We start from the raw sequence: 141,513 nt of genomic DNA on the forward strand, positions 1-141,513 counted from the left end.
AGATCTTTCTCTCTGTATCTTCTTCTCTCTATAAATTTGCCTTTCCAATAAAAAAAAAATATTTAAAACAATAATAACAAAAAATGTTTCGAAAAACAAAAAGCTCATACCCTGTAACAAATACAAAACCCATTGCCTAAAGCATCACTCTACCTCCTTTCTCATCTATCTCGGGAAAAAACTAATGTTGTTAAGTTCAAAACTTTAACGAAAAGGAAACTGACCACCAGACCCATGGTGCCACAGACTCTAACCATTTTTAATGGTAGTCCAAAACATCTGTGATACCCTCCTGCAGAAGTCAAAATAAATTTTATTTTCTCTGACATTACTCTGACTGTTTTTGGTTAACATTATCTCATGTACATTCATCAGCTCAAATTAATTAGTATTACAGAATAGCGTACTCCATCCAAACAATTCATCTTGGCTGGCACACACGACTTACTGCCATTGGCAGACATCATAAATATGGGCACAGGGCCACAGGAACAGACGGACACAAACACAGATATGCCAAAGGCTCCGTCTGTGCCTCAGGTCTGAGTACTAGCATCAGAGTCCCCTCCGCGAAGTTCATAAACTGTGGCACATTAAATCTAACTTGTCTACAACTGTGTTTACAAGCTATGCCAACTCAAAGTTGGCATAGCTTTTTAATTCTTTTTTTTCTTTTAAATATAGGGAAAGAAGAAACCTTCCAAGGCCAGTTTCACATCTGATGGGTTCGGAACAGCCTTGCGTGCAGGAACCCAACGTCTGCCTCACACAAGCTCGTCCCTGCAGCACTACAGCCTCGGCAAAACAACAGATCTTAGCAAGTCAGCTGGTGATTGTGCAGGATGGAAAGTTCCAGAGACAGGTTGCACAACAGTGTGAGCACACTTAATACACTGCACTGCACTCTGAAAATGCTCACAATGGAGGTTTAACACGATTCTTGCCCCACTTGCTGCTAGACATCGGCCCCATCAAGTCACCTCAAACAAGGAAAAAAAGGTTCTTTCTAGCAAGAAGAAAATCTAAAAATACCAATCAGTGAAGGCTACATAATACAGTTTGCTATCTGGTAAAAACCAATACACACCTATAATTGACATTTTAAAAAAAAGTATTTCTGTGTGCTGGCTAGCTCAGTTGGTACAGCATGAGACTCTTAAAAAAAAGTATTTCCACATTTGGTTCCAAGCTTTTAAAAATATAAGATACAGCCAAACAAAACAAACTACATTGAAACTAGTTTTCACTACATGAATGAAAAACATTAAAATACTACGACTGCTAAGGGGATCATTCATGATCACTAACAACCATGTGTAGGCTTATATGTCCATGAACAAAAACTACGTCAGGCTCCCGGGTACTTAACCATATTTTTTTCTTTTTTTATTTTCATTTTATTGGTAAGGCAGGAGATAAAAACGTTCTGTTCACTGGAAAGTCCTCACCAATGCTACCATTTAAAATTACAGTATCAACTCTTTTTTTTTTTTAAAGATTTATTTATTTTATTGCAAAGTCAGATATACAGAGAGGAGGAGAGACAGAGAGGAAGATCCTCCATCCGATGATCCACTCCCCAAGTGAGCCGCAACGGGCCGGTGCGTGCCGATCCGAAGCCAGGAACCTGGAACCTCTTCCGGGTCTCCCACGCGGGTGCAGGGTCCCAAGGCTTTGGGCCATCATCGACTGCTTTCCCAGGCCACAAGCAGGGAGCTGGATGGGAAGTGGAGCTGCCGGGATTAGAACCGGCGCCCATATGGGATCCCGGGCGTTCAAGGCGAGGACTTTAGCCACTAGGCCATGCCGCCGGGCCCAGTATCAACTCTTTGATAATTCTCTTTACTTATGTAATTGCTAATTAAGTTCCCATTCCATATAGCTACTCGAAAAAGTTTGAGGAAAATGAATTAAAAGAGCATCTTCATATAAAAAACTTTCACAATGCCTTTTTTTCATAATACCCATTTTCCATGAGCTTTATAAAGTTCCTCATATATATTATTTAAATTATTTCCTTGGGTTAATTATAATCTCATTTGTGTATCATAACTTTACTTTCCTAACAGTTTGAGACTTCTCCCAAGAGAGTAACTTATAATTTGTCCCAAAAGGACTAATAATTTGTCCCAAGAAATGTACATGTATTAGAAAATCAAAGGACAAATTTCTAATCCACATTACATCACAAAAACATATAGTTTCACTTAAAACTACATTGTAGCAGGGTGGGCATGATGACTCAACTAGCTAATCTACCTGCAAGAAGCTGGATCCCAGTTTATGCCCAGCTCCTCTTCCTCTTCCCAGCCAGCTCCCTGCCTGTGGCTTGCAAAAGCTGTAGAAATTGATGGCTCAAGTCCTCGGGCCCCTGCACCTGCACAGGAGATCTGGAAGAAGCTCCTGGCTCCTGGCTTCAGATCAGCTCAGCTCCAGCCACTGCAGCCATCTGGGGAGGGAACCAGCAGATGGAAGATCCTTCTGTCTCTCCTGATCTCTGTAAATCTGCTTTCCCAATAAAAATAAATAAACCTTTTTAAAAATGTTTTGTATCAAAAATGAAAGCCTAGACAAGTCAAATCATGTGAACTGATTCTGGGTATTAAAATCAGTTCATGATGGACTTATGAAGGACTATACTATTGTTAAATAAACCAGTGGGGGGAAGGGGCTAAGGGCAATCCCAGAGCCTATGAAATGGTATCATAAAAATAAAATTAGCGGGCCCGCCGGCATGGCCTAGTGGCTAAAGTCCTCGCCTTGAATGCCCCGGGATCCCATGTGGGCGCCGGTTCTAATCCCGGCAGCTCCACTTCCCATCCAGCTCCCTGCTTGTGGCCTGGGAAAGCAGTCGAGGACAGCCCAATGCATTGGGACACTGCACCCGCGTGGGAGACCCGGAAGAGGTTCCGGGCTCCTGGCTTCAGATCAGCATGCACCGGCCCGTTGCGGCTCACTTGGGGAGTGAATCATCGGATGGAGGATCTTCCTCTCTGTCTCTCCTCCTCTCTGTATTTCTGACTTTGCAATAAAATAAATCTTTAAAAAAATAAATAATGAAATAAAATTAGCTTAGCTGTTTAGCTAAGTTTCCCTTTTTGAAAGGGGGTGTGGGGGACAGATGGAGGCTCCCATCCACCGGCGCACTCCCAAGTAGAAGCCAGGAACACCATCTGTCTCCCACATGCGTGGCAGGGGCTCAAGCACTGGGGCCTACTTCCTCCGCTCCTTCCAGGCCACCAGCAGGGGTCGCTGTCACAGCAGCTGAATTATGAAATGGCCCCGCAGGAGCAGCGGTCATCGGCCCAGTGACCTCCTTGTCTCACCCACTGCCAAGGTTTCTCCTACATCAGCAAACAACAAATATGGCATGGTTCTACCACTCACCTGACGTAACAATCTCCTCCAGAAATGTCAGAGGACTTGGAACCCTTTCCACACTCACTGCCACCCAGTGAGCGCCCAGCGCCCCGCACTCAACACCATCCACAGATTTTCATTTCAGCCTTCCTCCTCGCACAGCTCCATCCCCACTGAGAAGCTTACACACTCCTCCCCACTGCCAAAACAAAACAAAACTTCGTGTTTCTGTTGGATAGGCCTTTTCCCTCACATACATACATCACTCCCAGACCACCAGCCCATCGCTCTGGCTTGACCGCTTCCACCACCACACAACCCGGGCAACCCCTTTGTGGTTTGGGTCACTAAGTACGTTTCTTTGTTGCCCCCCTGCTTCAGATCACCAGCCTACCTCTAGTTCGGGATACCTTTTTTTTTTTTTTAAGATTTTATTGTTATTGGAAAACTGGATATACAGAGAGGAGGAGAGACAGAGAGGAAGATCTTCCATCCGATGTTTCACTCCCCAAGTGAGCCACAACGGCCGGTACGCGCCAATCCGATGCCGGGACCAGGAGCCTCTTCCAGGTCTCCCACGCGAGTGCAGGGTCCCAATGCATTGGACCATCCTCAACTGCTTTCCCAGGCCACAAGCAGGGAGCTGGATGGGAAGTGGAGCTGCCGGGATTAGAACCGGCGCCCATATGGGATCCCGGGGCGTTCTAGGCGAGGACTTTAGCCGCCGGGCCCCGGGATACCTTTTAAAAGGTAACTTGCATGAGCTTGTCACCAGGTAATGCCCTGAGCGACTCTGAGGACTTCACCATGTCTCAGCTTGATCTCAAGTCCCTAAAAACGCCTCACTGGTGACTGGTTTCTGTCACATTCCAGGAAGAGACGCACACTCCAGCCATCCTGAACTGCCCATATCTCCTCCAACAGCAACACACGGGTCAAAAACACCCAAAGGTCACCCTCCACTTCACTGAAACAGGATCTTCACCCCAGGAGGAAGTGAGCCTTACTGCAGAACATGCTACCTACGCAGACACTTCTGGACTGTCCCTGCAAGGCCCTGCACCCTCTGTAACGTGTGATGACAAGAACTTCCCCAGTGGCGTAAGCGCTCCTCCCTGAAGGGTCACTATCCTCCCCACTGTAGGCAGCTCTGCACTCAGGAAACGTTACACTGCTGGGAGAAGTAGCCAACAGCTGGCATTCTGGGCCTGGTTAGTGCCAAACTTTTGTTAACTATACCAGTGTGCCAACACAGTTATCTATTCTTTTTTTTTTTTCCTCTAAAGGTAACTAGAGAGGGCAGGGAACATAGGGTCAGGCCATCACTGCCACTAGGCAGGAAGTGGCAGACTGCCCAAGGAAGGCGGTCTGGGAACATACTAGAGTGGGCATATAAAGAGGAACAGTGATTGTGGGATCTTCCACAGACCAGGCCACTGCACTCACAGGTAGACAAGGGTGCCGAGATGGAGTAGTTTAGAGGAGGAAAACCAGAGGGCATGTCTGAGCCTAGGCAAAGCACCTATCCACATGGGAGACCTGGGCTGGGTTAAACAGCATCACACACTGCCCGCTGGCACATGCTAAAGCTGGGGCTGGGGAGCAAGCCTCGTTGGGCTAAGCTGAAGCACTCACCCACAGTGCCAGGGCAGGAGTTGGGTGGGCCACGTCAGGCTGGGCCACAGCACCCACCAGAATATGAGAACTGGATCTGTGGGCTCACCTCTGTGGGACTGCAGCACATGCCAGAATGCAAAGGTTGGGCCAGGCTGCAGCACCCACCTGTTCACGCACAGACCAGGACTGAGGGCAGACTATGCCAAGCAGGCTATGGCACCCACCCACAGTGTGAAATCCGGGGCTGTGAACGAACCTAGTAGGAGAACTTGGGGAACTACCCTGCTAGGCCAGAGCTCCCACTGGGGAATATAACAGCCAGGGCTGGAAACAGGCCAGAACAGGCTGCAGCCGCTGCTGGCACGCACAAGAGCCAGGACTAAGCCAGGCTGCTGCACCCACCAGCAAGAGCTGGGACTGGGGGCAGACTGGGCTAAGCCAGGCTGTCGCACCTGCTGGGAAATGCTGAGATTGGGGGCAGGCCATCTCAGACTGGACCACAGCACCCGCAGACACATGCAAGACCCAGATTTGGGAGCAGGCTTGGAAGGCTCGCTTACTGTTTCCACTGATGAACATGAGAGGTGGGGAATGGGGGCAGGGGAGACTGGGCTAGGCTGCTATACCCACTAAAACACATCAGAGCTGGAATGGGTGTGGACCAGCCAGGCTAAGCAACAGCACCCACTGGCAAGTGCCAGGACTGGGTGTAAGTCATGTCAGACTGGACCATATACTCCTGGTAGGTATGGGGTCTGGGGCTGGGAGTGGGCCTATTGGGAGAACTGTGGGTGCTCCCTTGCTGGGCTGCAGCTCCCACTGGTGAGCATGAGAGTCAGGGCTGGTCACCATACGTGTGGACCGGGTCTACAACTAGGTCAGGCTTAGCTGGGCTGCAGCACTCATGGGTGTGTACAAGAGCCACATGAAATGTGGGACTGATCAAGCTAAGCAGCGTGTGCTAGCACATGCCACTCTGGGGGCTACTGGGACTGCGCCAACTAGGCTACAGCACTCACTGAGTACCTACGGCAGGCTGCTCTGGGCTAGCCTGCAGCTCTCATCAGTTCACATGAGAGATGGGCACAGGGACAGAACTGACCAGTATGTGTGTGGCTGGTGCAGGGAATAGACCAAATCTGACCTTGCATTGACACAAGAGTCGGAGGTCACTTCAGGCAAGGTCTCTGGACGGACCCCCCCCCGCAACTTGACTGCTGGACTCAAACCCCAGCCACAGGAAAATCACAATATACATGGTCTTGGAATTCATGTGCCAGGACCAGTCCTCTTCAGTTGCTAATAACGCCTGTGCAGTGCACAGCACGCCCAGATGCACACAGATGTGGCAGTCAGCTCACCTAGGCCAGCAGAGGATATCAACTGCCTTGTCAGAGGATAGAAAGCAGAACAGGGTGGACCACTCTCCCGACCAAGCTTTGCAACATATTCCTGGGCCTGTGAAGGCACTCAGGTAGACTGAGTGCCAACAGATGTTGGACAGATTTTCTCAACCCTGGTACAACGAAGCCAACGTCTCAGAGCTATCAGAACCACCTGAGTGGCACCCTGCGACACCATTCCCCACACATCAAACAACTGTCCCCATTCTCAGGTGCTGATGTAGTTTGACAGCAAGAACTGGCCCCATCCTTCCCCCTCTACAGACACTGAAGAAAGAAACATCGAAAAATCTGTCCCATCCAACTTCCTCCATACCTTTACCCTCCCCCCTCTAATCAGAGACGCACATGTGTGTGCATCCCTCGCGGCTATGTAAACAGTATTAACAATAAAATTCTAAAGATAATAAAATAACGATAAAGTACTGCTTGTACGTAAGAAAAAGTAAAATCCAGCCTGCAAATTTACTGTCCAGACTTAGATCTAGTGAATGTATATCTCAATCAGATAAACAAAATTAATGAGAGGTCAGTTAGGAAAACTAGAGTTATCAGAACTCAAGAGATCTAAATCTCCAAACCTTCTAATTAATCAGACATGCAAGCTACACTACAGACATCACTCACAGAGGCAATTCTCATTTCAGCAACTCTGCTCTCTGGAGCAGAGAGAACATACAAGGAGCCTGCTCCTCTTTGTTTATGCCTGCGACTCCAGGCTCCAACAGCAGCAATGCCTCCAACTGCAAGCTGTTTGAAACCTCTAAATGCCAGTATCTCTGCTTTCTTAGCAAGTAACTGCTTGTTTAAATAAAGGTTTATAATAAATACCTTACAATCACCTTACTGCAAAGGTGAAAATTACAAAACAACTCAACAGTTACACACATAGTTACTGACAGTTCACAATTCCCCTTTTCACTACAGCTAAATTATAACTTTGAAGCAGCATAAAGATCTTATAATTGCTATAATTACAGAAATATTATACATTGTTCTAACAATTATAATTGTTTTAAACATTTACTTTTATTTGAAAGATTTAACAGAGAGAGAGAAAAGGAGACTGAAAGATCTTGCACCTGCTGGTTCACGTTGTGAGGAGGCCATCAGAAGCCAGGAGCAGGAGTTTCTCCCAGGTCTCCCACATCAACTCCCTAAGGACTTCAGCCATGCTCTGCTGCTTTTCCAGGCCACCAGCAGGGAGCTGGACGGGCAATGGGGCAGTCGGTACAGCAATTGACACTTAAATGGAGGTGGTTACTTGGCAGGCCTGCTACGCCACCACATATTTTTATGTTGAAAAGAATGAACCACGGGCCCGGCGCCAATGGCCTAATGTCTAAAATCCTCACCTTGAACGCTCTGGGATTCCATATGGACACCGGTTCATATCCCAGCAGCTCTACTTCCCATCCAGCTCCCTGCTTGTGGCCTGGGAAAGCAGTCAAGGACGGCCTAAAGCCTTGGGACCCTGCACCCACATGGGAGACCTGAAAGAAGTTCCGGGCTCTTGGTTTCAGATCGGTGTAGCACCAGCCATCGAGGTCACTTGGGGAGTGAATCATCGGACGGAAGATCTTCCTCTCTGTCTCTCCTCCTCTCTGTACATCTGACTTTGCAATAAAAATAAACTTTACAAAAAAATAATAAACCATGCCTATGAAATGACCCCAGAGTTTTAAATAAAGATGACTTCACAGATCCTAACTACCAACTTCATCAACGTTAAGTAACTAAAGCTAACTACAGTGTAAGTGAGCCTCAAAGAACATGGCTGCACGGGTCCTCTCCGTGAACTTCCAGAGGGACAGCAGCCCAGGTCCTCCCTCTGCAGAGACGCCATCACCTGGGTCAGCAGACTGAGTCAAACATGAAAAGGTTTAAGAAAAAGGTATGAGCCAACTACTTTCCTTGTCACCTTCACATAAACTATAAATTTACTATAAGGAGAGTGTGTAAAAAAAATTCTGTTTGCAAGCACAAGTATTTAAGACCTCCTCATGCAGTGAGAATTCGGAATAACCTCAATGAGAATCAGGATAAAGAAAATAAACAAAGTCCTAATAACCAGAACCGCTAAAGTGTTTAAAAAAAAAAAATACCAAAATTATTATAAAAACCCTAGCTAAAATTAAAAACCACTCACAGTGAAGGCACCCAGTCACATCCCAATCAGCAGCTCAGCTCCGGGCTGCTGCTGTCCCGTCAGCCAGGCCGCAGAGCTGCGCTGCGGTCCAGGGCTCCCATACCCAGCCCCGGCCATCCCGGGCCATTACGAGCGGTTGAGTGAGACAGCTTCTCTCTCTCTCTCCCCTCCAAGAATTTTCTTAATTAAATATCATTAAAGAAACAGAAATAATCACAAAAACACAAGTGTAAAATCTTGCGCTGACACTCTTTGAGATAGGTCAAAAATAATGCTAAAGATTGAGCGTCCGGCCTCGTGGATGAGATGCCAATATAATCCCCACATTCCCCATGAAAGTGCCCAGGCTCGGCACGTGGCTGCACTTCACATTCCAGCTTCCTGCTGCCGGGCATCCTGGGTGGCAGCCCTGGGAGGCAGCAGGTGACAGCAGGAGACGTGCACCAGCTCCCGGCTCGCAGCTCTGCCTGGCACCCCTGGCACCGTCTCACAGCACAGACATCTGGGGAGTGAACCAGTGGGTGGGAGCTCTCTGCTTCTCTCTCCTCCATCTTTCTGCCTCCAGAATGACTTTTTTTTTTTTTAATTTAGAAAAATAGGGCCCGGCGGTGTGGCCTAGCGGCTAAAGTCCTCGCCTTGAACGCGCCAGGATCCCATATGGACGCCAGTTCTAATCCCGGCAGCTCCACCTCCCATCCAGCTCCCTGCTTGTGGCCTGGGAAAGCAATCGAGGATGGCTCAAAGCTTTGGGACCCTGCACCCTCATGGGAGACCTGGAAGAGGTTCCAGGTTCCCGGCATCGGATCGGTGCAGCACCAGCCATTGCACTCACTTGGGGAGTGAATCATCGGACGGAAGATCTTCCTCTCTGTCTCTCCTCTCTGTATATCTGACTTTGTAATAAAAATAAATAAATCTTTAAAAAAATTTTTTTCAAATAACAAGCTTACTCAACACTGATAATAACACTGGGAGCTGATCCAGAGGTCACTGATTTTATTTTTACATATGTAAAACTCATTTGTATTTAGTAAATGAATGTAAGGTTATCTCTTTAAATGGGCTGATCTCAATCATTCTCCACATTTTCTTCAAAGACAGCACGGTGGTGGAGACGGGGCTGCACTCGTCACCCTCCCGGACGCCACCAAGAAACCCTGCTATTCCGGGTGGAAGCAGCAAATGCGATGTCATTTCCATGGCTGACGGTGAGCAGAACTCCAGCTACAAAAGCAATGAGGCTTTGCCAGTGCAAGGCACAGACAGCGACGCGATGTGCTCAGGGCAGGGAAGCCCAGTCCCTTGCCCATGTGTGCAAATCAGAGAGGTGGCAGCACAACAAAAGGCCACTCCAAGTTCAGAAGACAGTGAACCCACCTTCCTGGTATCTCAAGAATACCATGTACTTTAAGACGAGCACCTGGTGTGGAGGCCATAGCCTGATGGACACATCTAAGCCCACATGGCAAGGCTGCATTTCATCTGCAGCTCTGCTTCCAACACTTCTAGTCCAACTTCCTGCCAGCATCCATCCTGGGAGGCAGCAAGAAGGCAAGCAATAGCTCAAGCACTTGAGTGCTTGGCCTCCGGCTGGGGGACCTGGACCAAGACCCTGAGGTACAATGCAGGGAGTGAAGAAGACAGCAAACAGCCCTCTCACCACGATGGACATCGCACACAAACAAAACAGAAATCTAGAAATAGTAAACTATAGGGGCCTGGCATGATAGCTCTACTGGCTCATTTTCCTCCTAAAGCGCCAGGATCCCATACGGGCACCAGTTCCTGTCCCGGCTGCTCCACTTCCCATCCAGCTCCCTGCTTGTGGCCTGGGAAAGCAGTCAAGGAAGGCCCAAAGCCTTGGGACCCTGCACCCGCGTGGGACGCTCCTGGCTCCTGGCTTTGGGTCGGCTCAATTCCAGCTGTTTGCGGCCACTAGGGGAGTGAACCAACAGATGGAGGATCTTTCTATCTGTCTCCTTCTCTCTGTGAATCTGATCTGCCTTTCGAAAAAAAAAAAAAAATAGTGTTAGAAAGAAAAGAAAAAGAAATTTTAGAGTACTTCACATTTAAAATTTAGAAAATTAAAATCTTCAAGCCCAGAATCTAATACACAAGATTGATCAGTGACGCGCAGAATTCATTCCCAAGAACCATCCAGTCTCCCAAGATCCGGTCTGCACAAAGAATGGCAGAATTTAAAAACAAACAAATCCTAGCAGGGCTGGCATTGTGGTACAGCTAGTAAAGCCACTGCCTGAGACCCCAGCATCCCATCTGGGTTAGGGTTGGAGCCCTGGCTAAGCCACTTCCCATCCACTTCCCACCTGGTACCAATGGCCTAGGAAAGGCAGCAGACAACACAGGTACCCCCACCCACAGGAGAGACCACCTGGAGCTCCTGGCTTTGGCTTGGCTCAACCCTGGCCTCTGAGGACATCTGGAGACCAAATCAGTAAATGGAAGCCCTCTGTCTCTTCCTCTCTGGAACTCTTTCAAATAAGTAAGTGAATATCTAAAAGCTGTTAAGATTAAAACTAGTAATCAAAAATCAGTAATACTGTAACAAGAAAGTGACTTGATATCCTTTCCTCTTACTTTCTTACTCTCTCTCTCCTTCTTATTTACTTATTAGAAAGTTAGCATTGAGGGCTCAGCATGGTGGCCTAGTGACTAAAGTCCTTGCTTTGAACACTCTGGGATCCCATATGGTCGCTGGTTCTAATCCTGGCAGCCCTGCTTCCCATCCAGCTCCCTGCTTGTGGCCTGGGAAAGCAGTCGAGGACGCCCCAAAGCCTTGGGACCCTGCACCCACGTAGGAGACCCGGAAGAGGTTCCGGGCTCCTGGTTTCAGGTCAGCACAGCACCGGCAGTTCCGGTCACTTGCCGAGCGAATCACTGGACGGAAGATCTTTCTCTCTGTCTCTCCTCCTCTCTGTATATCTGACTTTGCAATAAAAATAAAATAAATCTTTATTTAAAAAAAAAAAAAAGAGTGATCAGGAGACTCCCCGATGGTTGGCAGGTGCAGGACCTGGCATGGCCTGAACAGCATCACCCGACAGATTCCTGGGGAATAATGATCAAACAGTGCAGGAACTGGATAACACTGGATTGGGAAAACCAACAGCCTGAAGGTGGGAAAAAGGCACAGCCTCCACGACACGTTCTAACCAGGGACGTACAACCCAAATGTAATCATGAGGAAATACCAGAAAGTCAAAATTGATTTGACAAGCTACAAAATCTTTGGGTTGGATTTTTTTATACATGTCAATGTCATGAAAGGCTCAAGAACTATTTCAGATTGGGCCCGGCGGCGTGGCCCAGTGGCTAAAGTCCTCGCCTTGAAAGCCCCGGGATCCCATATGGGCACCGGTTCTAATCCCGGCAGCTCCACTTCCCATCCAGCTCCCTGCTTGTGGCCTGGGAAAGCAGTTGAGGATGGCCCAATGCCTTGGGACCCTGCACCCGTGTGGGAGACCCGGAGGGGGTTCCAGGTTCCCGGCTGCGGATCGGCGCAGCACCAGCCGTTGTGGCTCACTTGGGGAGTGAATCATCGGACGGAAGATCTTCCTCTCTGTCTCTCCTCCTCTCTGTACATCTGACTTTGTAATAAAACAAATAAATCTTTAAAAAAAAAAGAACTATTCCAGATTAAATGAGATTAACAAATGATAAACACTACGTGATGCTAGATGCTTCACTAAAGGCAAAAAGAAATGCTAAAAGGAAAAAAGTCATTGGAGCAAATGACAAAACTGTAAGCAATGTTCCATGTCCTGTGTCAGTACTATAGGTGTATAAATGAGTGTCTTTGTTTACAATCACACACTATGGCCTCAAGGGGAAAGGAACAGGAGTATGTAAGCTATTCTCCAATGGCTCTGAAGAGACAATTTAGGAATGTGTTGATGTGCCAGAGTGAAATGAGAAACAATGTAACACTTTTGTAAAAACTGGTGGATCTGCATTAAGGGTAAGTTTTCTGGTGTACTGCTGGAAGTGTTTCAGAGTAACCCACTACAAATCAGAGCCGAGGGCCCAGCACCTGGCCTAGGGCCGAAGGCATCTGTGCACTACTGTCGGAATGTCCAGATCAGAGTTGGAGAATCACCTGCAACTCCAACTTCCTGCCAACGCACACCGGGAGCTGCTGGGTTCCTGTCGCCAGTGAGGGAGTCCTGGCTGGCCTTCCTCGCGCCAACCTCCTGCACCAGAGAGCTCCTAAGGAGGGGCGCTAGGTCGGTACCTCTCTGCCTCGCTGCCCTTCCACCCACAAAAAAATATTCAGTTTTATTTGATTTTTAAAAAGGTAAGCAGTATCATAAGCTCAAAACATTAAGTGATCACTTCCGGAACAGTGGGCTCCTTGCTTTGGGACAATTCCATGAGATGCCAGGCAATGGTCAAAATGTTTGTAACTCCTGGAAGTTTCAAGGTCACACACGGTCTACAGCTGCTCTTCAAGTTTTAAACTTTCAGTGAGCTACATTTAATGTCTCATGAAACCACTATAAATTCCATCAGGTAGCATATCCCAGCGCTTAAAGAATCAGGTCCGAAAGCCACACAACATAATGATCTTGGGCAAATTCACCACTGTGTGCCAATTTCCTCATCTGGAAAGCAGAATTTCACATCAGTGTATTTCATAGGGTTGTCGTTCACAGGACGACACAAACACTTGACAAACACAACTCATTTTAAATCCAGTCGGCCAGGTTCATCTCAACAGCACTGGTCATAGTCAAATCAGACCCAAACCCGACAAAATCTAAGAAGAAAACTAGTATCTGTTCCCAAATCACAAAAGTTCATTTAAAGCAAATTACATGTAAAATAGGTCAATGCAGATTAAGAATAACTTAACAGCTGAAATATCTTGCCAACATAGCTGCAGAATTGTGGTAAGTTCCCTTATCAGAACAATTGAGCTGCAGCCAGGGACACCACACGTTCAACAGTGACACTGGTATCCCATAAGGGCACTGAGCCCAGCTCCGCGCTCCTGCACCTGCAGACGTGGAGAAAGACGGACTGGCCCAGGACTGGCCCAGGCCTAGCAGCTGTAACCATCTGGAAAGCAAACCAACAGATGGAAGCTCTCTCTCCCTGTCCCTCCAATTCTCCTTTTCAAATAAATAGGTAAGGCTTACTTTGAGAAAAAAAAAAAAATGCCGTGGGGCAGCAGCATTGTTGCTCAGGGTGTTGTAGCTGCCTGCAACATGCGCATCCCATATGTGTGTAGGTTCCAGTCCCAGCTGCCCCACCTCTTACCCGGCTCCCTGCTAACGGCCTGGGAGAGCAGGGAGGGTGACTCAAGTGCCTGGGCCCCTGCACCGAGGCAGGAAACCTAGATGGAGCTGCTGGCTGCTGGCTTTAGCCTGGTCATGCCTGGCCCAGCCCTGGCCCTTGCAGCCAGTGATCAAAAAGATAGAAGATCTCTCTCCTTCTATCCTTTCTCTCTATAACTCCTCTAGGATAAAACAATAACTCTTCAAAACATAATAATAACAACTGATCACCTAAATGCAAAGTGATACCCTGGGGAGGCAGCAAACGGCTCAAGTACTCGGGCGCCTGCACAGGAACTACGCAAGGCGTCTGGATCTGTCTCTTCACCTAAGAATGCAACGCGTATAGTCTCAGAATGAAGTCAGTACTTTTAAACTTTTCTAGTCTTACAAGAGGAGCAAAAAAAGAAAGAAAGAAAAGAAAAGAAAATCTACTAAAGGTATCCTAGGGGTCAAGTGTCCACTCTTCCTAACTTTGCACAAACCCGAGTTCCCACGAGGACGCAGCCACCTTCCGGCCGCTCCCCGGCGGGCACACCCTGCCCCGCCTCGGGGTCACCGCACAGGCCCCCCGACCAGCCCTTCGCTGCCCGGGCGCGGGGCCCGGGGCCCGAGCCCGGAGGCCGCCCGGGCCGGCTGCCCCTCCGGCCACCCCAGCCCCCCAAACCCGCTCCTCACTTCTTCAAGTCGCTGCTGAAGAGGCCGAAGGCGCCCGAAGGCGAAATGGTCGAGGTGGCCTCCTGCCCCAGCTCCGCCGCCTCTCCCCCTGCGGACTGCTCGTTGTACGCCAGGCTGTTGCTCGCCATGGCCGCGGGACGGGCGGACGGGGGCCGGCTGCTCGGCGAGGTGGCTCCGGCCGGCGGACGGCGCGGCTGCCTGAGGCGCGGCGGCCCAGCTAGGCGCTTCCGGACTCGTCACGGCCGCCGCCCGCCGCGCATGCCCCGAGCCGCGGGGGCGGGTCCCGGCAGGCCGCTCCGCGCCGCGGGCTCCGGGCGCCGGGCTTTCGCGGCGTCTGAGGGGCCGGGCCCGGGGCGGCGCGGCGCTGAGGGGGCCGGGTCCGCCGCCTGAGGGGGCCGGCCGGCCTGCAGGGGTCCCCGGCCCGGCTTGCTCCTCAGGGGTGCCCGGCCTGGGTGCCGGAAGGCGCCACGCTCCTCAGGGAGTTCCAGGAGCTTCTTCCGAGTCTCCCACACGGGCGCAGGGTCCCAAGGCTTTGGGCCGTCCTCGACTGCTTTCCCAGGCCCCAAGTGGAGAGTTGGATGGGAAGTCAGGCAGCTAGGACACAAACCGGTGCAAATATGGGATGCTGGTACTTGCAGGTGGAGAATTAGCCCGTCCAGTCACTGCATAGGCTCCTGGCATAAGCTCCTGGCTCCTAGTTTGTATCGGCTCAGCTCCAGCCATTGCGGCCACTTGGCAAGTGAACCAGCAGACAGAAGATCTTTCTCTCTGTAAATCTGCCTTTCCAATAAAAATAAACTAATTTTAAAAGATGCAAAGCATATATTCTTGGGAGAACAGGTAACTTTTTTTCATGACTGAAACCAGTGATGGGTTGACCAGAAGAGACTGGTTCCAACACAGTATTGTTAAACATAGTAAGTGCAGTGGAGGTCTAACATTCCAATCTCTCCAGAATCTGTATTTTAGATGACCATGAAGTTTTCTGACCACGTGTGAAAGAACAGATGCTTGCAATCAAAAGAAACACCCTCCAAAGGGAGATGGCATTGTGGCACCTGAGGCCAGGCCCACCTGGGGAGGCCACGTCTGACTGGGCATCACAGCCACTCTGTGCCTGCGGTCCAGCTTGCTGCCCCAAGCCCGCCTCTGGGAGGCCCAGGGGGAACTCCTGACTCCTGGCTTCTACCCGGCTCACCCTGCTTCTGGAGGGCATTTAGTGTGTGAACTAGCAGGTTCCTTCTCCCTTTCCCCTTCTAACTCTGCCTTTCAAAAAAAGAAAATGAATCCTTCGAAAAATTGTGTTTGCCCGTTTGACGTCTCCCTGAATCTGCTTGTCTTGCTTCCTCAGTAGCCTGTTGGTAGAAGCAGGTTGCTCCTGGCTCTGGACTGAGAACAGACCTTGCCAAACATGCCTTTTCTCCCTGCATCACTGTGACCTAAGTTAAGATCCCAGAAGTCCGATACTAGACCAAACAATACAGCAAAAGTTCTGACAGACCCTGGAAGACCTCTGACCCAAAAGGAGGGTGCTGGCGTGTCTTCCATCGGAATCCCTCTGGTCACAGGCCCTTCCTGGCTATGAGCACTGTAAATCTTTCTAGTATTTACTAATCTGATTGGCAAAAACCTCACAGTAAAATGCTCATGTAAATTTGCATCTCATTTATTATAGCTAAGTAGACTGTGAAATTTATTCAAATAGGAAATGTTTGATACGATATTCGTAAATTTGCTGAAGCATACATGTAAATTAAAAATTTCTCAGGGAAACAGTGATATATTTTGATCCTAAATAAGACAATTAAATCATACAGTCAGTGCTGCTTGAGTTTTTGTTCTATTATACAGGCTTGCCATTTGGTAATTTTAAGATAGATACTCATTTTATTGATTCCTAGGCACACTGTGGATGATGTTAACATTTTCTCATTTCCTAGGACAGTTTAAGTTGCAACAACTGTTTCGGAGTATTATACGAAACCTGAATGTGTCTCCTATAAGGAGGAACAAGATGTTGCAGAACTAGTTGGAGGAGTGGGGACAGGCTCTCCTGGTGTGGGGCGTGGGTGTGCTTGCCCAACACACAGCCGATCACTCACATGGTTGGGTGGAAGAGTAGGTAGTTATCTGCAAGGTGCAGAGCAGGAGCCCCAGGCAGGCAGCCACAGCTTTGCTCCTGGGCTCCCAGGGAGGCTGGGGTGCTGGGGCGCAGTTCACTCCTGGGCTCCCAGGGAGGCTGGGGTGCTGGGGCGCAGTTCACTCCTGGGCTCCCAGGGAGGCTGGGGTGCTGGGGCGCAGTTCACTCCTGGGCTCCCAGGGAGGCTGGGGTGCTGGGGCGGAGAGGGGCTCCTTCAGCTCCTGACCACAGCCTGCCGTTTGCTGTCACTGATGTGGCTCAGCACAGGAGGGCTTCAGTCAAGCTGAGGACTACCTGTAGGTGGTAGGCCTGACTTCCAGGGCGTGAGACCCCACGAGAGGAGGTGAGCCCCGACACTGCTCCTGGAGATGGCATTTACTGCAGTGTTTTCCTGGGCCAGTGGGATCACTGCTCCTAAAGGCAGAGCAAGGATGTCTCGAGCTAAGGGTAAAGGACAGGGTCCTGGGGATATCCTGTCTCTGGTGTAAGGGCCCTTTACCAGGGGGAGCAACTGGAAGACGATCGGCCACCAGAGGTGGGCCTTTGGCATAGCAGTTAAGGTGCTTCCCGGGACACCTGTGCTATCCTGCCTGGGATGTCTGAGACTCCCAGTACCAAAGGCCTTCCATGCCCAGGGCCATCATTCCATGGGGAACGGTATTTGCATGTAATCCATGTACATGTTCCCATATACTTTAAGTAAGCTACAGATTGCACATAATGCCTAATACAATAGAAGATATAAATCATTGTTCTACTGTTTGCTTAGGAAAAATGACAAAGAAAAAATTTTATTTAATATCTTCATCCTGTCATTGTCAGAATCTGCAGATGCGTACGTGGGATGTGGTATTACATTTTATCATTATTATGTCTGTAGACATAGGTTTTGTATAGCTACATTAAAAAAATGTGTCTGCCAGGGCCCGGCACCGTGGCCCAGCGGCTAAAGTCCTCGCCTTGCACGCCCCAGGATCCCATATGGGCGCTGGTTCTAATCCTGGCAGCTCCACTTCCCACCCAGCGCCCTGCTTGTGGCCTGGAAAGCAGTCGATGATGGCCCAAAGCCTTGGGACCCTGCACCCGTGTGGGAGACCCAGAGGAGGATCCTGGCCCAGACTGGCTTAGCTCCTGCCACTGTGGCCATCAGCAGACAGAGGATCTTTTTCCTCTCTCCTTCTTTCTGCATATCTGATTTCCAATAAAAATAAATAAATTTTTAAAAATTAAAATGCCTCCACAAAATATACACAGCAAAACATACACCTATCCGCACAGGGAAGCATCAAAAGCATTCCAAGTAAAGCAAAAAAAAGAGGTAAGATACTTATTATGCAAGTACTATTTAACACTGCTCCCTAAATCTTAGCAAAGTACTAAGAGGAATGAATGAAAAAAACTAACCGTGAAAAAGAGGTTGAGATGCATGCATTACATAATTATCTTGCTGAAAAATCTGTGGGAAACAATTAGATCTCTAAATGTATTTAGCAGAATACTACATGCGGAATCTAACAGCTCTCTTACACACCCTGACATGTGTTAGAGATGTAATTCTAAAAGGATCATATTCCACAGAGCAAAAATTGCACAAGACTTGAAGAGAAGCTGCAAATTTTACAAAAGGGCAGGGGATTAGGGAAAGCACTGAAGAGAAACTCGTTGTCTCTGAAGAGGAATACTCAAATGACGTACGTATTTAACATAGTTTCAATCCTATGCCGCCAGTGCTGTGGTAGAGCAGGCTAAGCTATAGCCTGCAGCACCAGCTTGTCTCTCGGCTGCTCCACTTCCCTTCCAGCGCCCTGCTTATAAGCTGGGAAAGCAGTCGAGGATGATTCAAGTCCTTAGGCCCCTGCACCCACGTGGGAGACTCAGTGGAGACTCTTGGCTCCTGGCTTCAGATCGACTCAGCTCTGGCCATTACAGCCACTTAGGAAGTGAATCAGCAGATGGAAGATTCTCTCTCTCTCTCTCGTTTTCTTCATTACTTTGCCTTTCAGACAAAAAAAAAAAAAAACTTTCTGTTAAATAAAGAAGAATGCATAAATACACTGTGACACATTCAGGCAGCACAGTGTTACCTAGCATCCAAAAGCGATGAGCTGCCCAGTCGCGAGCAGGCATGGAAGAGTCTGAAAAGCATGTTACTGACAGAGCTGCCATGACACACCGGACACCACGTGACTCCAGCTCTGTGACTGGGCAGAAGCGTCGGTCAGTCGATGCCAGGGGAGGAGCAGGCAGAGCACAGAGCATCTCCAGGGAAGACCGTCTCTTAGGGGACTGTGCTGAGGCACACACTGTGAAAACAAAGGAAGGGGCTGGTCCTGCGGCACAGAAAGTACAGCTGCCACCTGCGGCACTGGTATCTCATTTGGGCAGCAATTCATGTCCTTGCTGATGGCCTAGAAAAGTAGTGGAGGATGGCCAAGACCTTGGGCCGCTGCACCCGCTTGGAAGACCCGGAGGAAGTTCCTGGCTCCTGGCTCCAGCCTGGCCCAGCACCAGCTATCATGGTCATTTGGGCCATGAACCAGTGATGGAAGATTTCTCTTTCTTCCTTTCTGCAACTCCACATTTCTTTCCTTTTTTAAAAAAAATTAATTATTTTTATTACAAAGTCAGATACACGGAGAGGAGGAGAGACAGAGGAAGATCTTCTGCCCGATGATTCACTCCCCAAGTAGCCACAATGGCCAGAGCTACACCAATCCGAAGCCAGGAACCAGGAACCAGGAACTTCTTCTTCACCCACGCGGGTGCAGGGGTCCAAGGCTTTGGACCGTCCTCGACTGCTTTCCAGGCCACAAGCATGGAGCTAGAAGGGAAGTGGAGCAGCCGGGATACAAACCCATAAAGGAGTCTAGCGAGTACAAGGCAAGGACTTTAGCCACTAGGCTACTGTGCCGGGCCTAACTCTGCCTTTCAAGAAAAAAAAAAAGATGCGCCAAGAATGAACTCTCATGTCAATCAGAGGCTTTAGTGACAATTGTGTGTTGACATAGGCTCTTCCACTGTAAGCAGCATGCACTCTGTGCTGCCGGGTGGCGTAATGGAGAAAGAGGCATATGGAGACTCAGTGCCTCACGCCCAATTTTGCTGTGAACTTTAAATTTTTTAAAATTAAGCTTATTGAATTAAAAAAATCAGTGTAAGGACCTGCATTGCTGTCTTGAAAATGTTTTCATACAATGTATTTCATATAATGTATTTCCATTAATATCAATGTATAAAGATTATGTATTTGAACAAAATGTCTAGAATCATACTGTCAACTGATTCATTGCATCTCTTCCATGAACAGGGTCTGGAATAGACGGTAAACTTACTTCCACCACACATTTCTTTTTGATTTCTGTATCTTTGAAGAGAGAGAAGTCTTCCATTAGCTGGTTTACTCCCCTAATGGCTGCAATGGCCAGAGCACTCCGTGGGACAGTGGCCGGCCAGCCGGAAGGTGGCACTCAGCAAGGCAGTGGCCACTCTGCAGGGCAGTGGCCGGCCAGCCGGGAGGTGGCATTCCACAGGCCGTGGCCAGGGTGGCATTCTGTGGGACAGTGACTGATCAGCCGAGAGGTGGCACTCCACAGGCTGTGGCCAGAGTGGCACTCTGTGGGACAGTGGCCAGTCAGCCGAGAGGTGGTACTCAGCAAGGCAGTGGCCACTCTGCAAGGTCGTGGCGGATCAGCTGGGAGGTGGCGCTCCAAAGGACAGTGGCCAGCCAGCGGGGAGGGGCACTTCCAGTTCAAGGACTCAGAGTCAGGGTGTCCTGGAGGACTCAGTGGACTTTATCCCACCTGCAGAAAGACGACGAAGGCCGTCTGCACTGCCTTTCAAAGCACATGTGCGTCTGTCAGTGTGAGGTGAGCCGGCTCCGGGATCACCCCAGATGACTACCCAGGAAACCACAGGACCAAATACGCCATTTTGGAGCAACTTCCAACCGATCCAGGGCTGGCTCTTTGATGATAGAGTTTTCAGGATTAAGGATTACGTCTTTCACCCTCACATCGCTCCACCCCACGCAGTCCTCACCACAGTCAGTAAGAAATAGTGTGGGTCATGTTCATGTGAATAATGCTAACGACCAAATTCATGCAGTGAAAATTAAGGATTCTGCTCAATCTATCGACTCTGAGGAATTTTTGTCTGAATTATGTACAGAGTTTGGCAAAGGCTATAACCTTTAATTAACTGAGAGAGAACGAAACATATTTGAGAGTTTTGTTTTCACGTCATAATTGCAATCAAGGCAATAAAATTGCTCTCAAGCACCCACTCCTGTTACATTAGCATATACAGTTAGTGTGAAGTCCCAACTAATATAGTCTCCCGTCTTTCCACGTTTCTTGATTGTTAAGGTTAATAGCAAAGGCCTGCATTCATTAGAATAACATTGTAATAAAAATATAATCCAACCCAATTAGCGGAAGAGCGCCTATCTGGTGTCTGTAATCCCAGATTCGGGCAGCAGAGGGCGCTGTTGTCACAGAAACCATGAGACGCAAATACCGCACCACTCAACTTTTATATATGAAAATTCCTTCTCTTTCTCCTTTGCCCTTTCTTTAATGAGCACGTTTGGCCCTAGAGCTCAGCGCTGCCTGTTATGTTTTGTTTGCTTATTTATATTTTCGCTCTCTAAGTGGGTCCTCCTTTATCACAAGCGTCAACGTCCCCCCGCCCCCCGACACTTCCATCATTATTCCACTTTACAGGGCGACTGTCTCTCCTGGCTCCTGCAGGGAGAGCGCACCTTGAGCCGGCCAAGTCCCAGATGAGCACCACGTAAGAGGGGAGCTCAACCAGGGCCCAGGCATCCCGTGGGGGGCGCTTGGCTCAGATGCCCTCCCGCCACCTTCAGTCCTGCGACGTCCCCGGGCCAGGGCCAGTGCTCACCGGGGCCAGCCCCAAGGCCCCGGCCACCTGTCCCTCCCGCCTTGCCGGGCAGTGGACTGATCCAGGGCGTGCTGTTTAGCTGCCCTCCTCCTTAGCAGGCCACAGGGGTTTCCAGGCACACACAGGTACTCAAGCAGGGTGTGTGACATTCCAGGACCGCCCACACACCCCTGGGTGAAGACACCATGGGGCAGTGGCCAATGGCCTGAGTTCTGTCACCTGTCCACAGAGTGAGCAGGGTGCAGGGCTTCTTGGACCCAGGACTTGCCAGCCTGCTGGGAGCCCACTCAGCCAGTGCAGCTGGTCAGCTGGCCCAGCAAGGCTCAGACGCTCTGATAGCAGGGGGAACAGGAATGCCAACACACACCCAGCCTCCCCTCCTCTGTTTAGCCTTTAGGGGTTGGTGGAGAGGCATGGCGGGCTAAGCAGAGGTATCAAGGGTGGTGCCCCACATCAGCACGGGCTGGAGTGCCAGCTGCTCTGCTTCCGATCCAGCTCCCCACTGGCGAGCCGGGAAGGCAGCAAATGGGCCCCCACCACCCTCGTGGAAGACCCCAGTGGAACTCCTGGCTCCTGGCTTTGACCTGGTCCAGTTCCAGCCATCTGGAGAGTGAACCAGCCAGATTTGAAATGCCACACATTTTCCCCAAAGATTTCAGAATTTCAGAGGGTGTGAGTGCATATCTACGCACACTGGATCATTCCCTAAATGACTGCAGTGGCCAAGGCTGAGCCAGAAGCTTCATCCGGGTCTCCTACACGAGACCAGGGGCCCAAGTGCTTGGGCCATCTTCCACTGCTCTCCCAGGTTCAGGGAAATCCAGCAGGGAGCTGGATTGGTAGTGGAGCAGCTGGGTCTGAAATTGGCACCCATATAGGGTGCTGGCTGCTGGTTGCTGCACTTACAGGAGGAGGGCGGAGCTTGCTTCCAACCTGGTACCTCCCTCTGACCTCAGACTAGAACCCGGAAAGGACAGCAGAAATTGGGGCTCCCCTGCAGCAGTGGGGACCTACACAAGCCAATACTCCTCACCTAAGGAGGGCCAAAGTGATACCCACTTCCGCTTCCATGCGGAGAGGGGTTTAGAACTCCCTGCACGCTTTTTATCCGTTGCTTTTCCTATCCTCTGTACCTCCCTTCTCCACATCTGTGTTTCCACTGTACCGGGAAGAAAGACCCAGAAACTGAGCTTCTTAGAATAAAGGCCATCTGTATTCTTTCTCTGCTCGGCTGATGTGTTGGTCCTTCTCGGGTGGTCGGCGAATCTAACACTGGCATTGCAGAGGCTTAACTTGCTATGCAAGGTGCTGGCCCCAGAATATCACATAGTACACGATTCTGTTTGTTCTATGAACTGTCCAGAACAGGCGAATCCAGACAGAAAGTGAGCGAGTGGTTGTTGAGGACTTGAGACGAGAAGGGTGGGAGAATGAGGAGGACAATGCCGGGCATCAGGCCGTTGCGATGATCGCAAGTCCCTGAACTGCGGCAGCACCTCAAACTTACAGGGAGTCCAGGTACTGTTGTGGGATAAAATCCCAGATGTGAGCTCGCCAGACCCAGGTCTCCAGCGCGGGTCATTTGGATGGCACCGAGCTTTCCTGCAAGCTGCGGGCTGATCCGCCGCCTACCACCAGAAAGGAGGGCATGCTTCCCCAGAGCCCGGCCGACAGAGCACGGTCCCATTTTCAGAATTTTGTTAAACGGCTGGATTGAAAACACGTCACCCTAGTGTAGTTTTAATTTGTGTGTCTCTCGCAATACGAATGCAATTGTTCTTTTGCGGCCCACTCCCCGTGGGTGGGGCTTAGGCCGCTGGAAGCCGCGGCTGGAGCTGCACGCCCTGCTGCGCTGACGTTAGCCACTCAGGCGGGAAGCAGCCGGCTCGCAGGCCTGGCCAGCAGCCCCAGCTTCTGCCCCACCCCCAGCTCGGCCTGCAATTATTCAAATTAGTAACGGGTCTCTTTGGCAACAAACTGAACCTCTACAGAAAATGAGCCAAGGGCTGTTAAAAGAGAATAAAAGTGGAATTTTTAGCCTTTGAGTCTGAGCTTTTGAAGGCTTCCCCTCCCCAAAAGGCTGCAGCCTCTCTCCAAATTTCTGCTGACAAGGCACCTCTAATTCAAACATGCGATTTTGCTCCAGGGCTGAGTTAACCTGCGCAGCTCTTCCAGCAAGAACAATGGCTGGTGTGAACACGTTCCTTCCTCAGCAGCTTGTTTGTAGGGCACCCTGTCTCTGAAGCAGGGTGTGTCAACTCTGATCGCAAAGCATGACCCCTCTCTGGATAGAAAATCAGATCCTAATGAAAATCACCCAGCTGGGCTCCGTTATAAACCTGCCTTGCCAGTGGTCTCTGGCTGGTCATTTCTTTTAAAGACTTCTTAAAAAGATTTAAGTTGAGGGCTCGGCAGTGTGGCCTAGTGGCTAAGGTCCTCGCCTTGATCCCATATGGCCGCTGGTTCTAATCCCGGCAGCTCCACTTCCTCTCTATCTCTCCTCCTCTCAGTATATCTGACTTTGTAATAAAAATAAAATAAATCTTAAAAAAAAAAAAAGATTTAAGTTGAAAGGCAGTTAAAGGAGAGAGAGAGACAGAGAGAGATATCTTCCATCCACTGGTTCACGCCCCAAATGGCTGCAATGGCCAGAGCTGAGCTGATCTGAAGCCAGGAGCTTCTTCCAGGTCTCCCACGTGGCTGCAGGGGCCCAAGCCTTCAGGCCAGCCTTGCCCTCTTTCCCTGGGGTTTCAACAGGTAGCTGGATTAAAAGGGGAACAACCTGGACTCAAACCAGTGCCAATATAGGGGGCTGCTGCAGGACACGTGATTAAAGTTGAATCTCAGGTTGTAAATGAATAATTTTTACAAAAAGTATGTTCAATGCAACATCTGGGCATTACCTGCACTAAAAATTATCTGTTGCTTATCTGAAATCCAAGCCTACTGAGTCATTCTGTATTTTTATCAAGCAACCTTACATGAATTAAAAGGTGTCAGGATTAATTGAACAGATACTGAGAAGATGCTTAAATGGAGAAATGATGTTATTAATCTACACTGCGGCCATCATCCACATTTTCAAGATGGCACACTCTAAGAATACACAGCCTTTTATACCCCAAAAGAACCCAGATGTCATACAAAGCTTTCATTAATCCTTATCTTTTGTGAGGCCAGCAGCCTTAGAGTGGGGAGGAGACATTCACGTAGAGTCTTGGTATGCTTTGATTTGTTACTTGTAACTCATGGACAGAGAGAGGACGATGGCATTGAGGCCAGGGACACTCTGCTGCTTAACCAGAGGGAGGCACACAGGAGAGCTAACACTGAGAAGGCAGGTGCAGGGCTGTGCTCCTGGCTGCAGTCTGGCTCATTCCCAGCCACTGTGGCCATTTGGGGAACAAATCAACAGGTGGAAGACCTTTCGCTCTCTCCCAGCTTTTTGTAACTCTGCTCTTCAAATAAATAAATCTTTTAAAAATCCCAACACTATTACAAGCAGTATTTTAAATGTTCGGAAGCCACATGTGGCCAGCAGCTACTGTATTAGACAATGCCGACAGAACGGGTCTGTGCTTGCAGCCAGAACCCAGCTTGGCCTGCACTTGATTTAACGCCTTGGTATCCTATGCTATTGTCTTGAACACCTTCACAGCTTTTCTCCCACGCATCCATCTAGCAAAGCAATCAGACTGCACACGCATTTTTGCATAAGGTGTCAGAAATCAAGGCAACTCTTCTCAAGCTGTGGAAGCCTTTGACTATGCTTTGGCAAGGGACCCCAAGTCCTCTTTCTGCACTGAGACAGGCATAGGCAGCAGCTGCTGACGGCACCTTATTGCCTGGTTCTGCGGGGTGATGAGGAGTGCGGAAAGCAGAGAGGAGCAGGCAGATCAAGAGACCCTTCTGGAATGGCAGTGTGGACAGCAGGATGCGGCTCCTGCCACTGGCGTCTCAGTGTGAGGCCTGGGGTGAGCACAGCAGAGGACGCAGCAGCTCCCACCGGATCCAGCGCTCAGGAGGTGCCAGGGCTCTCGGGTGGGGCGACCATGCACTCCTTGCTCTGCTGAAGCTCAGCACCTAGCCTGACAGCAGGGAGCGCCCAGTTAACGGCCGATTGCAGGAGTACGCTGTGTTTGCAGCTGCGTCTTCTTGATAAAATAATTGCTGTTTCAAGTGGGAAATTATCATGTGAAGTTGAAGCCGAATGCAAAAGTGGCATCTTAGCACAGCTTGACCTAGTGGCGTATAAATAGATTTGGAGGAAAGGAAGGCTTATTATGAAAAAGACCATCATCACAAACAATGGGCGAACGCGAAGAACGCAACTTAAGGCAACAAGGCACGGGCCACATCAAACCAATGGTCTACACACTCCCCAACCATGTTCAGGGTGAGCGCACACACCCTGCGTGGCCTTTGGGGAGCTGCTTTGCTTAGACTAGAAGCTGCAGGCTCAGGGCAACTGGTGGGAGCAGCTGTGTGTGACTGTAAAGGACTTAGGAGGCCTTGGGCAAGTGTAAGCTGTAACTGGCCTGCAAAAACGCTTAGTTAGAAAGGATGCTAAGAAGGGAAGGAGCCAGCACACACGTGGGATGCACCAATCTCTCACAGACAAGGCAGCAACTGGAGCCCTGGTTCTCTCTGACTGTGATGCCGGCTGCAGGGAAGACCGCCCAGGACTGCAGAGCCATTCTTAGGTCCCTGGTTCCAGGTGGGGTTGAAAGGCATGGCCGGGAGACTTGGGGGATGAGGAGCTGCGTGGCTGGGCCGTGGCATCCCTGTGGACAGTAGCCACTGTTGAGGCACCCACAGGTCCCAGAGGCAGGGCAGGGTGTGCCCTGGGCCTGCTTCACAGTTCTCCACCAGCACATCCCCAAGTCGCCAGAAGTTTCTCCCTCTGTTCCCAGCCTGCCTGGTGTTCTGCCCGAGTTTCCTGCAGTTGTCCCAGGAGGTTGGGAGCAGGATGGAGAGTGGTGAGGAGGTGTGGGGGAAACGCCTCGGACATCCACCTCACCCCTGGGAGCACCCTGCGATCGTGGGGGGACACCGATGGTGCCCACGTCTCCCAGCTTCTCCGCCTCCCCTGTGTGTGTGGGGGTGTGCTGTTAGCGTCTCTGTGGGGATGGAGCTCAGCACTTGGGGGACAAGAGCCGCTGCTGAAGGCCACTGGCGCCCCATCCTTCACAGGAAGCTTCCAAGGAGCGCTGTACATGTCCCAGGAGGCCCACACTGAGACAGCCTCCCTCACCACGATCGTAACCTGCTTAACACCCCCTCCCTTTCATTTATCTTTATTAGAAAGGCGGATATACAGAGAGGAGGAGAGACAGAGAGGAAGATCCTCTGTCCGATGGTTCACTCTACAAGTGACTGCAAAGGCTGGAGCTGCGCCGACCTGAAGCCAGGAGCCAGGAGCTTCTTCCGGGTCTCCCATGCAGGTGCAGGGTCCCAAGGCTTTGGGCCGTCCTCGACTGTTTTCCCAGGCCACAAGCAGAGAGCTGGATGGGAAGCAGGGCTGCCGGGATTAGAACCAGTGCCCATATGGGATCCTGGCACATGTAAGGTGAGGACTTTAGCCACTATGCTATAGCGCCGGGCCCAACATTCCCTTTTTCAGCACCTTTCCCTTTTACCAGCAAAGCTCCGTTCGTTCTTTTCCTCAGCTTAGTATGTAAGTAGAAAGCCGGGAATCAGTTAACAGTCTTATTTACAAAGTCAACAAATAAAGTTGGAAAGCAGAAGGCGGGGGAAGCACCTCCTGGGAGGGTCCCGGAGCTGGGCGCTTCTTGAAGCAGGGAGGGAAAGACATTGGGGTTTGCAGAAGCGTCCAGGGTTTTGTAGGGTTCCCGGACTCCTCCTTGTCTGCGCGCGGGCTGCAGAAGACCCTCCCCATCGGTGCTCTCTAGCCAATCAGATGGCTGGGCAGTTCCCATGTTGCCCAGGGGAAGCTGTGTTTTCCGGGTCACCTAGGGAGAGCCAAATGGGAGCCTGACAAGTGGTTACTTTCCTTGATAAACAGTGTAGGTGCAAACCGGGAGCAGTGAGACAGCGGCTTCAGGAGATGACCCCGTGAGGTTTGCCCCTGGACCTGATGGAAGAGTTGACCGCCTCCCCCTCTCTTCCCACTGGCTTCCTGGGAACACCACTCGGAAACTTCTGGTACCCGTGTTTCTTGTCACTCTTACTCAAGGTCGGCTTTTGGCAGAATCCAATTCTGGGTTCCCGATACAAGGTGACCTCCTGAGAGGGTGAATTTGTCAGCTGAGACCACAGGAGGGAGGAGGGCCTCCTTCCTGGGCGGTTGTCAGGGAGACGGAAGGTCAACTGCAGGCACCAGACCAGGGAGAAATTGGAAGCTGCCCGTGGGAAGATAAGACGCTGCTCCTCTGGGATGCCATGCAGGATGTGGCTGTGTGCTGTTCTCTGCCTGGGGCCTCCCGGGGAGAGTTCATGATGAGATGAGGTGGCCTTAGCACTGCATAGTTCCTAGAACAAAGTTTAGGAACCTGCCTGTGCCTGGCCTCTGAAACCATCCGGTGTGCAGGAGCGCTTTAAAGTGGGAGAGCGCGGAGGCTGCGGGTGAAAGCTCAGTGCGCTGGCTGCACCGACTTGTGGCGTTTCTTCTCTTCTGCAGCAGCAACCTGGGACTAGGAAACTTGAAACTCAGCATTGAAAGGAAAAGTTGTAATCCTTTAAGTCATTTTTGCAAACTGGTAACCCCAAGGACTTTTCTGTGGAAGAAGAGTGAGCCAGGAAGGCCCAAAGCTGTGACAAAGCTTTGTGGGGACTTTGAGGTTGGAGCAGGTCCTTGCTGGTATGGGCGAGCCCCTCTGCACACCAGAGCCTGAAATGGATGGTCTTCGGGAAGTGAATACAACTGGGCTAAGTTGTTGCGGTGGAGCCCCTGTGGTGGAACCATGGTGGGCTTGTAAGAGGTGATGCCAGGAGACTCGTGCCCTCTCTTGCCATGTGCTCCCCGGGTCCTATTAACGAGAATGTGCTTACCAGCAGCGGGACCATGCCATCCCAGCCTGGGACTCTCCGAGCCGTGGGCCAGAATCAGTTAGCATTTCATGGCAGTGACAAACTGACAGACTGACTGCGGTGGCTGCCTTCTCGACTGGTCAGAGGAAGGGAGGTGATGCAGGGCACGTGTGGGAGGGGGCCGGACCGGGGCCTCATCCCCGGCTGCTTCGCCCGAGTCCTCCGGGCGGAGGGTGAGCCTGCTGCCTTACATCCGTAACTGTGACCATCAGCTACGGCCGTGTCCTCCAGGACGCACAGCTCACGTCACCTCTCCAAAATCACAGCACGGGACGCATCACTTGGGCAACAGGATAAATACTTACTTTTAAAAAGGTTTATCTATTTACTTGAAAGGCAGAGCGACAGAAGGAGAAACAGAGAGGTGGAGATAGATAGTAGATGGATCAATGCATTTTATATCGGCTGGCTGCAAGGCGGGACTGGGCCAGGCCAGAGCCAGGAACCAGGAACTTCTCTCACGTGGAAACAGGAACCCAGCTGCGACCTTTAGGCACTCGGATTTCTCAGGTGCATCAGTGGGGCGCTGGCTTGGGAGAGAAGCCTCATATGCGAAGTGGCTTAACCCGTAGTGCCACGATGCTGGCCCCAGTAAATCCTAATTTAAGATGCTAGAACAAACTCCAGAGACTCTGTCACAGTCTCTAAACAGCCTCAGGTTGATTTCCTTTCCTGACTTCCTCTTGTGTCACCTGTCGATCATGTTTGCTGAGCTCCAGCACCCGACCGAGGCGACCAGCAGAAGGCAGGCTCACCTCCGTCTCTCCCACACTCGCCTCCCTCCCTCCCACACTCGCCTCCCTCCCTCCCACACTCACCTCCCTCCCTGCCACACTCACCTCCCGCCCTCCCACACGGCAGGAAGGCAGGCTCACCTCCTGCTCTCCCACACTCGCCTCCCGCCCTCCCACACGGCAGGAAGGCAGGCTCACCTCCGTCTCTCCCACACTCACCTCCCGCCCTCCCACACGGCAGGAAGGCAGGCTCACCTCCTGCCCTCCCACACTCACCTCCCGCCCTCCCACACGGCAGGAAGGCAGCAGCCATCCCAGAAAAGCCTGATTTCTTAAAAAAAAAAAATTCTCTGCTTTTAGGTAGAGAGGGAGAACCTGAAAATAACATTCTTTCTTTAAAGGCTTAAATAGGTCTTGAGAGTATTTCTTTTTAAAAACATTTATTTATTTTTTATTGGAAAGGCAGATCAGATTCCTAGAGAGAAGGAGAGACACTGAGAAAGAGCTTCCATCCACTGGTTCACTTCCCAAGTAGCCACAGTGGCCAGAGCTGAACTGATCTGAAGCCAGGAGCCAGGAGCTTCTGCCAGGTCTCCAATGCCAGTTTTTTTTTTTTTTTAAGATTTATTTTATTTTTATTGTAAAATCAAATATACAGAAAGGAGGAGAGACAGAAAGGAAGATCTTCCACCCATTGACTCACTCCCTAAGTGGCTGCAATGGCTGGAGCTGAGCTGATCTGGAGCCAGGAGCCAAGAGCTTCTTCCAGGTCTCCCACATGGGTGCAGGGTCCCAAGGCTTTGGGCCATCCTCGACTGCTTTCCCAGGCTGTAAGCAGGGAGCTGGATGGAAGCGGGGCTTCTGTGACATGAACTGGTGCCCATATGGGATCCTGGAGCGTGCAAAATGAAAACTTTAGCTGCTAGGCTACTGCGCCAGACCCACCGGTTTCTTCTAAAAACTTGGAAAATAGGCTAGATTGCTATGATTATTTCCAGACTTATAAGAATTTCCTGAAGATTTAGATCTCATTTGCAATTTCAGAACTGTAAACCATTTTTACTTAGAAGTCTTCAACGAATCCGTGAAAACATTAGGTAGGATCAAGGATGATTCTATAATTTGTGGTTCATGGAAAAAGGAATCAGTTTTCCAAAGCTGCATAAAAATAACTTAGATGAAAGTACTTAGATAATATAGTAGTATCAGCATTAATCGAACAGACAAGAAGAAGATGCTTCATAGAGAAATGATTTTATCAATCTGCACTGCGGCCATCATTCACTTTCAGGATGACACACTTAATTTGAGAACACAGAGACTTTTACACCCCAAAAGAACGCAGGTGTCATACAGAGGCTTTCATCAATCCTCATGTGAATCTGGCAATTCTTAGAATAATTATTCTCATGTTAGCAAAACATAAAGTAAGCGTGAGGAGAGAGCATTGAGGCCAGGCACGCTCGCTTCTGTTGTTTTTAGCCAGAGGGAGGCTCAAAGGAGAGAGCAGCGTGGATTTTGGTCTGCCCCTTGGTGTTCCAAGGTGTTCCTGGCTTGTGAATAGCACTCCACTCCTTCACAGTGGTTCTCACTTTTCACATGTAGATCGGCGTTGGTATCTGAAGTTGGCACGAGGCTGTCATATTGGGACCAGCGTTGTAGCACAGAGAGCTGAGCCATGCCCACATCACCAGCACCTGTAGGAGCACCAGTTCCTTGCTGATGTGCCTGGCAAAGCAGCAGATGATGGCCCAGACACCCACATGGGAGACCCAGGAGAAGCTCCTGGCTCCTGGCTTCAGCCTCACCCAGCCCTGGCTGTGGCAGCCACCGGGGGATGAAGCAGTGAAAGATGCCTCTCTGTGTCTTCTTCTCTCCGCCGTTCAATCTACTGTTCAAACAAATCAAGAACTCTTAGAGAGAGACTGTGACATGACTTTAAATCTGATCACTGGTAAGCACCTCCTCCCTATTTGTACACATTGATGTATGGTAGTGTATTTTAAAAATCGATGTATTTATTATTTTTATTTTAAAGGTAGGTTTTGCAGAGAGGAGAGAGAGATCTTCCATCCAGTAGTTTACTCCCCAAATGGTCACAGTGATAACAGCTGAGCTGACCAAAGCCGGCAGATTCTTTTGGGTCTCCCACATTGGTGCAGGGTACGAAGGTGTTTGGCCATAAGCAGATAGCTGGATTGGAAGTGGAGCATCAGGTACATGAACAGGTGCCAGTATGAGATGCTGGTGCTGCAGACGGAGGAATAGCACACTCTACCACATTAGCCTCCCATTCTGATTTCATCATCAAGTTTTTTTTTGCAGACCCCGAGTTGTTCTGGTGCATGTAGTAGGTTCTACAGTCAGTACTCTGGTCTGATGTTCCTCCCAACATTCAGACACTAGGACCCACTCTGTGCAGCGGAGCTGGGCCCTGGGGAGTAACTCCTCCCGAACAGGGTCAGTGCCCTGGCAGGGGAGCCCTGGGACCTGTGTGCCCCTTCGTCTTCTGCCATGTGGGATCCTGTAAGAATGTGCTGTCTGTGGAGCGGAGGGCAGCCTGCACTGGACGCTGGTCCCTTGACTTTGGACTTGCCTCAGAACTCTAAGCAGTGTCTTTATCCAGCACCCAGTCTCGGGTGTTCTGTGAGAGCAGCTGGGTGGGTGGAGACAGCCCTGGTGCGTCATTCTGCTTGTGCCTATGAAATCGTTAGAATTAGGAACTTCAGTCTGAAAGAGATGATTCTTATACAGTCCTTTTTTTTTTCCTATTTTTTAAAGACTTGTTTATTTTTATTGGAAAGACAGATTTACAGAGAAAAGGAGATGCAGAGAGAAAGATCTGTCTGCTCAGGCACTCCCTAAGTGGCAGCAATGGTCAGAGCTGAGCTGATCTGAAACCAGGAGCCAGGAGCTTCTTCCAGGTCTTCCACACGGGTGCAGGGGCCCAGGGACCTGGGCCATCCTCCACTGCCTTCCCAGGCCACAAGCAGGGAGTTAGATTGGAAATGGAGCAGCTGGAGGTTGAACTGGCACCCCAAGTTGGAATGTCGGCACTGTAGGTGGAGGATTAGCATACATGCCAGCATGCCAGCCCCATATATATTTTTAAAATTTTGTTTGAGAGGCAAATTTAAGAACATGAGCTCGCATCTGCAGGTTTATTCCCCAAAGGCCCACGATGGCCAGAACTGAGAGCTGAGGACTGAATCCAGGCGTCTCCCACGTGTGGCAGCAACCCTGGTGTGCGCCATCCCTGCTGACTCCGTATCAGCAGTGCAGCAGAGCGAGGCCTGCAAACAAGGACTCTGACATGGCATGTGGGCGTCTCAGTCTTGGGCTACGTGCCGTTCATTGCTTGTAGAGTGTAGGTGACCTGTCTTTGCACTTCTCAATAAAATAGATAAAAAATAATTTTCAAACCCCCACAAAACACCCTTCATGCAGTCATGGCAATCAACAAGCAAGTTATAATCACTTTGCTAACCACTGTGGTTATCATAGGAATCACAAAACACAATAAAACTAATACATGAAACCCGGATCTGATCTTAAGTTTATCCACCATAAGAAATAAAATTCAAGTGAGGCACACACATATATGTCTGCCTGTTTTAGTTGAGAGGCACAGAGACAGCGCGAGAGCAACCTCCCATCTGCTGGTTCAACTCCACAAAGGGCCTGTGACAGCGAAGGCAGAGCCAGGCCAAAGCCAGAAACTGGGCCTGCTGTCCAGGTCTCTCATGCTCCCACGTGTGCATGAGCCGTCAGCCGGAGAGCTGGCATGCAACCGCAACTTAACACCTGCTTTTGGGACAGGGGTGTCCAGAACAATTTATGACCCATTAATGGATTTCACTTCAAGACCTGAAGCTTGAAAGCAGTAGGATAAGGGGAAGCAAGCCGCAGAGGCACCCACAGGCAGCCAGACGGGGAGCCGTGAGGAGTGAAGCAGAGACTGAGGCAAGGCTCTGACTGAGGGACCACACGCTATGTTCCTCCTGCAGTCCACGAGATAACAAGAGTGCAGACAAGGGAGATCTTAGAGTGGTTGGTACTAACGTTTATAATGGGGAGTGTTCAAAGTGTTCCTCTGTAAAGAACAGGTGAAAAGGCCAGAGGAGTGCTGACATCCGTGGACTCTTCCCTCCACCCGTCCACACACCCACCTGTGAATTTATCCATCCACCTTTACATCTAGCCACCTGACTCTTGCCATTGCTAAGGCAAATGGAAAGCCAGTTCCTGCCTTCTGGGTATTGTGCTGAAGCAAGGGAGTTACACAAGGCAACAGTGTTACGTGACCTACAGCAGGGAGGAGAGCAGGGTGGTCTTCCTGTAGGAGTAAGGGAGAGGAGGGGAGGCTGAATGGACTGATAGCTAAGATGACTGTGACTGTGACGCTGGGGAACCATTAGATGGATGCTCAGGAAACAGATCTGCTTCCCTTTAGTAAAAATACACATCAATTCCAAAGGCAGTTGGAGTTTTTATAAACACCATCTCTGTACTACTGACACACAGCTAGTTATCAGTGGAGCATAACTGAGCCTTTATTCAGGACCAATTAAATGACCTCGATTTTCTCTTCATCAGTACCATTTGCATTTTTATCTTGAGCTGAGAATCTGTTGCTTGGGCAGGGAAAGGGTGACTCCTCTTCCTTTACTCTGCAGGCCTCACTGGTACCTGTTAGTTTCTTTCTTGCTGCCTAACAAACAGCCTGTTTCATCTCACAGCTGTGTAGGTTAGAGGGCCAGTACTGGGCTCTTTGGGCTAAAATAAAGATGCAGCGTCACCTGCTGGTGTCCGTGGGGGAGACCTGGTGTTCTTGCTCACGCAAGTCACCAGCAGAATCTAGTCCCGGAGGCCAAGGGCGGCTGCCTCCAGCTGTCTGTGGGCAGCTGTCAGCAAAGGTCCTCCCCAGCTTCCGGGCTTCACATGCTCACCAACTCCTGTGTGTGCCTTGCCACCCTGACGTGTGTGGCTGCACTACACTGGCTTAGATTATTCAGGGCAACCTCTTCTCTTCACACCCTCAGTGTCAATTACATCTGCCTAAGTCCTTTGGCAGTGTTCAGTAACATTGCCAGGCTCCAGCGAGCTGGCACGGGCATCTCTGGGGGGCTGTTGTCTGGATCTCTTTAGCAAGGTGCAGTCCCCAGCGGACTAGGGGCGAGCCCCGTGCCTGCTGGGTCACTGCAGACCCAGCTGTGAATGGGACAAGTTGTGGTTCACTTATCATCCATCAGTCAGCCCAGAGCCCCTGGAGCTGTTGCAGTGTGCTCCTCAGCCGGTGTTTTCTCAGCATTTTCCAGCTACACATCAGCTTCTCTGACAAGCATGGAAACCAGGCTGGGGCTGTTGCCCAAGGGACCCACAAATTAGTCTGAGAGAAGCCGCGGTGAGAAGTGCATGGGGCCTGTTCTGAGGGGCACATGCCGGGTTAGGAAGTGGGGGGCCACAGTCACAGGTGGATGGGATGTCACAGCTGTTACAGGGGGTCCAGGATGTCCCTCAGTCACCTCCTGGGCCCTGAGACCCTGCTTGAGGGCAGGCTGCCCCCTTGTGTTTGGCTCACTGCAGGTGCTCAGCAGACAGGTGCCTCTTGGAGGACCAGCACAAAAACTGTGGCCTAAGGCCTGGCGTGGCAGCCTAGTGGTTAAAGTCCTTGCCTTGCATGTGCCAGGATTCCATATAGGCGCTGGTTATGATCCCGGTAGCCCTGCTTCCTATCCAGCTCCCTCCTTGTGGCCTGGGAAGGCAGTTAAGGACGGTCCAAAGCCTTGGGACCCTGCACCCATGTGGGAGACCTGGAAGAGTCTCTTTGCTCCTGGCTTCAGATCAGCTGAGCTCTGGCTGTTGCGGCTCACTTGGGGAGTGAATCAATGGACAGAAGATCTTCCTCTCTGTCTCTCCTCTTCTCTGTATATCTGACTTTCCAATAAAAAAAAGTCTTAAAACAAAACCACAAAAAAACAACAACTGTGGCCCTAGAGATACTCTGGTGTGACCTGGGGCACACAGCTGGCTGGAAGGCTCATTCTTTATTAAAACCAAGATGGCAACTCCCGGGAGATGAGCGCCTGCAGCAAAGGAGGCCCAGCTGCACGCTGCCTTGCCCAGCACATTGCCCTTCCTCCTCTCACACATGAAAGTACTGCTCATCAAGCCATCTGTCGACATGTGAGTCGAGAACCAAGCAGTCTCTGCCCAGCTCCCCCTTCCCTCCTAATGAGGCCAACCACCCAAGGGTCTGTGCTCAGGCTCTTCACGGTGAGGAGAGCACTGAGGCTCCACCCACTCCTGGCTCTGGAACTCCACCTGCCAGAGAGCGGGAGATTGGCAGGGCTCATCCACAGCCGTCTGTCTGACTGCCTGGCCCAGCAGAGCCCAGTCCAGCCACTGGGCAGTTGTTCGACAGGATGAATGAGGCACACCCCAACTGTGCATCCGTGGGTGCACTGTGGAGAGAGGCCTTAGGTGGCCTCTGGCCAGTCCACATCTTGCTGAGAAACTGAGTGACAAAAACATGCAATATAAAAGTGTATTTAGCAGAATCCTATTTTTTTTTCCTCACAGTGCCAAAAACTTACCACGTGTTTACATTGTGGTGTGTGACAATTGGTTAAGTGAATGTTGATAATCAGTATCATGAGTAGGGAAAGTTGCAGACAAGTGTTTTCCCTCCCCCCCCCCCCGCCCCCCCCCGCCCAAATGCTGATACCCTCAGCTGCAAACCGGCAGAGCTGGGAAATTCCATCGTGGGCTGCTCTTCACGGCCCCGGAACATGGCAGATGCATTGCCAAGGGCTGCTAAGGCTTCGAGTGCCCTGAAGGGCAGGTGGCAGGAAGGGGGGGGCGCGGGTCACCCTGGTAAAAGGTCAGAGGTAAGGTCAAGTTCCCCTTGCCCCTATCAGATCTCCAGGACACTTCTTTGTTCTCCATTCTTTAGCCCTTAGCATGGCACAAGGCCCTAAGAGGCCGGAAGGTTGAATTTCGATTCGCAGGCACAAACCGACGCAAAAATCAGCAGGTGCATCTGCACTGAAGTCGACAGAAAGGGGGTGCGAAGCGGTGGGAGGGACCGGGGCGTCCCGGTTCCAGCTGGCCTGGAAATTGGGCAAGGGCGGGCGCAGGCCTCCGGGTCGCCACAACCCGCGGCGCGGGGGGCGGGGCCACCTCAGGTGTGCCCAATTCCAGCCGGCAGGTGAGCCCGGGAGCGTCGGCCCCCTCGCGGGCTGCGGGTCTCCGGGGAGCCCACGGCCGGCGCACGCTCTCAGGGTCCGAGGCGCAGCCGCGTCACCTACGCTCGCGCTCGGGGCTCCTTCCCCGCTCCGTACTCGGCCTCCGCGAAAGCCCGGAGCGCGGGCTCCCGGCCGGGGAAGGGATGCGAGGCGGGGCGCCGGGCATGCTCAGTGCGCGGCCGGCGGGGCGGCCCGGCGCGCGGCGACGTGAGCGCGCAGGGGGGCGGCGGCCTCGCCTCGTCTCTGTTGCTGCGTCGGGCCCGGGAAGGTGACGCGGAGCGCCGCGGACGAGATGTCGGATTTCGACAGTAACCCGTTTGCGGACCCGGATCTCAACAATCCCTTCAAGGTGAGCCCCGTGGCCTGTCCTCGCGCACCGCGCTGCGGGCGGCGTCTGGAGAGGAAACCCTCGACTCGCTTGGCGCCGCGAGCGCGCCCTCAGGCAGCCCGGGCCCGGGGCCGCGGCGCCCGGTTTGGCGGCGGCGCGACGGCGACGGTGATAGAGGGGGGTGGTCGCACTCGGCCCCCGCGTCCCCGGGGTTGGGGTTCGGGGCGGAGCCTCGTCCGCGCCCCCTCCCCCGCCGAGGGTCGCGCCTCACGGGGGGCGCCCAGCGCGCGCCTGCAGGTGGAGGGGAGCCCGGCGCGCCTCTCGGGACGGCGAGAGCCCGTGGCCGGCGCGGGCTGGGCCAAGGCCGGGGTCCGGCCCCGAGGTGGGCCGGGCGGGAGGCCTCCGTGGGGCTCGGTTGTCATGGGGACCGGCGACGGCGCCCGGTTGTGTGGGGTGGTGATGCGCAGGTGTGGAGGGGGCGAGAGGTGAAGGCACCCAGGACGCTGCAATAAAATAAAAACAATAAAGGATTGTTGTGTTTGTATGTTTTGGACTTGTGTTGCGCGCTGCCAAGTGCCCGCTGCGGGTCAGGCCGAGGTGGAGGGTCAGGGTTAGGAAACACCCCACACCTATGTCAAAAACACTAGTGCACGTGGACCCCTGCCCGCGCCCAGCCAGGGCACGCAGGGCCCTCCTCCGAGCTCCCGGGGCGTCCCCGGCTTGCCCGGGCTGCGCGCGGGTCCGTTTCCCACGCGAGCTGCCTGCGTCCACGGCGGCCTCCAGGAGGCCAGGCGGGAGGCGGCCGGTGTTCCTGACCTGCGCGCCGTGGGCGCGGTGTCTCCAGTCTCCGCTGCTGGTTCTCGTTTCTCCTGGCCGTGTGCGCTAGGAAGCTTCATTTGGACCCATACAGAATGAGACAGTAGCCACTGTGTGGTCGCGCGGGAGCCTGTCCCTGCCTTTAGACTCCTCAAGCGGGAAAGTAGCCATCCGGATCCGCGGGGCCCTAAGTGTGCCGGTCGCCGCCGGCTGAAGTGTAGAATGGGCTCTGTCGCCACCCCGTTGGTCCCAGTTAACCTGTAACTGGGGCAGTTGGGGAATTGGGGAAACGGAAGTTCTTATTTCAGTTGTTGGACTCAACTTCGCTGTTGCGGAAAATTGCGTTATTCTGAAATCCCGAATGTTCTTTGCTAGGGAGTCACGGATGTTTCTGGAACGCAGAGTAGCAGCTAGATGGTTAATGGCTGACCAGAGGGTTGCTTACATCTGTGGGCTAGCTTCCTGGATGTCCACAGTGACCCCAGGTACAGGAACTCCTCCAGAGACTCAAGTGCAGGCAGCACCAGCATCCACCGCTCCCACAGATGGCAAGTGGGACAGGCAGGACTCGATCTGTCCAGGGGTTGGATGGGGAGTGGGACAGGCGGGACTCACTCTGTCCAGGGGCTGGATGGGGAGTGGGACAGGCGGGGCGCGATCTGTTGCTACAATAGGAGATTCCAGTGTCCCCAGTGATTTCCCCAAATCATAGGCGTTTGAAGAGACATTGTGTAAGTTGCCATGCGGTGTGGTGTGACTTGAAGGTATCTGATTCCGGGTGCTCACTGCTGCCTTGTGTTCCTCATCTGGCAGGTGGGCTGTTTTCTTTTTGTCATCCCCCTTCTGTGGCTTGTGTGGATGGCCCCGAGTCCTCTGTGGTAACATGTGATGCTCCCATGGTGCTTTCCTCATCTGACATTCATAGGGTTGCTGTAGTAACTCCGAAGCCAAGAGTCGTTTTAGCTCCAGTCACGGACGGCTGACAGCCGGGCTCCCCTGAGAAGAGCATCCCGGGCGCTTTGTCTTTGAGCAGCAGCGTTGATGCTACCTGGTGCGAGTGTGTCACCTGCCAGGTCCACCTGCTTGCATCTGGCACAGTAAACATGAGCTGCACCGGGCTGCATACAGCTGTGCAGGGTTTTAGTAAGTGTTAGAAGTATCCAGCAGTCCCTGCTGACCTTTGCAGCCATGTTCTGTAGCTATGTACTGTCGTCTGCTTTTTGTGGCTAGCAGTGTGTTAGGTCTGTCTGCACCAGTGTCACTTCCGACGGCCTGAATGTCAGTAGCTCTAGATGGTGAGAATTGTTGAGCTCTGTTCTTCTCTGGGCCACTGTTGTGCATGTGTCTGTTGTTGACCAAGACGCCGTTCTGTGGGGCATGACCGCTTGCTCACCGTTTATACACCTTCATTTTTAGTACATTGACACAGTTGGAGGCCAGCGATTGCTCACATGCCCGCAGGGGTGGGTCGCTGCAGCCTGTAAGACTTGCACCTGCTCAGGGTCTTCTAGGGTTTGGTGATGGCTGTGGCACTCGAAGTGTCTGATCATCTCGGTCCTTCTTGCCAGTTAGAGCGCTTTCTTGTGTCTTGGGTTCTTTTATCTTCTGCGGCTTCTTTCTGTGTAACAGTGACTTTTGAAACAATGTTTCTAATATTCTCTGCTTAAATCTAAAAAGTTTCTACACCTATCTTGTGTTACCTTATGTTCATCTTCCTTTTCAAATGTGTTGCTTTGAAGTTGAAGATACTACTCTGGTCTTCAGGTATATTGTAATGCATAACTGGTGGCCATCCTGGCTTTCTTGACTTGTTAGGTTTCTGTTACTTTTTGTTTGTTGTTCTTTAATGTTTGTTTTCCTTCACTTTTCACGTTAGGAACATTTTTACAAGTGTCTTCATTTGAGCTTGGCTATTTAACCGCCATGGCGCACTTGACGTTGGTGGCTGTGGTACAGTTATTTGCTGGGCACTCATTCCTTTTTTATTTTTAATTTTTAGCTTGTGCTTTATTCCAGTGGCTGTGCAAGTCTTACTGAATGGTTGTATGAATTTTTTGTTGTGTGTCAGGAAACATCGAGAAACTGGGACTGTGTAGGAGTGTGGAAGTTTCTAGCATGTTTGAGCTGTTAAATGTAGTTTTAAAGTTGGAGAGGAAACCATGTTTTCCTCACAGTCATTAATTTCTGTCTGACCCTCATTTTCTTCATTCAGCAGATACTGAAGAGATTTCTTTCTTTGTGATATGAGTCTAAGACGTAGGCAGTCACTCTTGGAAGGCAGAATAACAGGGTAGTTAGTAACCGGCAGCGGGAGGCAATGCAGCCTCTGATAGGTCAGAGATGGAGTGTGTGACTGCGTGCTAGAATGAGTGAGTTTGTTCATAGGAGGGAGAAATTTAAAACAGGTCAGAACACATTGATACCTCCTGATCCACTTCTGCTTATTGATATGATAATTGAATTAGGAAATGTTAGAAGTGACATTTCAGTTAATGTAGGCTTTAAATGTGAGTAGAGTCATAATTGCAGAGCTGGGAAGGGGACAGCTGGCATTGCCTTTAGTCAGGTCTCGTGGGCAGCTGTGCCCAGAGGTTGGCCAGCTCGTTGTCTGACTCCCGTGCAGGTCTTGAGGGCTGGTGTCAGAGTTGATCTGCTGGGCACCTGTGCATCACCACTGGCGGTGTTTGCGCTGCATCCTTGCAGTACTGTCACCTGGATTCTTGTTTAGCCTTCAGATCTTAGCCTTGAGACTCCTGTGGGGAGGAGAGGTTTGAAAGTGTTGACTCAAGAGTTAAGAAAGACCTGAGTACTGGAGAGCATGAGCTGGGATGGGGCAGACTAGGCCAGGCAGGGCTACAGCATCTGTGGGCCTCATGTGAGCTAGATTGGGGAAGGGCCAGATTGGGCTGACTGTTCCAACTGGTGCAAGCAAAAATTAGAGTGGGTGAGGGTTGCCACATCATCAGATGGCAGAGGCTGGCACTGGGGGCCAATTCTGTTAAGTTAAATGTCAGAACCTCCTGGAGAATGTATAATCCAAAAGTTGGAGTGGCCTAGTAGAAAGATAGTGGGCACCTCCCTCATGGGTTACCACTCCCACTAGAGAGCACGAAAGCCAGACAGAAAGGCACCTGCCAGTATGTGTGTGGGCTGGATAGTAGGTTGGTTGTGTTAAACTAGGCTTCAATGCCCATTGACAAGTACGAGAGCTAAACGGGATGTGGGACAGACTGAACCAGCCTGCGGCACATACTGGCATGCGTGAGAACCATGGTAGGGAGCAGGCCTGGTGGGGGTTATGGAGAGTTGCCCCAACTAGGCTGCGGCTCCCACTGGTTTGCGTGAGGACCGAGTATGAAGTGGGCAGGATAGAGCTGGACTACAACACCCATTGGTTCAAGAGGATGACAGGGCTGGAAACAGAACTGACCTGGCAATAGCAACGACCAGCATGTGCATAAGCTGATTGGGGCGGCGGACTGTACTGGCAAATTCACACAAGAACCAGGTTTGGGATCACCTCAGATGAAGTTTCTTTGGAGATCCCTACAACTGAACGGCTGATCTCAGAACCACAAACATGAAGAGACTATGTCAGCTAGTGGAATCTGAACAGGTTTCATTGCAGTTGGAATGGTGAGATTGGCAGCAATTCAGAAATGTTGAACTATCAAAACTGCTTGAGCAGGACCCTCAGAACGTGCCTCACATCGGGGACCTGGGATGGGTGGGAGGCTGGGTGGGGCTTTTCCCTTTGTTTCTCCCCGACCCCAGATACAGGGGGAAAATGATATTAGTGTGGAAACAATAGTATTACCCACTTTCCTGTAGCCCTTGACCCTTTGTACCCTAATCAACTAAGATCATTAAAAAAATAATAAATTAATTAAAAAAAAAGAAAGACCTGAATTTGTTGCTCTGTCCTGATCCAGCTGTGAGACTTGGGAAAGTTACTTGAACTTTAAGTTTCAGTTTACTGTTCTGTAAAGTGGAGTCGTTGGGCCCTTTGTGTAGGATGAGCCTGGTAGACATCTCTGGGGGTGTCTGGGGGCCTGTCCCTCACGCACAGCTCTCCGTGGGCTGCTGAGGGCCTGTGCCTCACACACGGCTCTCCCTGGGCTGCTGAGGGCCTGTGCCTCACGCACGGCTCTCCGTGGGCTGCTGAGGGCCTGTGCCTCACGCACGGCTCTCCGTGGGCTGCTGAGGGCCTGTGCCTCACGCACGGCTCTCCGTGGGCTGCTGAGGGCCTGTGCCTCACGCACGGCTCTCCCTGGGTGGCACCCTGCCCGTCTCCAGCTGGTCCCTCCCTCCCGCAGGCTCCTCCACCACCTCCCCTGCAGCTGCACTTTTAGGGCACAACATCATGGGTTTTTGTAACAAGGATGCTACTTGTGTTGTTGACGTTTAGAGTAATACTTAAAAATTACTCCGATGTCATTCCTCACTTAACCCTTCATTATTTTGAGACTGGCGTTTGAACACCACCAGGAAAGATCTTGAGGGCTTCTTTGGTGGTCCTCACACTTGAAACCTTTCTCTTCTGCCAGTAGTCTGGGAGAAGTGGCTGCAGTTTATGGTCTGTGATATTTCATGTTCATGTCAGCTGTATGACTGCCTGCTTACGTTTCCTGTTTAATGTTTTTAAAAAGCGTGCACTGAGCTGCTGCTGCTCCTGTATCAGTTGAAATGCTATCTGTCTCAGGTGCCTTTTCATCTGTAACAGTCATAAAATGCAGTGGCTTAAAACAGCATTGATTCATGATTATGGTTCGAGTTAGATTTTGTTGTTCATTTGTTTATTTGCAGGAAAGCGTGAGGCAGAGATAGAGGCCTTTCATCTGTGAATTTACTCCCCCATGTCTCCAGTGCGCTGGGCTAGTCCAGGTTGCAGCCAGGAGCCAGGAGCTCCTTCTGGATCTTCCATGTGGGTTCAGGGGTCCAGGTACTGGGGCCTTCCTCTGTTGCTAGCCTGGAACATCGGCAGCGAGCTGACTTGGTAGCCAGACTGCAACCAGAGCACCTAGGGGTTGCCAGCATTTCAGTTGGCAGCTTGGCCAGCCGTGCTGCTGTGCTGGCCCTGAGCTAGATTAGTGGGCATTTTCTTTTTCTTTTCTTTCTTTTTTTTTTTTTAAAGATTTATTCATTTTATTACAGCCATATATACACAGAGGAGGAGAGACAGAGAGGAAGATCTTCCGTCCGATGATTCACTCCCCAACTGAGCCGCAACGGGCCGATGTGCGCCGATCCGAAGCCGGGAACCTGGAACCTCTTCCGGGTCTCCCACGCGGGTGCAGTGTCCCAATGCATTGGGCCGTCCTCGACTGCTTTCCCAGGCCACAAGCAGGGAGCTGGATGGGAAGTGGAGCTGCCGGGATTAGAACCGGCACCCATATGGGATCCCGGGGCTTTCAAGGCGAGGACTTTTAGCCGCTAGGCCACGCCGCCGGGCCCGTGGGCATTTTCTTAATGTCCTTGCCTGGAATGGCACTCGGGCTGTGTGGCTGGTGGTGTCAGTGGTCTTTGCCGGTGTGGCTCGGGGGACAGTGTGGCTGGTGATTTCGGCGATCCTTGTCTGGTGTGGCCACTGGTTTCAGCGGTCCTTGCTTGGCGTGGCTCGGGGGGCAGTGTGGCCAGTGGTTTCAGCGGTCCTCAAGTACCTGGAGCTGTCTGTGGGATAGCACTCTGTCACTTCATCCGAGCTAGGCTGGGCAGTAGTGGCTGCAGAAGGCCGGGCTGAAGTCACAGGCCTTCCTGAGCCCTTTGTTGCTTCTGCCACGTTCTTCATTTGCCTAAAACAAAACCACAGGTTTGGGCCCAGCGCCGTAACCTAGCCGCTAAAGTCCTCACCTTGAACGCCCCAGGATCCCATATGGGCGCCGGTTCTAATCCCGGCAGCTCCACTTCCCATCCAGCTCCCTGCTTGTGGCCTGGGAAAGCAGTCGAGGACGGCCCAATGCCTTGGGATACTGCACCCTCGTGGGAGACCCGGAAGAGGTTCCAGGTTCCCGGCTTCGGATCGGCGCGCACCGGCCGTTGCGGCTCAGTTGGGGAGTGAATCATCGGACGGAAGATCTTCCTCTCTGTCTCTCCTCCTCTATGTATATCTGACTTTGTAAAAAAATAAATAAATCTTTTAAAAAAAAAAAAAAACCCACAGGTTAGCCTAGATTGTGAATGGGGTAGGTGGGAGTTTGAAACATCACTTCTTGGCTGGAGGGGCTGCACCCTCTTGATGGGGACCCTTGGGTGGGAACTCCCCTCCACCTTTGAAATGAAGCAGTGGAACAGGTCCAAGATAAGCTTGGTGGACACGAGTGGTCGGGCAGGTGGCAGGTGCTGCTGGTGGCAGGTCTGGAGCCTCAGCGGGTACATGCTCTCATCCCCTACTTGGTGATCTTGGATGGGACCTGATTCTGCTACCTGGAAGTGATACGCTCATCCATTATCTTTGTGCTTTCGGCTCCACCTGTAAGAGATGTGCCCTGTTTACAGCTGAGTACCATCCTCCATCTGGGAGCCTGGGAGCAGGTGCGTTTCCTAATGTCTGTTCTTTTTAACCCGGTAGTCCAAGTGTGTTAACAGTCTGTGTTCGTCTTCTCAGGGTTCGCAGTGCCCATAGGGCAGGCATTCGATGCAAGCCTCACTCCATGTTCAAGCCCCACCCTGCCCCAAATTCCAGCTTTCTGATGCGAGCAGGCGATGGCTCAGGTAACTAGGTCCCTGCTATCCATGTAGGACATCTAGCTTGACTTCCGAGCTCCTGGCTTTGGCTTGGCCTGCCCCTTACTGCTGATGGCTTTGGGGAGTGAACTCATGCACAGATTTCCTGCCTCTGAAGTAAATAAGTAAATAATGAACACACCAAGTTCATTTTGAGGTGATTTTCTGGACTTCGGGGTGTCAGTGCTGCGAGTCAATGCTCGGTCTACGTGGAAAATCTTCTGTGTGGCTGCACGTCAGGTGAGGCCAGTGAGTGCTCAGGGACACTGCTGTGCCACAGGAAAATGAGTTGATGGAAGTCTCGTAACTTGTAACTTGCTCATTTCATGCTGCTTGAAAGGCAGAGTGATGGGGAGCATCCCGTGTCCTTCCAGCCGCAGGTTTATTTCCCAGGTGCCTCCATTGGCCAGTGCTAAGCTGGGCGGAAGCCAGGGACTCAGAACTCCAGGGGGGGTTTGGTGGGCTGCAGCCTGTAGCTTTTATCAGAAGTCATGCTTGAGATAATGAGCACTGAAAAAAGTTTGAATGTAAACTTTCTTGCTGATACTAACAACAAAAAGTGTCTTATAGAGCACAGTTAGTATTTAACCCTATGGAATGCAGATGGAAGAAATTTATCAGTTGTGAACTGCCAGTGAGAGATAGTTGCTGGAAAACCTAATGAGATGAGTTGAACCAGACCATGTATAGTCTGTCGCGGGGCAGACATCAGGTGTTCTAAGTTGCCAGCATACGTTTGAAGAGCAATTGGAACGCAATAGGATGCACCCAGAGGAGGCAGGTGGTGTGGGCATGGCTGTAGAAGCACGTCCTGGAGGGTGTGAAGTTGAAATTGCTTCGTGGGGTTTGTCTGTAAAAGGCTGAGCGAGTTAAGAGCTGCAGTCAGGTGGCTGTAGAGTTCTCAGCTGGTCAGGTGAAGACACTTTTTGCTAGTTGCTTGTAATGCTTCTTGGCCACGTTTGTGTGAAGGTGGATGTCCCAAGTGAGAAGTTTTTTTTGGATCTGTTTGAACAGCCAGATGCTGCATTTCCGGTAAGGCGCTCACCTGCACTTGAAGGATTTCAGCTTGTGTGCCATGGAGATTTTTGTCCCTGAAGTTTTTATTTATTTATTTTTAAAAATTCTTACCTAGAAACTGTGTGATTGCTGCTTTTCTGTATGAATTATTGTGTCTGATCTCATTCTGTCAGGGGGCCTGGCATGCTCCAAGCCTCAGCTTTAGCTGGGCAGTCGGCCCCATGTGGGCAGCAGTGTCAGCTGTCTGACCTGACCAAAGGCCCCTGGCTCAGAGGAGTCTTGGGCTGCCCGTCATCTCACTGGGGCGCCTGAGGGTCGGTGCTGAAATTTCTGTCCCTTGTCGGAGCTGCCCTGTTTGGCCATGCCTCACAGGATCCCAGTCTCAGAAGCCGGGCATAAACACCCACCCTTCCCCAGCAGATGATGTGGCCTGAGTGAGGCTGTGTCTTTCAACCAGGAGTGCCAATCAGGAAATACAGAGTAGCATTTTCTCACCCAAATTGTGATGGAATTAATTTCTGGAATTACAGTGGAGTAAAGTAAATAAATCAACAGGCTCTCAATCCAGAGGGGAATCCCCCAGCTCTTAGTTGATGCTGGCTCTAGAAGGCATCTTGGAGTTGCTGGATGCGGCTCTAGAAGGCGTCTTGGAGTTGCTGGGTGCGGCTCTAGAAGGCGACTTGGAGTTGCTGGATGCGGCTCTAGAAGGCGTCTTGGAGTTGCTGGATGCGGCTCTAGAAGGCGTTTTGGGGTTGCTGGATGCGGCTCTAGAAGTCATCTTGGAGTTGCTGGATGCTGGCCTTGCGGGCGTCCCTGTGTGCCCCCAGCAGTCTGTGGCTGTGCTCCTGCCTGCCTGTGCTGGGAGCAGCCCAGTGGTCCCCTGCTCAGTGGCTGTGGGGGTAACGTTTGTCCATTAGTTGCTGAGCTCATAAACACGTAGTTATCTCTGATTTTTAATGCTTGTGAGTAATGCTGCCATAAACATTTATGTACTCGTTTTTGTTTGAACACCTGTTTTAAAGTGTCTTGAGTATTTTCCTAGTCAGAATTGCTGGGTCAGATGGTGACTGTGTGTTTAATGGTTTAAGGAGCTGTCACACCCTTTCCCAAAGCACTGCCTTACTACATATTGTGTATTATATGTATATAATAGTTACATCGGGTCTGAGGATGCAGCTTCTGCCACACTCTCGCCCTTGTTGCTGTTGCCACTTGTTGATGTGGCTCTCTTAGCATCCTGTGCTTTCGAATTGCACACGCTCATGGCCGATTGCATGGAGGACCTTTCACAGGCTATGGGCCCGTTGGTGTACCTTTGGAAAATGATTAGTTTGGGTATATGAGACAGAGCAGGCTCCTGTCCTGGTTCTCTTGGCTGAAGCCAGGAGTGCAGGCCAGGTCTCCTAAGCAGGTGGCAGGATCCGTTCCTTGTGTCACCTGTGCTGCACCCCTCCCCGACCCCGGGGTCGGCATTAGCAAGGAGGCAGAGTCAGGAGTTGGATTTGGGAATCCAGTTGAGGCAACCGGGAAGGAAAGACTGTCAGGCACTTTGGCCAGTCGTGGCCAGAGGCTGGCATGGTGGCTACTATTTGATCATCCTTTGGCAGCTTCTCTGTAGGTATTGATGCTTGCTTAAGGTTGGTTTGGTTATTCCTTTGGTTTCGTATGTGGTGTAGCATGCCTAACTTTTGGCCTCTGAAACAGTCATAAATGTTAGTGAATTGCTTTCAGGTAAATGGCATTTTGAGAAAATTCCCTAGGCTTACATAGAGGTATGATAGATGTTTAATTGACTTTCAGCATTTAAATGGAAATGTTTGTATTTGGATCCCACTTGGAGCTGATAGGGTCTCCTGTGGGCTGTACATACGACAGGCAGATGTTTCTGTGTGCTTTGTCTGGTGTCTGGGATTAGCAGAGGAAACAAACCGCTTTCCTTTGTGTCTGTTAGTGGAGATGGTGAGAGGGCGGGCTGCGCAGTCCCTACTTGGTAGCCGCCTTCAGGTCGGGACTTCGGGCAGGTCCGACTGCTCACCCCCCACAGTGAGCTTGGCCACAGGAAGCACTTCAGGGTCTGTGCTCCCACGTCGGGTGGAAAAAGGGCACACTCACAGGGACAAGTAGGTAACAGTCTCTTTCAATATTTGTTAATACATCTTGCACTTTCAATGGTAAATGCTCTGGCATTTCATGGTTTATTTTTTAAAAATTATCCATTTTCTTTTTTTTTTTTGAAGATTTATTTAGTTTTTATTGGAAAGTCGTAACAAGCAGACAACTCATCTGTGTTGACAGAGAACTAATATGCATGACAAACTCCTTCTCTGTTAAAAAACTGACTTGGCAGTTTGCTGTGTTGGGATGTTTTTGTGGGGGGCTCTGCTCTTCTCCCACCCTAGGATGCCAGCTCTGCGATTGGGTGTTCTTTACTGTTGTTCGGTTGGATAGACACATGACCAGGTATCTTCCTGTTCTTTGTGCTTTTTTTGGTCTCTGGACTTCTGTGTATTGATACGGGACTAGCTCTGGTAACCACTCAGTTTCTCAGATTTGAGAAAAACTTTGGGTTGTGTAAGTCATGAATGCTTAAGTATTCTGTAGCACTAATTGCAGATTCCCACCCCATCTCATGCTCCCCACTCTTTCCTAATGAGCATTTTTCTTTATTTAATAAGGGCAGTGAGATGGCTGATCTTTATATATTTTTAAAGGATTTATTTTTATTTGAGAGGCAGAGTTACAGAGAGAGAGAAGGACACACACAGAGGGAGAGAGAGAGAGAGAGAGAGAGAGAGATTTTCCATCCACTGGTTCACCCTCCAAATGGCCACAGTGGCTGGAGCTGGGTTGATCTGAAGCCAAGAACTTCTTCCAGGTCTCTCACATGGGTGCAGAGAGCCAAGCACTTGGGCCATCCTTGGCTGCTTTCTCAGGCACATTAGCAGCAACTGGATCAGAAATGGAGCAGCCGGGACGTTAGACAGTGCCCATATGGGCTACTGGCACCACAGCTGGAGGCTTCGCCTACTGTGCCATAACCCTGGGCCCCTGGTCTTTTAGCTCTTGATAACTGTTTTTCACCCTGTCTCCCAAGCTGTATTACAGATAATGTCTTTTTTCTCCATGAACAACTTTGAAGTGGCATTCATGTGCCCCACAGTCCCTCGTCTAAGGGGTACACCTCAGGGGTTTCCAGAGAGTAGCAGTGTACAGTTGGGATTATCATAAATTGAAAAGTGTTTTCTTCCACCTCCAAGGAATTCTGTGTGCCTTAGCTGCTGCACGTTTCCCCCACCCCTGCAGCCCTGGGCAGCACTGTGTGCACAGCTGGGCATTGCGTGTCTATGTTACCATGTCCTGTTCTCTCAGGGGACACATGTGTTTGCCTTCTCTGCGTTAGTGTGGCTCAGGTGTGGTGTCCCCGATGTGAAGGTTGGAATAGCAGGACCCCCTCACTTCAGTGGTGTCCTGTGGCACTTGTCGTTGGAGCATCTGTTTTGTTTTAAATGGTTGATGTGATTCTGAGTGGATCCCAGTGGCATCAATTGAAAATAAGCAAACTAATAAAGCATATTCTTTTTTTTCATCTACTTTAAACATAGAATGACACTCAGAAGGAGCAGGGGTTTCAGTGAGCTGTACTGCCCCAGTGTGCAGTAGCCAAGCTGAGGCCAGAACACAAACTCCTTCTGGGTCTCCCATGGGGGTGGCAAGGGCCAAAGCACTGGACTAATTTGCTGCCTCCCAGGGTGCGCTGGTAGGAGGCTGCTCAGAAGTGGAGTAGCTGAACACGAATAGGGCAAATTGGCAGTTTCCATCAGTTGCTGGCAGTAGTTTAGAGTGATGACAAATATTATTTTGATTTTTTTGTGTGTTATTTAGTTATGAGGAAAGTGTATGGTAAGCAATCCATTTGATGGTTTACTAATTTCCTCGTTGTTGAGAAGTCCGAGTTGATTATGTATTTAATATGATAACCATTTGTGTGCTGTGAATTGCATTAAGAGTTATGTAGGGCAGAGTTGATGCTTACTAAATGTACAAAATGGATTGATGAGATCAGCCAGTTAAATCTTTTCACCAGTAAGGCACTCAACAGCCCATGAGATATTTATTAAAAATGTAAAGTAAATCCTCTTATTTTTGTATCATAGTGTCAAATAGCAGTAAAATAAACATGTTAAGATCCTTAATCTACTGCTATGTTTCACTGTAAAATTTACCTTTGTTAAAATTTGCTTCTGTTCAAATTTGTTGAGACCGCACGTAAAAGTATCCTAATATTACTTTGGCTGGTATTTTCTAATTACTGTATAATATTGTGGGAATGCAAATTTTATTTGAATGTCAACTACAGTTAAGCATGTGCCGTTTGTTTTTCTTACTCAGGTTTTGTAATTTGATGCAATGTTTTTATCACAATTTAATAAATGTTTGCTTTATTTAATAATAATAATAAAAAAAAGAAGTGGAGTAGCTGAGGCTCCAGCCAACACTCCAGGATGGGATAGGGGTGTCCCAGGTGGTGGTTTGACCCACTGCTCTGTAAAGGCTAACTTGCAAAGCATATTCCATATTCCCAATTCATTCATTCATTCATTCTTTCTCTCTCTCTCCTTTCTTCTTTCTTCTTTCTCTAAGGATTTATCTTTAACAGAAATGCAGATAATAAAGAGAAAAGGAGAGACAGAGAAAGATCATCTGTCTGCTGGTTTACTCCTTAAATGACTGTGGTAGCTGGAGCTGAGCTGATCCAAAGCCAGGAGCTTCTTCTGGGTCTCCCATGTGGGTGCAGGGTCCCGAGGCTTTGTACTGTCCTCCACTGCTTTCCCAGGCCACAAGCAGGGAGCTGGATGGGAAGTGGAGCTGCCAGGACACAAACTGGAGCCCACCTGGGATCCTGATGCTTGGAGGTGGAGGATTGGCTAATTGAGCATCACACCAGGCCCACCAAGCATTTTTAATCTTTATCATTCATTGTGCTTGAAATGGAGAGTTTGCCAGTTTAAGAAGTCTTTGTAGTTATTTAAAATTGTGCATTATTACTCTAACTGCGTTCGAGGTTAAGAAGAGGCAAACTCAGTTGTCTCCAAAGATTGTTGAACTTTCAAGATGGAACAAGCACGGGTTGCGCACTCAGCGATCATCTGAAGTCTGTCAGAACCTGTGACGGTCATTTGGGATAGAAGGATGACCTTCCCGGCATCTGCTGGGAGCCCCGAGGTGCTGTGAGGGCCTCCGGGGGACAGAGCAGCAGCGATGGCCCACATTCTGGTTTCCTGAGATGGCGGCAGAGAGCAGGAGCTGACTTCTCAATTTCCTTTTGACTGTAGGCTAAGGTTTTGTTTTCAGTAATATTTAAGTTCCTTACACAGACTGTTATATATCTGGAGGAAATTCTTACTGAGTTATGTTCACAAATCATGTTTTGTGTCCAAAGAATTCTTCCTCTACAGAGTGTACTTGGTGATGAAGTTCTCCTCTGGAAGCTGTGATAATGCTAGTGTTAATGTAGAGAAACTGTGGTTCCAGGTGGCGTTTCGCTGTCAGATGTCCGCCACGGGGTGGATGTACTTGGGTGTTCTTGCCTTCGTTGCTTCTTGTCTGCAAGTGACTGATTGGAGTTGATGAAAAGGAGTTTACCGATCTCTGATAAGACTGCTGCGACTCTTGTCACAAGTATGATTTTTTCAAAATCAGGATTTATTGAATAATTCCTAGTGATATTTCAGAGTCTGATATTTTAAATGGCTTCTCTTCCTTTGCTTAAAAAAATATGGGGTCTTTAGGAACTATTTTTGTTTTAGGTAAGTGAAAATCAGTATTTGCAAAGTTGATATGATTGTAGAAGCGCTCAGAATGATGGAGTAGGAAGCATTGTGTGAGCACAGGGCCTTCTGTTTGACCAGCTGAAGTGCAGCCCGTACATTTGACAGCGTGAGCAGAGTTGCCAGAGTATTTTAATTGAGTTTACGTGCACCACATGTTCTAACACAGTGGCTTTCCTTTGGAGGAAATGCAGTTTAAACGTGGGCTTTTTTGCTTACAGTTTCTCCTAACAGCCTGGTCTCTGGATCCAGCCTGGGGTGCGTGTGCCTGCCGGCTGTGTGGCCTGGGCCAGTTGCCCTGGTGTCTGAGCGCAGTCCCCTGAGCAGGCCGAGGTGGGGCAGGGACCCCTGTCGTGGGCTCCCATGAGGGAGGGTTACTGAGGTTCTTAGCCCAGCACTCCGCGCTCCTAGGGAGTTCTGGCCTCTTCAGTTCTCTCTGCCTTAGCCGCCTTGTTTTGGACAGGTTCTCTGACGGAATTGTCAACAAATCCTCCTTGTAAATGTTTCAGCTTGTTCAAAGTGCTGCCTGCTGGTGCTCTGAAGGATGACGCATGTGCGGAAGGTGAAAATCGCCCACTTGTAGGAACAGCATACTCTGGTCAGCTGCTCTTCAGGACTCTAATTCTGAAGAACCTGAGGGAAATTTAAGTCTGAGTTTGTTGTTGCATTTCTCCAAAGGAATGAAAGTGAAATTATACTAGCACCCAGTCTTGAGTAAGATGTGGGGACTAGATCAGTGATGTTCAACAGAAATATAATTTGTGTCACATACATAATTTGGAATATTCTAGTAGTTAAAGAAACCCAAAAAAACCAGGTGAAATACATTTTATTATGTTTTGCTTCACTCCATTTTGGCATTTCAGCACCTGATCAGTGTAATGTTATTGATGAGGCTGTTTGCATCTTTGTGCGCACATCTGTGTGACTGAAATCTTAGAGCTTCTCAGCTGGCCTGGGCAGCTAGCTCCGAGCTGTGTGTCTGTGCCCTGCACACAGCTGTGTGTCTGTGCCCTGCACACAGCGAGGCGAATGCTGAGGAACGGGGGACGTGGGAGGAGCAGCAGTTACGGATCACCGGGTCTCAGGTCAGCATGTGCGCCAGGGACAGTTAAGATCTGCTGGGCGTCAAGATTGTAGGACCAGCAGATGTTCATGTTGACTGAAAGTCTTACAGCAGATTTTATTCAAGCATACTTGTGACAATAAACCTTTTCTTTTGAAAGGCGCAGTTACACAGAGAGAGCGAGAGACAGAGAGATCATTGTCGGTTCACTCCCAGGTGGCTGCATGGCCAGGGTGGGCTGAGCTGGAGCCACGTCTCCCTGAGGCCGGCAGGGCCCGACCTTGGGCCATGTTCTGTAGCTCTCCCAGGCACATTAGCAGGTGGCTGTCCTGGAACTGGAGTCAAAGCAGCACTTCAGTGTGGAATGCTGGTGGTGCCAACGGGAAGCTAAACTGCTGTGCACAGTCCCAGAAAAATATTTTTATTGAAAAGGCAGATATAAAAAGGAGAGACAGAGAGGAAGATCTTCTGTCTGCTGGTTCACTCCCCCAAATGGCTGCAGCGGCCGGAGCTGAGCTGATCTGAAGCCAGGAACCAAAGCTTCTTCCAGGTCTCCTATGTGGGTGCAAGGTCCCAAGGTTTGGACTGTCCTTGACTGCTTTCCCAGGTCACAAGCAGAGAGCTGGATGGGAAGTGGGGAAGCTGGGACACATATCAGCACCCATATGGGACCCCAGCACGTGCAAGGCGAGGGCTTCAGCCATTAGGCTACTGCGCCGGTTTCCCCAGGAAACTATTTTATGGAGTTTCATTGGGATATAAAAGGCAAAGGCTATTGGTTCTGTGTGTGGTCACTGTGAGGCCTGTGCATTGTCACTTGGGCTGCCGCCAGCGGTGAGGAGTCCTTGGGCAGGAAGGGAAGTCAGGCGCGGTGGACCTCTGCACCTGGGAGCTCGCAGGGCCCTGCCTCAGATTCCCACCCGCTCCCCCATTCAGGCTACCTTCCGCAGTCGGTGGAAGCCATTTTCAAAAGGAAGCACTGTCGCTTAAACGGATGTAAGTTGAGCTGCACAAATGAAAACTGAAGACTGGTGGAACTGATCTCTTCTGTTTTTCCCTCGGACTGAGGTGGCTTTAGGAGGCCCTGTAGGACGTGGTGAAGGCCACAGGCACACTGCCCTCCTCCTCAGTTGGCATGGCCACTGTGTGCTCACCGGGGCAGCGTTGGCAGCCCTGGCACCTGCTGTTCACCCTGAGCCCCAGCGCGCTGCTGTCTGCTTCATTTACTCCTTCTATTCTTAAGACTAGCTTTTTGTTCATCTCTTTCTGCCATGACTGGTGTTGGCCCTGCTGCTGCTGCAGTTTGCCAGGTTTGGAAGCTCATCTTCTTTCTCCCCAGAGTGGGGACCTGCAAGGCTCCCCGGATCTGTTGTCTTTCATACAGGTGCTGGTTTCTCGTTCGTTCTTACCACCCAAAGGTTAGGCAAAGAGCTGGCTACTTCCTTGGAAGGCAGCAGAGGTTTGTGTTTGCTTTGTCCTTGCTTGCTCCACAGTGTGCTTTCTTCAGTTCTCGGTTCACGGTAGGCAGAGAGCCTTTCGTCTGACCTTGACTGTTGGTAGCGTTGCCTGCCAGAGGTGCAGTTTAAGCGCTTTACCTGTGGCAGTGTGTGAGCTGTACGGTATACTCTCTTCATGAACAGCACGCGGTGCGGGGATCAGTGGGGTGCCTTGCTCAGAGTTTGTAGTGGAGCTGCGATTTGAACATAGGCAGCCCGTTTTCCAAATAGTCAAAACACATGATCGGAGGCGTAGTGTTTCGCAGCCGCCAGGGAGGAGAAAATCAAGACTCGGCGAGTTTAGGCGACCTGCCTGGAGTCAGAGGTAGTCATTGCCGAGAACCCGGAGCTTCTGGTTCCTGGACACGTGCCCTTGCTCCTGTGGAACAAGTACTGAAGACACTCAGGTTTTGCATGCTGGTCTTGAAACCCAACCCTGGTTGATGTTAGCAGATACAGTAAGTGGACATGCAGTGTGTGGGTGTACACATCTGTCCCCGTGGGCTTTCGTGTTACTGGACTGCTATTCAGCTCGGGGAGGGTACATGGAGAAGAATAAGCAGGGGACTGACTTTGATTGCTATACAAGTTGTTTTTTGAGGTAGTTTCCTCACTTTCAGCTGTCTGTGAGGTTGGAATCTTGTAGGTGGCACTGATTGAGGCTTGTCCAATTTGATGTGTGTGATGAGTGTCACCTGTCCCGGATGGTTTGGTGAAGAAGCAGAAATTAAAGACACAAAGTTGATTATACGAGGTGTTTTTCTTGCTCTCTTTTTTGAAAAAAAGAAAAAAAAACCCACTTGTTTTCATAATGCAACTAGATTTTTAAATGCAAGGTACCATGAGGTTAAGTAGCATTGCCAGAAGCTGGTGGGATAGCTTTAGCTTAACATGTGAGTTCAACTGAACGCTGAGAAACGAGCTCACTTGCCACTGGCACGTCAGCAACAGAAGCCTGCTATGTCCCTGTGAGTCGGTGAGCACGCCTCAGGAGAGTTCCTGGCCGAAAGGCACCTTCTCGGCACCTTCCAGAGCATTGCAGACAAGGTCAAGTGGGTGTGGGTTGTGGCAGTTTGGATTTTAACAGACCCTCCTGTGACTTCAGTGTGAGTCTAAGTTCAAGAACCACTGACAAGGAAGGAACGAGTGACAGTCTGATTTGGTTGTTGTTGAAGGTAAAGTGTAACATTTTTTGGCAAAAGTATTGGATAAGTGATCAGCTCAATGAGTGTATTTCTTTTTGTTTAAAGTGTCCACCGTGTGCAGAGCAGCTGGCCCCGTGTAGTCTGTTCTGTGGGCTGCTGAGACCCGTCCACCGTGTGCAGAGCAGCCAGCAGCTGTACCCAGCTCACCCGCCTCTTGTTGGTTTTCCTTTGACAGTTGTGGGTTTATGCTTCTCTCTTGGGCAGGTGTCTGGCACCGTGCTTAGGATGCCTCTGGGGTGATGGCACCCCACACCACAGTGCCTGGGATGGAATGCTATGGTGTTCTCGAGTCCAGCTTCCTGGAGATGATTCAATGTCCCAAGTGTGTGTGTGTCTTTTGGCAATCCCGTGGAAGCTCATGTTGGTTTTGTGCTAATCCAGCCAGAGCTGTTGAGGGTGTTTGGGAAGCAAACAAGGAGCTGGAACATGTCTTGTCTGTCTCTTTCAAATACAAGTAAACAAATGAACAAACTGAGCAGTAGATGAAGCTTTCACCCTTCCTTACGTAGCACTGTGGAGTCTGGTCATCACCCTTGTTTATCCGCTGCTGGCTTTGCTGGCTGACCAGAAGTACAAAGTGAATACTGTGTAAATATCTAAGTTGTGTCTTACAGGATAAGTAATTGTGTTCTCTCTTCAATCTTATTCCAGGATCCATCAGTTACACAGGTGACGAGAAATGTTCCTCCAGGACTTGATGAGTATAATCCGTTCTCAGATTCTAGAACAGTAAGATGCCTCATGCTTTAATTACTTTTAAATGTTTAAATAGAAATTTAGTGGGAATTCTATTTCAGTTATGGTTATGCATTTAGTTGATTGGATAAACTTAATGTAAAGCAGGCTGGTAATTTTCTATTTAGAATTCAATAGTTAGATTTTTTTTAACATGAAGGAATATCAGTAATAATTGAAAATTACCATAATGGTCCTACTGAAATACTTGAGAATTTTTATATGTGTTTTAGCAATCAAGTGGGGCAGTGTTTCCCGGTATGCTTGTTGTCTTCATGGCAATGGGGTGGCGCTCGGGGCGTGCTTTTTTTTACAGTGGGAAGCCTGTGCATGGTTGTCATGAGTCTCGGCCTTTGCTTAGGCCAAGGAGGACCTCAGAGCTTGACCTGCTTCTGAAGACAGAGTGTTCTTTCCTTTGAAATTTAGTCTGCTCTAAAATACAGGGGCATGGGAAAAACACTTATGGAACAGTGGCTGGCTACCCTGGACACAGGTGGGGAAATTGGGTCCTGAAGTCTTATGGCTAGGAATTAGTTCCCTGCTCTCCCCCTTAAGGCTGTTCTGATGCTTTGCTGTTGAGAGTTGTTCCCCACTTTTCAGTTGCACTGTTTGGTTGTTTGATGGTTGGTGAATCCATCTCAATCCTGAGTTCCTGGTTTAAATACTGGCTCTTGAACAGTCATGTTCTGAAAGACTCAAGTTGTGTGCTTGACTTTGGATTTGCTCCCTGGTTGAGGGACTCCTCTTCCTGACGTGCCGTTTTCCTCAGGCAGGGCCGGCGTGGTGGCTTCTTCTGTAGGCACCAGCTTATTTTTTGTGCTCCACTTCTGAACCTGCTAATGGCTTAAGAGAAGCCATGGAAGATGGCTTGAGTGTTTGATGTCCTACCACCCAGAAGGGAGACCTGGAAGAAGCTCCCGGTCCCTGGCTTCTTCAGTCTGTCCCAGCTCTGGCTTTTACAGACATTTGAGAAGTGATGCAGTAATGGATGTCTTACTCTGTGTCTCCTTCTTTTTAAAGATTTATTTCTATTACAAAGTCAGAAATACAGACAGAGAGGAAGATCTTCCATCCAATGGTGCACCCCCAAGTGACTGCAACCGCTAGAGCTGAGCCAATCCGAAGCCAGAAACCAGGAACTCTTCCAGGTCTCCCACACGGGTGCAGGGTCCCAAGGCCTCAGGCCACCCTCGACTGCTTTCCCAGGCCACAAGCAGGGAGCTGGATGGGAAGCAGGGCCCCGGGACTAGAACCGGCAACCATATGGGATCCCGTTGCATGCAAGGCAAGGACTTTAACCACTACACTATTGCGCCGGGCCCTGTGTCTCCCTCTTTTAGTAGAATTCCGAATTTCGTAGGATTCAATCAACCAATATTAAAGAAAAAAATTTAATAAGCCTGGAAAGTAATTCTAGAAATGTATCAGCTGCTCAGTTTTAGGAACTTGTCTGATTTCTGGGGATGGAAATGGAAGCTAGACTTTTAAGTCCACGGATAAAGCAAGGAAGGTGCTGTCCAATTAGCGGGCTTTGCTGTTAGGAAACGCATCCAGTCTTCCGCACTCTGAGCTTAGGCTACTCTTACCTGCAGTGGGGTGCTTGTCCAGTGACTCGCACTGTCAGCTTTGCCATGTGGAATTCTCCTAATATTCAGAAAAGGGTGTTTCCAATGTCTACTTTGTTAGTTACAAAAGGTCGGAAGAGATGGGTCACTCAGGGCTGTCTTGCCCCCCATCCCCCGCCGCTGTCTCTTGCCAGGCTTTTGCCTGATCCATTTTGCTAGAGCTTCTTCAGACAGGTGCCCAAGAAGTGCAAGGTGCGGTTCTGATCTCAGAAAAATTACAATGCGCAAAGAAGATATATCCAGGACAGAGAAAGTGTGAACATGTAAACTATGGTCCTAAAGTTTGGAACTTTACAGTCCGGGCAAGGTCCTCTGAGAGTGTGGAGCTCGGCATAATGAGAGCCGGTTTACAGTGGAACAGTTTTTCTGTGGCTGCTGAGTGTTGAGGTGGTGTCAGAACCAGGAAGAACATTGTTGTGAGAAAGCAGTAAAAATGTGTTTTCCACTGCACTAATAAATAAACATTCCTTTGTTTCCTGTACGATACACTTTCAGAAATTTGTGTGTGTGTGTGTGTGTGTATGGATGCTTCCAGAATGCATTAGATCTGTTTGGATAATTGATTTAAGTGATGTTCTGAACCTTGGTCCAAATATTGTTTTAGTTGATTGGTGGTATTCACATTTATCTTAGAAAGTACTTTGGAGACGAAGTTTCCAGGTTGTTGCATAAGGCTGTGCTAAGCTACTTGAGGTCAAGAAGTTCTTTCAGTGGGATGGCCGTGTAACCTTGCTAAGATATAGAACACTGTTACCTTGATCTTCATTTTGTTTGAAACACACATACACGTGAGTGCACATCTGGGATTCTCTCTGCTGGTTCTCTCCCCAGATACCGCCCACAGCAGTCAGAGTGGGGCCAGGGTGTAACCACGAGCCTGAAGTGCCATCGGGGACTCACTTGGGGCGATCTGTCACCCTGGAGCACCTCCCCAGCAGGCAGGGTCAGGCTTTCTGGAGTAGCTGAGACTGAAGCCTGCGTCCTCCAATATGTGCTGAGGCTGTCCCAAGCTGCCAAACACCCACCCAGCTTTTTCCTTTTGTTCTCATTAATTTGCTTTTATTATTTTCAGTTTGAAAGGAAACTAAAAATATTTAAGCAAGGATATGAAATGAAGAATGCAGAGTAATTTTATGATCCACATGTTCATTCACTCAGTATAGTAAATGCAGAGAAAGCAGTTGTCACAGGATACCTCCTGACCAGGGCAGGGACCACACAGAGTTACCAAGGTCAGCAGGAGCCTGCAGCTGGTTTGTTGAGCTGTGACTTCCCCGGAGCTTGCCTGAGCAGGGCCAACACGGGTGATTCCCTGGCCTTGCTGTCCGCGTTCCATCCTCCCAACTAGGTGGGATTTTCTGCCAGAAAGTAAATGTTGGGTACCGGCAGAGTGACGGACGAGCCCAGGCGGTCCTCTCCGGACGTGAGAGGCAGACACAGGTAGTGGTTTTGTAGGTAGAGCTGCCTGTGACAGTCCAGGATGTGAAGCCGGCTGAGAGGGAGCAGTGCTGAGTTTTATTTATTTTTGAAATTATTCTTTCTTTATTTGAAAGAGCTCATTCCCATTGTGGAATGATGTACAGTGGGGCTGAGAGAGAGAGAGAGAGAGAGAGAGAGAGAGAGAGAGAGAGAGAGAGAATGAATGAATGAATGAATGAATGAATGAATGAATCTTTTGTGGCCCAGCCCCCAGATGGCTGCAGCAGCCAGGGCTGAGCAGGGCGTTGTCTGGGTCTCCCATGCGATGGCAGGGGCCCAACACTTGTGCTGCTTTTCCGGAAGTGGAGCATCTGTGACTTGCACTGGAGCTCATAAGCCATGCTGATGTTGCATTAGTGGCTGCATTAACTGCACCACATTTTTGGCCCCTGATTGAATGACATCTAATTACACCTTTTCAGAATGAAAGGTGAGGCTTTTCGGCTCCTGTGGTTGTATGTAGTGGTCACGTGTCTTCAGGACTGTGAAGGGTCTTCCTGCACTCTGAATCCCTGTCGCTTTCTCTGGTTGGTTGGTTTTGTCTTCCTTCGCTCCATGCTGCTCCCGTCTGGCCTCCCAGAGCTCCTGGCCTCCTTCCACTGGGTCACATCTCTTTTCCCGCCCCAATGTAATGAGCCTGTCAGTTCTGTCACACACACCCAAGTCCTCTTCAGCTTTGAGAGCTTCTTTCCACTTTATTGTCAGTTGTCACATTTTACCGTTTATACATCAGAAATGCTACCTGTTCGTCCTTTCCTTTCTTTTTCTTTTAAATTTTATTTATCTTTTCTTGAAAATTAGAGTTACAGGGAGAGGACACAACACACACACACACACACACACACACACACACACACACCCTGGATCACTCCCCAGGTGGTTGGTTGCAATGTCCAGAGCTTTGGGTCCCAACCAGGTACAGAGGCCCAAGGGTCTGTCCTGCACTGCTTTCCCAGGCCGTAAACAGGGAGCTGCATCAGAAGTGGAGCACTGGGACTTGAACCGGCATCTCTGTGGCTGGAGGATTGGCCTCCTGTGTCACGACACCAGCCCCCGTTCGCTCCTGCTCGAGGAACACAGTGATCTTTCTGATGACTTGCTTCCAGTGTCTCTTCTTCAAAGCATTTTCCTTCAATGTGACTGGAATGATTTCTCTGACACAGGTGTCATCAGGTCATTTGCCTTTCTTAAAAGTTGTTGAGAGGGGCATGGCCTGGTAACCTAGGGGCTGAAGTCCTCCCCTGGAATGTGCCAGGATCCCATACGGGCACCAGTTCCTGTCCCGGCTGCTCCACTTCCCGTCTAGCTCTCCTCGTGGCCTGGGAAAGCAGTAGAGGATGGCCCAAGGCCTTGGGACCCTGCACCAGAGTGGGAGACCCAAAGGAAGTTCCTGGCTCCTGGCTTTGGATCAGCTCAGCTCCAGCTGTCGTGGCCACTTGTGTAGTGAACCTGCAGTGGAAGATCTCTCTCCTTCTCTTTCTAAATCTGACTTTCAAATAAAAAAATAAATGATTTTTAACAAAATGATGTGGGGCAGGCATGTGGCACAGTGTGACCGTAAGGTGCTGCGGGAAGCCGTGTCCCAGATGGGAGTGCCTGGTTGGAATCCTAGCTGTGCCTGTCCGGCTTCCTGCCAGGGCACAGCGTGGGTGTGACAGTGACACAGTGGTGGTGTCAGTGTGGACTCTGCTGCCCGCATAGCTGGCCCGGACCGAGCTGCTGATCCGCCCTGCTGGCTGCACAGGTTTGTAAATGAACCAGCCTTTCAAATAAAATGAGAATAAAGAAGTAAAACCTCGTACTTTGTATGTGGAAAATCCATGGTTTGACTCTTTTAATTTTGTTTATAGATTAAAAAACCATTTACTTATTTGAAAACCAGAGTTTGTTTACACACACACACACACACACACACACACACACACATACATATATGAGCAAGAGACAGACAGACAGACACTACAATGGCCAGAGTTGGACCAGGCTGAAGCCAGGGGCCAGGAGCTTCTCTGGGTCTTCTACGCAGGTGGCGGGGACTCAGGTCCTGGGGCATCTTCAGCTGCTTTCCCAGCTCTTCAGCAGGAAGCTGGGTAGTATTCCATAGTGTATATGTATAAACACATGCACAGACACAGACACGCTTGTTTTTACCCAGTCATCAGATGATGGGTATCTGGATTGATTCCACATGTAACAACTGTGAATTGAGCTTCTGTAAAACATGGAGCATAGATAACTCTCAAATGCTGATTTCATCTCATTTGGATAAATTCCCAGGAGTTGGGACGGCTGGGTCACATGTTTGATCTACTTTGATTTCTGAGGAATCCCTGTACAGTCTTCCGTAATATTTTCACTAGCCTACATTCCCATTGACAGTGAATTAGGGAACCTTTTTCCCACAGCCTTACCAGCATTTATTATTTTCTGATTTCTATATGATAGCCATTCTTAACTGGGATGATGTGGAAACCTCATTGTGGTTTTTATTTCTGGTTCCCTGATGGTTGGTGACCCTGAGCATGTTATAATGTGTCTGTTAGCCATTTAAATTTCACTCTTTGAAAAAGCCTGTTGAGGCCCAGTGTGGTAGCCTAGTGGCTTAAGTCCTTGCTTTGCATGCCCGCAATCCCATATGAGCACCCGTTCATGTCCCGGTTGCTCCACTTCTCATCCAACTCCCTGCTTGTGACCTGGGAAAGCAGTCGAGGACCCTGCACCCGTGTGGGGGACCCAGAAGAGGCTCTGGGCTCCTGGCTTAGGATTGGTTCGGCTGCAGCCGTTGTGGCCGCTTGGGGAGTGAATCATGGGATGGAAGATCTTTGTCTCTCCTCTCTGTATATCTGACTTTCCAATAAAAATAAAATAAATCTGAAAAAAAAAAAGTCTGTTCATGTCCTTTGCCTATTTAACTGGATTGTTAGTTGCTGCTGAGTTTCGGGATGTTGATCCTGTTTAACTGCGTGGTTTACAGATACTGTCTCCCACGTGGTTGGCTGCCTCTTCACTCTGTTGACAGTTTCCCTGGAAGTACAGAAGCCACTTGTTTGTTTTTGCTTTAATTGCTGCACTTCTGGGGTCTTTTCCAAGAAATCTTTGTGCATGCCTGTGTCCTGCAGATGGCCCCAGCACTTTGCTCTGGTAGTTTGCTGGTATCAGGTCACGGATAGAGGTCCCTGATCAATTTCAAATTGGTTTTTGTATAAGACGGGGGTCTTGTTCATGGTTCTGCACATGTAGGGCCCATTTTACCAGCACCATGTTGAAGAGACTGTCCTTTCCCCTGGATCAGTTTCAGTTGGCTGTAGATATGTGGGATTGTTTCTGGACTTTGTGTTCTGATGAGCTTCATGACTCTTTGTGCCGGCACCAGGCTGTTTTGGTTACAGCCGCCTGTAGAATGCCCTGAAGTCTGACATGATGCTTCTAGCTTTTCATTTTTGGTTTTGGCTATTTGAGGTCTCTGTGTTACCTTTTTTTTTTTTAAGATTTATTTATTTTTATTACGAAGTCAGATGCACAGAGAGGAGGAGAGAGAGAGAGGAAGATCTTCCATCTGATGGTTCATTCCCCGAGTGAGCCGCCACGGCCGGTGCGCACCGATCCGAAGTTGGGAACCAGGAACCTCTTCCAGGTCTCCCACGCGGGTGCAGGGTCCCAAAGCTTTGGGCCGTCCTCGACTGCTTTCCCAGGCCACAAGCAGGGAGCTGGATGGGAGGTGGGGCTGCCAGGATTAGAACCGGCGCCCATGTGGGATCCCCGGGCGTTCAAGGTGAGGACATTAGCCACTAGGCCACACCGCTGGGCCCGTGCTACATTCTTAATTACTGTAACCTAACAGGTGGTTTTGATATCATTGGTGTCCCAGTCTTTTTTTCCCCCAAACTGTGTGGTCTGTTCTCTGCCCTCTGCCTCTAAGCTTTAGAGTCCGTTTTACTTGCAGTGCTGCTTCCTTTGACAGCCGCCATCAGCTGCATCTGGTCCAGTCCTGCTGCCTCGTGGTACTGGTCCCTGAGCTGCCTTTCGCAGTTTCTTGCCACCTCCCTAGTTCTTCTGGAACTCTCTCTGGGTGGTTACATTGTCTGTATAGCCAGAATGTCACCAGTTCTCCCTGTGGAGAGTATAGATGTGTCCCTGGTTTTGATCTTGCTTTCACATCTTACAGGTTCTCGTTTGCAAGGTGGTGTTGTGTAGTTTGTTCCCCTTGCTGCACACAGTGTAACTTTGATCGAGTGGTTTGCTGTGTGTTTTCTAATAAAGACACTGGGATGTATTTCATCGGAGAGGAGTTGGCTGTAAACTCGGTATACTTCTTTAATCTGTAATTTACTGTAGAGAAGTATTTTAAAGAATACCCTGGAGAGATGTGTAAGAATTGAGAATTGTGGTGTTGAGAGATGAATGGGTTTGAAGCAGTTCTTTGCATCACAGTTGATCGTGAGAAAGCAGGAAGTGAACAGAGGCAGATCTATGGACGTTGTGATTTTGGGGAGGTATTGTGCATTTTGAAAGAAGTTAAAGTTGGATCCGTACATTGTGTAACTTGTCCTCCTTCTTTCTAGCCTCCACCAGGCAGTGTGAAAATGCCCAGTGTACCTAACACACAGCCCGCAATCATGAAACCAACAGAGGAACACCCAGCTTACACACAAGTTGCCAAGGTTAGTTCCAAACAAGCCCTGCTCGGGTCTGTTACTTTGTTTAGCTGTGTAAATTTGTATCAAGTTAACAGTAACAATGACTTACGTGTTCAGAACAAAGTAATTCTTTATAGGTTGCATTCCTTGTATTTCAGCTCATTTTTGAGTCTGGGTCAGCTATCTTGTCTATAAATATTTGTTCCTCTGTGTCAGTTTGCTTTCTTTGTTACAAGCATTGAATTCCTCTATCATCCCGGTGTGCAGTTTGTGTAATGAAGTGTTTATTGCCTTTGATCTGGCTGTGCAGTGCTACCGCCTGTGAGAGATTACTCAGTACTGACAGATGTGACTGGGAAAGAGGGAAATGGCTGAGCCATGACAGGTGGAAGGTGGCAAAGACACCCGGCATCAGGCGAGGGTGGATGGAGTCAAAGTTGAATTTATTGTCTATGTCCTTCTATTCCACCCCAGTTGCTTGTGACTTGAAAGGCCCCTGAAGTGCTCCGTGCTGAGAGCTTTCCCCCGGTGGGCCGGCCTGCTCCCTTTGCTCTGTCGCCCTCAGCTGCCTTCCTTAGCCTGTTCACTGGCCGTGAAGTGCCAATGCCCTCTCCCCTGGGTTTTTCTGGATTGCCCAGGGACTCTGACTGCTCTCTACAGGAGAGTGGTGCTTTCGGGCTCCCTGCAGGACTGGGCTGGTCCGGGTAGCCCTGTTATATTTTCGGAAGCCCCCCTGCTTGAGTGGATCTGTCTGGGTAAGGCTTGGATCACCAGGAGTGAAGTGAGTTTGTTCCGGTGCTTTGTGCTTGCGCAGCCTGTTCACCACCTGGTGCTTTTTGTCTAGGAGCATGCCTTGGCCCAAGCCGAACTTCTTAAGCGCCAAGAGGAGGTAGAGAGAAAAGCTGCAGAACTAGATCGTCGAGAGCGGGAAATGCAGAGCCTCAGTCAACATGGTAGTATGGGGGAGTTCTGCACCTTCGAGCGCCTTCGAGGAGATGAGACGCAGCAGGGTGCCAGCTGGGTGCCTGCGGCTGTGTGGTCTTGACTCAAGTAGATTCCCAGGTCTTACCTGTCTGCTGAGTGTGCACACCTCCTCACGCAATACAAGCATGTTGGGTGGAGTGTGCACGCAGCCCCGCCTGGGTCTGTGGAATCATGACAGATTGGTCTGAGCATGTCATCCTTGTAACTCTTACCTAATTTATTCAGGCCAGCTTCAGAGACTCTGCCCCAGCCTTCATGGGTACCATATGTCTTATTCGCCATGTCATCTAGAAAAATGTGTGTGCTTGCCACTTGGCAGCCCAGGCTAGTTGTATGACGTCCAGGAAATAAGTAGGTACTGAATTATTTGTCATGAGGTCTGTCCAGGCTCCGGCTAGCAAAGGTCACCTCCTGGGAGTGTCCTGGGGAAGCTGACCATCTCCGGGTGGGAAGGGGTTAGATAGCTGGGCAAGTCGTGCAGGTGGTGTGGAGTGGCCAGGCTCGGAAAGCCACAGTACTTTTTGGTATGGGCAGGTCTAGGGCCTCGTGGGGACGGGTTGGCCCTGGGTTATTTTCTTGCTACAGACAGCATCAGAATCAGAAGTCCACAGCAGCCGAAGCTGCGGGTCTAAAGGGGAGGCGCGTTCCTGAAAGCCTGTAGCTTTGCACCAATAGCAAGTGCTGCTGGGAGAGGTTTTGGTAAAGGCAGCAGGGACGGGTAGGAATGGCCTGATCGGGAGGGTGTCAGTCAGTCCCAGTGCTGTCTGTCTGTCCAGCGGTCAGAGCAACCCCTACACGTGGACAAACCACAGCTCCAAGGGGTCAGGCAGGCGGTCACAGAGCCGCCGCCTCATTGCCATGCTCTGCCGCTGTGGGACTAGTATGAGAGTGTCACGGGGAGACGTGCCGAGCAGCCCACAGGCAGGTCGTGTGGGGAGGACCCCGCTTGCCTGGAGAGCGTGTGGCCTTTTCACGAGAGTTGTGGGGGACAGTGTCTGAAGTGCAAGGCCCCCAGGTGCTATCTTCACCCTCTAGTTTTATGTTATGACTTCTTGCTTTTTTCTAATTTCCCATGTCTTATTTTCAGTTTAGTTTCTTCATAAGGGCACGTTGTTTCCTCTCCACTTGGATTTTTTTTCTCTAGACGTTTGAAGGTGTTATGTTATAATTCCTCAACTTCTTTCTCATAACTTTTTTTTCCCTCAAAGTGTGGTGGTGTTTTTTTTTTTTTTAAGTTTCAGAAATTCCATGTTTGACTCTTTGCCATTGATTTAGTCTTTGTTTCTTGATGGGGTCAAAGAAAGCCTAAGGGTTTTGGAAAGTGGTCTTCCCTGTCCGCTGGGTTAGGAATGACCAAGCAGACTTGTATCTCAGGCTGGAGGGGTGCCAGGAGGACACTGACAGTGCAGGCTGACTTGGGGCTCGAGTAAACCTGTCTCAGGGCTGTCTGTCTCTTGTTTCTCCTTGACATAGATGGCTCTTGCTAAAAGTCATGGACATAAACCTGCAAAATGACTCCGCCATCTATTTTGTAAAGTGATGTTTTGAGAATTTTTTTAAAGCTTGGCCTTTAAAGTATTAAATTTGTAGAGATACAGTGATTTTTTAAAAAATTATGAAACAAAAAATGAGGGTGGAGTTTATTTGTTGAAATGTCAGTGACCTTTGTCTTTTCACTTCCAGGTCGAAAGAATAACTGGCCGCCCCTTCCTGCTGGCTTTCCCGTCGGCCCCTGTTTCTACCAGGACTTTTCTGTAGACATTCCCGTGGAGTTCCAGAAGACAGTGAAACTCATGTACTACCTGTGGATGTGTGAGTATAGAGCACGCCGCGTGTTTGTTCAGAGGTGCTGTGTCTGTTGGCACAAGCCACTGTTCTTGGGATTGACATGGTGAGGGCAGCGTATTAAATCAGTCATCTTTTCCCACCGATGAGTATTAGTGATTGTGGTTTTAAGAGTAAAAGATGTTGTTTCAATACTTCCAGGTCATCCCTCTGGGAGTTTGTAAGTCCTCGGCTGAGAAAGACCCGTGTGTTGAGCTTTGACAGAGTGTGTATACTGTTCTCATGTGGAGACAGGCTGTCTTACAATTCCAGGAGATGTAGGCATTATGGCTATTTTTAAAAGGGAAGGAAACATTGTAATATTACAAGCTATACATTTTTTAAAAGATTTGAACAAAATTTACTTTTCGCATGGTTAAGACTGCTTTACTGTGCAAATCTAGAATGATTTATTGAAGGCTTCTGCGGTGACACTCACATGGCTGTGCGTGGAATCACAGTTCCGGAATGCAGAGAGCGAACGCCAGGCTGCTGGCCGTCCTGCTGTCAGGCTGCTGGCCAGCTCTTTGGACAGACTTCCCACGTGCTCCCTGAGCGGTTGCTGCTCCACGCGGTAGTCTCGGCCTGCCTGGTATCGTCACGCCAGCAAGGGAGGTGGTTGTGGTGGCTTCTCCCCTGTGTGGCAGCCATGTGGAGGAGCAGTCTGTGGAGTACATCATTGGTCGATGTCCTGTGTGTCTTTCCTTGTGATTAGTGAGCCATCATCCTGTGAGTAGATGAGATCATCCCCGTCAAAGGTGTTCTAGCAATAATTCTTCCTGAAGTGGATTACTCAAGGTATTTAAGACACGGGACAGGGGCATGGAGATGATTTTTTTGCCGCTGGGTCCTCAAGTGCCTATCTGGGCCAGGACAGGGCCAGACTGAAGTGAAATCCAGTCCAGGTCTTCCACATGCATGGCGTGAAGCCCAGCTCTCCAGCGCTGCTGCTGTGTGCAGGCTGTGGCCCCGCAGGAGGCTGGATCCAGGACTGGAAGCCGGACGCTGTGACGGCATGCAGCTGGTCCGGGCAGCGTCCTAACTGCTGTGTCCAGCGCCTGTCTGTGGCACTGTTCTGCACTCCTGTGAAATTACTCTGCTGTAGAGAAGTGACTCCCTCTGGGTAGTACTTGTTGAAGACTCTTTGTTTTGCTACTTTTAAGGACCTTGTTGATCCAGTATCTTTTATGGAGTTCCTAATGTCAGTAATAAATATCTTGGGGCTTAAAGGTGAGGTGCAAGCCTTTGCCCTAGCTGGGAAGCTACTGTTTGGAACACCTGACCCACATTGGAGCACCTGAATCAACTCCCTGGCCCTGCTCCCAGGGCTAGCTTCCTGCTGCTGTGTGCTCTGAAGGAGAGCAGGTTATGGCTCAAGGACCTGGTCTCTGCCATGCTTGGTGGGTCCTGAAAGTGGGTCCTTGCTTCCGGCCTTGACTTGGCTCAGCTGTGGCTGCTGTGGGCATTTGGGGAGCCGATGCATGGGTGGGAACCTGTCTCTGTCCTCCAGTAAGTAAAAGTGAAGAAATCATACATGTACATGCTAACCAACTCATTTAAAATAATCAGTATGCTTTATATACATTTATATTTAGAAATGCATAGATTTTAAGTGGCTTATATTGGCTCAGCATTTTAGATGTAAATTCTTGTATTTTCTTTATGAAGGAGGCAGGTTAGAAGATGGGCTAGTTATTTTTAGCTAAATTGTATATTACTTAGCTATGTTGAGTACTTCAAAATGGCTCTGCTTTGTTTTGAAACATGTAAACTGTTAACTTTCTGGGGCTGCCACTGTGGTATGACAGGTCCAGCTGCCACTTGGAATGCTGGCATCCCGTGCTGGACTGCCCATTGCTTCCGACTCAGTTTCTTGGTAAATCCCTTGGGTAGGCAATGGAGGATCCCTGTCGCCCCTGGAAGCCAGCAGAAAGTCCCTGGCTGCTGGCTTTGTCCTGGCCCAGACCTGGCTGGCTGTCGTTGGCTTTTGGAAGTGAGCTGGTAGATGAAGAGCCCTTCCTGTCTCTGTGTCACTCTGCCTTTCATAGAGTAAATAAATAAGCAAATCTGTAAAGAAAGAAGCGTGTAACTTTGGAGATCTCAAAAGTAATGTATAGTTTTCTCTACCCTTGTTCACTTGGCAGATCTGTTGGCCGTAGTGAAGAGGAATTCAAGGTTCCAGCTAGGTTTCTGTCTTGAAGGACTGTTCCCAGTTCAGTAGCTCAATGTGACAGGTCATGGCTGGTTCGGTGTTATTTTCAAGCAGAATCAACCTGTTGTTAATTTGGGGGTTGGCTAATGCCTTTATCCATTATGATGAGAGTCTAGCATTACTTAAGGATTTACTTTGTGCCCCTCACAGTGCCAGTAATTTTATTGCCCGTACTACCAAGTAGCCTCATATTGTTTGGTTTTATAAATGGGAAAACTAAAGCTTAGGGAAATTGTGTGGCCTTTCTGATATAATTCAACAAGTCAGATTGGTGTTGAGTAACTTGACTTTGGAACCGCAGGTCTAGATTTCCATGTTATGGTACACAGCACCAAAATAAGGAAGTTAACCGAATATGAATAAGAAATAGTTTCAAAGGTACCTTGCTTGAAGCAAATAGTTGATCCCATAAGCGAGCTGAAGCAGTTTGAAATGCCACAGTGAAGTGACTCCAAGCCTTGTAGCATGTACTCCGGAGAGTGTGGTGGGTGGTTAATATGCCTCCTGGGGTGACCCCGTGCCACATAGTGTGCAGGTCCTACTCTTCGTCCAGTGCAGCATCCTGCCCAATGTGCCCTGGAGGCAGCATTCGATGCTCACGCCACACACGGTGGCTGCCATGCAGCTCCTGGCTGCTGTTCCTGTTTGCCAGGCCTGGCTAGTTTGTGAATCTAGGCTGTGATCTAGCCTAGGGAAGATCTCTGATTCTCTGCCTTTTAAATGAGTGAGTAAAAAAAACCTTAAACATTTTAAATGAAAGGAAGAAAATAGCTACATTTACGGCCCTGTAGTGAAGAAGGTAATACTGTACTATACAGCACTTTATATCTGGGTCTGTATTACAACTCAGCATTTCAAGACAGGGTAGTGATAGCGGCAAACCTAGGTTGACGAATGCCAGATTTAAATGTACAATAAAGCGGGCATAAGTGGCCGTGGCAGAGTTGCCAAAGCTGCAGGTTATGTAGACAGAATGGTGTAACTAGTCCTTCAGTGTTTACCCTCACTTGAAGCTCACGGCGTAAACCCGTTGCCCGGTCACTTAAACTGAATTGAAACTAGGCATGTAGAACCATGCATTTCACGTTGCCTCAGTTTATAGCATGTTATTTGACGTTTGCAGAAGTGGATGGGTTGTTCAGTAGATGGCTCTGGACATTTTTGTCTTCGCTGGGGCACACCTAAGTGACTGAATGATCATGATTCTTGAAGTATGCAGGTGTTTAGAATCAGAATTTGAGAGATTACCCCAAATTAAATTGATGCTGTTGCACCTTTATTTGAAACAACTTTTGTGAACTGTGGAACGTGTGATGCCAGACATTCATGAGAACTGTGCCTATCTTTAATTCTATTTTCCCACGAGTGTTTTTACGGTGCACTGTTACACACACACGTATATTATTTTTCTCTCTTTGTGAAGGTGGAATGGTAGATAACCTTTAAAATTATCTCTGAAGATGGAAATTTTAGAATATTATAAATATTTTGTACCTTTTTAGGCAGCTGGATGGCATGTACTGCTTCAGAATCTATTTCATGATCTCCCGAGTTCTGTCTGTAAGCCCATAATGCAGCTGCCTTTGGAGGGGAAGGATTGGGAGTAAATTTGTGAGCACGCTTTCATGAAGCTTAAGAACCCTGATGGGATATAGAGACTGGTGCGATTCTCTTGTGAGATAAAATGCAGTAGAGTTGAGAAGTGGGGAGAGCTCCTCCCTTTCTGTTGCTGAAAGTGTGATGTCCCCAGATGTTCCGTGACTGGCTCTGTAAGACTTGGCCACATCCCAGGCCTCTCCTTGATGCCCCTGGGGCTGTGGGGTAGAGCAGGTTCAGTGTGCGTTCACCCTGTGTCATCAGTAAGCGCTTTTATTTTTTTTTTAAGATTTGTTTTTATTTTTATTGGAAAGGTGGATATACAGAGAGGAGGAGAGACAGAAAAATCTTCTGTCCGATGGCTCACTCCCCAAGCGTCTGCAATGGCTGGAGCTTAGCCAGTCCGAAGCCAGGAGCCAGGAATTTCCTCCAGGTCTCCCATGTGGGTGCAGGGTCCCAAGGCTTTGAGCCGTCCTCGACTGCTTTCCCAGGCCACAAGCAGGGAGCTGGATGGGAAGTGGAGCTACCGGAATTAAAACCCCGTGCCCATATGGGATCCCGACATGTTCAAGGCGAGGACTTTAGCCATTAGGCTACCATGCCAGGCCCTAAGTTGAGCTTTTAAAATGTAGATTCATTAAGTGTTTCATTTGTTAATTCTAATTCAGGTAGTAGTTGGTGTATTTTTATTATATTGGTAGTTTATATATAACTATTTTAGAATTTTGAAGTTTCTTTCCAGTGATTCAGCTTGTGAATACTTTTTAAAGAATATATGTTTTCATTTGAAAGGCAGATTTTACAAAGAAAGGAGGATAGAGACTTCTCCCATCCTCTGGTGCACTCCCCAAATGGCCACCAGCAGCCAGAGCTGAGCTGATCCAAAGCCGGGAGCCTGGAGCTTCTTCCGTGTCTCCACGTGGGTCTTTGCTCCACTGCTTTCTCAGGCCCTAAGCAGGGAGCTGGATGGGAAATGGAGAAGCTGGGACATGATTAGGTGCCTGTTTGGAATGCCAGGACCGTGGGGTGGAAGATGAGTTTGCTGAGCTACCGTGCCAGTCCAGTGAATACATTTTTAAAAATATTGTAGAGTAGTTGTAATCAGTATGGCTTGATTTTCATCAGAGATTTTGCAAATATTGACAGCATAGGAAGAATCTAATGTGGTTTATTTGTGTTAACCAGAAGAAAGGCCAGCTGCAGTGTGGGCATGTGTCATTATTATTATTATTATTATTATTGTTATTATTATTTTTAAAGATTTATTTATTTTTGTTGCAAAGTCAGATATGCAGAGAGGAGGAGAAACAGAGAGGAAGATCTTCCGTCCTATGATTCATTCCACAAGTGACCGCAACGGCCGGTGCTGAGCCGATCCAAAGTCAGGAGCCAGGAACTTCTTCCAGGTCTCCTACGTGGGTGCAGGGTCCCAAGGCCTTGGGCCATCCTTGACTTTCTTCCCAGGTCACAGGCAGGGAGCTGGATGGGAAGTGGGGCTTCCGGGATTAGAACCAGCGCCCATGTGGGATCCTGGTGTGTTCAAGGTGAGGACTTTAGCTGCTAGGCCACGGCGCCGGGCCCCGTATGTCGTATTATTGAGGCGGATGCAGTGTGGGCGTATGTCATATTATTCGGGGGGAGGGGGAGTGTCTTCTCAGAGGAGAAGCCCTGAAAATACTGCTTCTCCACTTTCGTGGTAGAATTCTCTATGATGAGGAGAAACCTGCAGAATTTTTTGGTAAATTTTGCCTTAAAATAAGAAGCAGCAGTGTTTTTAAAATAAATACTAAATGGAAACTTGGAGTAGAGCACCTTTCTTTTTAGTAAGCTTTCATTGATAGTTTTTGTTGAATGAACTCATACATTGAATGTGAGCCTTTGCGTTCTGCTTTGTGATTTCACAGTCCACGCCGTGACGCTGTTTCTGAATATCTTCGGATGCCTGGCGTGGTTTTGTGTGGACGCCACGCGAGGAGTTGATTTTGGACTGAGTATCCTGTGGTTCCTGTTGTTCACTCCCTGTTCGTTTGTCTGTTGGTACAGACCGCTTTACGGAGCTTTCAGGTAAAGTGTGCGTAAGTCTGTGTATGCTCTTTAAAGTTTCGGAGTAGATAATTTTGATGCATGGACTGATTGTGTGGCTGCACTTGATTAGCCTGTACCTTATGGCTTCCCACTGCTGGGTGTGTGAGAACTTACGGCTCATGTGCCGCTCGTCACTGTGAACACATCATGTCTGCATGCGCCCTTTGCGCCCTTTTGGGTGTTTAGCAGAAAATGCAAAAGCCCATATTACAGAATTGTTTGCAAAGAATTGTCATATTGACTTTTCTGTGTCCCACTGTGTCATCCTAAATAAGTAGCTGTTTGTACATTTATCAAACAAGGCAACCTGAATAAAATTTGAATTCAACTGATTTTACATTTGCAAAAATTTGGACGGATGAGCTCGGCTGGGTCCAGATAGCTCTGTGAGTGCTGGACTGCAGAGTTTATACCTTGAAGGAGTTTGAAGCTCTTCAGCAAAGAAGTGGATTCCTGTTAGCATGGTTAGCATGCAAGTCTAAAAATACAATCCATTATGTAAATTAAGTAAGTGAAGACTACAGGGAAATGTAATTTCTTAAACAAGAGCAGATAAAATTATTTTAAATAATTATTTCAATTATTTGAGGGTTCTAGTTCATCACTTTTGTATGCTAATTTTGCGTTTAGATCAATTAGCTGTGTTGATAAAGAAGAGAGTGGGCCATAGTCAGGCAGTTTCAGCGTCTAAAACTTATCTGCGATTTTATAACTAACAGAAAGATCCCATTCTGTTACCAAAATAGCTGTTGTTAAGCCTCAGACATTGTTTAGTGTTAGAATTGTTATTTTAACTGTTTTGATAATTCTGATTTCTTCATACACAGTACAAAGCAAGTGCTTTAGCAGAAATAACGAAATAGTTTTGTGCTTTGTCAGAGGAACAGGGAAACAAAAAAATGTTTTAGAAGAGTTTGTTTCCAAAGAATAAAAGGAAACCCTGATTGTTTGCTTGCCTAGTGGACTTGGAAAGGGGATGTGTACGTCAAATCTGTGATGATCTCAGGAGGTGCTGTGTTGTGAGTTGCTAGTGATCTGAGGAGGTGCTGTGTGTGTGAGTTCCTGGTGATCCGGGGAGGTGATGTGTGTGTGAGTTCCTGGTGATCCGGGGAGGTGATGTGTGTGTGAGTTCCTAGTGGTCTGAGGAGGTGATATGTGTGTGAGTTCCTAGTGGTCTGAGGAGGTGCTGTTTGTGTGGGTTACTGGAGATCTGAGGTGATATGAGTGTGAGTTCCTAGAGATCTGAGGAGGTGATGTGTGAGTTCCTAGTGGTCTGAGGAGGTGCTGTGTGTGTGGGTTCCTAGTGGTCTGAGGAGGTGCTGTGTGTGTGGGTTACTGGAGATCTGAGGTGATATGAGTGTGAGTTCCTAGAGATCTGAGGAGGTGATGTGTGAGTTCCTAGTGGTCTGAGGAGGTGCTGTGTGTGTGGGTTCCTAGTGGTCTGAGGAGGTGCAGTGTGTGTGGGTTCCTAGTGATCTGAGGAGGTGATGTGTGTGGGTTCCTAGTGGTCTGAGGAGGTGCTGTGTGTGTGGGTTCCTCGAGATCTGAGGAGGTGATATGTGTGTGAACTTCCCTGTGGTCCTGAGGAGGTGCTGTCTTTCAGGTTTCAGTGGCCCCTGAGAGGGGTGCATGGCTGGGTTCCTAGTGTCCTAGAGGTGATTTCTGCATGGTAGCTAGGGTTTCTGTTTGTCAGTAGAAATCCTTTGTGCTGTGTATCTTGCTACTTTTGTATTTTTCATAGTTTTTCTAAGCTGCTAGGCCCTTATGTTTTTACAGATTGATGCAGTGTAGTACTGAGGGAATTGCTGTAAAAAATGAGACTTTTAAAAATAAATTTGAGTGATGCAGAAAGCATTACTAATGAGCCATAAAAATCTCTTGCGCATCTTTGATTAAAGGCTGGAAAAATATGTGTAAATCATCAGGTGCTTTACATATTCCAAAAGGCTTAATAAAGCTGGAGCACTGTGAACAACAGAGTGATGACTGTCCTTCATGTTATCCTAGAGAGTGTCGGCTTGTCCTTGTGTGCGTATTGATGTCATTGGCTAATAAATAACAAACACGTGAAGGAAAAGGACAAATCACTGCTACAGAAGAACTCCAGGCTCCGCAGTGAGGGTTTTCCTCTCATCAGCCTATGGGCTTGGCTGCTCTAGATGTGCGTGTTGGCTGCTCCTAGCATATGACTCAGCTTTTAAGACCTGTGGTTTTAGGAATCTTGATTTTTTGTTGTTGTTAAGTTGAAGAGATCTTTGCCAATTGCTGTGGATCTAAACAGATGAGTAGTTGCTCGCCTGGCAGGCAGGGGAAGCGCGCCACGTATTCTACATTTAACCCTGGCCGAGGGCTGAGAAGTGGTGTGCCGTGTGTTCTAGGCTGGGTGTAGGTACAGTGGAAAGGCCTTGAGGTAGCGGGACATGCTCCTACAGGGCAGGGCTGTAGACAGCTTTTGGGGAGAGAGACGTATGCTGTGTTAACATCATTCCATTGTTATTCTGTGGGATGTGGTTAGAAGCCACAGGACAACTAGATGGAGCTTTCCTCCAAAAACAGTTTGGTTTTTCAGAGATTAGGTGGACCTAGAAGTAAGAGCCGAGAAGCAGCTTAGATTGGAAAACATACAGAACTACAAGTGAGGATACTGCAGAAAGTGCAAGGGAAGATGTTTGAAAAACAATCAGCATGCCGAGTGCCACGGAGTCGGGTCTGGTGCCTGTGGAGTGTCCCTGGAGGACAGTGTGATGCTAACCTGGTGACAGTGGTGGAGAAGCGAGGTAGATGAGTCCACGGTGGCCCTTTCGTGAGACTGCTGTGACGCCAAGGCAGTGGGAGGTGGGGGAACCAGCAGTCCCCACAGGAGCCTGGGCTGCAGGAGGGCTGTTGGAAGACAAGGCGGACCCGCTGGTGGTGAAGCCCTGGAGAGTGGAGGTGGGCCGGGTGAGGCGCTTGGCCAAGTCGGCCCTCCTGAGGAGCCAGGAGGATGGGTGCTGGTTTCTTAGGTGGGTGTTGGCGAGCTGCCTCAGCGGATTGTGGAAAGGCCCGTGGCTGATCTGGGGTGAGGCTTCGTGTCACTTGACTCATGGGCTTTCGTTTTCTTTGAGGAAAAGTTTTATGCTGAGATTGCTTTTTTTTTGGAACCAAAATTAGAAACAGAGAGGTCAGTCTTCCGTCTGCTGTTTTACTCTCCTGTTGGCCACAGTGGATGAGGCTGGGCCAGTCCAAAACCAGGAGCCAGCAACTTCCTCTGGATCTCCTACATGGTGCAGGGGCCCAATCTCTTGAGTCATTGGGCCCATTAGCAGGGAGCTGGAGCAAACGTGGAACAGCTGGGATTTGAACTGGTGCCCATGTGGAATGCTGGCTCTGTCTTATCCCACTGCACCACAATACTGAGATTGAATTAAGCAAAATACTGATGTTCTTGAGCAGTGTGTTTTGGGCCTGAAATAATCGTTGTGCTGAACAGAAAATGGAATAATTTTAAGACATGGTCTTTCTAAATTTAAACTGAACAGTTTATTAGGGCTTATTACAGAAATTCAAGGTTGTAATGACAGTTCTCCCTATTATAATCTAAACTATAAACACTGTACACCACCTTATATGATGCAATAAAAACATTTGACAAAATCTGACTTCTATTCATGTCAAAAAAAACAGTGAGTAAAGCTGGACTAGAGGGGAACCTCATCATCCTGATAGAGACATCTTAACCCTGTAACAGCCAGCTAGCATCACACCTGATGGTGAAAGGCGGAGAGGAAGGCTGATGAATTGACACTACCTGCTGATCAATACGATGTGGTATTGACATAAAGGGGGGCCAGGGCAACCATGTGACAGAGCAGAAAGACGAAGTAAGCCCACCCCTGTGCACACTGTTGATCTGGGGGAGGTACAAAGGCAGCGTAGTACAGAGAGGACGGTCTTTTAAGAAGTGCTGCTGCAGGCCTGGCACAATGGCTCAATTAGCTAATCCTCCCCTTGCAAACACCCAAATCCCATATGGGCACCAGTTGGTGTCCTGGCTGTTCGCTTCTCATTCTATTTCCTGCTTGTGGCTTGGGAAAACAGTAAGGAAAGGTCTCCTTGGGACCCTGAACCCCCATGGGAGGCCCGGAGGAAGCTCCTGGCTTCAGATTGGCTCAGCTCTGGCTCTTGCGAACATTTGGGCAGTCAACCAGTGGATGGAAGACTTTCTGTCCTTTCTGTCTCCTCTCTGTGAATCTGCCTTTCCAATAAAAAGCAGTAAATAAATTTTAAAAAGTATTGTTGGAATAGTTGAATGTTCATATGCAACAACAGAGGGAAACAAAGATCTTCAGCCCATACTTTTAAAAAGAATCAAAAGGAATATACCAGGACACTTGAAAAAGTGTGTAGAAATGGAATTAAAAGGTAACCTTAGAGAGCAAATGTCTGGCCAGGCAGACCCTGGGAGGCTGCAGGTAAATACTGCAGTGAGGGGTTCTGGCTGCCTCCATGGGAAACCTGCATGGCATTTGCTGGCTGCCTCCTTAGCCCTGGTCCAGCTGCAGCCAGCTCTCGTGGGCAGTTAGGAGGTGAACCAGCTGAATCTCTGCTTCTCAAATAAATACAGTACATTTATTTCAGTGCAAAAAAAAAATTTGAACTCCATATATATGCTGACTCAAATGTAAAACTGCCAGACACAAAGCTGCTATAGGAGACCAAGCAAAAAAAACTTCTTGTCTTTGGCTTTGGCAAAGATTTCTAAGCTGTAACAGTGTAATCAGAGTTCTTGGATGAGCAAATAAACTAGAGGTCAGAGAAGGACAAAACTCTTCAACAGACAATCCCAAGAGCATCAAAAGCAAGCCAAGATTTGGAAGAATCTTTTGCCCATCACTTTTGTGATAAAGAGACTTACATATCCAGAGTATATTAAGCTCACAAATGAACAAGATGACCCAATCAAAATATCAGAAAAATGTTTTTAATAACTAGTTCACCAGAGAAGTTGTCATTGGTTTTTTTGGCCTTTTTGAATTGTTCCCTTATTTCCACTGATGACAGGAAGAGCGCGAAGCAGTGCCCTACAGCACTGTTTATTGGGGAGATGCGGCTGAAGCCAAGTGAGCCGGGGCTCTGCACGGCTCCGGGGTCGGCTAGAGGCAGACTGTGGTGCGGGCGAGCTGAGTGCTCCTCCACTCCTGGGCGGGGCGAGAAATGGAACAACATCCCCAGGAAACGGTTTCAGCACACACCTGCCTCAGCTTCAGACGTTTCCTCTGTAGGTATTTACCCAAGAGAAAAGGAAATCTGTGTTCCTATGGACACTGGCGCGTGAATGTTCCCAGCAGCTTTGTTTACAATCGTGAGGACCTAGAGATGTGTCCCTCGGCAGTGAGTGAGTGACCCGCAGTCCGCCTGTCCCGCAGAAGGCAGCCTAGCAGTGAACAGGGGTGAGCTTTCGATACTGCCACCTGTGTGTCAGTCACAGGGAACTGCGCAGCGAGAAGCCGGATGAGAGAATGGAGGGCGCACCTCGATCCGTTGGTTTCAGACTCTGAGAAGTATAGGCCGAGTGACAGCTGAACACGGGGCTGGGGAAGGATTACCCAGGCCAGGCCCTCAGTGTGGAAAGAACCGGTCACATGTCAGAACATCAGGATGTAAATGTTAAATATTTGTTGCTTACTGCTTGTTAATTATGACTATCAAGCTGTTCAGTAAGTGGAAAACAAACTTGTTAAGATGCAGTGTGGCATAGGAGATTGAAATAACAGTGAGTTAGGAATAATATCTGATATTAGCATGAGTTTATAAACATTAGTATATTATGACTTTAATTTTAATCTTGAGTGATTGCCACATGTTGGTTTATTTCTGTTGATAGTTTGAACTTTGGTCTGCGTTTGAGTGTAAAGGGAGTGAGGTAAGTGACGTCTCTGTCTTTTCTCTCAAGGAGTGACAGTTCATTCAGGTTCTTCGTGTTCTTCTTCGTCTATATCTGTCAGTTTGCTGTGCATGTGCTGCAGGCTGCGGGATTCCACAACTGGGGCAACTGGTAAGTCGTTTGCCTTCGTGCAGTAAGCTGCTGACCTGGTGTATCTTCATGTAATTTTTGGCTTCTTAAAGTAGTTAACACAGAAAAGTCAAATTTCCAAATGTAAAAGGAAACAAAAATGGTGAAAAAAATAAGCAATTGAAAATTGTTCTGAGGCAGAACAGATTATTCTCTTTGAAGAGTATGGTCCCATTTGGAGAGCAGTTCTAAGTAAACTGTATGAATGTGCCCCAAATGGGGCCGAGGAGTGAGGAGTGGAGAGGGCCAGGAATTGTCAGAAAGGAAGGTGAAGACTTTTGAGGGAAAGCGTCCCTACTAGATACGAAGAACTGTTTTAGGGAGACAAACACATGTGCAGTTTGTACACACATGCAGGCGCTTGTCTGCGAGTTAGAATCATTGCGTAGACATACGTACACGCACCCAGCACTGCCCACTCAGTGCCGACGTTGGAGTGGTCTGGACGCAGACTGCGTCCTGCACACTCTTCTTCCGCGCACTGGAACCAGCATGTTCTCAGTGGATTGGTGGTTGGAAGAATGGGTGTCTCCCTAAACTACTTGGCTTCCCATCTTTCTTTCCCAGGTCGCATGCAGTTGAAATCTTTTTGCAGAGAATGTCGCCCGTGTCTGTAAATAGCGTGTCCCTAGAAGGTGTGAGGACCCCGAGAGCCTGTGACAGCTGACTCGGAGCCGTGGCTGCTGGGGGCGGGGGCTCCTACAGGGGCCTGACAGGCATTGATGTGCTCAGGCACTTCACGCGGCTGCTTTGGACTGGCTTTGAGAAAAGTACCTTTCACTGTTAATTCAAAGCGTTTTTAGTCTTTGGCACATTAGGGAACGGAAATGCTTGATTAAAAAATACGCTGCTTACTTTAAAAGCACAAGATCTTTTATTCCTGTGAGTGTAAAGTGCTTTACTTTTTTTTTTTAATACTTTTTTAGCAGAGGCTTGTGGGGGAGATGTTGGGGTTGAGGACTGATTAGGCCAGACGATTCTGTGAGCATGATGTGGCCCAGCTTGACCTCCTGTCTTTGAGATGTTTCTAGAGTGTATCTTGAGGAAACGATAGATTCATGTGCAATTGTAAGAACCCATAGATCTCTACCCAGTTTGCTCCTTGACAAAGTCTTGCACAAGTGTAGTGAACCGTACAAACCAGGATCTTGATGTTGGTGCAGCCAAGAGCATTTTCCTAGCACCAAAGGGTTCTTCGTGTGGCCTTTTACAGCCACACTCTACTGCTGCACAGCCTGTGGCCTCCATTAACCTGTCTATCGCTTCTATTGTTTTGTCATTTTGAGGAAGTTTCGTTGATGCAGTTGTACCAGGGGCAGCCTCTGGCATCACTCACCTTGCCTGGTTCTCTTGGAGATGTGTGCGTCCCCAGTTTGCTCCCCTCTGTCCCTCAGCAGTGGCCCCTGGCATGTTGTCTCCGGTGTATTTTAACCCTGTGTGGTAGAGGGGTGTCCGGATTGTCTGCCGTTTGGAGCTGGGAGGGACAGAGTGGCCATAAGCATTTGTGACCAGGTTACCCTCTGAGCAGAAGTTCTCGTCTCTCTGGGATAAATTCCCAAGAGTGTGATTGTTGAGTCATAGAAAAGCTGTGTGTGTAGCGTATTTTGATAAACTGACGCACTTCTAGAATGGCCATCCTGTTTTACACTCTGATGTACCCTCGACGTCCCCACTTGGTGTCTGGGGTTGTCACCGTTTGTCACCGAGGCCCTTCTGCCGAGCGTGTTAGTGCCTGCCCTGTCTCCCTTGCAGCTGCTGTGCTGCGCGTCTGTCTGGGGCCTCTGGGTTGTTGTGAAGCATCACTCAGGACATCTGTCCATCTAAATACATCTGCAAGTTGTTTGAATACTCTGATGCGGATCTTTGGGGATGTATGATTTGCAAGTATTTTATTCTGCAGTTGGGAGAAAAGGCACAGTGCTGAGCTCACAGGATCAGAGTGCAGTGACCTGGTGGTAACTGGGGCTTAGGCAATGAGGCCGTGGCATTCGCAGGCTGGATGGCTTTGGACTGGTCAGCGTGCCCGGGACACTGTCCTCTGTCCACCAGTGAGAGTCACAGCAGTGTGATGCCCCGTATGCATGCAGACGTGCGCAGGGTGCTGTCCTGGCGCGGGCCCGCACTGACCGACTCTCGCTCTGCAGTGGCTGGATCTCTTCGCTCACGGGCCTCAACAGGAGCATTCCTGTCGGCATCATGATGATCGTCATCGCAGCGCTCTTCACGGCCTCGGCGGTCATCTCCCTGGTCATGTTCAAGAAGGTGAGTGAGGCGCTGGCCCTGGCAGCTCTTGTGCGCTGTCCCACGTATGTTCTTGCTCAGCCACTGTGGCCTCAGGCTGCTGCCTTTGCTCTTGGAGGCTTACTTTTCATAATTAAAACTTACCCATAGTTGCATTACCTACTAATGTAGCATATTTCCTATGAAAGGGAATACTTTAGCCCTGGTAACTGAAGGCTTCTTTTGTCTATTGAAGAATCAGCCTCATTTAAAAAATTTGGATTAAAGGGTTCCAGCTGGATTAACAAATAGAAGCAAAGCTATTGTGTAGAGTGTGTATTTTATCCATCTTTAAAATTTAAAGACACTAAATTATTTATGTAAAAGTATAAAATGAACTGACAAGTTTGGGCTGCATGTGACAGTAATTTTGTTTTTAGTGACTTTCCAGTTATTTGAGCTGTGCTACTTTCTGTAGATTTCCCATGTCTGTCTTCATAACCTTTTGAAAGGAATCATTAAATAGTGTGGGTGATAAATGTTTTAATTTATTTGACTGACTTTTTTGCACTAAAAATGGTTTTGGTATTCAGATGTGATTCAGAGACCCTGTGGGTAACAGTTTTATTTTGAAAGCATATTGACTTTTTAATGAATCTCACTTTTAAGTTCTTCCAGCATTGCACAAAGTGAAGTTCTCACAGCCTTTCATAGTTTTACCATCTGGTAACTTGAAAAACTGGTGTTTATAAGTGATGTGTAGAAATAATTACATTGTGTATTTCAGGCCACCAGTTATTCCTGAAGTTACTGTATATTTGCTTTTGAGCCTTCTGAAACCACTATGAGATAAATAAGTGGGCAGGGGACAGGCATTTAGCCTGACAGTTAATCCCCCCATTCCATCAGTCAGCTCTAACCGTGCCCACCTAGACCAGCTCAGCGCTAACCGTGCCCACCTAGACCAGCTCAGCGCTAACCGTGCCCACCTAGACCAGCTCAGCGCTAACCGTGCCCACCTAGACCAGCTCAGCGCTAACTGTGCCCACCTAGACCAGCTTACTGAAGTCCCAGATCCCTTGGGACCTGAGTCCTCTGCCTCCCTGGCAGCCCCTTCTGGTCTCTTGTGTCTTCACCCTCCAAACTCTGTATCTCCTGCTTTCTTCCCCCGACTCCGTTTTTAAAGATTTATTTTTTCTTTATTGGAAAGTCAGATACACAGAGAAGAGGAAAGACAGAGAAAGATGTTCCATTTGTTGATTCACTCCCCAAGTGGCTACAATGGCTGCAGCTGAGCCAATCCGAGGCCAGGAGCCCGGAGCCTCTTCTGGGTCTCCCACACAGGTGCAGGGTCCTAAGGCTTTGGGCTGGTTTGACTGCCTTCCCAGGCCACAAGCAGGGAGCTGGAAGGGAAGTGGAGCAGCTGGGATATGAGCTGGCGCCCGTGTGGGATCCCAGTGTTTGCAAGGTGAAGATTCAGCCACTAGGCCACCACGCCGGGCCCTCTTGCCTGTTTATGCAGCGTGTAAGTGAAAACGTTTAGCTCTGACAGCACTGTGCTGTTTGTGCTGTGCTACCTGTTTAAGGATTCCAGTGTCTGCTCTCCCTGGGTGACCTTAGCAATGCCTTGCCTCCCCCCACAGGGCAGTTGATGGGTGTTGGACCACTGTCCTGTGGCTGGGAATCTGCTTCTTAACTCTGCTCTCCTTCCGATGTGAGTTCTTACTCAGGATACACTGAGACCACATATTATGGCATGCCTTTCCTATGACATGCCCCACATAGACCCATGATAGAGACAGGTAGTAGGTTAGCGCTTGCCCAGGGCTGGGGTGGGGAGTGACTGCGCATGCCCATGGAGTTCCTGGGGTGATGAGTGCTCTCCCGTCAGTCTTGAAGGAGGAAGTTGTCTGCTATACAGATCCTGCACCTCAGCAAAGCTGGTGTTTTTCTTCTTCCTTTGAAATGTTTGTTTATTTGAAAAGCGGTGTGATAGAGAACAAAGAGGAAGAGGTGTTCCCTCTGCTGATTCATCACCCATGGCCACAGTGGCCACGGCTGGGCGAGGCGGAGGCCAGGAGCCTGAGAGTGCATCCCTGTTTCTTGCCTAGGTGGCAGAGGCCCAAGTCCTGGGACAGCTTCTGCTTTTCTAGGCACATTAGCAGGAAAGGAAGCAGAGCAGCCAGGCAGGACTTGAATTCAATGCTGGCATTGTAAGCGGAGCCTTAGCCCACCATGCGGACCCCAGAGTGAGACTGTTCATAGTGCCTGTGTGAGTGAATACGCTGCGCTCCTGCTGTGTGTCCTTGTAGCTGGCCGTGTGTGTGTGTGTGTGTGTGTGGAGGGGAAGGGTTGAGGTGGTGAGGGCTGGCTGTGTGTGTGGTTTGAAGGGCTGAGGTGGTGACGGCTGGCCGTGTGTGTGTATGTGTGTGTGTGTGTGTGTGTGTGGTTTGAAGGGCTGGCCGTGTGTGTGTGTGTGTGTGTGTGTGTGGTTTGAAGGGCTGGCCGTGTGTGTGGAGGGGAAGGGCTGAGGTGGTGAGGGCTGACCGTGTGTGTGGAAGGGCTGATGTTTACAAGTACAGTGTTGAGGCCTGGGCTCTGGTGGCTGAGCAGTGTGCCTAGGGCCTGTGGCCTCAGCACAGTGGGGTCAGGGCTGCAGGAGGCCTTCCTGTGTGTGCTTTGGGATACCTTGGAAGGAACGAGTTACAGAGAAGCAGAGCTGTTCTCGAGAGAGTCCAAGGCTGGGAGGAGCAGCATACTTTCATCTAGCCAGTGTGCACTCCACGTGCTGGCTGGCAAATCCCCAAACTGCCCTGGCTCTCATGTTCTTTACTTATAGAGGACTTCAGGGGAGAGACTGTTCTGTGTGATTTCATTAAATCCTGAAATATCATTTGAACCAGTTTTGATGTTTGATACAAATTGCAGTTTTTGTTTGTTTTTGTTTCCCTTTATGCTGTTGCTCAGAAGGACTGAGAGCAGCTAAGATCTTGTGAGATGTGCAGCCACGGTGTGTATCCACTAGGGGTCAGGTGGCTCACACAGCGCTGCGTCCAGGCCTGCCAGATGCCTGGCCAGGTGGGCTCTGTGTGTGCATTTATTCTGATCAAGTTCAGCTCTGGGAATCATTGGAATGCATAGCCAGTACTGTGTGCAGCGCCAGTGTGAGCGCGGCTGTGTCTGTCCCCACACAGCTCTTCATCACCCGAAACTCAGACGTTAAAGGAACCTGTGTCTCTTGTACATCTTTACAGACAAAACAGCTCAGTCTGTCTTTCACAGACATTTTCTTAGATTATTTCTATATGGAATTTTCTGAAAGATCCTCTTTTAAATTTTTGAGAGGCAAGAGTGTGTGTGTGTGGAAGAGAGAGAGAGAGTGAGTGAGTCTGTTCTGGTCCACTCCTCACAGGCCCACATGGGAGCCAGACACAGCCTGTTTACCTGTGGGCGGCAGGAGCCTGGGCCTCCGGGCCAGCCTGGTAGGAAGCTGGAGTTGGGTGTTGAGCATTGTGCCAGTAGGCCCCGCACCTGCTCGCGATGGTTTCTTTCTGTTGTAAATCGGTAGATGTGGGTCGAGGTTTTGAACAAAGGGCCGAGTGACAGTGAGTGAAGGAGCTGCAGGGTTCTGCCAGCTTTGGTCACCATAGAGATGACCCATGGGTTGGGCCCGGTGCGATAGCATAGCAGCTAGAGTCCTCTCCTTGAACACGCTGGGATCCCACATGGCCGCCGGTTCTAATCCCGGTGGCCCCGCTTCCCATCCAGCTCCCTGGTTGCCTGGGAAAGGAGTCGAGGATGGCCCAAAGCCTTGGAACCCTGTACCCACGTGGGAGACCCAGAAGAGACTCCTGGCTCCTGATTGGCGCAGCACCGGCCGTTGCGGTCACTTGGGGAGTGAATCAGCGGATGGGAAGATTTTCCTCTCTGTCACTCCTCCTCTCTCTGTGTGTCTGCCTTTCCAATAAAAATAAATAAATCTTTAAAAAAAAGAGGTGACCCCTAGGTGAAGCTGAATAACCTGTCTGGGAACCCTGGTTTTGATGATCCTTGCTGAAAATCTTGTTCAGATTTTCATGTCTGTTTTAATGAAAACTGTTAGTTTTTTGTGTTTCCAAAGAATTTTAGAAAAGAGATTATTTCCCTGCTTTAAAAAACAAGTTTTCCAAGTGGATTTAAATTTACACCAATGTTGTTCTGTGGGTCGTTTTAGTTTGTGTGAATGTAGAATTGTGCTACAATGCAGAAACAGGACAGGACAGCTTGTCATCCATTAATTTGGTGTTTTCCTGTAAGTGTTCTGTAACTGCGTTCTCTTGTGTATAAAGTGGTGATCATTCAGGTTTTTTTTTTTTATTAGAAAGGCAGGTCAGATTTATGGAGACAAGGAGAGACAGACAGCCCTTCCCATCTGCTGGGTCACTCCCCAAATGACTGCAATAGCCGGGGCTGAGCCGATCCAAAGCCAAGAGCCGGGAGCTTCTCCCAGTCTCCTAGTTGTGTGTAGGGGCCCAAGCACTTGAGCCATCTTCTCCTGCTTTGCTAGGCACATCAGCAGGAAGCTGGATTGTAAGTGCGACAGCTAGGATTTGAACCGATGCCTCCATATGGGATGCTGACCCTGTAGCTGGAGGCTTAATTCACTATGCCACAGTGCTGGCCCCAGGATCCACTTTCTATTAATAATAATAATAATAATAATAATAAACTAAAAAGTTTAAAACTCATTTGGTTTTATTTTATATAAGTTAATAATTGGTACGACAGATCTTATATTAGTATTAATGCAGGTGCAATGCTTGGGTTTTTTTTTTAGATTTTTTTTTTATTTTTTATTACAAAGTCAGATATACAGAGAAGAGGAGAGACAGAGAGGAAGATCCTCCATCCGATGATTCACTCCCCAAGTGAGCCGCAACGGGCCGGTGCGCGCCGATCCGATGCCGGGAACCTGGAACCTCTTCCGGGTCTCCCACACGGGTGCAGGGTCACAATGCATTGGGCCGTCCTCAACTGCTTTCCCAGGCCACAAGCAGGGAGCTGGGTGGGAAGTGGAGCTGCTGGGATTAGAACCGGCACCCATATGGGATCCCAGGGCGTGTTCAAGGCGAGGACTTTAGCCACTAGGCCATGCCGCTGGGCCCAATGCTTGGGGTTTTTTGAATGAAGCACTGCAGGTCTTTGCTTTCCACAGCCTGGGCTCTCTTGGGATGCTACGCCACCAGCATGTACTGATTTGGAAGGTGGTTGTGGAGGTGGAACTCCCTTCATTTCTGTTAGTGTAATCCGTTCACATTCTGACGTGTGCCTGGGAAGTTCTGAGCACATAGGCAGCAGGCATTCGTGGTTTATGGGAACGTGCTTGCGAGTTTGAATGGCAGCCCAGCAGGTAGAGGGTAGAGGAATGGGCCCATTCCAAGGTCGGTGCTCTTAAGTGATACTCTGAGGACTCTGAATAACGAGGTCATTTGTTTTTTTATTTGAAGGGCATAGGTTTTGGAGAGAGAGGAAGAGCTTCCATCTCCTGGTTCACTCCCCAAACAGCCGCAGCAGCCAGAACTGAGCTGATCTGAAGCCAGGAGGCAGAAGCTTCTTTCAGGTCTCCCATACGGGTGCAGGGTCCCAAGGCTTTGGGCCGTCCTCTGCTGCTTTCCCAGGCCACAGGCAGGGAGTGAGATGAGAAGCAGAAGAGGTGAAACACAAACCGGCACCCACATGGGATGCCGACGCCATGGGGCGGATTAGCAAGCTGTGCCACCACGCCAACCCAGAACACACACACTCTCTCTCTCTTAAAGATTTATTTATTTTTATTGGAGAGGCAGAGAGAGGTCTTCTATCCACTGGTTCACTGCCCAAATGGTCACAACAGCCAAAGCTGAACTTATCTGAAGCCAGGAGCCTGGAGCCTCCTCTGGGCCTCCCACTTGGCTGGAGGGCCCCAAGGACACAAGCTGTCCTCCACTGCTTTCAGGCCACCAGCAGAGAGTTGGATGGGAAGGGGAGCAGCCGGGACGCGAACTGGCGCCCATATGCCAGAGTAGTGCATAGTCTGTTGATCCACAGTGCCAGACTCCAGATTCATATTCTCTCTCCCATTCTCTCTCTCTCTCTCTCTCTCTCTCTCTCTCTCTCTCTCTCTCTCTCTCTCTCTCTGTCTGTCTCAGAATGCTGAGTCCATTTGAGAGGGTTCCACTCTCCGGAGCTGATCCTGTTCAAAACACCCTGACTTCCCAGTGTCCCCATGTGAGGGTCAGGACTTCAGCCCGAGGGACACAGTGGGGGCACGTGGCGCATGCCTGTGCCACTGGCTTCCAAGTCTCATCCTCAGTCCATTTTTCTGCTGAGCTCCCAGCCAGATCTTCGTCTGCCTGCCTCAGGGTGTCTAGGATTGATGTGCAGTGGACAGTTGTAAGGTGGATGTTTAGTCTTACTGCTCTTTCTGGTCTCCATCTTTTTGAAATGGTTTCCCCACATCAGGCCTGGCTTTGGAGTCTCTAGCCTGTTGTACTGAGTTTCACTGCACAGTCACTCAACAATTGGTGCTTCCTGCCTGGGTTTGGGGGCAGAAGTTCGGAAAAAAAGGACTAGCCTGGGTGTGCTGGACGCTCTGTAACGCCTGCTTTGACTGGCATTTAGGGTCCATCACAGTGCTGTGTGGTTGCATTTGCTCAACCCCGAGTTGGTGGACATGGCAGGAAATACTTGTTTTTAGTTAAACTTGTGCCAAACTGAGTGACTCATGTGTTGCTGGGCTTCCAGCATGCTGCTAGCAAAAGTTGGAGCCCTACTCATGTCGGCAATCCAAGATCTGAACCTTCAGGCAGGACAGACAATTCCCAGGAGGGGTTTCTTGCCTACCCGTTAGTGTGAGGCCACACACCAAGAGCTAGCTGGCGTTCCGAGCCATAGCAGCAGCATGTTCAAGGTTCAGTAAGTGGCAAAATGCTAGCGTCTGGTTATGCTCGGTTTAGTGCTGCACATTCAGCCAGTGTAGACATGGATTAACTGTCCTTTCCTTTGAATTGTCAAGTACAGTAAATTAAAATTAGTGTGTCTTCTTAAGGGTAAACCATCCTGTTTTAATGCTATAATATTTTTCATTAGCTGATGAGCTCTAGACAAAAAATATAATTTTTCAATTAGCTGGGAAGTTTTTCTTTAGGGGTTTGTGTTGTGGCACTGCACATCAATCTGCCAGTGCCTGTGCTGCCGGCTTCCTTGATGGGAGCACCAGTTCCAGCCCTGGCTGCTCCGTTTCCATCTAGTCTCCTGCTAATGGCCTGGGAAAGCGATGGGATGTAGCCCAAGACTTAGGAATCCTCCACTCAAGTGGGAGGCCCAGAGGGAGTTCCAGGCCCCTGGTTGAGCTGGGCAGAAGCCTGGTTGTTGCAGCTGTTTGAAGAGGGAACGTGTGGATGGATGGTCTCTCCCTGTCTCCTTGCCTTCCTCCTGTTACTCTGCCTTTCAAATTATTTAAAAAAAAAAGTTTCTGTGTAAATTATTTTTGGCTTGAATTGCTATAATTATCTCTTCTGCTCGGGTGGAAAAGGCTAATGCCGAACACTGCGTGCCGGCAGGGTGGCTGACGCCCTGCGCCTTGGGAGCCGTGACCAGAGTTGAGTCCTGGGAAAGTTACCAGGGAGCTGGTGGACGCTGACCGCCTGTCGCTTTGCTGTGTCCCTGCAGGTACACGGACTGTATCGCACAACAGGTGCTAGTTTTGAGAAGGCCCAACAAGAGTTTGCAACAGGTGTGATGTCCAACAAGACTGTCCAGACCGCGGCTGCCAACGCAGCCTCCAGCGCCGCGCAGAGCGCTTTCAAGGGCAACCCAATGTAGAAGCCTTCCAGCAACACACCTTTACCTTCTGACTGTACTTCTTCTCCAGTTACTGTATTCTACAAATACTTTTATGTTCATGACACACAGTATACACAGCATGGATATTTCCTGTTCACCTGTGCATGGGCTAAAACCCGAAAAACCTCCTTGTCTTACTACTTTACCTGGTAGCTTCTTAAAACCTCAGTGCCCCTTGCAGAAAAAAAAAATTTACATGCTAAATAAATAAATATTCTCCATGTTTTTTGGGGGATGATGTTCAGCAAATTATTTCAGTGGTGACACACTGAAATGAATATGGTCCTAATAGTTACAACTGCGTTTGGCACATGCGGCACTAGCTCCTCCGAGGCTCGTGGGAGGCCGAGGCGACTCTCAGCGCCGTGGCGAGCTCCTTTCCCCGCGTGCAGCGGGAGGGACGGGCTTGCTGTCAGCAGCCACGGTCAGCAGTGAAGGGCCTGTGCACTGCGTCACAGATAATGTAAATTCTGATCTTCTTAACCTTTGTTTTTTCTTTTTTGAGTAGTTGATATTTTGATAACAACCCTTAGTCTTGCATGGGCGCCATGTTTATTAAATTAAAGAATTAGTATTTTGAGTTCTGTACTGTTTACGGTTCTGGGGTTCAGGGATTCTTTATGGAATCACAGACATGATTTTCTGTAATAGTTTCTTTTTAGTACACATTTATTGGGGTGCAATATGAAAATTTAATATAATATGTGGTGCATTATCCAGAGAAGATAACTGATACAATAGAATGTAGTGATAATGGCTCTTTTTATTTATGTTTTCCGTAATTTTCCGTATTCATATAGTAAAATGCTACTATATGGAAACTGTGGCGTGGTCTTGTGACTATCCTTTGGTTCAACTGGAATTGTAACAGAGGGATTAAAGGCCAGTCTAACCTTTGTCTGAAACAACACAGTATTTAAGGAATTTTTCTTGTAGCCTGTTATTTCTCAGTGGCATTCAATATAGAGACCCCAGAGGTTCTCCTGTGGCTGAGTCCCTAGTACACCGAGGTCCTCCTTGAGACACAGTGGATCCGTTTATAATCTTGAGCAGTAGAGATCAAGCCTTTAACCTGTACAAATGCAGTTAATGGTTTTAATTAGGAAGACAGAAACATGAGAATTCCACAGAACTTCATCCTCACGGTATGCGTGGGGCCCGTCCCGCATCCTGGTTCGGGTACCTACTGGGTGATTCAAAGCCCGGTCATGTCGCTGAGTTCCGATGTCTTCGGTTGAAGACCGAGCGCGATGGGCAGTAGCTTGTCTGGATTTGGAGTAAGGAGAGTCTTGGAACATACTGAGGCCTTGATGCTTTTTAAAGGAATCAGTTGGACATCTGTGGCTGGCTCCGTCCCTGTGGGGCTGCTTCCTGCGTGGGTTTCCTGCGGAGGACTGCTGCCGACCCTGCGGGGTTGGGGTTGGTTTTGCCCCCACGTGAGGCAGACTTTATTGGTGACCGTGAGGACGAGACTTCTGTTCTGAAGCAGATGGGGCTCAGCAAATTTAAAGCTGTTTTATGAATGTTTCTGTTCCGTGGTGGTCTGCACCTACATTCTCACCCCTTCTTTGTTGTGCTAGGCTGGGTACAGCTTCACGGGCGTGCCGGCCAGAAGGTGTGGCAGCACGCACGCCCACCGACAGCTCACGTCCCAGACCTGGTTTTGTTTTTCTGTAAGCTACTAGAGAATGATGTAGGAGAGACTTTTGAAGTAGAATGTTTTCATGTTTTTATTATGTAGACATATCCAAGGGTAGCATTACTTAATAGTGAAGAATCGTTACCCATGGCTAACATTTTTATGTAGTTGGGGATGTGTTGTTAAAGTTGTGTGCGTTACTAGAAGTTTGAGAGAGCAAATTATGTTTTTTTTCTAAGAATGTCAGTGTGCATTAAAAAGATGGCAGTGGTTACAGTTGGATCAGGTGCAAATGCAGCTTTAAATTCCTACATGAACCGTCCTCACTGATAACTGTTCCTGCAGTGACAGGCTGACGCACTTTCGTGTTGTGCGTTGAGCACTCAAAGGGCCCGGCTGCACGGTGCTGCAGTGGTGTGCACGAAGCACCCAGGTGGGCTTCGGTTTGCTGTGTGAGATCATGGCTACTTCACTGACCTGTGAACACTGGAAAACCATTGCTCAGTGATCTGTAATCTGGGTCTGGGTTATTCCTCTAGGATGTTTGTGTATTTTGTCAGTAACACTGCACTGCTGTCATGGCGACTGTCACTTTTCTATATGAATGCCCTTCATCTGTCCCTCCACTGTTGCATGTGGTCAGTGATTTGGAAGTTTTGTATATTTATTGTATTCACAGAGTGTCATCAAATAAAATGCTGTTTCCTGGGTGTGCGTGTGTGTGATTTTACAGACAGTGTTCAGATCGGCACAAGGTGCGATGCAGAGGTTACACTGCTGGCTCACCATCCACAACAGCCTTACATTTAATTGTTAAAAGCATAATCTCTGTATAATTCTGTCCTGTGCTAAACAAAGCAATGTGAAAATGTAGTTTAAAACCCAGCAACACAGAATAATAGTTCTGTTGCATTAGACCTTTCTAAGTAGCAGGACGTGGGCTTCGCTCATCATTTTGACCACTTTAAGCTAAAACTGTAAAGATTATTTTGAAGTTAGATTAAAAACAGGAAGCTGTCTCATGGCTCAGATTTTTTTTTTTTTTTTTTTATGTGTTAGAAAGGGCTCCTGTGGTCCTGGTGTTCTGTTGATAAAATCGAACCTGTGTTCTTTCTCCTAACTTTGCCACCCATCGCCGTAGAGATACTGATTAAAGTCCAAGTCTGTAGTGTTGGGCGTTATAGCTGGCTAGCTAAAGAAGTTGTCAAAAAAATGTGATCTCAGATAATGCTCATTTTATGTGTCTTATTTTTAAAAAAAATACTTGTTATATTAAAAATATAATGGTATTTGTTTTCCCCGAGTGCTGTCTAGAAAAAGTGAATCGGGATTCTCATACCTAATTCATTTATGATGATGTTTGATTTACATCTTAAGAGGATTTCTGTTGTTTCTGTAGTCATTTGTAATAGCCTAAAGCTTTTCTGTTCATTATTATATATTCTGGAAATATTAGTGTTAACAGCTGGTTCTCTATTTATATTGACAAAAGCTGCGTTTTGCACAATTATAATAGAGTTTAAGTTTTGGGCATTTTTTTTCGTAAGATGTGCAGCTTAACATTACCACGAGTGTCATAACACCCTTTCATTGTATCTTCTTTCATTCTTAAGGAAAATGTTTAGAGGAGTTTCTTGGTTCGCATGTCTACATCCTGTGGAGGCAAAATCATAGCGGATAATTTAATCACAGTTGAGAGTGGTTTAAAATAGAAAACCATTTTCTTTAGTAGATTTTTCAAATATCATGGTATAAATTTATTTAGAGTAGAATATATTGTAGTAGAATAATATATTTGAAAATATTTGGGTTTTTAATACTTTATAGTTGAACTGCTGTATCCCAGTGGGCTAAATATTATGGAATGTGAAATATTCACACTAGAATTTGCGCATGTTTTATAAAACAGCATGCTTAGTACATCGGTGAATTTTTAACTTTTTATTTAAAGTATGAGCTAGAGGGAGAGAAAATGAACAGGCGAGAGTGCGCCTCGTTTTCTGGCTCATTCTCCAGAGACCGCGGTGGCTGGAGGTAGGCCAGCCCGAAGCTACAGGCTGGGCACTTCCCTGGCTCCCCCACGGGGGTAGTGGGGACCTCAGCAGGCCAGCCACCCCAGCTGCCTCCCGTCACACGTCCCGCAGGAAGCGGGGTCTGCAGTCGGGCTGAGGTGGATGGAGGACTGCATGTAAGTTTTATCTGAGTGCTTTATTGCCACGTGTGCATCCCTGGGATGACATCTCTGGGTACAGGCAGGAAGCCCCAGCTGAAGGTCCTGGGATGCAGGAAGGAGGCCTGGTCTGCCCAGCCCTCTGCGGACTGTGCGTGTACACTGAAGGTTGTGCTTTCAGAGAGACAAAGCCTGCACCTGTGGGATTTTCATTAGCACTGTTCACATTTTCAGATGGGAGGAGAACACGGGAGTCGCCTTATCAGAGTGCCGTGTTGTGCACTGTGTTCATCCAAATGCAGGTTTCACTGTCCAGCTCCCCACTCCTGGAAGCACACGATGGGGAGGCCGATGCTCGGACACCAGGACCCATTTACTCTTACCTTACAGGGACAGATGGCTCCTCTCCTGCCCACTGAGTTCTCAGGTTTGCACTGGGACGATTCTCACTGGTCCAATCACACCGGACAAGTAAAACTTCCTAAATCTTGAGTTGTTACAATGTCTAAGTAAGTACTAGAAACATTAGAATTCCTACTCTTGGTTTTTAGGATAATTCACGAGTATGGCAGTTGCTGTTGACATGTGTTTGGGGCTGGTGCGTGTGGCTGGGGTGGATTCTTCCCTGGTGTCTTGGAGCTTCTCCAAGTATTCTAGTTTCTTTACGCAGGAATGAGCTCCCTGGGCATACACAACCCTCAGGCTTGTTTTCTAGAGTGAAAGCAAGTTACCTACTGTGGCATTGTATCTTAATGGCCTGATAGTTTGGTTTGGAAAAAAAAAAAACTTTTTTAAGATTTATTTATTTTTATTGGAAAGTCATATATGTATAGAAAGGAGGAGAGACAGAGAGGAAGATCTTCCCTCTGTTGATTTACTCCCCAAGTAGCCTCGATGGCCAGAACTGAGCCAATTAGAAGCCAGAAGCCAGGACCTTCCTCCAGGTCCCCCACGTGGGTGCAGGATTCCAAGGCTTTGGGCCATCCTCTACTGCTTTCCCAGGCTACAAGGGCCACAAGGGCCACAAGCAGGGAGCTAGATAAGAAGCGGGGCACTGGGATATAACCTGGTACCCATATAGGATCCCGGCACATAAAAGGTGAGGACTCTAGCCACTAGGCTACCGCACCAGGCCCTATTTATTTATTTATTTGAAATGCAGAGTGCCACATTTCAGTCTGCTGGTTCACTCCCCAAATGGCTACAGTGGCTAGAGCTGGACTAGTTGGAAGCTGGGAGCCAGGAGCTTCTTGTGGGTCTCCCAAGAGACTGCAGGGGCCCAGGCATCTGGACATCGCTTGCCTTCCCAGGCCCAGTGACAAGTGCTGGATCAGAGTGCCTCGGATATGGCTGCCAGGTGGTTGGACTGTCCAGGAAGATGGCCCCTCTGGTGTCTCCCCCAGCCCTGTGGAAGGACCACCACCTCACGTCACCAATGCGTGTTCCTGTTCAGGGACAACTTATGCCAGCAAGTTTTTACCTACAATCAGGAGGTGAGTTTTCTGAGAACGGAGGGTTCTCGTTGCTTGGAGACTCACCTAACAAGATCTGTTCATTTTGTTTCTGCTAGATGAGAGCTCCTGCGTCTGCTGCCCTCACAGGGCTTTGTCCACAGGAATGATGACGCAGCGTCTGCTGTGATGGGGCAGGAGGAGACGTGCTGGCACAGGGAGCTGGTCCACTGCGTCTCCTGGTGGCATCAGGCTGGTTTGCACGGAATGAAACTTCTGAAAGCAGCTCTTCAGTGGCATCCCTGAGAGTTCTAATAATAGTAACACCTTTTACTCACTGGGTACTTGCGCACACCACAGGTGGCACCATGTGCTTTCCGTACAGCATGCCAACTTGATGGTGTCATTTCTGTGACTGGTCGTGGGGTTCCTCAGTGCACGGTGGTGGTGAAGGAGTGTGAGACAGACCCCGTGACCGCCACCGCCCTGCTTTCCCACGTCCCCTTCCGTCCACCTGCACTCCCAGGGAGCCGTGTCCATCCTCTGGGGAGATGAACAGGACACCCACAGCCAGGGAGCAATGACAGTGTGTGCCAGGATGAGTGCCCTCTCCAGGTAAGGACCCCCTCCGCAGTGGTCACTCCCTTGGTGTCACTGGCACTTTGTGTGTGTGTGTGTGCACGCACATCTGTGTGTATAGGGAACTTAAGGTGCAGCTGTTAAAATATGCTTCCTATGTGCTTTTAACAGCTGCGTGCCCTGGAGGAGAGCATTTACACTAATAATGAAATCAGGGCTTGCCATTTGTCCTACCATTGTCATATACTCCATGATGCTTTGGTGTCGGCTTTCAGATCCAGATAAATCATGACTGGGACATGTGCTTTTCCAAAGCACACAAGCTTTACTCGGCTTCTCTCTGGCAGGGAGGAGACAGTGGCGTTCTCACACCTGGGATGCTGCAGTGTGGCCACTTGGAGCCACATGGCAGGTGAAACCTCAGACCTCTGCGCGTCTGAGCTTCCCACACGCTTGCTGTGGCTGCCACCTTGGGGCGCGATGCAGGAGGGAAGGCGTGCAGTGCAGCCCCTCTGCTGTGACCTAGAGCAGGTGACTGATGTCACATCAGCTAACACAGGCAGCAGCTGGCTTATGTGGCAGCTTAGTAAGGAGCAGTTTCTACTGCATAGGGAGTCGCATGAGTCGGAGACACCCAGTGTTTAGCATTGTACCTGCCCCCAGGGAGTGCGTGGACCGTGTGTGCACACTGGCCACCACCTCTGTTGTGGCCACGGGTGCCCAGCTGCACAAACCAGGCTGCCTCTCACTTCCCCTTGGCCATTGCACCACTTTGCCCTTGGGCGTTGGCTCTAGTGGTCTCATCCTAGACTCTTGCCCATCTTGAAGCTGCTTCTGACCAGTCACCAGGCCTCCTGTCCTGTCTCTCTCCGCCCTCAGAACCTTGCATCAGGCTTTCTGACTCAAACAGACACCTGTGGGCTGCTGACCTGGCGGCGTTGGACTGTGCAGGATGTTTGCACATGTGCAGCCAGAGCTGCTGATGGCTGCATACTGTCCAACTAAGTCTGCTTCCCCATGTGGTTTCAGTTCTCATCTTTCCTCTAGCCTGTGAGGCTAAGCTAAATTGGCACTTCACATCTTGTAGACTCATCTTGTGGAAATTTCCAGGGTGAAAAGAGCAAGCTACAAGGAAGGCGGCAGTAGGACAATGATGGCCGTGGGACGGTGGCCGTGGGACGGTGCTTGCAGTTGTGAATTAGAATTCAGCCTACTCCGGGTGAGGCCTTTGAGGATTACTTTTTTCTTTGCAATCCACCCCCCCCCCCCCCTTAAAAAGAGATGTATTTATTTGCAAGATAAAGCTGGGGCTAGCCCGGTGACATCATAGGCTAATTCTTTGCCTGCCAGTGTCAGCATCCCTTATAGGCACCGGTTCATATCCTGATGTTCCACCTCTGATCCAGCGCTGTGTTTATGACCTGGGGAGCAGCAGAGGACGTGCTTGGGCCCTGGCACCCACGTGGAGACCTGGAGGAAGCTCCTGGTTCCTGGTTTCAGATCAGCTCAGCTCTGGCCTTTGTGGCCATTTGGAGAGAGAGCCAGCAGATGGCAGCAGGCCTCATTCTCTTGTCTCTCTTCTCTGTAACTCTTTCCAAGGGGGGAAAAATATATGTATATATATATATATAAATACACAGAGGGAGAGACAGGAAGAGACCTTCCTTCTGCTGGTCATTCCCCCATGGCCAGAGCTGGGCCAAGCTGAAGCCAGGGACATGAAACTCCATCCTGTTTGTGGAGAGCTGGATTGAACATGGGTGCCTGGGTCCCAGGCAACCCCCCAGCCACCTCCCTTTCTGAGGCTCATTGATGTGCAGAGGCTGCAGGTGGACACGGGCCTGCCCCCTGGCCGGCTGGCCGTCTTCTGCTTTGTCTTCAAGAGGCTGTCTTTCAGTGAATGTTTCTCCCTTACACGAGTAGTGCTTAGGAGGTTTATTTTTTTTTTGTTTTGACGCTTTACAATTCTATTACTGTTTTTCTCAGGAAGAAATACACTCACTCAGATGTTACGGATAACCTTGGGTGGAGCTACATATATGTTGCTAGCAGGGTAGCTGGGAACTCCAGAACATCTGTATCAAATTCTCCTTGTCCTACTGAAGCTGTAAGACTCAGGCTTGAGAGTGATTTTTGCCAACTTTGTTTAATTCAGATTGGGGGAAGGGGGAACACATTGAAAATACATGTACACGGCAAGCTAGTCAATGCTAGACAAACAATGTATTAGTTTACAATGTAATAGGAAAACCACAAACGTGAAGGCTCAAGCCGAGTCCATCAGCTGCAAATGCACTTTACCGTTTGGCTCAAGTGGTGCCGTGTGCCTGCAGAGCACCTCACAACCCCCCCGGCCTTGGCGGGAGTTTCACCACAGTCTCAGGAGAAATCCCAGTCGTCCCTTGAAGCCCTGGGGCCCTCGGGCCCCAGTGCAGGCTGGGTTTCCAGTGGCCACGCGTTATTGCACAGAGAGGTCTGTTCTCAGACTCGTAAGGCTATGCAGGTGAGATCAGCCCTTGATAGTGGTCTAGTGCCAACATGGGACAGAAGCATGTAAGACTACGGCCACTACTAGTTATCACACTAACAAAAGCTTCACATTCCACACAAAGACCAGCATCCGCTGGGCCACTGGGCAGGCTTCACCTTTCACAGAAGTCTGATTATGTAATCCAGACCTAGGAGAAAAGATTTCACACCAGCCTTTTCTTCACATAAGGTTTGTGTAGCATTGTCTTAGGAGTAGCCATGAAGGCAGAAATGTTTAACTCTTCTTTGCCAAAACATCTGTTTTGACGCCTGTCCAGTTTCAAAAAAAAATACAAAAAACCCATACATACACTTGTTGTTATTGCACATCTTTCTCACAGATTTGTGTATGTATAATATACATATCTTTTAAAAATATGCTACATGTTAGAGACTATGGCACTTTACAGAATACGTGTTTAACAAAGATCATGACGCCACAGATGTTTGGAAATGACAAAATCCCTTACCCAACAAGGGTAACATTGTTGAGTTAGCACACAGGTTTGAAGAACCCACAGAGCCGCAGGTACACGCGGCTGCCTGTGGGCTTGCGGAGGGGGCCGGCCCAGAACCGTCCTGAGCCTCCGTGCCTGCAAGATCGGCCTTTACTGCAGGTGGCAGGAAAGGGCTTCTCATGGAAAAACAGGTGTGGGGAGGATGGTTCTCAAATTGCTGTGCTTCTAGCAATCCAGACGCGCCTGGCAGACAGCCTGAAGGCTTCAGACAACCAGCACCGGCCCCTCAGTCCGTCGGGCAGCCGTCAGATCTGTGCTCCACTGTAGGTCAGCATCCAGGCGGATCTCGGGGGTTGGAGCTCTGTATGTGTGCGGCTTCAGACCAGCAGCTGGGAAGCAGCAGCTGTCTGTCCCTGCCGGGGTAGGAGGGGCTGTTTTCATTGGTGACGCAGGTAAGGGCAGGCTTCCTCAGGGGGCATGGGAGGGAACCAAGATGGCAGAACTAGTGTGAGAAATGGACTCTAAGAACCTTCTGAGAAGGAAGAATGATTCCATCAGCATCTGCATGAAGGGAACTGCTTTCAATGAGCGCAGCTGTGCCTGCACAGGGGAAGGTGCCTGGCTGCCCTGCTCCTGCACCCACCTACCTGTGGAGGGCTTACCCCCGGGGCCTCAGTGTTGCTGGCTTTTGAGAAGACCAAGTCCTCAAGGCCTGGCTCATCTCTGCCCACCTTCTCACCCCTCTGCCTTTCGGCCAGCAGAGGAAGGGGCAGCAGTTGGGCCTGTCCAGCTGCCCTGCTGGGTCTCTACGGAAAGCAGGGACTGTCGTGCACCAAGGCCCAGGTCTGGCTTCCTAGAGCTTAAACAGAATGGCTCGTGGTCAGTGTGGGCCAAGCTGTAAAAGCCTCATGAGTGTTGTGTGCCTGGCCCATGGAAGGTGTTCAGTAATTCCTGGTTCGATTTCAAAGCCAAGATCCCAGGTGAGCACATTCATCAACCCGGGAGTTGTCCTACCCCTGGGAAGGGTGGTGGGCCTGGTGCAGGCTGGAGCTGCCCGAGGGCTTGCCTGCTGACACACATTGCTGGCAGCGTCAGTGTGGTTTCTGGCCCCCCCAGTCACTCTGAACACCCCTCATCTATCCCGTTACGAAGCCACCTGCAACACCTGCTCTGAGCTTGGTCTGGGCCTTTGCCTCTGAGTCTCTCTGGGAAAGGAGGTCTTGAGGGCAGCTAGGGAAGGTTACAGGGTCGGCTTGGAGAGCCTGTGGCCTCAGTAGGAGCCACGGAACTCCCTGACTGCTGCCAGGGATGGGGCCTCCCCACCCACTCCTCCCACAGAGCACTGGAGCAGCACCATCCTCCGGCTTGCAGAGGCTGTCCCTAGGCTGGGGGAACGGGGAGATGTTTCCTTGGCAGGCAGAACACAACCCGGAACCCAGAAAAACGTGCCTTCTGATGTGAGAGGAGGGTGGGCCAGTGCTGGCCTGGACGCTGGGAGGAGGAGGTTTCCTTCATCAGTGAGACTGACACCTTCCTTCCCATGCGAAACCACAGGTGCTTAGTCCTTCTTCCGTGAAACGGACAGCGCGAGGGCTGAGTTGATCCAGCGAGCACCGGTGAGTGCCGTGAGCGTGCACACGTCCCATGCCAGTGAGCATGCCGTCTTCCCTTCAGACTCCGAGACGCCCTCACAGAACTTTGCAGGAAGAAACCAACCACACACTGCACCCTGGGGTAGAGGGGCCCCCGAATGGGAGCAGCCCCGACAGGCTCCCATCCCAGCCCCTGTCCTCCGCCGCGTGGCCCTCGTGTCCAGTGTCCTTGCAGCTGTGGCAGGTACAGACTGGCTCTCCGCTAGGTGCCAAGGTTCCAGAAAAGCGTGAGTGCCCCACGCCCGCCGGCCTACAGCAGGCAGATGAGGTTCTTGCCCTCCTCAATCTCCTCCTGCACCTTGTCGCTGGAGGTGGCGATCTCTGCCTGCGCCGAGAAGACGGCGCACACGAAGGTCAGCACGGTGCCGCCGATGGCCGTGTAGAAGGCCCAGCCCAGGGAGCAGTCCCCGGGTTTGTAGGCAGACGCGTAAGGTCCGCAGTAGTCTATGGCTTTCTGGCAGCCCCAGCCAGCGGGGTAGAGGATCAAGCCGAGGATCAGGAAGAGGCCTGCGGGGCAGAAGAGACAGCAGGTGAGACCCCACGCTCGGCAGCCAGCCGCACCCAAACACCCGCAGAGCGGGATGGGCTCTGCCCGCCCTGGCCCAGCAGCTGTTCTGATGGTGGCCCTGCTCTCCTGCAGTGAGCATGAAATTAGGCCACCGGAGGGTGGCCCCTGCAGGAGGGCCGATCTTAGCCCATCAGCACTTTATGCCCGGGAGCCTGTGGTGTGCTGGGGGCAGAGAAGTGTCTCTCCATATTGTGTTTAGAAAGAACTTGCAAACTAAATTTATTTTTATTGGAAAGATGTATATAGAGGAGGAGAGACAGAGAAAGATATACTCCCTAAATGGCTGCAATGGTCAGAGCTGCGCCGATCCGAAGCCAGGAACCTCCTCCAGGTCTCCCACGCGGTGCAGGGTCCCAAGGCTTTGGGCCGTCCTCAGCTGCTTTCCCAGGCCACAAGCAGGGAGCTGGATGGGATGCGGAGCTGGCAGGATGAGAACTGGTGCCCATATGGGATCCCAGCATGTGCAAGGTGAGCACTTTAGTCACTAGGCTAGCTCACTGGGCCCTCTGGAAGGTTTTAAAGTGAACCTGCCTTGAGCACACCCTAAGGAGTGCTGCCCTGTCACTTGAAACACCCATGTTTCATTTCCTCATGGCTTCGCTGCTCCGGGTGTCCTTGCAGTGTGGTGCGCGTGGGCTCCCCGCTGTGCCTGACACACAGAGGCGCATTCTGTGCACTGTCAAATGCCAGCTATGTGCCAGCCTGGTGCACCTGGCCCCTGGGGGTGGCCCCACCCAGCCAGACCTGGGAGGAGGCTGCTGTGGCTTGGCCCAGACAAGGCCCTGAGAGAAGCATGGCTTTCTTCTAGCTGGCAGGAGGACACTCTTTCCTGCAAATGACACTTGCGTAATCCACAGGGCCTGATCAAAGCCAGAAACTCCGTTTTCCTGCATGTACTGGGACGGTCCTCCTTGTCTCATGACAACCTACTGAGCTCTTTGTCTCAGCTTTCACGGACATTGTCTGGGCTCAGCACCTCTTAACACCCAGGCCCTCTACAGCAGTCTTCCCTTCCACTTTGTGGAGCACACAACAGAAACTTGGGGTGTACAAGGTGAGGAGAAGGCTTTGGGCATCGTCTCAGGCAAGTGCTTAGCATACATCTGAGGAACATTCTGGAGAGTGCCCTATCGCTGAGGGAGTAAAACCTCACCAAGACAGACAGCTGGGAGAGGAGAGTTAGTGGCACAGCTCTCTAAGCACCCATGTGGCCTGGGAACCTGCCTGCACCCTCCGAGCCCCTAACACAGCCCGTGTGTGAGTGGAGGGCCTCCAGCTAGGAAAGCAGTATCTGAAGTGGGGTTTGTCCTTTCCCCGGACACTCATGTTCGCATCACAGGCCCGCCCTCCAGCCGTGACAGGAGACCGTCCTTCTAGCTGCAAGGATGCCTGTTCCCACGGCCCAGCCGGATGCTGGTCATCCCTCAGCCTGCAGCTCTGCTTTCTGTGGTGAGGTCAGAACCTGGCACACACTGAGTGGCAGTGCCACCTGCTTCATAGTGACGTACTGAGCCACAGTGCCCATGAGTGCAGTAGAGAGCAGCTGGCACTGCCAGTCACCAGGAGCAAAATGCACAGCACTGAGTGGCCAAGTTGGACACTCCAGGAGCCAGCCCCTCCCCTCTCCGCATCACAGCCCTGTGAGCTATGGTGCTGCGGACAGTCCCTGGGGAGTGTGGCAGGAAGTGAGCCCAGGACTGCACCTTGAACCTGTGCTACCCGACCAGATGGGGCCCAGCAATGGGACAGAACCCACCCGTGGTGGGACAATCTGCATTTACTGCTGGTGCCCTCACACGTGCCAAGTGTGCACTTGTGAGCTGTGCAGGGCTCAGTGACTGCCATGCACGCCCAGGCTCCACCTCTGGACCCCCTTCCTGGCTGCATGCCTGCTGTATACCCACCTGGGTCTGGGCATCTGACGCTGCATCAGGCTGTTGTCTCATGCCCACTGTCCATCCCATCGACCTGGGCCTGGGGATCAGACCTGTGTCAGGCTGCCTGAGTTTTGAACTCCAGGTCTGCATAGCCAGCAGCCTGCTTGACCTGCACTTGGATGAATACAGAAGTATCTGGAAGTCATGCATTTCCATTTCCCACTTTCAGCCTGTTCTTCACTCTGCTGACCTCATCTCAGCGTGTGGGAGTTCGATTCTGACACCATTTGACCCATGTCTCTGATCTCAAGGACTCCATGAGAGGCTGATGGTGCAGTGTGCATACTGGATGACAAGCAGGTTGGAGCTGGTGGACAGAGGCCTCCTTCCACATCCCCCTGAGAGGCGGCTGGCCAGTAGCTGCCCCTGGCTGAGGCCCCGCACACGTTCCCCAGCCCTATTGTCTAGCTTTGCCTGTAGCATGGACAGTGTTGGAACACACCCCAGCAAAGCCGACTTGTCCAGACCACCTTTTCCCACCAGTTTGATGAGGGGTTTTACCTCGCCCTCCTGCCCAGCAGGTGCTTATTACACTGCGCGTGCAACTGGGAGAGCTTCAAGAATGCTTCCTCCAGAAACTTCATGATAGAAAGCACACTATATGACACACAGCAGTGTTCTTGAACCGCAATCAAAACCTACCAGTTGATTCTGGAAACACCAGGCTCAGGGCTATGAATTTCCCGTGGGGTCTCTGGGTGCTCACCATTAACCCAGTGGGCACTGTTGGCTCCACCTTCCCTGAGGTTGGCTGCAAGAGCTTGGCACACACAGGCCGCACTGGGAAAGCAGTGCTGGGGACACACAGGGCTACCTGGCTAATTCTCACAAGACCCCCACGCTGGGAATGGCTGCGTTGCCTTACTTTGCCAACTTTCAGATCTGCCTGGAGATGAGGGGTGGGGAGGCACAAGCCACCTTGGAGGAGCCCGGCAGCTCAGGTCCAGGCGTCCGTGGTGAGTTCTTGAAGGCGTGCTGCCCTGCTCTTGCGGTGACTTGGAGCCACGCTGCGGGTCCCTAATGTCACAGCAGCACAGACTGGCTGGTGACCATGTGAGCCTGCAATTAAGCGGTTGCCATGGCAAACCACTTTTCCCCTTGCTTGCTTTCACATCTGTAGCTGTATCTGGCTCTTCAGGGACCCTGCAGTGTCTTTAAAAATAACTGGCAGGGTCCAGATGAGCACAAACACCTGCTGGGAGCGCTTGCTCCGGGTGGAATTGTGCAGTCTGGGTTTCCCCGGGTTGCAGTGTGTGAAATGCCGAGGCCCAGAAGGCGCAGACCTGAGGCTGCAGCCCTTCACACTGGCAGGCTTCCAGCGACAGCACCCTGAACAGCAGTGTGGTGCCTCCTCACGACTGAGCAGTTAAGGGGGTTGCGAACCCTGTCCAGCAGAGCTGCTCGTGCTTCCTGCCCAGACAGGTAGAAATTGAGAGTCCCCCAGGGGTGCCTGCGTCTCCCCGAGGGGAAAGCCTGTCCGGGTGGGGGTTCTCTGACATGAGGCAGTCCAAAGGTGTACTCCCATGCCTGGGAAGCCAGTGGTCCCAGGGCCTGTGGGAGGCTGACTCTGCCCCACTCACCTGTGTCGGGCAACTGTGCATGGCTCCTGACCTGGCAGTAAGCGTGGAAGAACGGAGGAGCCAGGCCCCCGTGGCAGAGGGGGCTCCTCATCCGGATGCCCTGAGCTGTTTGCACCATGGGAGGATGTGCTATGAGAAAAGCAGCCCCCACACACTCGGACTGCAGAGCAGGGCAGCCCTCGCCCCAACGCGCCTGCTCTCCAGGCCCTCCCCACAGATGACTTCTCCCTCCCTCACAGCCAGGAAAGCTGAGCTGGCCCACCAGGCTCCTGGCCACTGGGGACACAGCCCTGTTCCACTGAGACCCTCACAGGCAGGAGAGGGCGAGGGGGCCACCCAGAAGGGGCTTGAGCACAGGCCGACCCTAACGGCCCACCCCAGGCCCAGCCCGCGCCAGTGAGCCAAGCCCTGGCTTCTGTCCCAAACCCCAGGCACTGGGGACCCAGACTTCTTAGAGACCTACGGGCGTCTCCAAAAACAAACCGCTGGATTCTGTCATGGAAAAGCTCCATCCCTGCAGGCTGCAGTCCAGATTACTTCCTGGTCACAACCTCCGGAAGACAGCTGGCTGAGCACAGCCCCGCGGGACATGATCCTACATACGCCTCTGCCATGCTCTTGCCCGGAGGCCCACGAGGGTGGCTGCACCAACCAGGCACCAGCCTCCTGAAGGCAGCGAGAGGGCTGCGTGTGCGCTGGTCCCATAGCTACCTTCTCTAACACAGGCCCAAGGGTGCCCTCCCTCAGCCACATCAGAGCCACGGCACCAGTCCGCACGCTGAGGCGCTAGATCTGTCCAGAACAGCACAGAGTGCTGGGCCCACCTGTGGAGACACCCCTGCTACCGGACAGGCACCAACACGGGGCACACGAAACTCCCCTCTCCCCTGGCTCCCTGTGGCCGTGGGCACGGCCCAGGACGCACGAGGCTCCCCCCACCCAGGCTCCCTGTGGCTGTGGGCACAGCACTGCCTGACCCAGCCTTGTGCATGGCCTCTGGCTGCACTCATCTCACAGAGGAGGAAGCCAAGGTCAGGCTCGAGCCCTGGCTACAGCCAACAGTGAGTGCCAAATACCGTGGACACCTGTGCCCACGGCCGGGAGGCAGCGGTCCAGCATTCACAGCCAGACCTGGCCACCAAGGCAGGTTCTGCACCCAGTTAACTTTACCGTCATTTTGTCTGTCCCCAGACTCGGGAAGTCATGTGGAAGCAGGAAATCCTTTCACACCTGACTTACCAAGCTGCAATGCCCAGATGCTGATGGTGTGTTTCTTCATGGACCATGCGTGCTGGACAGGCCCCTGGCCTGTGTGTACTGTGACACCAGGCGCAGCCCAGGAATGCACTAACAGCAGCTGCTGAGCCCTCAGCGTCCCTCCAATCCTGTCTCAGAAATGCCATGCTGTGTAAGTACACACAGGGCCTGTTTGTCCAAAGAAGCCTCCTGCGGCTCTGACGAGAGCCGTCTCTGTCTCCATCTGGCCCAGAGGTGAAGGGGCACAAAGGGCGGGGCCGGAGCCCAGAGCTGCAGCGAGTCCTCGCCACGGCTCTGTGGGCGGTGCAGCCACGCACAGGGGCCTGATCGCTGGGTGTGGACTTGCCCTCACCATGAAACGCTGGCCACCCTGACTGCACACCCCTCACAGCTGCTCCCTTTGGCCCTGGTCCCCGAGAGCAGCCTGTACAGCATTCCCACCTCTTGCCAGCTGAAAGCATTGGTTACCCCAGTTTCTGAGCGTGGGGGTGAAGCTGAAATGTCTGAGAAAGCCCAGACTGATGCCCTGCGGGTCTGCCCTTTCCTGTGCTCAACCTTCCTCCTTCTTCAGCCTTCCCAGGGCTTAAGCAGAGCAGAGTAAGCTTTAAATCACACACGTGAGCGACCGTTCCCTGACAGACACCATGATGTGAAGTGGCCAAGGACCACACCACAAGCTCTGCTGGGTACACTTGTGTCCCTGGGGACTGAGAACTACCTGCAAGTGACAGACAGCCCCTGCCTCCGTCAGACATGGGACTGCAGCCTGGAGCCGCTGGGTGTGGGGTCATGGCCTGGGGCTGCTGGCTGGAGAGGGTGGTCACAGCCTGGACCCGTGGGGTGTCCCAGCCTGGGGCTGCTGGATGGGGAGGGTGGTCACAGCCTGGACCCGTGGGGTGTCCCAGCCTGGAGCTCCTGGGCAGGCTCAGTGTTGAGGCTCCAGTGCATGCAGCTACAGGGCGTGCTGAGGGATGGCCCACCGTGCCCTGCATTGAAACTACAGAAACATCAGTGTCTCTCCTGCTACACTGGGGACCAATGCATCTCCTGATGAAAACAAGGGCTGTTCAGAAAAAAGCAAAGCATGGGCCCTGTTTGTGACAGGGTGGGTTACTTTGCCTGTGGCACCAACATCCCATATCAGCATGGTCTGACTCCCCGCTGTGACTTGGGAAAGCATTGGAAGATGGCCCAAGAGCTTGGGACCCTGCACCCACATGGAAGACCTGGAAGAGGCTCCTGGTTCCTGGCTTTGGATCAGCCCAGCTCTAGCTATTGCAGCCACTTGGGGAGTGAACCAGCAGATAGAAAATCTGTCTCCTTCCCTCTCTCTAAAAATCTGCCTGTTAAATAAAAATAAAGCCAAGCCAGGTCCACTCCTGCACCAAGCTGTGTCTGTCTGGCCTTCATACTCTCTACACCCTGCTGGTGCCAGGCAGCAGGGGGCGACTTCCTGTCTCACAGCCACCTCAGCTGCCACGCTATAACCCCTCTTCAACAAGCCCATCAGTGACAAGTACCCAGGGCACACAAGGATCTGCCTGCCTTTTCTGAGACCGTTCCACCAAGATCCTGAGACGGCGTGAGCCAGCGCAACACTGGACACAGAACTGCTCTGGGCTGCCCAAGGCCCGGGAGAGAGGGCGACCAGCAGGCTGCTCCTGGCCCTGCCCCCAAGCACCGACACGTCCTGGACAGTCCTACCTGCAATGCCCTGCAGCAGACCACACACGTTGAAGATGCTCTTCCTCATGACGCTCTGCACACACATGGAGAAGACGGACACCAGGGCCACCGTGCACAGCACCAGGATGCCCGCAGCCAGGAAGATGGCTGTGGCCTGCCAGAAGCCGCTGGCAATCTCGCCAAAGCTCTCCGCGTAGGGGCCACAAAGCACGTCCCGCGGCACCTGCTGCATGCCCGGGTTGCGGATGCAGCGTGCGTACAGGCCCAGTGTGGGAGGAGGGCGCTCAGGCCCGCCAGGGGCAGCCGGCTCGCTGCTGCGGGTCCGCGCCTTCCCGACCAGCCAGTCTGCGCTCATGAAGGCGACTAGCTCGGCGAACGCCACGACAATGCTCAGGAGTGTCCAGAGCATGGAGCGGCAAGTCACAATGACCACACGACACATGGCGGCCTGCCGGGCGAGGCTCAGGCGTCCAGGGCACGGGCGCAGCTCCCAGGGGACGGCATGCACGGGCCTCACCTGTGGGAGAGACAAGGGGGTGAGCAGTTTGGCTTGTGGATTCCCATCAGGTGACGCCACCCCACGCTGCACGCTAGCTCAGTGTCAGGCAAGCTCCTCAGCTAACTCAACTGCCCAAGAAGCGAGCCTCACAGCAATCTCCAGCAACATCCAAACGGTTGCACACCAGCAACATCCAAATGGAGCAAAGGCAACACGAGTTCAGGACTGGCGCCCCCGGGGAGGTTATTGGGCAAGGTCACTGATGACGCCAGCGTGGCAGGTGACAGCAGGGCGACCCCGCAGCAGGAATGCAGCCCCCTGAATGCTGCCTTTCAGCACTGTGCCCCAAAGGGGCACTGCCCCCGCCCCCACGCCCTCGTTGTGCTCCCGTCCCTGGCTCCACCTCTCACATGGGTGCTGGCTGGGTGCAGCCCCAGTTTCCACCAGCGCACACTCCAAGCCTGCTGTTTGCTCACTGCCTCGCCCAGCAGCCGAGCCAGCTGGGACAGTCTCAGCACGGTTCCCACTCATGTGTCCCCACTCCCCATCCCCATGCTGCCAAACGGGGAAGCCACTGAAGAGGAAACTCCCGCCAGTGAGGGCTTTGTGCCCAACTGGTGGAGAGAGCCCAAGGCTTCCACAGCACCTCCTCCTTGATGAGAAAACCCAGTCCAGCTCCAACCATCTCTCCCAGGCTGGTGGCACTTGTGCCCTCACGGTGTGCACTGTCCGGCCAGCAGGCTACACTCGGGGTCCAGAATCCACCAGGAGGCAGCCTGGGGACACATGGAGGCCGCATCAGAGGCCATGACCATGTCGGAGGCCATGCTGGAGACTGGCAGAGGGCAGACAGCTTCTGCAGGAGTCTGAGCTGTGTGTGGTGCCCAGCCTCAGCCACCAGTTCAGAAGGGCAGGCGTCTGAGCCGTGTGTGGTGCCCAGCCTCAGCCACCAGTTCAGAAGGGCAGGCGTCTGAGCCGTGTGTGGTGCCCAGCCTCAGCCACCAGTTCAGAAGGGCAGGCGTCTGAGCTGTGTGTGGTGCCCAGCCTCAGCCACCAGTTCAGAAGGGCAGGCGTCTGAGCTGTGTGTGGTGCCCAGCCTCAGCCACCAGTTCAGAAGGGCAGGCACCTGCTGAAGCAGAGCCCCTATTGAAGGGGACCAGGGCGTGGCTGCAGACCGTCTCCCCTGGTGGCTCGCAGTGCTGCCCTGTGATGCCTTCTGTGCCTGCACGGCCCCGAACTCCTGGGGAAGGAAATGACGCCACCTGGAGTTGCATGGCTCACAGGAACCTCTAGCACAGCTGAGGCCTCCACCAGAGAACCTGGCCACCACTCACACAGAGCAGGACCCATGCACAGGCCATGGCTGAGCCCGTGCTCCCAGAACACCGCAAGGCGGCTGGGTGTGCATCCTGGAGGTGCCACCCACCGCTGTCCCAGCTCCTCTCACCCCTGCTCACCCCCCCAAGGCTGTGTCGAGGTCCCACTGACCCAGCCCTGGCCTCCTACCCCTCCCCAGACTCCCAGAGTGTCAGAGCCAGCCCTGGTGAGGCAGGGTCACTGAGCACTCACAGACTGCCCAGCAGCAACAGAGCAGCAGCGACAGCACCTCCTGAGAGCAGCGCTGCGGCTGCGCATTCCCACTCTGACTTCCAAGGCAGGAGAACCTGAGTGCTGCTGGGAGCTGGCTGTGTGCGCGAGCTTTGTGCTCAGAGCAGGACCCCAACCCACTGCCCACTGCAGCCGGAAGTGAGGGACAGCAGGACTGTGCTGCTGGGATGGAAGCAGGACTGAATGTGGGGACACCAGCGAGTCCGGGGCCAGTTGCCCCAGCACAGGTCGTGCCCCTGGGAGGCAGTTGTGTGGAGCAGGCATGAGGCCAGAGCCTCTGACCTTCAGGACCTGGCCCAGCTTCCCTGTCCAGGCACCATCTTGCACTATTGGTGGTACAGCGGCAAGCACACTGCATACTGGTTAACTGTTCACCTGAGCCAGATTTCTAAAACATTCCCACACAGAAGCCTGGCTGTAAACCAAAGTGCCAGGTTGAACGCCTATTCCTAGCGTTTCAGGCTACTTCTGCCAGGCGCTGTGTGACTGCCCAATGCCCAGGCTATGGGATATCAGGAGCTCACAGACCCTCATGACACCTCGTCCTGGCTGTGTCCCCAAACTACCCCCAAACCAACACAACTCCTTTCCAGACACAGCCAAAGCTGCTGGGCTTCCTGCCCATGAGGCCTGAGCAGTGGAAAGGCAGCCCAGACCAGAGGAACGGGAAAGGAGCTGGGAGCCTGGTGTTCAGGGACTGGGGGAATTGTTTCAGGTTTGTCCAGAGCAACAGGAGTGCTGGGATCCAGTGATCTCAGGGGCCCCTGCTGCTCCCTGGGGAGGGGTGGCTGCAGGCTCGCCTGCAAGGCCCTGCAGGTGAGGGGGGCGGGGACTCCCCAGGGCAAGTCCCAGGGGGCTTGGGGCAGTTCCAAAGTAGCATGTGTCTGTCTCTGACAAGTGCTGGCAGTGCCTGAGACACCTTCAGACATGAGGGTGACCCGCGGCCAGCAGCTCCCACCTGCTGGACACCGGGCTGGCCTGGCCCAAACCCCCCAGTCGGTGAAGGTAGAGAGGTCTAGGACCCCCTCCTGCAGGGGCAACACTGACCTGGGGGACCAAACAAACTCCTCAAATGCCACCTGGCTCTCACCTGTCCTCAGGCACCATCTGAACATCCCTGTCCCAGCACCACAAAACAAGAAAGCCCATCACCTGTGATGGTCAGAGGCCAGGACAGCGGGCAGGGCTGGGGAGCACCCAGCACTTTCCTCTGGGCCAGGACACCATCCCTGTGTGTACTCTGGAGTTGGGCAGAGGGGCGGGAGGGGTGGGAGCAGCATCTAGGGACTGACCATCCATTTCCTGATTCACCGAGGGACCGTGACTCAGGCCAGGGTGCGTGGCGGTCAGTGGCCAGCTCCCTGAACTGGACCCAAGACTTGGTCTAACGGCTCTTTCTCAACAGCCAAGAATTCTGTCTCCCTCTTATACTATGAAATCATCCAGAAAACATCTCCTGGCAGCCTGGTTACACATTCAAAAGGCAGAATAAAAGTGAACCCTGGGAGGAGCGGGGAATTCCATGGGAAAAACGCCTCCATGGCCAAGCAGAAAGGAAGCGAGCTTCCCGAGGGAGGGGGGAGGACAGTTGGAACAATGACCAGGACGCCCCTGGGGGCTGAGTCGGTGAAGCCCTTGGGGAACTCGAGCAGGTGAGCCAGCCTGCGGCCTGGACCTGTCCCTCAGGGTGTGCGGGGCTTGCACAGCTGAGCGCTCCAGCTGCCCTCCCCGCCATGTGGTCGCTTCCACCTCACTCCTGCCCCTGCCCGGACATGCTACCCTGGGTCCCCTATAGTTAGCTGTACAGCAGCGGCTTCCTGGCCACTCCAGGCTGGACTGGGAGCACTCCAGGGCATCACATGACAGCCAGGCGCTGGGAATGCCACCAGACACCGCCCACAGCAGCCCTTGCCACGTCACACTACTCACTGGCTTTGGGGGGCCAGTTTCCAGCCTCTAGTTTCTTTCATTCTTCCCAGCACATTTCCAATAAACCCACAAACATTGAAGCCCTGGGGCAGGAGTGGTGGGGGTGAGGGGAGGATACTCTGTGCCTTAATGAAGTTTCCAGTCTTCAGGAGACAAGTCATTCTCAAATATATTAATTTACTCCCTCAAAGCATCTCATGAAAACAGTTCCATTTGTGGCCCCAAGTTCCCCAGCAGGGAACCAGGAAATGCAGTTAAAAGGGATAATTCTGGATGGTAAAGAGTGCCTCCCAGGGCATGGAAATCATTGAAGAGCTGAGGCAAACACAGCAAGCGCTTGGGACACAAGTCATGGTGGGGTCCGCGCTCAGTGCACAGCAGGCAGAGGCCACGGCCATGGAAACCATGCAAGGGGAGCCACAGGGAGGTGGGAGCCACAGGGAGGTGGGAGCCACAGGGAGGCAGGAATCGTGGGGATGTAGGAGCTAGGGGGACGCAGGACCCCATGTCCCACGGGACATGGGAGCCATGGGAGTGACAGTTCGAGTTCTAGCTTTTCCACTCCCGACACAACTCACTTCTCAAGTGCCTGTGAGAGCAGCAGAGGACAGTCCAAGCCCTGGGGCTCCTGTACCCATACTCCGGATTCCAACCTGGCCCAGCTCTGGGGAGGCGGCTGCCTTCCTCACCCTCTGTGTCTGTATGTGGATGCCTGTCTCTAGACAGCAATATAATTGAAAAAGTCTTTGAGGCTTTATGAGCTTGAGGTGAGTCCTCCTCTCTGACCTTCACCTTCTCCAGCCACACTGGCTGAGGCCACGCCCCTGTCCTGGACCAGGACCCTCACCAGAGAACATTCCAGCACAGCTTGCATCATTACTTGCCCTCCTTCCTATGTGATGAGTACCTGCCATGCGTCAGCAAAGCCTTGGGAACCCAAGATGCGCTCTGAGCCACAGATCTGCCTTGCACACGGTCCTATAAGCAGGCCAGGAAGGATAGAGGAGGCTCTGGGAACAGTCCCCCAGGTCTCCAGCACATGGACAGCAGGATTTTTTATCAGAGGAGTGACAAGGTGTTCACTCTGTCCAAAGTTCAGTTACTCTGACTCAGTGGTGTCATGTCTCGAAGGTCATACCAATTCTACCTCATTCTCGCGCATTCCTGTCCAGAGACCAGGAACGAGGGGTCCCTCAGCCTTGGCAGGAAGAGCTGCCGCCCCTCTTGCTGATGCCTCCCTCTGCCTAACTGTAGGGAGCAAACCCTCCGCTGAGAAAGCGGAATTGCAGCTGCTCAGAGTCCTGGCGGGGGAGCCATGTTGGAAGGCCAAGCTCCTCTGGCTAGAAATTCTCCGCAGAACCAGAGCGCGGTGTCCACCAGCAAGGAGCTGCGGCCTGCAGTGGCTGGACAGGCGTAGCATCGCTCGGCCACCTGGCCACTCATGTGCAAGGCAGGACGGCCACACATGCACACGGCCACTGCACATGATGCCGTACACGGTCACTGCACGTGACACCACACATGCACACGGTCACTGCACGTGATGCTGTGTATGTGCACCACAGGATGATCACACACATCGCACATGAAGCCAGGCACGTACCAAGATCATTTCACATGATGGAAACAGGCACATGTGGTTGTCACACATGGCCAAGCATGTACCATGGTCACTACAGGACAGTCATCATATATGATGTCATGCATGTATCACAGTCATTGCACATGATGGCCACATGTGTACCACTGTCAAATCCCATAAAGGAAATACACATGCCATGGTCACCCCAGAAGACCAGGGTCACTACAGTACACTCACATACACACAGAGGCCATCGCACAGGCTTGCCATGCATGCATCACTCAATGGTCAGCACACATGGTCACACATGTTTCACTCAATGGTCATGTGTATACCACAGACATCACACAATGGCTGCTATGTACACGCTGTGGTCATCACACATTATGGCACACATGCGTCACTCAGTGGTCATGTGTGTACCAGTCATCACACAATGGCTGCGACGTACACATCATAGGTGCTGGCCATGTACACACGACAAACCCTTCCTGTCCAACAGAGGAAAAGCTGTGCTTGACGAACAAGCCTGCTGAGCAGGGACCCTCTCGCTCCTCCCTCTCTGCTGATGGACACTGAGGACTTCCACAGTGCCCGTTGTGAGCAACTCGGACACGGCCTGTCCACGTCACACTGTCCCACGACGAGAAACCGCTCAGATCTCCCTGTGGACAGTCCCCACGGGGATGAAGGACGCAGAGCAGGCTCCCAACAAACACCTGGACAGCTTTTCAGACCCCGTCAGGGCACCTCACAGTCCTACTGCCCTGGCACCTGCCAGCCATGTCTGCCTGGGGCCTCCCTCTCCATCAGCAGTTTCAATAAGTGACCTTTGGGAATCAGAACCAGCACTTTCAAGCCCACACCATGTGCTCCAGCGACCCTTCTGTAGGAACTGCTAGCAGCCAATGCAACCGACGCCACATGGATCCTTCCCTTTCCAGAGCAGCCCACCAGCAGACAGCTCAGAGCTGACACCACAGTCTCCACGGAGGGAAGCCATGTGTACCCAGAGAGCGACTGCCCAGTCCCTGGCAGGAACGACAGCTGACTCAAGAACTCACCGAAGTGGACCTGCAGGCACACCGGAAGTCAGCTCACCACCCGACACACGCCACCTGGGGGGACAAAACAAACAGCTGAGCTTTGTTTTCAAACACAAAAAAAGACTGACAAGCAAGTCTGTTTCATTTAAGTGAGTGATGTTTTAGATACAGTTCCCTGGCTGCACGTGGTTCAGCTCTGCAGAGCTGGCCACTGACGACGGCTGTCCAGCAGGGGAGGGCACGGCTGCTGACTGACAGTGGCCATGCCACTCACTCTCACAGGCTCCCTCCCTCTGCAGAGCCCAGGGCTCCTCCTCAGAGATCTGCACTCCTCACTGCACAACTCCAGGCGGCAGGCGCCAGCTTCCCATTTTTTCATATTTGAAAGCAATTCCTTCCTTTAACAACAGAGTAACCAGGCTGCTTCAGAGCGTACTGCACACTGCCTATCAGCGCATTGTCCTGTGCTCGTGCCCCCATCCCCGGCCAGGCGGTGCTGACCCGGCCAAGGTGTCCAGCACTAGCAGCACTGGCATGCCAGTCACCGCCAAGCCTCGGGAGGTCGCTCCAGGCGACTCCCCCAACAGCCACTGGGGTTCACATTCTAAAAAAATACCTGCATTAAAGAAATGCCTGAAGAAGTCCTTCACCGTAACAGGCTGGGGAAGGTACACTTTAATAGCTCTTTGTAAACCCACCACTAGCTGAATTCTGAGCATTTCCCACAATCTTATTTTATCCCCTTGGGAGAGTCATGATCAGTACTTTTACAGGAAATGGCTTCTGTGAGAGCCGCCAGGACTGTCATGAATGGGTCTGTTATAAACGCAGCTCCTGATCAACATGTCATTGCTCTGCGAAGCTCCATGAGTCACAGGAATACTTGAATCCCAGCATTGTTCAAAATAATACAAAAAGAAAGATCTCAAGCCCCGACAGTAATAGAAAAAGGCAAGGTCACACCGATTCCTACTCCAAACTTCTCAAAGTCACCCTGATGGCAAGAGGCACTTCCTGGAATAAACAAACCTGACCCAAAGTTCTGACACAACGAGCCACTGAGCGGCAAGTTGTCAGCAGCATGACGAGCCGGGCTCCCTCTCACAGGTACGCCGACTCCACTCTGCTCATGGAAGGGCAGCCTGTGTCTGCTCAGTGAGAAAGTGGTGTCATGGCCGCCCGGTGGTGAGCGTACCCAACAGCCCACTCCCCACAGGGCACAGCAACAGCTATGAGCCACGGACAAAACCCCATGTGGTTAGGGCCACTGAACGCGGGGCCTTGGCCAGGGCCTGCATGGTGATGAGGCCACTGGGGTGGGGCCAGCGCCAAGTCACAACAGATGCTACAAGGCAGGCCACTCGGTACCTGTCCCTCTTCCCCAGTGTCCACCTCTGCTGCCCTGGCTGGGACTTCGAGCTCCCAGGCAGTGAGCCGCCACAAGTAGTCTTGCTGGCTGCTTTCCAGTGATGGGACATTGCCTGCCACTATGACCCAGAAGCCCACTTGGTCCCAACCCCCTCAAGAGTGCACCACAGAGCAGGCGATACCCTGATGCCAAATGCCTTGTGCCTTGTCAAACCAGAACCCAGCAGCGAAAATCGCTCCACACAAGGGAAGGACCCAGCGCACATGGGGGCCTTCCCAGCAGACAGGCTGCCTGGATCAGAACATGGGAGGCCAGGCAGAGGGGCGGCATCTCCAGGACCGTCCTGTGGGGAGGCCGCGGGGACTAGAGAAAAACACGAAGCAGGGGAGATGGCACAAGGTAGCAGGTGGCACGGGTGAACTCTGTGTTGTCCGAGGCAGGGGGTCCCCATGTGGGCATGCTCCCCAAGGACAATGACCTTCAGGCATAACCCTAAGAGGGATAGTGCCAGAAGCTGACAGGTGGCTGTGATGTGACTGCATGATCCTGGCTCCGTTGGACATTTCCTAGCTGTCTATACTCCAAATCTGGGTGCCACCATCAGTCAACACACCCAGGGATTCTGATCAGAATTCCACATGGTGGGAGATGATACCCACCCCGGACACAGCATGCATGCCCGCGCATTAGGGCAGGGGCCTGCTCCCTGTGACAAACACCTGGGAGTGTGGGAATCAGCCTGGCCAGTCTCACGGAGGCACCGGGTGTCCTCACCTGTGAGCCTGGCCCCCCACAGATGGCACTGAGGGGCACCTCAGGAGACGCCTGGACAGAGGTGAGGACCCTGTAGTCAGCCTTGGCAACTGAACAGGACTGGCTCATCAGCGAGAGGGACAGTCCACACTACCAATCCTGCTGTGGCCTTCAGACAGGTGTCAGGTGACCTTGGGAGTTGTCCCCACCCCCTGCCAGAGGGTCTGAACCAACCCTGACTCCTCTGCTTTGGTGATACAGCTCCCGGTTGACACAGCCGTGGGGGGCAGCTGCAATGCCAAGTGTTTAGGTCAGGATGGAGCTCTGGCTTCCGGGTTTGGCCTTGGCCCAGTCCTGCCTTCTGCAGGCATTTGGGCAGGAAATGAGCAGGAAGATCTCTGCCTCAGGTGTGAAACAGTCAGTTTTGCCATCTTTGTCACCACGCTACCTATGCAACAGAGCACGCACACCTCCACTGCTTCCCTCCTCCCCGCAGGGCCCTGGAGACTAGAGGTCACTCTCAGTGAGTGTTCTCTCCAGGGCAACCTCAGCACCCAGCCCAGGCTCTCCTGCAGGGCGGCCTCTGGCCCGACACTAGGCATGGCGTGGGAGAAGCGTTGTGGGAAGGTGGGAAGAGCCCTGCCAGGAGAGGAAGCAGAGGACGCGGACGTCCCCAGCGCAACACCGTCACGGAGCTGAGGACAGCCCCAGGACTTGCTTGGCCGACCACACAGTAACTTGCCCACTTAAAAAATATCCTTGAAGGCCCTTGCCCATGGAGCAAGGGGCAGAACAGGGAGGGGACCCCCAGAACCCGCAGCAGCCCGAGGACAGTGGTGGACTGGACAGGAAACACTGCCACGTGCTGTGGCTTGTAGTCTTCCAAATAAAACTGGGGTGCGGGGAGAAGGTGAGTGCTCTCGGGCAGATCACAAGCACCCGGTGCTGCAGCCTGGTCCTCTCTACTCCTCACTCATGCGTACGTCCCTTCTGCCTGCCCCTGGCTTGCGTGAGAGGCCAGGACTGGGAACTGCCACATCTGCCCTCCCAGCTCTGCTCCACTCTTGGGGCCTCCAGGAGCATTTGTAAACACTCCACGTACAACTGACATGTACCAGCTTGAGGTGCTTGGCCACAGCGCCAGGAGGCTTACCATCAGGGCACAGCACAGGAGGGGGCAGAAGCATGTGGATGAACCCCAGCTCTGTCCCCTCCACCCGGAAGGCCCCAACACACATGCCCTGAGCTTCTGGGATACCCCCTATGAGCTGCTCCTACATGAACCCTAAACCTTGGCTCTGAGGCCACAGGGCATCAGTCTCTGGGGACCCCTCGAGCAGCAGTCCATGGACAAGAGTGTGAAAAACGTGAGTTTATTTTTATGTAAAAATGTTTCCTTACCTCAGTATCATAATGCACCTTTCCCACATTCTACAGCTGAAAAATAAACTGCACCCAACTACCCTCACGCTTCCGGGTCTTCCTCCCACAGGGCTGCTCAGGTCCTGTCCAGCTCCACAGGGAATGACACCCCACTCAGGCACCAGCACCCCAGTTCCCCCACCACGGCTCTCCCAGTTGCCCTTGGCAGAGTGGCCCTGGGGGAGGCAGCCCCTCTCCGACGACGCAGCCCATGGCTGAGTACAGACGGCACCTCCCAGCCCAAACAGCCACTCGCCATAGGGGTCCTGCACTGCCCACCCACTGCTGCTCCCAGGACCCAAACCCCACCTGGCATCAGCTGTAGACACAGATGTGACACCAAACTACAACGGGATGGAAGGACACTCTGTGTCAGGAGCCAGGCTGCCCGTGGCACAAATGCTCCACTGAGGCAAGTGGGCTGCAGCCTGGGCCCCACAGAGGGACCCGGGGGATACAGTTCTCAGGTGATGCCAGTTGAAGACCACTGGGTATGGGCAGACGGAAAGGTCTGCACCAAAACAGGAAACCCAGGGGAGGGCCAGCATCGTGGCACAGCAGGTCAGGCTCTGTTGGCACCCTGGGATAGGCACCGGTTCCAGTCCCAACTGCTCCTCTTCAGATCCAGCTTCCTGCTCCTGCCCCTGCCAAGGCAGCAGAAGGCAGCCCACGCGCTGCAACCCTCAGCAGCAGTCGGAGGAGGGTATGGCCTCACCTCCACAGCCAGCACCCCCAGAGGGTCTCAGGGACTTGCAGGAAAATGTGTACGGATGCTTTCCTCACTCCAATCAACTCCCCGGGGCCGCAGGGAGGGCACTGAGCACAGCCCCAGCTGGCCTTCAACTCCAGCTCCCTGCGAACACACACCCTGGGCAGCAGCAGTGACGGCAGGCACTCGGGTTCGTGCCACCCACCGAGGGACTCAGGCTGACCTCCCAGCTCCAGCTGGTCCGGCCCTGCTGTTGCAGCTGCAGGGGGAGTGAACCAGCAGGTGCTGTGCCTAATCTGCAGAAAGAAAATCACAAGTTCTAAAATCCTAATTTTTGTGCCCACACTGACATTCAATGTTATGGGCAAGACACAACTGCAAGCTACCATGGGTTAGCAACAGGTACAAGGGACAGAGGTGTGCATGACAGACGCAAAGAGGGCCTCCCATCTGCTGGGCTGCTTCCCACATGGCTTCAATGGCCAGTGTGGGACCAGGTCAATGCCAGGAGTCTGACCTCCATCAAGGTCTCGACCCAAGGACTGAGGCCATTCTATCTCCCTGGGCACACTGGCAGGGAGCTGGATCAGAAGTGGAAGAGCCGGGACCCAACCCAGTCTTTAGTACAGGATACTGATGCTGCAAATGGCCTCTTACAGCCCTGTGCCACAGCCCCAGGCTAACCAAGGGCGGTGTCCACAGAGGCCTCGGGGTCCCTGTGCTTACACCGAGCAGCAGGGGATGCTGTGTGCTCAACAGCCACAACCTACAGAGCAGATCCTCCCCAGGGAACCGCAGGCCTGGAGTCGGTTCCTGTGAGTTTTTCTCCCACAGATGGAAACCAAGTGCTTCCAATTTTAATTACAAAATAGAGTTGAAAGAAAGAAACCAGAACAGCTAGAGAGAAGGGAGCTAAAGCATAAACACAACGTCCCTTTGAAGGCCTGCTCCCTTCCCAGTTCCCAGAGAGCAGGACCGTGTGATGGAGCCAAGGACGGGGACATGTGATGCCCACTGGCAGCACAGCAGGCCACGCCTGGCATGCAAGCAGCCACAGAGCTGCCCAGGAGGAGAAGCTGAGTAGGGAAACCGTCCCTTGCGCTAACCCATCTCTCACTGTCCCCACCACTGGCGGCAGCTAAGAGCACAGTCTGGTCAGACATCGGCCACCCCACCCTGCCAATCCTCCAACCACATGTGCTGGTCTCTGCCAGCCCCCAGCCACAGCACACCACTGGCCAGCAAATGCTTCTGCAACCTGCAGCGGTGACAGTCCCGTCCACAGTCACTGTGGGCTGTAAGCAGCAAGCTGCCGGGCTGGGGTCTTCAGAAACACAGCTGTCGGCCCTGTGCGTCTGTGTGCAAGAATTCACAGCTGCTGGTGTTCGAAGGACAGCCCTCCTGCTCCCTGCATGTGTCCTGGGATGACCTCCGGGCTGGAGGACCCCAGAGAGGCTGCAACCAGGATAATGGGGTCATGAAGCACATGGCTGGCCATGCCAGGTCTGCTCCCCACAGTGCCTCTATGCCACAGGCAGGTCCTGGGCACTGCATGTGTCCCCAGGTGGCCACACCTTGTTTGTCTCATGAACCAGGGGTCATCACTGGGTCTCATGGCAGAGAAAGAAGTTGCTGCAACCAGCACACGCTGAACCAAGCTCAGAGAGAAGCAGCATCGAACAGGAGACAGCACTGGAATCGCCCGAGCACTTCCACTGAGCATGAACGCCACGGTTCAGAGTCCTCTCCCAGAAACCACAAGACAAAGAGCAGGAGGAGGAAAAGGAAGAGGAAGGTCTCTGAGGGGCATAGCGACACCACCCTCCCAGCTGGACTCGCCAGATGAACCCAGGGACAGAACTGGGGGTCCATAACCTCCAGGCGACAATAACAAATAACAAATGCAACGTGCAGCTGTTGGTTGTACCTCTCACTGTCCTAGCTGCGGGCACCCCACCCAGCCCACTGGCACTTTTGAGTCTCGAGGGGGTCCCCAGACCTGCAGGTGGGGCGTAAGGGCATCAGGCCGACAGCTGCAGCGCAGCAGCGAGAGGCAGCCCAGGACCTGGGAACTGGCTCCCAGGCCTCAGCGGCTGTGGTCTGGCATCCCACAAAGGGCCCTTTCTTTGACTTTTCCATTTTTGTCATCCCAGCCTCGTGCCTGAGCCACAGGATTTAGAGACCTCGTTGCATGCGAGCTCCTGCACAGCTTCCTGTTTGCTAGGTCACACCCACCGAGCCAGCAATGGGTGGACGGCTCCTTACAGGCAGCACCCGTGAGCCAATCGCAGCTCTGGAGGGAGGGGGATTCTGTGACCGCTGGTGGGCCCCTAAGCCCCAGGGAAGGATCCAGTGGGGTTTCCTATGGATGAGCCTCTGGCCTCCCTCCCTGCCACACGGGCCAAAGCCCCCACTGCTCGAAGGTACAACTGAGACCCGGCTGGACTTGGCTGGGCAGGGCGAGCTTGCAACACATGCAAAGGCTTGGCACTGGCTGTCCCACTGGCCTGTCATGCCCCTGCCACATGGGCTGGCCCCGGCACCAGCCGGCGTGACCTTGTTTCCAAGCTCTGCTCTCGAAGGCTGTGGTGCCTCCTTGGCAGCCAGGCTGTGGCCCAATTTCCCAGGCGTCCGCTCTGCCCCTCTCCCCTTTTCCAGGTTCAAGAAGAACCCAGCACTTCTCCAAGGGGTCACATGAGCCCTGGAGCTAGCCACAGGAGCACTGCAAGGTGAGAGACCTCCCTGTGGCCATGGGAGTGGCCTGGCCCCAAGCCCGGGGTGGGCAGTGGCCCCCAGTCCCTGGAAGCAAAGGAAGGTGAAACAGCCCCTGGCACTGTGCTCCAGGCCTGCCACACTTCCCAAACAGCAAGAGCTGTCTGGTTTTCGGCATGGTCTTCCTCTGTCTTCCCCCATTTCAGCCCCATGGGAGCGGCTGGCTTTGCACCGAGCTGCAGGCTCTGAGACAGTCTGCTGGAGACCCCGCCCTGGGCCACCCGGAGCTCTGCCGTGAGGGACGTGTGCCTGACCCCACACACTATCCCCAGGACAGCTCTGCCTCTCACTCTCCTTCCTGTCATGCCCTCCGGGAGAGAAAGCCAAGCACAGATGTCAGCCTGACCTCGGGCACACAGCAGATGGCAGCGTTTCAGAAGATTCCTGGGAGGCAGGGCAGAGCCAAGCAAGGGGCCACCACACTCCCCTCCTGGCCACAGCCGTCACACATGGCCTGCCCGGGGACCAGGCCGACCAAGAGAAGCCAGGGCATTTCTGTGTGAGGTGGCGGTGGGTTTTGTTTGTTTGCTTGTTTTGACAAAAAGCAAAAGCTGCTGCCAAGCACAGGAAGAACAAGAGGGACAGTTCTCCAAAGTAACCAGGGGAGAGAGGGGAAACCAGGCAGAGAGGGGAAACCAGGCAGAGAGGGGAAACCAGGCAGAGAGGGGAAACCAGGCAGAGAGGGGAAACCAGGCAGAGAGGGGAAACCAGGCAGAGAGGGGAAACCAGGCAGAGAGGGGAAACCAGGCAGAGAGGGGAAGGGGCAGAGATGTTTCCTCCCGGGGGAAGAATGCCAAGCAGCCTGGGTCTGGTGTGCACCCACCGTCAGGGCTGGGGGCTCTGTGCACCCACCGTCAGGGCTGGGGGCCCTGTGCACCCACCGTCAGGGCTGGGGGGCTCTGTGCACCCACCGTCAGGGTTGGGGGCCCTGTGCACCCACCGTCAGGGCTGGGGGGCTCTGTGCACCCACCGTCAGGGCTGGGGGCTGTGTGCACCCACCGTCAGGGCTGAGAGGGAGGGCTCTGTGCACCCACAGTCAGGGCTGGGGGGCTGTGTGCACCCACCGTCAGGGCTGGGGGCCCTGTGCACCCACCGTCAGGGCTGGGGGCTGTGTGCACCCACCGTCAGGGCTGGGGGCCCTGTGCACCCACAGTCACGGCTGGGGGCTAACTAGGTCGGAGTCAGAGCGTGCAGGGCTCCTGGCAGCTAGTGCGACCAGCATGCTGAGGCTATCCCCTTGATTTCGGCGGCACAGGCACAAGTCCACGTGCCACCCACCAGTTCTGTGGCCTTGGATCGTCGCTGGGTCTACAGGAAATGCCATCTCCTGTGCCTTCCAGATTCAAGAAATCCTGTTGCCAACCACCCCTCCACCCCACTCAGGTCAGAGCCTCCAACACACCCTCAACCAGCAAATGAACTAGGACCCTCCACCCAGGTGACAAGGCCCACAAGCCCATGGCCACAACCCTCTTCCCATACACTAGAGGATGGGCAGGACTGAAAACACAAGAAAAACAATTTTAAAAACAGGGATGAATGCTCAGGTCAGTGGGAGGTTTGACTTTAGAGACAGTTCAAAAGCAACATTTCCCAACAACCCGTGATGCCTGTGGACTCCAGAAAGCCACGTGTTCAGAATGACTCTACTGCACAGAGAACACACAGCTCCCCATCCCCCCGTGGCCAAGGAAGGAGAGGAACTGGCCTGGCTAGTCCCCCACTGGGAGGGGACCTCTGCGGCCATCCACCCACTGCCCTCTCCCTGCCTTGGTGCCACAGGAGCCCTGGCCTAAGGACCAGCCCTGGGCAGAGCTGCAGGGTGGGCCCAGCCTCCATCAGCTCCCTCCCGACTTCTTCCTGGCAACAGCCAGCATGTCTCTGACTGGCTTTCCTTTCTTCCCTACGCACTGCTTGCAACCAGTCACCCGCTGGCAGGACTCCCAAGCATCAAGGTCAAACGCGGTTCAGGCCACGCCAGTGCTTGGCAGCAGCCCTGGGACAGCAGAGGGGACAGCGACCTGCACGTCCTGCCCACTGACAGCTGTGCGGGGAGGGGAGGCGGGGAGGGGAGGCGGGGCGAGTGGATGCCATCAAGAGTGGCATTCCTTCACTGCCCCTGGCAAGGCCGGCTGCTCCCTCCCAAACGTGTCAGGTGGAGTGTGAAGACCAAGATTTCCAACAGCAACAGTGGCCTCATGTCTGTGCTTGACCACTCAGTGTCCCCGTGGTTCTGTGTCAGGGAAGCAAGCAGCCAGCTCTGCCCCGATGCAGCAAGCTGAGGACAGATGGCATAAAAGCTACACGCCATCGTCATGTGACAGCCCAGGAACATGCCATCGTCATGTGACAGCCCAGGGACATGCTGCTCTCCCTGCCTCACGGGAGTGCAGTGCCCACACAAGGCACACGGGTGCTGCGGGAAAGGCCAACCAGAGAGGCACACGTGCAAGGAGACTTGGTGTAGAGCCAGCCAAGCCGGATGCTGGCGGTGCCAGGGGGCTCGGGGAACAAGAGCACAAGGTGGTATCTTGCCACCTTTCCATGAGACAACAAAACCTGAGCGGCTCTGAGCTGCCCAAGCTCCACCGCCTGCACGCTCCCAAAAAACAAAATCTAAACATTTGAAAGGAAATCCGATTGGCAATCATGAACCAAATAAGCCCCTAAGCTAACATGGAACACACCAAGCAAAGCACGCCCATGCCTGCTCTCAGCCTCATCCCTGGACCCAGCCACCCATGAAGTGCAAAGCTGCTACGTGGCACAGCCCCGAGCCCAACAGGACCCTGGCCCAGAACCAGCAGCCGGGCCGGGATGGGCCAACACCAAAGCTCCTTCAGAGCCAACTCTCCTGTGTGGTTTCTATTTCCCTCCAACCCAGAGCCTGAACTCAGGAACGTTAAACATCTCCTCACGTCACAGAGAGGCAAGAGAAAGTGACCAATGTGCAGACAGGTGTGTCGGGGGGACACTGCCACGTGTCCGCCGCGTGGAAATGGGTGAGTCGGCAGCACACCAGGGTCCTCAGGGTGCATGCCCCACGGGGACTGTGGGGACATGCAGGCATCCAAGCCCCCACCTGTGAGCTCCAAGGGTTCCAGCCTCTGCCCCAAGCATGGCCAGGCCAGCCTGCCAGAAATGCAGATGCCCAGGCCCCTGCCCACTTGTCTGTTTCCAGGAAGCACTTGTCTTACGCACTGGAACTTGACAATCAAGCAAACCAATCACGAACTCGGTCAGCCTGAGACGCTGAAGGACGCAGTCCCTTGGGGCAACCCTGGCTGAAAACACGCACAGCTGGGTGCCTGGGTGTCCACCCCAGGCCAGGGGATGCACCAGGGTCCAAGGAAAACAGCTCAGTGCTGAACGCCGCACAGGCACTCCCCCAGCGCAGCTCCCAGAGCACATCACATTCCTTTCAATGACATCACCTCTTTGTGAAACCAGGCTTTTTGGCAACCGCGTGTCATCTGAGGCTCTGTGTGCAGGAGGAAGCGAGGGAGGGGGGAGCCGAGCCCCAGGCTGCGGGTTCCGCAGGGCCACGGGCCCGAGGACGGCAGAGGCTGTGGGCTCCGCAGGGCCACGGGTCTGAGGACGGCAGAGGCTGTGGGCTCCACAGGGCCACGGGTCTGAGGACGGCAGAGGCTGTGGGCTCTGCAACACTGTGGGTCTGAGGATGGCAGAGCCCCGGGAGCCTACACAGAGTGGCCTTTTCCCTCCAGCTACATGTTAACACACTCACCAGGCTCTCCGTGCCTGGCCACTTGGTAAAACCGTCAGTACTTCCTGTAGGAAAGTCATTCTGACCTCATGGCACCTTGGAGGGAGAAGCAGGCCGGGGCCCCAGGACCACGACACTGACACGCTTTGTACAGTGTGGGGCAACTCATGCACCAACGCGCTCCTGCTGGCAAGGCGTCCCGGGGAGACCTTGCCAGTGTGCTTCCGTGCAAACGTGGGGTCGCCACCAGGGCTGGTCCACTGACTCATCCCCCACTTCAGGAGGGAGCTCTCGTCTTGGCACCAATGGACTTGGAGACCCGCCACTTGTCTGTCTGACAGACCCATGGAAAGGGATCTTCCCCCCCCACCCCAGCTCCAAACGAGTGTAACAGCTGGGGCTGGGAGCGCCACATGGGTCTCCCATGTGGACGGGAGGGACCTGAGGACGTGGGCCACCACTGCTGCCAGCCACGGTGCACGTCAGCAGGAAGCTAGGCCACGCTCATCACACTGGTGTCCCATAGCAGAGCTCTGGTTTGAGTCCCGGCTACTCCACTTCCAACTCCCAGCTAATGCAAAAGCAGAGAAGGATGGCCCAGGCGCCTGGGTCCTTGCATCCACATGGGAGACCTGGATGGAGTTCAAGGTTCCTGGATTTGGCCTGGCCCAGTCCCAGCTGTTGTGGCCATCTGAGAAGGGACCAGCACACGCAAAATCTCTCTCTTGTTGTCATGCTTTGCCTTTCAAATAAACAAACATCAAAAGAATCAAGATGAACCTTCCTAGCCAAGGCAACTGCAGACCTGCTCTCAACAATCCAGCAACACAGACGCTGACTCTGACAAGCCCTCCGCCCCTGTCTCTGCCAGCTCTCCCTGCAGGATGGCCACGCCCAACAGTCAGGGTCAGGGTCAACCTGCAAGGCACTAGGCCTGAGGTGGCTGGGAAGGGAGGCTGAGCGATGGAGCCAGCACCATAGATGGAAACGCAGGGAGGTAAAGGGCAAAATGCTGCTCTGTGTGGTCCTCAGCACCACAGGGAGGCCGGGCTCACACTGCAGGTGGAGCAGGTGACCAGCAGGTCTTGTCCCACCCTGTGCCTGAGCTCAAATCAGCCAGCAGAAAGCTGAGTTAAACTGAACCCCAAATACAATTGCTTCTGCCTGCCAGGACCCAACTCCAGAGCTGAAATCCTGCTATCTGAAGGATCATGTGGCAGGCACCCCAGGGAGGGGCAGGCAGACCACACCAAGCAGGCCTCAGGTCCACAGGGACCAGGCAGGCCAGCGGCCCCAGGACAGCCACGTGGCCCCCTGCTGGAGATAGTGTGGAAGATGGTGTTGGGGCTGGCAGCCAACATCCATCTCCAACCTTTGGGGTCCTCGGGACAGCTGTTTCCTGGAGGACATGAACACTTGCTTTAGCCCCAGAAAGGAGTGGCTCTTCAAGCCCCAAATGACAATCAACACAAAGTCTGTCAGTGCCCGGAACACACAGCTCCTTCCAGACTTGGCACCCCAACCTTCACGACTTTGGGGTGGCCAGGCCAGGAGCCTGTGGAGAAAGCTGCAGACTTGGGGCCTCGGCACGGACCCTGAGCCCACTTCCGGGTGCAGGGTGTGCTGGTGGCCACGCAGACTGAAAGTAGCCGGAAGCTCGTGGTCCTGGTGAGCTGATTCCTGTCTGCCTTCCCAACAGCACGCTGGAAGGCGACAAAGATTTCTGCTAATGTCACAAGATGGTGAAAAGCCTGGCTTGTACAAAATCCAAACATCCCCAAACTCCCAGTGGCCCAGGCCTGCTCCACCCACGGAGACCCCCTGCCAACATCCCCAAACTCCCAGTGGCCCGGGCCTGCCCTACTCACGTCGACCCTCTGCCAGCATTCCCAGCTCTTGTCACAAGTCCAGGGACCTTCCCCGCCCCGCATAAGGCAGGTCCCATGAAGACCCCGAAGCCTGATGCCCCAAGGAGTGGCCATCGGCAGCACAGCAAGCCCTGCTCAGAAAGGTCCTGCACGGTCCTAGCCCCAAACCCCAGCCCTGCCTGCATCCTCCATGCCACATCATCACTCCACACCTCTACAGGGAGCTCCCAGAGAAGCCTGACACAGCTGCCTCTGTGCTGGGAAGGACCTGCAGGCCCTGGACAGGGTTGGTGAACCACCAAAAAGGACATAAAAATAAGACGATATTCAGTTATGCAAGAGCAGGTGAGGCTGCCGTGGTGATGTAGTGGCTGAAGCTTCCACCTGTAACGTCGGGCTCCCACACCGGCACTGGTTTGCGTCCCTGATGCTCCACTTCTGATCTAGCGCCCTGATCATGGGAAAGGCAGTAGCAGTTGGCTCACATGGTATTTGGAACCCTGCTACTCCCATGGGAGACCCAGATGATGCCCCCAGCTCAGGCCCGACCCAGCCCTGGCCACTGTGGCCAAGGACAGAGTGAGTCCATGCACAGAAGATCTTCTTTCCTTCACTCTTTCAAATAAATCAATCTTAAAAGTTAAAAAGCAGAATGTGCATACGGATGAGACATAAAACAGGAATGTCAATATTTTAAGTGCAGTCAGTATTTGCTCTGAAACATCGGGCACATGGACACAACAATGGAAGCCAAAGCAGAGATCAAGTTAACAGGCGTCGAGTCCCTGCTGTCCATGGCCACAGCGGCCAAGCCACTGGAGAAACACACCCACGTGGAACGCCAGGCCAGTGCCCCGACAGGCTGAGCCCCGCAGCATCTGTGTGCAGCTGGGACCGTGGTTCCCGACTGTTCCCAGCACACCTGTGGACACAGGGACTCCATGCTGGGCTCTCCAGCCCGACGGCACTGCACCACCCCCATGCTGCCCTGCACGCATTCCTCCGTCCACCTTGTTTACGCTGCTCCCGCATGCACAAGCCCTCCAGATGGCTGTTACTCCACGGCACTAAGCCCTCGGATTACAGACATGGTGACTGGTCTCACCATGCACTTAATTTATGTGCAAGCAGCATATTAGCAGCATTCGCACTGACGTGCTGAAAGGAACTCATATTGACTCATGGGCCTGAAAATCCACCTTGTAAAAGCTGTTTGATCCTACGATCGCCAGGAGACGCCCCTTCCTCCCCACAGGAGAACAGTGGCCAGACACAGGCAATGTGGTGCAGCCGGTTAAGCCTCCACTTGAGAAGCCAGCATCACATGAGCTCTGGTTCAAGCTCTTCCCATCCAGCTCCTTGCTACTGCGCCTGGGAAAGCAGCAGCAAGTGGCCTGGGTGCTTGGGCCCCTGCACCCTGCTGGGAGACCCAGATGCAGTCCCAGGTTCCTGGCTCTGACCCTCACCAGCTCCAGCTGTTGCAGCTATTTGGGCAGCGAACCAATGGCCAGAGAGAGAGCGTGTGTGTGTGTGTTGGGGAGGTGGGGGTGCTAAAAACTTTTTAAAGAAGAAAAACACAACAGTCCAGCCCCTGTAGACTCCGGGGGTCTTTCTGGCAGACTAGAGTGGAGGGGCAGCTCCTTGAAGAGTGCCACCACCAACTGCTCACCTGCTCTGAACGGTAGAGGGAGGTGCCATCCCACGAACGACAGCAGAGCCACCACGGCTGGAAGGCAAGCGCGGGGGAGCTGCTCGTGCCAGGCAGCGTCCATTACCTGATGGGCAGCGTCTATTGCCCATCAGCCCAGAACACAGTAGCCCCGCCAGCCCTGAGGCCACAACAGACAGGAGGCAGACATGTCACCTACATCATACACTGCTTAGTTGTCTGTCAGCTTTTAAGATTTGTATTTATTTGAAAGGCAGAGTTAGAGTGAGGGAGGGAGATCTTCCACGTTCTGCTTTACGCCCCCAAATGGCTGCAACAGTCAGCTGTGAGCCTGGAACCCCAGAGAGTCAGCCATGCGAGTGGCAGGGTCCACACACTCGGGGCATCCTCCACCCTCGCCCGGGTACACTAGCGAGGAGCTAGTGGGCCTCACGCAGCTCGCTGTTACCAAGAGTGATGCTGCCGAGGAGACATGAGCCATCTCAAAGCAACTGTCCCTACTGACCCACTCTCCCTTTGAGCTGAAACAAATTCTCATCCAGAAATCAAGACCCAAGACTTTGTGGATTCATTACGTCTGGATTAATCATCTCCGCATCTTTGCATTCCCCAGAAATTAATAAAACCCAGGGGTGACGTGCCCTCTGTGGCACTGTCCACAGCTGGGGAGCAGCTGCCTGGGCCTTCTGCTCCCATCCAACATTCCACTCCCCGGAGAGGGGGCATTGTGTAAGCTCAGCATCCCCACATAAGGTCTGCTTAAACAAGAACAAACTTCAGCAGGTGTCACCAGCAAAAACTTCTGCTGAAATACATGGGCTGACTCATGATACCCCCCTGTGCCTGGAGCAAGGTTCTCCTTCCTGGACCAAGTACCTCCAGGGGCAAAATCAAACTCGTGGAGCTGGCAATGGCATGCAGGGGCAAAACCTCCAGCACTGGCACCAGCAGCCCTTACCAGCTAATGCCCGGCTATTACACTTCGGATCTAGCTCCCTGCTGAGGAACCTGGAGAGACAGCAGAGGATGGCCCAGGTGCTTGGGCTCCTGCATCTAAGTTGGGAGGCTCAGAAGCAGTTCCTGGTTCCTGGCTTCAGCCTGGCCCAGCCCTGATCTGCTGTCTGCCATCTGGAGAGTGAACCAGTGGATAGAGGATCTCTCTCTCTCTCTCTCTCTCTCTCTCTCTCTGATGCTCTGCTTTTAAAATAACAAAAACTGAACCTTAAAAAAAAATTTCAACACCACCAAATCCTAAAATCTTTTCTTCAAACTGGTCCATAGAATCCAAGTCTGGGGCCTACTGACGTGACCCCTCGACCATCCAGCATGACTGTGACGCCTCCCAGACAGGAGGCAGCAGCAGGGCTTCTGTCCCTGGAGACAAGGCGGCCAGCGCTGCCTGGCACTCTTGCACCAGACAGAACTCCACCAGTGTCTGGGTGGCTGCCTGGGGGCCGAGTCAGTAACACAACATCCCTGCCTGCCTGAGGCTGTGCTGTGAGAGAGAGAGAGCAGCTGGTCCCCCTACCCAAACCACGCACGCACACAGACCAGGGCAGCCCACGGATGGCGGGAAATAAACACGAATCAGATCTGTCCCCAGCACTGCTGCAGCCTGTGAGCTGGCGCTAGGCTGGACAGCGCAGCCAGCAAGCACCTCATCCATCAGCCTCCTGGGGAGTCCCTGGGGCCAAGCTGGCAGGCAGCCTGGGGGGCGGGGACAGGGACTCCCCTTCCAATCACACCCAATGTCCCACTGGGCTGAGCCGGCAGAAACAGGGACCTAGCAGCAAACACTGGTCCGTCACTCAGAGGCACACCTGTCCCCACTGCATCGCAGCCTGCTGCCCCACCCTTCAACCCGGGACTCTGTGTTTTCAGTCCATCTCTTTGTCAAGGCAGCACAGATGCGGGACACTCCTTAACGACATGGAAGTTTACATGAAGAACCGAGTGTGCTGGCCACAGCCCTTACCTCCAGCTTCCGGCTCCAGCTCAGGCTCCAGTAGGAGTGTCCAGCAGGCCCGCCGGCTGCAGCCCTGCAGGATGGCTTCTTAAAAAGACAGGGCTCTCCTTATCACCAGAGGAACTCCAGAGAGCACAGAGGGAGATAAGCCCCCCAGCCAATGAGCCCGCAGGAGTTTCAGGTGACGCTGGGGAGCAGGAGATAAGGTTCAAAGAGGTGGAACAACAGGTCATTAATCCTCTGGGCCTGGCCAAACATTCTAGAAGAAACCAAAGCCCGCCAGGAAGGCAGCACCTCCTGCCCAGAAGTCCCCCAAACTCACCGAGGATTACACCTTCAAACACAAAGGACTGGCTAAGTAAACGTCCCTAATCCAATTGCAAAACAGCCTTTGCAACTCTACCCCAAGGCCTTCTGAGACAGCTCACAGTCACACTCAGCAAACGGTAACGCTGATGTGACACGGCTCACAAAGCTTCTGCCTGTGGTACCAGCGTCCCACATGGGTGCTAGTTCCAATCCCGGCTGCTCCACTTCCCATCCAGCTCTCTGGCAAAGCAGTAGAGGATGGTCCAAAGCCTTGGGACCCTGCACCCGTGTGAGAGACCCAGAAGAGGCTCCTGGCTCCTGGCTTCAGATTGGCCTAGCTCTGGCCGTTGCAGTCACAAGGAGAGTGAACCAGCGATGGAAGATCTGATCTCTGTGTCTCCATTTCTTTCTCTGTAACTCTGCCTTCCAAATAAATCTTTTAAAAAAACAACAGCTACCCAGGCACGCCAGCATAACACAATGGAAAGCGCTCGCTGAGTGCTTCAGAGGCCAGTGAGCTGCAAGCCAGTCACTGACCTGCTCCCGCTTGATTACCCCATTCTGTGCCCCCCCCCAAGACAGCAGCTCAAAGTCTGGGACAGGCAATCAACCCAGACGGCAGCACACAGAGGAGTCAGCAGGAGGGAGGACAGACAATGGCCACTCCTCTGCCCTGACAACATACGACAGCCCCTCCTGCCTAATGCCCAGGAGCAGGCAACGGGTATTTACTGCCCTGTAGATCGGAAAGGGGGCATCCCCACCCCCACAGCACTGGAAGCCACAGTCCAGGGAGCGGGCCAAGGACCCCACACTTCCGCGCCCCACTGCCAACTGACATGCCGCTCCCCTGCAGGCCTGTGCCACACCTGCACTCCCAGGCTCTGCTCAGGCTTTCTAGAGTCTCCACAGCTTCAGACCAGAAGCAACCAGAAAACTGAGCTCCTCTCATGCTGAAGGCCAGGTCACCGGCTTTCTCCGAGAGGTCAGCAGGTCGGCTGCAGCGACTTCAGCAAAGTCACCTGTGACAGCTTGGGGCTGGCGGAGCCCCCGTCCTGGGAACACAGCTCCCAGTGGGACTGGGATCACCCATCTCACTGCCATGGAACCAAGAGCACCTGAAGCCCAGGGCAACAGCGGCTCCCCAGCCAGCACAGCGGGGCCTGGGCCTGGCCCCATGGCTCTGAATCCAGCAGGGCCTCCAAGCAGAGTACAGTGGCCAAGACAAACCCACACAGAGGGGAGTGACAGAAGTCAGGATGCCCAGGCCTGCTCCTGAGTTCCACAGCACAGTCTAAAGCCACTGGGAGAGACGGTGGTCTTGGATGGGGGCAGATGTGCCCACTGCAGCAGGACAGCCCCAGGAGGCCAGGGGCCCACTGACCCCAGGCACAGGGGTGGGGAGAAGAGCTCCCTGCTGTGCTCCCCATATTCCAACAGCCACAACACCAGCAAGGCACCTGTTAAAAAGAAGGCTCCCAACCTCAACAGAGACCTGCTCAGCCAGGCATGGAGCTGCGCCCACCCCTGCATTCCTGAACACTCTTTAATTCAGAGTGTGTGATGCAGGCTTGGGTGGCGGGGCGGCCGCAGCACGTGACGGGGCAGGTGCACACACAGTGTGGGGAGGCAGCGCTCTGCGTACAGGTCCCCCCAGGCAGCTTTGACTCCCAGAGTCCTGCTACCCCAGACTGGGAGAACAGTAGGTCACTGCTGCTGGAAGCTGCGAACTTGGGCCTAGGAAAGCATCAGCCCAGCCACAGAGCCTCCCCGCAGAGAACAGCCACTGAGGCACATCACTGGGAGTGAGGAAGACGGAGGCCGGGAACTAGGACTACCTCCAGAGCCCCCGACCAGAAGCCCCAGGTCTCTACAACTGTCACCCCCAAAACCCAGCTGGGGGACTGAAACCGACAGTAACAGCAAGAGTCTATGGAGAATGGGGTGCGTGTCCCCGTACTGGAGGGGGCAAGAGACTGCTCACAGTCACACACAGCTGAGACCCTGCCCCAGTGCCCACAGCGACAGCCTCGAGCCCAGCTCCTGGCAGGAGCCGTGGCCCAGATCGCCGTGGCCAAGGCTATGGGCTCTGCCTCCCAGAACAGGGGCCTAGGATGCTGGGGGCCTGTGCACACACATGGCTGTCCCTCTGCTGCAACTGATCCCGCCCTCCAGGCCTGTCTGCAGCCCCTCACACTTGGAAACACTCTGATCCTTCCACCAGCAGCTGACCCGCACTCACTGGCCTCTGTCAGCTCACGTGTGAAGTGGATCCGACAGCCCATGGAGCAGCTGTGCACACGGAACAGGCAGCGTCTGCTCCTGAACTGACCCCTGCATCAGGCTCCCACCTGCAGGTGCCAGCCACCTGCTACCCACCCCCCCCCCCCAGGCTCCCTTCCTTCCTGCCTCTCTGCTCTCAGACCCCGCTGACGACCTGCAGGCAGGCAGGAATCTCCAGGTGGACTTCACCCCAAGGGCCACACAGAGGCCACTGGGCAGGAGCAAGCAACTGAGGGCCAGCCAGGGCCACATCCTTGGGGGGCCACGTCCTTGGGGGGGGCCACGTCCTTGGGGGGCCAGGACACCCCACAGCGGCTGAGGGGTAGGCCTTTGAGACAGTGCCCGCTGGCTGATGTTGCTTCGGGCACCCACACTGCCAGAAGCATCAGTGGAGCACAGGGTTTGCTCCAAGCTGTGGACACCTTCAAAGGTCAAATACAAAGGGACAGTGTTGGCTCCTGCCTGGGCTGGCGACGGGCAGAGGCCTGGTGGCCTGGCCTGGTCTGCCAAGAGGCTGACAGAAGGCTTGGAGGCACCGCCACTTGCCCTAGGGAAGCAGGGGAACGGCCGAGGGCAGGACTCTTGCCCTCCCTGCCATGGGGTCCTAGGAGAGGAAACAGACACCGAGCTCACTCCTCACCTACACGGCAATACCAGGCCCTCTGGGGAATGTTCACTTGTTTTTAAGAGAAAAAAAAATCTAGTTCCTGGCTCCCACCCTAGAACTAAGAAAACAGTCCTAAGCCTAACTCACGGGCCTCTCAGGGTTTGTGGAAAGAAAAAATTGAAACAAGCTCATTTTGGTGAAAAAAAAGTTTTTGGGAAATACCTCCCAGGAGAAGCCACGCCTGAGGGCCGGTGATGTGGTGCAGTACGCTAATCCTCTACCTATAAGCGGTGGCAGCCCATGTGGGCACCGGTTCAAATCCCAGCAGCTCCACTTTGTATCCAGCTCCCTGCGTGTGGCCTGGGAAGGCAGTGGAGGACGGCCTGCAGGAAGCTCCTGGCTCCTGGCCTCAGACGGCCCAGTTGTGGCTACTGTAGCAATTTGGGAAATGCCATAGCAGATAAGCGACCCCCTGCCTCTCCTCCACTCTGTATTTCTCCCTTTCAAATGAGATAAGAAAAAAAAAAAGTAGAGTCAGGCCTGGAACTGCAAAAAAACAGTTTTGCACAAAAATACCCTTATCTCTTAGTGCCATTCTCCCGCAGACTTCCTGAGCAACGGCACGCCATGGCTTCTGCTGGCATCTGCCCCTCAGTGCTGACTGCTGCTGCCGGACCCCAGACACTCCCCAGCCATCAGCCCTTTGGGGTACCCTCAGATCGCTGGTTACACATGAACTCTCAGCCACCATGGATCTGCCCAACAGCCCAACGGACGCTGGGAGCAAACACTTACAAAGGGAGACGTGAGGGGCCGTGGGCTCCTAGACGGCGGCCTTGGCTCCCATGCAGCTCCTGACCGCCTACAGCCGTCTGAGGGTCACAAAAACCTCTGGGGACATGACTGGCCCCCCATTCACAAACGGGCAGACGGAGGCTGCAGTGCCCAGGGCCCAAACAGTTCCCACGCATCAGCTGCATTATCTTGCCAGCAGCTGTAGCTCTTTCTCCACCCAAAACCACAACACAGCCTTGAGACACCTCGCCCGCGGGACATATCTGCATGTCAGGTGTGACCCCCGCTTGCGATCCTGCTTGCTGTTCCCCGATAATCCCCTCCCCACATACACAGCCATCGAGCCCCAGGCTAGGAGGGTGATAGTGTGAGGTGGTGTCGCCTTCTCAGCTGAGAACTGTGAGGGCTAGCAGAAGGGGCATCAAGAAACACCCCGTTGGCAGGTGCAGAGGCAGGCAGGAGGGGGTCTGGGGAGACCCAGAACCCCATACTGCAGTGCTGGCAATCAGACCCAGAGCCACACTGTGCCTGGGGGAGGCATCAGGGCTCAGCAGCTAACAGAAAATGTTGCAAAAACAAATCCAAATATGGAAGGCATTCGGATCTGGCTTCTAAACCATCAGCCCCAGACTGCCTGCTAAGGACTGGTTGGAGAGCGCCTGCGAACAGGACGCCCTCCTGGAGGGGCCAGCCCAGTCTAACAAAGCTCGAACTGTTCTGAAAGTTATCCAGTTTGGACTCAGAACTCTTAGGGACCCGTCCACTTCCTGACCCCAGGCGCCACTTGTCCAGTTTCAGGAAGGGAAGTTACCCACAAGCCAAGCCAATGCAACACCATCCCTCCCTCTGCTCCTGTAGGTACCTTCCTGGCCAGCTATGGAGCACAGGGGCCACCTTGGCACACCTGGGCCTGGAGGGGGGCTGGAGGTACCTGTTGATGCCACACCTCCAGGCATCCCAAAGCACCAGGGCTCCGCCCCCTGCCCACCCCAGTCCTCCCCACCCACACTCCCTTCCCTCCGCACACCTGCACATCCTTCCTGGCTCCCCTCTCGGCCATCCTTGCCATGCACTGGCCTCTGAGGATGCTTTCCACAACACGAAAGGGAATTAGGGTGAGAGTCCCAAGGCAGCTTGCACAAAAACGGGAGAACCATGCTGAAGAATCATTCTCTTGCCCAAGCCCTGGCCTGGGCACTGCCAGGTCCCACCGAGAAAGGAGAGGCCACCCCTGGCCCAGCATGCTCAGGGAGTGCTGGTGGCACCGACAGGCCCCTCCGGTCCCTTCCACTCGGCACAGAGAACCTGGGCCTGTGCCCACACACCCTAGCCACGTTGGCACTGGGCAGCCACTTAGGGAGGGAACTAGCAGTGGCTGAGAGATCTCTCTGCGTCTTTCACTTTCTAATTCTACCTTTCAAATAAATATATATATGAAAATCAAATAAACCCTTAAAAAAAGCTGCAGCTCGTTTTCCACTCTCCTTGAAGCTGTTAGCCTCCCATAAGAGAAGAGGGGCTTGGGCCCGGCGGCGTGGCCTAGCGGCTAAAGTCCTCGCCTTGAAAGCCCCGGGATCCCATATGGGCACCGGTTCTAATCCTGGCAGATCCACTTCCCATCCAGCTCCCTGCTTGTGGCCTGGGAAGGCAGTCGAGGATGGCCCCATGCATTGGGACACTGCACCCGCGTGGGAGACCTGGAAGAGGTTCCTGGTTCCCGGCATCGGATTGGCGCGTACCAGCCCATTGCGGCTCACTTGGGGAGTGAAACATCGGATGGAAGATCTTCCTCTCTGTCTCTCCTCCTCTCTGTATATCCGGCTTTCCAATAATAATAAAATCTTTAAAAAAAAAAAAAAGAGAAGAGGGGCTTGGATAACCCTTCCGACTCTGCTGCTTCATGTGTACGTGTGTCCGCATGTGCATGTGTGTGGGGGCCTGTGTGTGCACATGCATGCCTGTGTCCATGCACACACTGCTCTGTGCACGTGTGTGTATGCATTTGCACCTGCAGTCCTCCTCCAGGACGCAGGCCCCACAGGACCTCACGTGTGGCACTCCGGACTCGTGAGAACACCTGTGGAGCTGTGCAAGCTATGATGCTCAAGGAGGGCCAGCCAGGGCACGGGTGAAGGCAGGATGCTGGTCCCCGCTCCAGATATGCCAGGCTACCTCATTGCTACCACTCAGAGCGTGGGTCACCTGACCAGCCTGAGCCACACACGGAGGCACAGGAACCAACAGGGCAGGACTCGGCTTGTACATGGCAGTGCCAGCCCTCGCCCTTCAGCAGCATCACACAGGCTATCTCCAGAAGCTTCTGGGAACAGAAGGGGGCTGGCTGAGCCTGTTAGGAGTCATCTACAGGAACAGTATCTTGCAGCTTCTCCTATTGGACGGGGCAGCAGTGGGGGTAGCGTCCACCTGGTGCTGCCAGGGTGCAGGAACCACGGCTACACATTACAGGGAGCAGCCGGGAGGCGGAAGTCTGCCGATGCTGTCCACTGCAGAGCGGCTCGTGGCCCCTCACCACAAGGGCCTTAGGGTGCTCACACATCTAAACCGGGGTGCAGGCTTCTACCACCTCTTCAGGAATCTCTCAGCCTGCCTGTGTCATATTCGGCACATTCCACATCTGTCACACTCCACGTGTCACAAACCACACACACACTCCACACCTGTCACGCTCCACGCACATCACACTTAACAGTTCAGTGTGCAACCCAGTGCCTCACTGGCCACTCTGCACAGAAAACAGCCCCAACATGCACACAGAGGTCCCGGGCACCATGAACATGCAACCACTGAACAGCCACCTTTGGACCCTGGGCCCACAGGGAAGCAGTGAGCAGCTCAGGAAACCAGTCATGACAGTGCTAGTTGGGACGACGGGTTTAGGAAGTGGCCTGAGCCCCACTGCGCCCAACAGACGGAAGCCAGGCCTATACAACCATCAACTGCCCTCTCCACACAGCACGGCCTTCAAAAAGGTCCAGGCAACTGCCCGTGACCGCCGCTCCCAGGGCTGCATCTGATCGAGCACCCCTTACAGGCCCCATACCAGCAATCACACCTCAGCCATTCTCACACAGGGCTGAGATGGCACTCGTGGTAATGAGGAGCCCACAGCACATTCCCTGGCACCATCATGACTGGGGGCAACTGGTCAGCAGAAGCCAAGGGTGTGCCCAGGATAGCATGGACAGCACCCCTCTGCAGAACTGCCCAGGGCCAGCACTGCTGCCCAGCAAGCTAAGCTGTCAGCCCCAAGGCTGCATCCCACTTGGGTGCTGGCTGTTCCACATTGGATTCAGCTGCCTGCTTATGCACCTGGGAAAGCAGCGGAGGATGGTCCTGGAGCTTGGGTCCTGCATATGCATGGGAGACTGAGCCGGAGTTCCAGGCTCCTGGCTTTGGCCTGGTGCAGCCCTGGCTGCTGTGGCCATTTAGGAAGCAAACCAGCCTGCACAAGATTCTCTTTCATCTCTGCCGCCAAGTAAATACACGTTTACAAAGGAACAGTCGGGAGCAGCATGCCAGCAGGGCCCCGCCGAGCAGCCTGTGCCGACTCCATGAGATCTTGCTTCATGCTTTCAGGCCAGCACACACAGCCGAACCTCTGAGCTAAGTACATCCAGGAGAGGGTCTCTCAACCATCTTGGGTTGAAGCAGAGCTTTCCTACTCAGAGTCCGTCACAACGCCATTCCTGAATTGCCTCTGTATGTGACACTTGCAGTGCAGACAGTCCGGTCTCATGAGCAAAACTGCAAGAACACATTGGAAAGGAGTCGCTGCTCAGTGGCTCCGCAGCGTCCTGGTCTCCTGTTGGGAGGACGAGCTGAAATGTTCGCACAGGGCTTGGGCAAACCAGGGCTGCTCAGAGCACAGGGCCCTCCATCTGCCTTCTGCCCACAGCACAGCAGCCGTGGCAGGGACACCCAGCCGGCTTTGGTCCCCTGGGCCTGCCACAACTTCATGCTATCCCTGCTCTGCCTGGGGCAGCCGCCCGGTGCTTCCCACTGACGTCCTGTAGCTGCTGAGCTGCCAGCCGGAAAGCCCCATTCAGTAACCCAGCCACTCAGCTCTGGGGAGCTCCGGACAGCAGTTTTCCTTGGGCCGCTTCCACTGCAATGTGGGAAAGCTACTTCCTATTTCCAAACATTAATTGCTGTTTTCCCTCTTAAAACAAGGCTTCAGTGACACGGATATGCGGCACACAAAACCGCGGCTCCTTCGGCAGGATAAATCACCGGCTGAGCTGGCACGGAAGGTGGCATGTCCGCACTACTGTTCTCCCAGGAGGCTTCAGCACCCCCGGGCATCCTACAAGGCAGAGGGCACTCACAGTACCCACCCTGGAGGGCCTCCTCCCGGAAACACCCCCTACTCCCCGGCCAGACCTGACGCCGAGGTAGGTACATTTAGCAAACAGCAACTGGTTTTCGCACACACCCGAGAGTCTGCGGACGCTAAAGTGCCTGTTTCCAGAACTATTCGCACGGAGTGGGAATGTACACTCGCTGGAAGGTAAAGTGGCACAGGTGCAGGGAGCCCACAGGAGGAACAGCCCAGCGTCCCAGTATGCAGACACAGGCCACGCACAGCAGCCCTGCTCTTGCTGTAACAACTGCCCCTCAGGCTCCCAGACACCTCGTGTGGCTCATCCCAGCAGGTGTCTGTCACAGCTGAGCCGACTGACGGGGCCTGAAGAGGAGAGCGATTTGCCTGAAGCCACGGAGGCTCGGAGTGGGGACAGGACTGAGGTCTCCCAGGGCGGGGGGAGCCTGGCCTTGGGGGTGGCAACATAGGGCAGGGCAGGGTAGTCGGCTGCCCACTAAAGGGTCAGACGTCCAGAGGCTGCATAATCACCAGCAAGATCTAACTCAGTGTGTGTAATCATTAACATGGATAAGCCTCAGACAGGCACCTGTGTGGATTCACGGGGAGCGGGGCCACTTGGCAGGGCAGAGCCCAGCCCCTCCAGGGAGTGCAGGCGGAGGACAATGGCTGGGACTGGCTCTCCACGGTGTGGAAGGGGGAGAATCATCCGGAAAACTACAGGAGATGTGAGTGGAGATGGGAAAACAGCGAGGACGGTGTAAATGGCAGACGCCTGCAGAACGAAGGGCTCTGAGTCAGCATCCTGGGCAGTTGCCGCGCACACCAGCGCATGGCGCGCTCTGACTCACACCGACTTCACAGGAGGCCAGAGTCCCATGAACGCAGAATTGCACCACATTTCAACACTAATCCCATAAGCACCAATGGTACTAGCTATGCCTGTGACCCAGGCTTTCCAACACCGCGCTTAGGGGTTCCCGTGGACCACCACAACCGCAGTTCAGTGCTGGAACTGACGTGCAGGCTGCAGACACAGAGCTGCACCTCAGCCACATGCAACAGAGCGCCTTCTCACCCCAGCACGCATTCCCACCACATTCTCCTACTGTGTACACGTCTCTGCTGGATGTGCCTGCTACAGTGACTGTTCCCACTCCAGCGACTGTTCCCCTCCAGCGCAGGGCCCCACTGTGCGTTCCCACTCCAGCGTGTGTCCCCACTGCGCGTTCCCACTACAGCATGTGTTCCCACTGTGCGTTCCCACTCTAGTGTGTGTCCCCACTGCGCGTTCCCACTACAGCATGTGTTCCCACTACAGTGCACGCCCCCGCTGCTCCCACCCCCTTCTCCTGCTCCCAGTTTCCCTGAACCAGCTCACTGAGCTCAGGGCTGACAGCTGCACACACACCCCCCCCGCCCACCTCTCTGGCTTGTACTTTCCAGGATCCTGAAAAGAATGAGCACATTTCTCCCCCACAGAAACAAATGAACTCAATGTTTCCAAACAAGCCTTTTCTGACATCAGCATGATGCTGGGATGGGGACCCAGTGAGGGGAACCACTGACATGAGAGAATGCGGGGCGCTGTTCTCACTGGGGCTTAGCCAGGTAGTCAGTGGTCAGAATGGCTCACTGCTGGCTGCAAGACCTACACCACCCTCTTTGAGGGTGCCCTCAGCCCTCCGTCCCCCACTGCTGCTACTGGCGCCAAGAGTAGACTGAAGCGTTCTGGAATGTTCCGCATCCCTGAACGGCTGCTATTCTAGCTCCACACACGTGCACACGTGACTCAGCTCCACTCTGCTAACTGCCTGCTGTCCATGTCCCTCTGGGAACAGTGGTGGCCTCTTAGAAGATGGAAGGCCCCCCCTTCTCATGAGGACTCCCCAGTGAAAGAAACACACTCCCTTCAGATGCAGAGCTGCCCGCTGCACACAGCTAGTGGCAACAGCCTTCAGGGCCAGTGCCAGACCAGTGCCAGTCCAGAGCAGCCGGACCCGGGCCTTGCTGGCTGCAGCCTCACTCTCCAGGAGCTCCCAAGGACACCAGACACCAGCTGGCAGGTGTGGTCAGTTCTGCCTCCTCTGGGGGCCACGCAGCCCTCTCTTCAGCCCCTCCCCCCAGTGACTCTGCCCCTCAACATTTCCTGGGGAACACTGGCAGCTCTGGGGGAGCCTCTCCTTCCTGCCCCCCCTCGGGAGAGGATCCCAGGGACTCCACATGAAAGTAGAGGCACAGCAATGGAACCGACCCCACCTGCCTCCCAGGAGATCTTGGGCAAATGACACAACTGTTCACACACACGTCTTTCCCACAGCCACAGCAAGACCTGCCTAGGCGGCTAGGCTGGGAAGTAGCCTTAGGCGGGCAAGGAAGTGCGGGAAGTGGGAACTGACAGCGCCAGTCACTCCCAGGGCGGGTCACCCTGTTACCATGCAGGGCAGTGAGCTGGTGACGAGCCATGTGCTGTGCTGCCCCACCTTTCAGGGAAGCCGAGAAGGGTCTGATGCCCTCACCTCCCGCCAGCACTCCAGAAGTCCAGCTCCCGGTTACGGGGGAAGAATGGCCTGGGAGGCCAGCACTCCAGAAGTCCAGCTCCCGGTTACGGGGGAAGAATGGCCTGGGAGGCTGTGCTGCGTCTCCAACTGCCATCAGGAAAGGTAAGGATCTCAGAGGGGACAGGCATCCCGGCCCTTTGTTCCGCAGTAACAGCCGCAAAATGAGATGAAGCGACCCCTACACGTCTCGCTCAGAGCCCACTTTATTACCTCCACCCCCCATTCTCGGCCTCTCAATTGGCCATGTGGATGGCAGGCCATGGGATCGGGGGCTGGTGGCTGTTTGCTCCCAGCCCCTTCGCCAAAGGAACTGCTCCTTGCCCAGGCCGGGGTCACTGGCAGTTCAATTTTCATGCTTCACAGCCGTCCTCTTTGAACACTGCCAACGGCCCCCCACCCCCGCACAGGGCCTGCCTCTCAGAAGCAGCCCCTTCTCATGGGAGCCAGGGTGGCCAGCAGAGCTCACTGTCCCCCTGGCTGAAACACAGCTGCACCCAGACCAGTAGCTGGCAAAAGCTGGCACCCCCAACTGCTGAGTGCACTGGGAGCCCCAGAGCAGGCCAGCTGGGAGACATCCCCAGCCCAAGGACTTCGTTGCAGCTCGGCCCTGACGTAAAGGAAGGTGAGTCCCCCAACACAGCTGCCCCCCAGAAAGGCGAGGAGAGCAGCCGAAACTGGAGAGGAGGCCTACAGGGAGCCGCACGGGGTCTCTGGACTGAAGCAGCCCGAGAGAACAGCATTCCCGAAGACTCCAGAAGGCTCCGGACACGCTCAGTGTAAGAATGATCTGCAGACAAAAGCCACCAAATGAAGCAGAGATGCTCTGTCTTCACTGTTAAGAGAGATGCGAGACGGCGTCATGACCACTCTGAGAAAGTGACTTTCCTTAGCCAGCTATCCACAGGCCTCCTACCCACCCAGGCCTGTGACCTTCAAAAAAGGTCTCCCACTTTAGAACCGGAAGAGGACCCGAGAGTGATTAGGACAACACCCTAGTCCTTCAGTACAGGAAACAAACCCGAGAGATTCCAATCACACAGGGACCTATACAGAGCGCACTTGGCCTAGACACTGACTCCTGGCTCCTGATGCTGGCCCCTGGCTAAGGCATACCAAGAGCCAGGGAATGGCCAAGCAGCTGGGTTCTGGACACCCACGTGAGTAACCTAGATTGCACTGACTGGCCGCTGGCTTCAGGCCAGTCCCGACCAGAGGTTGCCAGCATCTGGAGAGGGAAACAGGATGGGTAAGTTTCTTTAAATGCAGCCACAGGTCCTCCCCACCCCAGGCAGGTAAGACAGCAGCCAGCAAATCCGCAGAGGAGCTGGGCCACGCTGGCGATGTGTCAGGGCCAGGTGCAGCCCTCCAGGACAGCTATTCTGGCCATGCTGAACCCCCATTCCCTTCCTCTTAAAGACTTAGTTCTTTATTGAAAGCCAGAGTGACATGGTGGCACACGCCCACACCTACAACGAGTTCCCCCATCTACTGGTTCACTCCCCAAACAGCTACAACAGGCAGAGCTGAATCAGGAACCCCATCTGGGTCTCCCATGTGGACAGGAGGGTCTAAGCAATGGGGACATCATCTGGTATCTTCTCAGGCATGTTAGCTGGCAGCTGGATTGGACATGGAGTCACCCAGACTCTAACCAGTGCTCCAATACAGGACGCCAGAGCAGCAAGTGGCAGCTTAACCCACTGTATTACGATGTGGCCATGCTACGTCCTCTCAAAGCCAAGGCGACTGAGCAGGACATGCAACCTCCCATCCGGCCCCCAGGCATTCCTGCAGCAAAAAACAGCCCTGAGTGCCCAGGCTGCTGGAGA

The 141,513-nt window shown here is 52.2% G+C and overlaps 3 protein-coding genes and 1 non-coding gene across 4 annotated transcripts in view; 1 reads left to right on the forward strand and 3 right to left on the reverse strand.

Annotated features, from left to right (window-relative positions):
• AP3B1 (adaptor related protein complex 3 subunit beta 1) overlaps window positions 1-14,704 on the reverse strand; it is a 192,846-nt gene extending 178,142 nt beyond the window's left edge. The window contains exon 1 of the mRNA XM_058656402.1: window positions 14,505-14,704. Within this exon, the coding sequence (XP_058512385.1) occupies window positions 14,505-14,632 (128 nt within the window). The 5' untranslated portion in view covers window positions 14,633-14,704. The remainder of the gene's footprint in view (window positions 1-14,504) is intronic.
• A 10,510-nt stretch (window positions 14,705-25,214) lies between these two features.
• On the reverse strand, window positions 25,215-25,296 carry LOC118760376 (small nucleolar RNA SNORD60). The gene has a single exon (XR_004996750.1). It is a non-coding gene; the product is annotated as a small nucleolar RNA SNORD60 (small nucleolar RNA).
• Window positions 25,297-36,752: 11,456 nt separating this feature from the next.
• Window positions 36,753-88,589, forward strand: SCAMP1 (secretory carrier membrane protein 1). The gene is made up of 9 exons (XM_058656429.1): window positions 36,753-36,926; window positions 55,708-55,785; window positions 63,458-63,556; window positions 64,377-64,485; window positions 66,200-66,328; window positions 72,053-72,212; window positions 78,166-78,267; window positions 80,430-80,547; window positions 88,195-88,589. The coding sequence occupies exons 1-9, from the start codon at window positions 36,870-36,872 to the stop codon at window positions 88,345-88,347; spliced, it is 1,005 nt and encodes a 334-aa protein (XP_058512412.1). The 5' UTR covers window positions 36,753-36,869; the 3' UTR covers window positions 88,348-88,589.
• A 10,321-nt stretch (window positions 88,590-98,910) lies between these two features.
• LHFPL2 (LHFPL tetraspan subfamily member 2) lies at window positions 98,911-106,391 on the reverse strand. The gene is made up of 2 exons (XM_004586241.2): window positions 105,893-106,391; window positions 98,911-99,353 (listed from the first exon to the last, which is right to left on the reverse strand). Exons 1-2 carry the CDS (start codon window positions 106,314-106,316, stop codon window positions 99,097-99,099), a joined length of 681 nt encoding a protein of 226 aa, XP_004586298.2. The 5' UTR covers window positions 106,317-106,391; the 3' UTR covers window positions 98,911-99,096.
• Between the last annotated feature and the right edge of the window lie 35,122 nt (window positions 106,392-141,513).

The sequence above is a fragment of the Ochotona princeps genome, chromosome 28 (assembly GCF_030435755.1).
Source record: "Ochotona princeps isolate mOchPri1 chromosome 28, mOchPri1.hap1, whole genome shotgun sequence".
Taxonomy (NCBI): Eukaryota; Metazoa; Chordata; class Mammalia; order Lagomorpha; family Ochotonidae; genus Ochotona; species Ochotona princeps.

Bases quoted from the DNA above. Each gene is read 5' to 3' on its own strand.
- SCAMP1 (XM_058656429.1), top strand. From the start codon at position 36,870: ATGTCGGATTTCGACAGTAACCCGTTTGCGGACCCGGATCTCAACAAT. The intron at 78,268-80,429 runs GTAAGTCGTTTG...CTCGCTCTGCAG, and splicing joins TTCCACAACTGGGGCAACTG to TGGCTGGATCTCTTCGCTCA. The intron at 80,548-88,194 runs GTGAGTGAGGCG...GTGTCCCTGCAG, and splicing joins CCCTGGTCATGTTCAAGAAG to GTACACGGACTGTATCGCAC.
- LHFPL2 (XM_004586241.2), bottom strand. From the start codon at position 106,316: ATGTGTCGTGTGGTCATTGTGACTTGCCGCTCCATGCTCTGGACACTC. The intron at 99,354-105,892 runs GTAGGACTGTCC...TCTGCCCCGCAG, and splicing joins TCTGCTGCAGGGCATTGCAG to GCCTCTTCCTGATCCTCGGC.